The sequence below is a fragment of the Gossypium hirsutum genome, chromosome A06 (assembly GCF_007990345.1).
Source record: "Gossypium hirsutum isolate 1008001.06 chromosome A06, Gossypium_hirsutum_v2.1, whole genome shotgun sequence".
Lineage (NCBI taxonomy): Eukaryota > Viridiplantae > Streptophyta > Magnoliopsida > Malvales > Malvaceae > Gossypium > Gossypium hirsutum.
The window spans coordinates 9676207-9820385 of NC_053429.1; the positions used below are offsets into that span (position 1 = coordinate 9676207).

The 144179-nt window shown below is 33.8% G+C and overlaps 5 protein-coding genes and 1 long non-coding RNA gene across 17 annotated transcripts; 3 read left to right on the top strand and 3 right to left on the bottom strand.

Moving 5' to 3' along the window:
• Positions 1-58308: 58308 nt before the first annotated feature.
• Positions 58309-64302, top strand: LOC107962584 (putative clathrin assembly protein At5g35200). The gene is made up of 16 exons (XM_016899031.2): positions 58309-58541; positions 59129-59253; positions 59336-59405; positions 59555-59652; positions 60500-60641; positions 60734-60834; positions 61280-61363; positions 61501-61551; positions 61649-61714; positions 61794-61859; positions 61954-62034; positions 62141-62218; positions 62703-62846; positions 63052-63127; positions 63369-63484; positions 63659-64302. Exons 2-16 carry the CDS (start codon positions 59155-59157, stop codon positions 64028-64030), a joined length of 1644 nt encoding a protein of 547 aa, XP_016754520.2. The 5' UTR covers positions 58309-58541; positions 59129-59154; the 3' UTR covers positions 64031-64302.
• Positions 64303-86340: 22038 nt separating this feature from the next.
• Positions 86341-89804, top strand: LOC107962585 (uncharacterized). The gene is made up of 3 exons (XM_016899033.2): positions 86341-87181; positions 87821-88005; positions 89041-89804. Exons 1-3 carry the CDS (start codon positions 86659-86661, stop codon positions 89572-89574), a joined length of 1242 nt encoding a protein of 413 aa, XP_016754522.1. The 5' UTR covers positions 86341-86658; the 3' UTR covers positions 89575-89804.
• Positions 89678-96663, bottom strand: LOC107963259 (trichohyalin). Of its 2 annotated transcripts, XM_016899822.2 has the most exons (7): positions 92980-93140; positions 92104-92900; positions 91896-92024; positions 91557-91808; positions 91079-91330; positions 90617-90853; positions 89678-90087 (listed from the first exon to the last, which is right to left on the bottom strand). In XM_016899822.2, the coding sequence occupies exons 2-7, from the start codon at positions 92410-92412 to the stop codon at positions 89911-89913; spliced, it is 1356 nt and encodes a 451-aa protein (XP_016755311.2). In that variant the 5' UTR covers positions 92413-92900; positions 92980-93140; the 3' UTR covers positions 89678-89910. The 2 variants fall into 2 exon arrangements, 1 of the variants encoding a protein (XP_016755311.2); XR_005928383.1 differs by lacking the exons at positions 89678-90087; positions 90617-90853; positions 91079-91330; positions 91557-91808; positions 91896-92024 and adding exons at positions 93225-94058; positions 94168-94457; positions 94543-94993; positions 95218-96663 and having other exon boundaries at positions 92410-92900; positions 92980-93141.
• Positions 96664-111608: 14945 nt separating this feature from the next.
• On the top strand, positions 111609-113160 carry LOC121230406 (uncharacterized). The gene is made up of 2 exons (XR_005928384.1): positions 111609-112375; positions 112439-113160. It is a non-coding gene; the product is annotated as an uncharacterized lncRNA (long non-coding RNA).
• Positions 113161-115657: 2497 nt separating this feature from the next.
• LOC107962586 (uncharacterized) lies at positions 115658-120915 on the bottom strand. Of its 9 annotated transcripts, none has more exons than XR_005928386.1 (6): positions 120391-120887; positions 118987-119107; positions 118525-118584; positions 117944-118418; positions 116942-117847; positions 115658-116679 (listed from the first exon to the last, which is right to left on the bottom strand). XR_005928386.1 is itself a non-coding variant. In XM_041115103.1 (6 exons), exons 1-6 carry the CDS (start codon positions 120519-120521, stop codon positions 117036-117038), a joined length of 1503 nt encoding a protein of 500 aa, XP_040971037.1. In that variant the 5' UTR covers positions 120522-120915; the 3' UTR covers positions 116716-117035. The 9 variants fall into 9 exon arrangements, 7 of the variants coding, with proteins under 7 accessions (XP_040971037.1, XP_040971035.1, XP_040971033.1 ...); XM_041115103.1 differs by lacking the exon at positions 115658-116679 and having other exon boundaries at positions 116716-117163; positions 117260-117847; positions 120391-120915; XM_041115101.1 differs by lacking the exons at positions 115658-116679; positions 120391-120887 and adding exons at positions 119200-119309; positions 119549-119614 and having other exon boundaries at positions 116716-117847.
• A 6895-nt stretch (positions 120916-127810) lies between these two features.
• Positions 127811-129254, bottom strand: LOC107962587 (vesicle-associated membrane protein 711). Of its 3 annotated transcripts, none has more exons than XM_016899035.2 (4): positions 128763-129254; positions 128486-128649; positions 128206-128387; positions 127811-128062 (listed from the first exon to the last, which is right to left on the bottom strand). In XM_016899035.2, the coding sequence occupies exons 1-4, from the start codon at positions 128986-128988 to the stop codon at positions 127927-127929; spliced, it is 708 nt and encodes a 235-aa protein (XP_016754524.1). In that variant the 5' UTR covers positions 128989-129254; the 3' UTR covers positions 127811-127926. The 3 variants fall into 3 exon arrangements, with proteins under 3 accessions (XP_016754524.1, XP_016754525.1, XP_016754523.1); XM_016899036.2 differs by having other exon boundaries at positions 128216-128387; positions 128486-128676; positions 128763-129249; XM_016899034.2 differs by having other exon boundaries at positions 128486-128676; positions 128763-129249.
• Positions 129255-144179: the final 14925 nt, after the last annotated feature.

Below are 144179 nucleotides of genomic sequence, written 5' to 3' on the forward strand. Positions count from 1 at the left end.
TTGTATGCTCTCTTTGATGAGTTTTAGCACCTTGAAATGATGTTGGTTTAGTGAATATGTAGGCATTCCTGTTGTGGTATGTTTAAAAGTGAATGACTTAAATTAGTTGTTTTGTTGTGGTGCCAACAATGGCATATTGGTTTGGTATTTAGAGAGGAATTATAAGTTAAATTGTTGGCATGAAAAGTGTATGTCTGAATAGGTTTTGGTGTTGGCTAAATGTACATTTTAGGTCTTTTTGAATGGTTGATTTGAGCTATGTAGTTAGTGATTTATTTTTGACATCACACAGATTGACACACTACACATGAGCTAATGACACGGTCATGTGCTCTATAGAAATTATGAAGCATGTGCTCACACATTTCCCTAATGTTCACAGGCTGGCCACGCGCCCGTGTAAGCATTGTTAAATTGGTCATCTAATTTTCACACTGTTTCAATAGGATACACAATCTAGCTACATGGTCGTGAAACTTTCTAGTAAATTTATGCTTTAGGCCCACACGACTTCAGTGATTTACATGACCTGGCTATATAGCTGTACAGCTCCTTTTTCACACAGTTTTAGTTTATCACACGGCCATGTGACCCATTTTTGCTAAAATTTTCATACTTTTTGTTAAGTTTTCAATTAAGTCCTTATTTGTTCTCGGGTTAGTTTAAGGGTTTTCGTAAGCTCGATCAAGACAAGAATTTAATTGTATAGTATAATATTTAAATGTTAATGATATGATTGATTATTTGAAGAATTTATTTATGATATAATTGATCTGTAATTTTGGAAATATTGCAAATTAGTCCTTGTTAAATTCTAGGTTTATACTAGAGCATATGTAAGCTTATATAAAGCCCAATAAAAAAATATATCTGGTGATTACGCATTGAAATGATTATGATTGTATGATTTATTTTTAATTTGAATGTTAATTTTGTAGTTATGAAGCAATTCTATGTTTATTTGAAATAATTAATGTAAATTGAATGCGTTCTGTTCTGGCTTTGACTATAGCACTCTGTAGCTTAGGTCTGATGAACGAAATGGGTAAGGGGTGTTACACAATCCCTTAGCACTCAAAGACCAAAACAAGACCCGTACCATATTACTCCAACCTAATTATAGCTAAGAATAATATGTTCAATAGTCTCATCTTCAATATCACATAAACAACAAACTGGGTTTGGATCACACTTTCTTTTCCATTGATTAAAACGAGATGGAATAGCATTACAACACAATTTCCACAAGAAAAATTTAATTTTTTTTGGTACCTGTAAGCTCCAAACAGCTCTCCAAGTGCTCTTATAAATTGAGTGAGAGCTGAAAGGTTGTTAAGAGGAATAATTTCCATAATGCTTTCTCAGCTCTTATACCCTGACTTCACCAAATATTGACCGGCTACTGTAAACGACTACGCCAATCTATCTTGTTCATCTATTTTATGAAGAGGAAGTTTCAAATATTATGTAATTTTAGTATCTTCTAACCACATCAAGATAGAAGATAAGTCTCATTAAGTTCTTTTGAAAAAATGATCTTAGCAATTCTTGTTGGTAAAAATCCTTTAATATTTCCAAGATGCTTTAGTTTCCCTTCTTTAACTCCCAACAGGCATCTATCTCCCCAAATGTGGATGCTTTCACCATTTAACACTTGCCAAATCAAAGTCTCATTTTAAAATTCTTTCCCTTCAAGAATGCTACTCTGCACCTATGATGACCTAACTACCTTTTTACCTTTAAAGAAATTAGAATTCGGGAAATAAAGTCCTTTTAAAATCCTAGTCCAAAGAGCACTAGGATCCTGGATTAACCGCCAAGGCTGTTTTACAAGCAGAGCAAGGTTAAATAATTCAATTTCTTTAAAACTAGGGGTGAGTGTTTGATCGAATCGAATCAAATTGAGGGAAAAATTTGAGTTAATCAAGTTGATGAATCCTATTTTATCATCTTAACTCGTTTGAAATTTTTTCGAATAGAGTTGAGCGAAATAAAATTTAAGTTGAGTCGAATCGAGTGAAATTGTTTGATTTAAATTAAAATTTTGAACATGTAAAATTAAAATCTTATTACAATATAACTAATTCCATGTTAGAACACATAAATTTAAAAGTATAGATATTTGAAAACATTTTCAAAGCAAAATAATAAAAACAATATATTTTAGTATTATAAATTTGAATCATTAATTAACTTATTTAGGTCACAAAATTGTTGTTTTAGAAATTTTAAAATTTTAAAATTTATTTATATATATTTTAGATTTTTTTAAAAATTTTAAAATTTATTTATATATATTTTAGATTTTTTTAAAAATTTTATAATTTTTAAAAATATAAATATTTATAATTTTTTATAAATATTTAGAATTTTAAAAATTATTTTTAATTTTTGAAAACTATTTTGATTTTTTTGTAATTTTTGTTGAAAGAGACCAATTTGCTCATTTTCAAAACTGACAGGGAGAAAAAGGATATTTACACCAATTTGTTATTCAAATTATTCGAGTTATTCAAATTTTAAAATTCAACTCAACTCGAACTCTGCAACTCGAATTACTTGAATAACTCGAACAACTTGATTCAATTAATTTGAAATTTGATTTATTTAATTTTTTTAATTTAATCGAGTTTTGCTCACCCCTATTTAAAACCTATGCCCCCTACATTTTCCTTTAGCCTCAAAAAAAAAAAAAACTAGCCAAGGTTAAATTCATTTCCACGCATAATTTTTTTGGAAATTTGAAACAAGACATCGTATACATTGGTACAGCACATGCTACCTCTTTAATAAGAACTTCTGTCCCCCTAAAGATAATTTTTGCTGCTTCTAGCCCTTAAGTTTGGTAAGGATGTTATCTTTAATATCCCTTAAAGCTTATGTCTTCAAAGGCCCCCACAGAGAAGGGACACCTAAGTAGACACTCGGATTAGTTGCCGCCACTATATTAGTCTCTGCTTGAATCAACCTTTAAGATCTTTGGGAGTATTCGCATTCAAAATCATGCTTGATTTATCATAATTGACCCTTTTTCTAGAAGTTTCCTAATATTCTTGAATCAAGTTAATCATTTTCTTGCAATTTAATGAACTAACTTCCAAAAAGAATAAAGAATCATCTTCGAATAACAAATGTGATACGACTAGACAATGACTACTAAGTCTAATCTCATAAATAAAACTAGACTCGACTTTATTAATAATCATACGAGATAAGAAATCCACAATAAAAAGAAAAAGGTAAGGTGATGAGGGTCACCTTGTCTTAGACCTCTAAACGAGTAGATTTTTCTACTAAATTTACCATTGCAAAGTGTAAGAAACACTCTTCACACACTCCATTATCCAATCAATCCATGTTAAAGCAAATCTCATTTTTCTTAAAATAACTTCCAAAAAAACACCACTCTATCTTGCCATATGTTTTATTCATGTCGAGCTTCCAAGTAACCTCACACTTTTTACCCCTCTTTTTCAATTTCAGATGATGGAAAACCTTTTGGGCAATTATGATGTTATCATGTATTTGTCTACCTGTCATAAATCACTTTGATTATTCGTAATCACTCCCCTAGAACTCCTTTCAATCTATTCGCCATGATCTTCAAAATGATTTTATAGGCAAAATTATAAAGACTAATTAGCTTAAATTGAGTCATTAATTCAGGACATTTAATATTCAGAATTAAGACTATCTCTACTCATTTAAACCCATTGGTAATTTCTCTTCCCTAAAAAACTTTTAGTAGCTTGCAAAACAACCTTTTAATAATTTTACAATAACTATGATAGAACATCCTACTAAAACCATTTGGTCCTGGAGGTTTAAAAGCTCCTAGTTGAAAAAAGCTTCTATGATTTCCTCATCCAAGAAATTTTCAATTAATTTGACATTCATTTTTTTAGAGATAATAACAGGAACATTTACCATAATATTTTTAAACCTTCAACAACACTACTTTGAAAGAGTTTTTCATAAAACACATAGAATTTGTCCAATATAATATCCTCTTCATCGATCTAGACACCATCCCCATATATTTTCAAAATATTGTTCCCCTGTCTTTTTTGCAAAGTAGCATGATGAAATATCTTGTACTTTTATCCCCCATAGCCAACCAATTTTTCCTTGCATGATGATACCAATTATAACAACCTTTTTTTTCAATGGTGTTGGAAATAATGGTTTTCAGGAACACAATTTCGACATGAGAGTTAGTAAACATTATTTTATTTAATATTTACGAAGTAATATGTGTGTCATATTAAAGTTTGGTCCAGTAATTTTGTCATTTGGCTAGTTAATTAAGGAAAAGGGTCTAAATCGTAAATTATGTAAAACTTTATCTCTATTGAATTCTACTACCTAAAAGGAAAATTAAAGTTTGTTTGAGGGTTTAAATGGTAATTATACCATACTTAAGTATGTTGGACGTTAAAATGTGATATAATTTATATTATAAAATATTATTATATGTTATAATATTTAATAGGATAAAGAAACAAAAGGTAAAACATTATATTTTGCTTGGTTCATCACCTTCTTTCACGAAAAAAAAAAGAGGGAAGCTAGGTTTGGTTATTCAACCTTTCGGTCCTTAATTGAGTAAGTTATTTTTGTCCATTTCTTGTAATTGTTAAAGTTTTTTAAAGTTTTCATTGATGTTTCCTTGAAGCTTTTGTGGTTATTTGGTTAGCTTTGAAGCTTAAATATGTTAATGGACTAAACTCTATAAAAGCCATTAGTGCTTTACCAAGAATCCTAGAGAAAGCAGTAACAACTGCGGCTTGGGATGAAGGAGAGCGGTGGTAACGATAGGGAGGGAAGCGATGAGATTTCTCTACTGGCAGAAGAACTCATCTAATTATCAGTCAAGTGTTCAATGGTGGTACTGAATGTTAAACCTACTCTGATCTGCACTATATGGAAAAAAAAACCCTACAACCCGAAAAGTTTTAGGGCACAGATGAAAAGCTTCTGAAAGACGAGGAAAAAAATTTGAGATCCAGTTGGCAGGGCAAAATCTCTTTCTAATTGTGTTTGATTCAAAAGAAGACCTAGAGACAGTTATGGAGGGACGACCATGGTTATTTTGTAAAAATCTTGTATTATTTGATTTGTTGATTAAATCGATAGAAAGAAATCAGATCCGGCAAATTTCTTCATCGTTTTGGATTAAGATAGGTTCATGTTTACCAGAATTCGACAAAAAAAGGCCTATTGCATGCCATTGGAATTACTTTTAGAGGAGTAATTAGATCTGAAATTATTGGTGATTTATGTTGACTAAGAATAAACTTGGATGTGTAGAAACCCCTTTGAAGAGGTATTTTTGTCTCAATCAATAATAATAATAAATCGTGGATTTTCTTTAAATATGAGAAGGTACCGATTTTTTGTTTTGGATGTGAAAGAATGGGGCATGGTCTCAATGATTGTCTTGGGCTAAATCCTGCAAAAAAATAGAATTAAAGAAGATCCACCATACTCTATGGCATTAAAAGTTGAATCAGACTTAATTAGGAAGGAAAGTATGAGATTTAATTCTTTCTCAAAAAAGAGGGTGTCTCAATGTTCTTATACAAGAACCACGAAATCATTGCCAAATTGTACTAAAAAACCTGAAAATGGGAATACCATGAATTGGAGGCCTCAAGACAACTACAATTGCTAGAGGAGGTGATAAAGAAGCAGAAGGAAGTATCTACCATGAGGAAAATTGGAGAGATGAATGAAAGCATCAGTCGTTGGAAAAAAATTTAAATCTAGTAAAAAAGACAAGCTGGAAAAGAATAGTTCCAGGGGTTATGTCAAATCAAAGAAAGGAAGATAGCATTATAGGGAATAGAAAATCTCCAGAATTTGACAACGGGAAAAGTAGTACAGGAATCCCGTACGAAGATGGAGCAAAAAGATTAAAACATGAAGAAATAAATGCTCGGGGTGAAGCTCCTTTAGGTGTGGTGATTGAAAATTTGGAACAAAATGATGTTCCTAAATTTTATGGATCGGCGACTACCAAAAGGCAAGCCGACCAGACGCAATGAAAAACATATGTTGGAATGTTCGTGGATTGAGGAGTCCATGGACGGTATGAAGGCTGTAGTATTTGTTAAAGCAGTATAATCCTCACATGATCTTTTTAATGGAGACAAAATGTGATAAGAATCGTATGGAAAAGGTCAAAAGGAGCTGTGGTTTCATGAACAGGATTGACATTGAAGTAGAATGTTCTCGTGGTAGACTATGTTTGGCATGGAAAGAAGATATTATGATTAATTTGAGAAGTTTCTCAAAGAGTCACATTGATGTAATAATAAAGGGGGAAAATGTCAAAAAAGATTGAGGGTTTCCGGGGTTCTACGGTTCACCTTATTTAAATAATAAGAATACTATGTGGAATCTGCTAACAAAATTGGTTCAAAAACAAAATCATACTTGGTTAGTAAGTGGCGACTTTAATGAAATCATGTATTCCTTTGAAAAAGTAGAGGTATATAAAGAGAGAAGAGAACAATAGAGGCCTTTCATGAGGCTTTAGAAGAATGTCAACTAGTGGACATAGGATACTCGGGGGTTTGGTTCACATAGGAAATAGTGAATTTGCTGAAAAAAATCATGAAAGAAACACTTGATAAGGGAGTTGCGAATGAAAAATGGATGAATCTTTTTCCAATAGGCAGCATTCAACATTTACCTCACTCAATGTCGGAGCATTGTCCTCTCCTTTTAAATACACAAAGTGGTAACATTTATACAAAGAGTCCAAAATTTAAATTTGACGTGTGGTGGATCATGGAGGAGTCTATCGAACAAGAAATCAAGGTATCATGGGAATCATTAACAAGTACATTAATAGAGTAACTTGAAAGATTGCAATTCAGTTTGAAGAGATGGCAAGCACAAATAAAAAAGGCAAAAAGGGATTAAAGAGAAAGCTAACTAAGGAACTTGAAATGTTGATGGACAAAGAAAGGGATGATGAAACGACAACAAAGATTATTGATACCAAAGTTCACCTTAATATGGAGATTGATAAAGATGAAATGTACTGGGAACAAAGGGCAAGAGCAAATTGGCTTCAATTAGGGGATAAAAATTCAGCCTTTTTTTTCACAAGTACACATTAATTCATAGACGGATAAACACAATATCTAGGCTGGAATTGGATGAAGGAAGGGAAATTACTGATGATTCAGAGATGAAGGAGGCTGCTACTTTATTTTTCCAGAAGTTATTTGCGTCAAATGAAGTTGGGGATTTATCTCATCTTCTAACGGGCATTGAAAATAATATTTCTTCTGATTTAAATACAATATTATTATCCTCTTATACGGCAGAATAAGTTCAGTCAGATTTGAAAGGAATGGGGCCTACTAAAGCACCAGGACCTGATGGTTTTCCAGCTGTATTCTTTCAGAGGTACTGGCACATAGTAGGTAAAGATGTCAAAACTTTCTACCTAGGAATTTTGAATAATGATCAGAATTTTAACTCTCTTAACCTAACGGATATTGTGTTTATTCCAAAAACCCTAAATCCCACAAATCTTGTTAATTATAGACCTATTAGTTTGTGTATGGTTATTTACAAAATTGTGGCAAAAACAATAGTAAATCGCCTTCAAGAAGTCATTGGGAGATGTATTGATAATGCACAAAGCGCTTTCGTCCCTAGAAGATTAATTTCTGATAGTATGCTTTTAGCTTACAAAATTCTACACACTTTTCGTCAAAAGTGCACAGGAAAAAAAGGATATATGGCAATGAAGCTAAACATGAACAAAGCTTACGATAGAGTCAAATGGGGCTTTCTAAAGGAAGTAATGCTATAGATGGGCTTTGCAAGGGAATGAGTGACACTAATTATGAAATGCATTACCACAACTTCTTATGCAGTAAACATTAATGGAAAAAGGGGAAGAATTTTTCAACCTACTAGGGGGCTTCGACAAGTCGACCCCTTTAGTCTGTTTCTTTTTGTTATATGCAGTGAGGGACTTTCATCGTTGATGAGATTGGAAATGGGAGAGGGTTTGTTGAAAAAGGCACAAAGGTAAGCAAAAAAGGACCAGAGATATCACATTTGTTATTCGCAGACGATTGTATTTTGTTCGGTGAAGCAACAAATAGGGGAGCAATGATATTGAAAGGAATACTGAAGGAATACAAAAGATGTTTAGGCCAATGTGTGAACTTTAATAAATTAACAATTTTTTATAGCTCAAATACAATAGGAGACATAAAAGAAGAAATCTCGACATTGCTAGGTGTAAGAAGTTCAAAAAATCTGGAAAAGTACTTAGGACTCCCTAATGTAGTCGGCAGACCGAAGAAAGAGTCTTTTCAAAATCTAAAAGAAAGGGTCTCTTTGTGAATTGAAGGATAGAGTACTAGGTTACTATCACAAGGGGGTAAGGAGGTCTTTATCAAATCAGTGGTCCTGGCAATACCAACCTATGTTATGTCTTGTTTTCTTCTATCGAATTCATTATGTGGGGAGCTTGAAAACATTTTTGCTAAATTTTAGTGGCAAAAAGGCTATGGGAAAAAAAGAATACATTGGTGCCAGTGGAAACATACATGTCGTCCTAAAGAAAAAGAAGGAATGGGCTTCAGGAGTATGACTTAATTTAATATCGCATTATTAGAAAAACAAGGATGGAGGATTTTAAATAACCCAAAATCTTTAGTAGTGCAAGTACTTAAAGCGAAATATTTCCCAAATGTTGATTTCTTAAATTCACGTTTGGGGAATAAGAGTTATTATGTGTGGAGAAATTTATGGTCTACGAACGATATTTTGGCAAAAGGACTTTACTGGAAGGTGGGTATGGGTACGAACATTCCAGATGCAAGAAATTTTAGATTATCGTCAGTTGCTTTTAATACGCTAGATTATAAAGTTTCCGAGTTAATTAATAATAATGAAAGGAAATGGAAAATAGAGATGATTGTCAATACCTTTCTGAAATAAGAAGCAGAAAAGGTACTCCGTATCCCTTTGGCGAAAGAACCTCATGATGATTTCTTGGCGTGGAGTAGTGAACCTTCAGGAGAGAACTTGGTTCGTAGTGCCTATAAACTATTACAAATTTCTGATCCTAGAGCTTATGCTTTACACACTGACTACAGGGATTTTTACAAAAAAACTATGGCTTCTAAATCTACCTACAAAAATTAAGATTACAACCTGGAAAATTTCATGGAATTATTTGCCTACACGGGTTAACATGTAACACAAGAAGCTAGTAAACAGTTCAACATGCCTTCGATGTGGAGAAGGAGCAGAAATTATGGATCACCTCTTCCATGAATGCCCTATTTCAGCGTCAGTTTGGAGAGCATTATCAATCCCGAATTTTATACAGGAACTTAATTTAGAGTTTTTACAGTGGCTCACCTGGGTCTTCGCTCACTACCTTCCCTCTCAACGCAGACAATTTTGCTGTGTGCTATGGACCATCTGGGGAGATAGAAATGCTCGAATACATGACAAGATAAGCAGAACTGGTCAGAAGATAGCAAGTTTTTTACACAATTATATTAAATAACTAAACGGTGTTGAAAAAAAAACTCCCAAAATTTCAAAAGAGGTCAAAAAATGGAAATACCTGTTGTTCCAATAGGGTCGGAAGCGTGTAAATTATTGTACTAAAAAATCACACAAAGTTCAATTCCCAGGAAAGAGAGGTGGATCACATGGATCTCTTAAATACCAAGTCTTTCCTTAGACAGAATATCCCTTCTATAGTAATTTAATAGCACAATTAAATACTACTATTATACCCTCAAATATTGAAAGAAAAATAGGACAAGAAAGAAAACAAGAGTTTTAACGAGGTTCGGTAAATTATACCTACGTCCTGGGCACTAACACCAGATGATAACTTTACTATCTTCAAAGTATTACAAACAAATAGAATTCCTTAAGAATTCTCAAATGGGAGAAGAGAGAAAACTAAGAGAGAAAGATTGGTTGGGATGGTTGAAATGAAAAATGAAAAGGCCTATTTATAGTTGAAGTTCAGGGACTAACTTGCAAATAGCCTAAAAAATTAGGGACCAAAATTGCAATTATCCCATTCAACTTTTCAACATTCGGTGCAACTTGCTCAACCTTTTTAACAAGTTGCTTCCTACCTTTGTTGACCTTTCAACAATCTCCACCTTGAAGATTTGATTAGGTTAATCACATCTTCACACACTTCCTTCAACTCCCCAAATTCGATAAAGTTATCTTTTGTAGTGCCTCTAAATGCGCTCTCGAGCGCCATACACCTGTAGGTGCTCAAATTCTCAGGATGTTAATCAAGTTCAAACAATGATTAAACTTGATTGTTGTTACCACTTTGGTCATCATATCTGCGGGATTATCTGCTGTCGGAATCTTCTGAAGTAGAATTTTTCCTTTTTCAAAGACTTCCCGCACAAAGTGATATCTTACGTCGATATGCTTGGTTCTTGAATGATAGACTTGATTTTTCGCTAAATGAATAGCACTCTGACTGTCACAATATAGACTAATGTGACTTTGAACAACTCCTAAGTCTTTCAATAATCCATTAAGCCAAGTAGCCTCCTTAACAGCTTCTGTAACTGCCATATATTCTGCCTCTATAGTAGACACAGCTACTGTAGACTGTAAGGTAGACTTCCAACTCACTAGGGCTTTCGCAAGAGTAAACAAATACCCCGTAGTTGAACGACATTTATCTAAATCACCAGCAAAGTCAGAATCAACATATCCAACTACAAACTGACCAAGTGCTTCATCCTGTTCAAAAATTAAACCAACATCTACGGTTTTTCGAAGATACTGTAGAATCCATTTCACAGCTTGCCAATGTCCTTTTCCAGGATCATGCATATACCGGCTCACAACTCCAACAGCTTGTGAAATGTCAGGCCTCGTACACACCATCGCATACATCAAACTCCCAACTGCATTAGCATATGGGACTTTCGCCATATATTCTCTTTCATCTTCAGTCTTCGGAGATAATTGAGCACTAAGTTTCAAATGAGAAGCAAGTGGGGTACTTACATGTTTTGTGTTTTCATTTACACCAAAACATTGTAATACCTTTTTCAGATATTGCTTCTGATTTAAACAGAGCTTGCCTCTCGGTCTATCTCTACTTATCTCCATGCCGAGAATCTTCTTGGCCTCACTTAGATCTTTCATCTCGAACTCTTGATTCAACTGAGCCTTCAGCTTATCTATCTCATTTTGGCTCTTCGAAGCGATTAACATATCATCAACATACAAGAGTAGATAAATGAAAGATCCGTCATGCAGCTTCTGCAAATATACACAATTGTCATATTTGCTTCTTGTGTACTTCTGCCTTCTCATAAAGCTATCAAATCGCTTGTACCACTGCCTCGGGGATTGCTTCAATCCATATAGCGATTTGTTTAGCTTACAAACCCAATTTCTACCACCAGCATCTGTGTATCCTTCGGGCTGAGTCATATAGATCTCCTCTTCTAACTCACCATGCAAGAAAGCCGTCTTAACATCAAGTTGAGCTAGCTCCAAATTCAACTGTGCTACCAAGGCCAACAAAATTCTAATGGAGGAATGCTTCACAACAGGGGAAAATACATCATTGTAGTCAATTTCCTCCTTCTGAGCGTAGCCTTTAGCTACCAATCTTGCCTTGTAGCGAATATCCTTCTTGCTAGGAGATCCATCTTTCTTTGCGAATACCCACTTGCATCCGATTGCCCTTTTACCTTTCGGTAATTGCGCCAATTCCCAAGTATTATTCTTCAGGAGAGACTGCATTTCTTCATCCATGGTGCTTTTCCATTTATCACTTTCTAAGCTTTGCATTGCTTCTTGATAAGTGATAGGAATATCATCAACAACGGGAAGGGCGTACGCCACCATATCAGTAAATCGAGCAGGTTTACGAATTTCTCTCTGTGGCCTTGCAACTGCAACTGGTTCTGGTGTACTTAGTGGTTCTTGGGTCAGAACCTCTTCAACCTCTAATTCCTCCATTGTGGCTGGAGAATTAGACTTATTAACTAGGCAAATCCCCATCTGCTCAAACTCCACCTGTTTTGGAGTACACTCCACCTGCTGTGGAGTATTGCTCGTCTGAATATCTTTATCTGCTACCTTTTTCAATGTGGCAGATTCATCAAAGGTAACATCTCTGCTACAGATCATTTTCTTTGTGCTTAAGCACCAAAGACGAAATCCCTTCACTTCAGAAGTGATTCCTATAAAGAGAGCTTTCTTTGCCCTCGGATCTAACTTTGACTCCTTCACATGGTAATGTGCAGTGGATCCAAACACATGTAAGGAATCATAATCTGTAGCCGGTTTTCCAGACCATACCTCCATAGGAGTTTTTCTTTCTAATGCAGATGATGGCAAACGATTAACAAGATGGCCAGCGTATGTCACAGCCTCAGCCCAAAATTGCTTGCCCAACCCAGCATTGGATAACATACATCGAACTTTCTCCAGCAATGTTCGATTCATACGCTCTGCCAATCCATTCTGCTGTGGTGTATCCCTAACTGTGAAGTGTCGAACAATACCATACTCTTGGCACACATCGAAGAACGGATCACTTTTATATTCCCCTCCATTGTCCGTCCTAAGCCGCTTGATTTTCTTGCTAGTCTGGTTTTCGATCATAGTTTTCCATTTAAGAAAAACTCTAAGCACTTCATCCTTAGTTCTCATGGTATACACCCAAACTCTTCTGGAAAAGTCATCAACAAAAGTAACAAAGTAGTGTTTTCCTCCCAATGAAGGTGTCTTGGAAGGCCCCCACACATCTGAGTGAACATATTCCAAAATACCTTTTGTATTATGGATAGCAGTACCGAATTTCACTCTCTTTTGCTTTCCCAGAACACAATGCTCGCAAAATTTTAATTTGTAAGCCTTTGCACCTTTCAACAATCCTTGCTTTGCTAGAATTTGCAAGGATTTTTCGCTGGCATGTCCCAACTTAATATGCCACAACTGCATTGAGTCCAATTCTTTGTTACCGGAAGCTGTAGCGACTGCTCCAATAACTGTACTACCTTGGTAGTAATACAAGTTATTTTTCCTGATGCCCTTCAATATCACAAGTGCGCCAGATGTCACTTTCAAAATCCCATCTCTCATAGTAACAACTGAACCATTGGATTCCAAGGCTCCCAATGAGATGAGATTTTTCTTCAAACTGGGCACGTACCGAACATCAGTCAGAACTCTGGTTGATCCATCTTGATTCTTTAATTGGATTGAACCTATCCCAACAGTTTTACAGGCATTGTCATTGCCCATATAAACAACTCATCCATTTAGTTCTACTAAATCAGAGAACCACTCCCGGTTAGGGGACATATGATGGTACAACCCGAATCCAATATCCACTCATCTGAATGGAACGACGATGATGATGCAACCAGTGATAGTTCAGAGTCACTAGTATCATGCTTAGCAACACAAGCATCTACAGCAGCTTTTCCCTTATTCTTCAGCTTTGGACAATTTTTCTTCCAGTGGCCTTTCTCATGACAAAAAGCACATTCATCTTTCCCGAGTCTGGACTTTGACTTTGATCTCCCCTTTTGAGTTTTCTTCCGAGTGTATGAACGACCTCGAACTACTAAAGCTTCTGTATCTCTGATTGAGTTTTTCTGTTTGTCCTTCTTTCTCTGTTCATAACTGTATAAGGCCGCACAGACTTCGCTCAGAGATATATCACTCCTACCATGAAGTAGAGTAGTTTCTAGGAACTCAAACTCCTCAGGAAGTGACCCCAACAGCATCAAAGCCAAATCTTCATCTTTGAATGTCTCATCCATATTCAGGAAATCAGTGACTAACTGATTAAATTTGTTGATGTGATCATTCATTGTGGTACTTGGGACGTATGTGAAGCGAAACAGTCTTTTCTTCAAGTGGAGCTTATTTTGACTGTTTTTCTTCAAAAAATTTTCTTCAAGTGCCACCCACAACTTATTTGCAGAAGTCTCCTTTAAAAAAGCATTCTTCTGCTCTCGAGAAAGGCATGATCGAATTGTGCCACATGCCAACCGATTGATCGCCTTCCAATCTTTCTCCTGTACATCATCTGGTTTCTCTTCATCAATGGCAATGTCTAGACCCTGCTGAAAAAGGGCATCTAGAACCTCACTTTGCCACATACCAAAATGGCCCGTGCCATCAAAGATCTCCACAGCCAATCTTGCATTTGCAATTGTCGGTCTTGTCCACATGGACGATGTTGAAGCTCCTACACCGACCATTTTCTCCATAATCTTTCAATATACCTAAGGAAATCTTTTCTGATGTGGAAGATCAGTTTAAACTGCAACCACAGATCATACTACGATTAACCTTCGGCTCTGATACCACTTGTTGTTCCAATAGGGTCGGAAGCGTGTAAATTATTGTACTAAAAAATCACACAAAGTTCAATTCCCAGGAAAGAGAGGTGGATCACATGGATCTCTTAAATACCAAGTCTTTCCTTAGACAGAATATCCCTTCTATAGTAATTTAATAGCACTATTAAATACTACTATTATACCCTCAAATATTGAAAGAAAAATAGGACAAGAAAGAACACAAGAGTTTTAACGAGGTTCGGTAAATTATATCTACGTCCTGGGCACTAACACCAGATGATAACTTTACTATCTTCAAAGTATTACAAACAAATAGAATTCCTTAAGAATTCTCAAATGGGAGAAGAGAGAAAACTAAGAGAGAAAGATTGGTTGGGATGGTTGAAATGAAAAATGAAAAGGCCTATTTATAGTTGAAGTTCAAGGACTAACTTGCAAATGGCCTAAAACATAAGGGACCAAAATTGCAATTATCCCATTCAACTTTTCAACATTCGGTGCAACTTGCTCAACCTTTTTAACAAGTTGCTTCCTACCTTTGTTGACCTTTCAACAATACCCACCTGGTCAATTAGTGAAAATCAACTTCGATGGAGCATACGATGAGCGACATCTTCAATTGGCTTCAGGGATTGTGGTCAGAAACAGTAAAGGGTTCATCCTCCTATCTTGCTCAGAAATTTATCAAGGAGTGATATTCGCCTTCGCTGCTGAAGTGCTCACTTGCCGTAATGTAGCCCAAGTAAGAATCGACATGCAATGGCTGGAAATCATAATTGAAGGTGACTCATTATCAATAATCAAAAAATGCAAGACCAAAAGGCATGATAAATCGCAAGTAGGGGCATATATACATGATATTCAACAGTTAACGTCTAAATCTAGAAATTTAAGGTTTGAATATCCCCAAGATCAGCAAATGGTTTAGCTTATATACTAGCAACATAATCGTTAAAGAAAAAGGAAGAGGTGTACCTAGTAGAAAGCGTCCCTAGATATGCTAAAAATCAGAAAGAAACTGATAGCGCGAGAAAACTGGATTGAAGATGAAAGGAGATATAGAGAAAAAGAAGAAAGTTTCAAAATGATCAGATCAATAATTTTTTTCTGATAAAAGTTTTCCTTGAAAACTAAAAACGCCATTAAGAAAGAAATGAAAGAATGATAGAATGAAAAGAGCCAGAGTTCTCTGACTGGGCAAAATGGCGGTGATAATAATGATATTCTAGAGTATTCTTTTTTATTTTAGTTTTAGGATATTTTTCTTACCCGGGCCAGTTTAAATTTTGGGCCCTCTCTCATGTTTTGTTCTATTTATTCTAGACTATGTGTTTTATTTCTGTTTATCTTTATATAAAAGCCCAACCTGATTATTAGCTTCAAAAAAATGTTAACGGACTAGTTTGTAAGGTAAAAGTTGTTAGTTTTGAACTTAGGGACTAAAATGCAATAAGTTTAAAATGTGTGTGAATATTCTAAATTTTTTTGTTCTATTGGACTGTTGGAGGATTTAAATGAGACCAATTTCAAAATCAAAGCTCAGATATGAAAGTTATATTAGTTTTGGTTTTAGCGACTAAATTGTGGTAAATACAAAATTTGGAGATTTGTTGTATAATAAAAAACATTGAACTATTATACGATGTTCATATACTATTATTTTTTATTCAGATTGTTTAATTAAATCAATTTATACCTTAGATCAAGAATTTCAACAATCGGAGGACGTACGAGGAAAAGGAAAAATTGTCTACTAGTCCTTGTTAGTTAAATCGCTAATTCATGCAGTATTATTTAAATTTTTTACGTTGATGTGTTATATTAGATTTTTAATACCGATTGTTAGTGAATTGGAATCGTGTTATAACGTGAGATAAATCCCGATGAAATTAGTAAAAATCTCTTATACCAAGTAATGAGTTTTGCCTATGTTTCAAGCTCCTGCAATGTTGTGGACTCGAGAATAAAAGAAGAGGTTCCAAGCTCCTGCATATGTTGTGAACTCGAGAATACGAGAATAATTTTCGAGGTCCTATATATGTTGCGGACTCAATAATACAAATTTAGGTTTCAAGCTCATGCATATGTTACAGACTCGAGAATACAAGAATATTAAGTCTTGGCCAGGCTATTCATCGTGTAGTTTTAATCCTAATGGGTAACTCAACACTATTGCCTTAACCTGTATACAAAGTTCTTTTACAAAGCAATGATATACCTTTGAAGGTTGGCTAAGTAATGTATATGTTTTGGGGTACAAGCATAAGTTGGCTTGAAGTGAAAATATGAATAAATTTTCGTTATATTTGTGTTTGACCTCATAACCTTACATGTTTAATGATGTTGTTGAACATTGATAAGTATAATTGTTCAAAATGATATTGTATGTAATAAGGATATGAGGTAAGAAATTGTTATAATGTATGAGCTTACTAAGTATTTTATATACTTACTCATATTTTTACTCCCTTATAGATTTTGGACGTCTGGATCGTGTCAATCGGATCAGCGAGAAGCTCATACCTACCGTTTCTCATTTTGGTACACTTTTGATGTTTTTGAGTTGGTTACTTGTGGCATGTATATAGGATGGATAGTCTTTGCAAATAGTGATCATGTTTTGGCATTTTGGTTGTGTATAAACTTATATATGTAACATTGTGATGACTTTGGTTGTGTTAGGTAAATGTTGTATTTGGTGTGAATGAATTATGATTTGAAATGGTTAAAAACATTGGTAATGTTATGTTTTGCTTGATGAAATAGATACATATGTTTTAGACCATCTGATGAACTTTGCCTATTGATATTTTATTTATAGAAATGATGGTTGCACATGTATGTTTAGGAATGAATAACTTGGCATGATTGGTAAGGAATGGTTGTTGTTTCATGATTGAATTATGGCTTCAATGTGGCATATTGTTGATTGTTAAAGTGATGATTTTGGCATGTTGGATATGAATAAGTGTGCACTTAGTTGATGATTTCACTACAAGAAAACAGACTTTTAGTGGCGCTTTTTTTAGCCCTTAGCGGCGTTTTCACAAGCGCTGCAAAAAACGCCGCTATAGGAAACGCCTCAAAAATTTGTGGCATTTATCCAAAAAAAGCCGCTAAAAGCCATGATAGGGAAAGCGTCGCTAAAAGCCATGGCTTTTAACGGCGTTTGTGGGGAAAGCACTGCTAAAAACCATGCCTTTTAGCGGCGCTTTTTTCACAAATGCCGCTAATTTTGGCAGATTTGAAATCTACATTTTTCACCAATATCCAACCCTTCCTGCATTAAATCTAACCAAAAATAGCAAATATAGCATGAAATGCAACCAAACAGCAAATTTAGCATGCAAAATACAACCAAAACATTAAATCTAAATGATATTTCAAATTTAACGAAAGATATATGATATTAATAAATAAAGTAAAACTCAAAATATTCTTACAATAATGTTAAATGTGAAAATTTTAAAAACATTGTTACAACGAGAAAACTAATGTCTAAGATAGCGGCTTTTGCGACTGCTGAAACATCTGCATCATATGCTGAAGCTGTAGCTGGAGCTCATCGTACTTTCTGTTCTGCTCTGCCTCTCTCGCTGCTGCTGCTGCCTCCCTCTCTGCTACTTCCGCTCTAAGTTGTTGCTGAAGTTCTTCATATTTTCTTTGAACCTCGGCAATTTGTTCAACCGTGTTCATTTTCATCTGAGCTATCTAGTCGCTTAACCTCTGAACTTCAGCTTGAGCTTGACTCCCGGAAAGCATGTATTGCTGGGAGCTGGATCCAAAATATTGGGTCGGGGTAACACCAGATCCTTGAAATTGAACCCGGTCGTATCTTTCAGGACCCAAAACTTCAGTGATAATTCTGTTATCAATGTTCTCAAGATTAACAGAACTATCAGTCGAAGCAATCACTTCATACTCCACCTTCTTCTCTTTTAGTTTCTCCTAATAAATCAATCAAAAGTTAGAAACGAAATATATAATAAAAAGGAATGCAACATAACTTAACATTATTTAAAAGTACTAACGACGAATTAAACCATTATAATTAAACATTATAAATATTTATAATAAATCAAATTTTATTAAATAAATATACCATAATTTCTCCAGCTTCGGATGTCATAGGAGATCCATCTTTCTTCCTATACGTAATCTCAAAAAGCTGAAGGCATCCAACTTTTTGACCGGACGAGACTTCCTACAATATAGTATTAAAAATATTATTTAATAGTAGAAAGTCATTAATATTTGACAGAATTAATAAATTCATAATACATCAGCCTCAGCTACAAAAGCAAAACTTCTCGACCCTGCCGTGTGCGTGAATTTTTGTTTTTGTCTGCTGCTTGTTCTAACTCGCTGACGGTCCTACATAATGAAATTATTATTACGTATATAGTAAACAGTATATACCAAAAAAATTATAAGAGTTTGGAAGTATGTAATACCTCTCCTTTCTTTGAATTCCAGAATCTAACCGCATCTTCCCATTGGTACCTCAGCATTCCCGATGAGACATTTCGCAATTTTTCCTCGAGGCTTATATCTTTCTGAAAATATTATTTTTTCAAAGTGCTTTTATTGTCTCTCCATTTTTTACCCAATGCCTTCTTAATATAGTCATCGGAGACCTCTAAAGCAAATCTCTCCTAAAAAAACACAAGTTTAGAATGTAAATATAAATGAAACTTAAACCAAAGTATTATAAATTACATTCACATTTTGTTACCTTAATATTAGCGAGAGCCTGATTTTTGTAGGTATCAGGCATGTGATGCCATGATTCGTAGTTGATGGGAAACATATTGGTATTTCGTGCTAAAATGTCCAAATAGCCTGCTAAAAGTCAAGCTTCAGATCCAATAGGCTGACCATGACTGTTTCTAATTACTTTGACACGCTCGACAGGATCTAAGTCGTATAAATCTTTAAGCAGCGTACGTCCTCGACCTCTGTGCGTCCCACCACTTTCAGCTAAAAAACCATATACTATTATTATATTAAAATTGAGAAATAAATCAATAATAAAAGTTAACACATGTAAAATGAACTTAACATTACTTTGAAATTCTCCGAGCTCGTCAAGTATCTCCGGCACATTCGAAGATCCAACAACTGTCTGCTGTTCAGTATTTGCTTCTTCTGAATTTAGAGTATTCTGGACAATACTTAAATCTCGTAATCTTCTTCTACGCATTTTTCCTGCAATACACATAAAATAGTTGAAGTTTTAGTAACAAATTACAACAATAATAGTACATATAAAATAGTTAAATGATATAACATGACCAAGATTAAAATTATAATATTACATATAATTAAAAAATCGTAAAATCTTACTATATCATTATTCATAAATATCTTCATCCACATCATGTTGAACCCATTGATGTTGTGTACTAGTACTAGGGATATTTTCATCTAAGTTTTGTTCTGGAAAAGGTAATGTTTTTGATCTTTTGACAATGTCATCTCTACTTCCATTACCCATGTCAAACAAGTCTCTAGGGGTCCGGAGTACAACATACCAACCCTCATCAGTTGGATCTTTCGAATAAAAAACTTGTTTCACTTGAGAGGAAAATACATATGGCTCATCCATCAATTGTTGTCCAGTGTGAATCAAGCAAGAGAAATTAACCATTGTAAAACCAAATTGATCTTTTTTAATTCCGCGAGCAGTATTAACATCAGCCCAATCACACCGAAATAAGACAACTTTCCATCTGCCATAGTAATCCAACTCAATAATGTCGGTAACAAGTTCGTAATACTCCACATTACCCTCAATCGGATTACTGTCCCTAGCACTAGCATAACTTGTAATTGAAGAATTAACAACAATTCCACAATTTTGAGTTCTCCTTATTCTCTCGCGATATTTTGTATGAAATCTGTATCCATTGATGAGGAATACACTATATCTTTTTATTACTCTGTTCGGACCTTGGAAAAGCCATTTAACTTCATCATTGACGTCCTTCCCACTCTAAACCTATTGAATCAAAAGTAAATTGAGTAATTATAAATGTATTGTGTAAAAACGTTCATATTTGATTAACTAAATTTCGCGATTATATGTAACTTATTAACTTCAGTTACATACCATTTGGCTTAACCATTCATGAAAAGATTCTGTGAATAACTTATTAATCTCTCGATATTGTAATCTTCGAGAGCGTGCACGAGATCTCAAAATCTTTTTGTACTCATTATGTTAAAAAAAAGTTTAATTGGTTAGAAGATAAACAAATCAAAACGATGAATATCTGAGGAAATTTTAGAACTTACTTACGTAATGGTTGAATTGAATCGTGGTGAAAAATTACATATCGATGTACTTGTATCCACGATATATCATCTAATTCTTCAATTTCAACTTTGCCGATTGGTTCTCCATAACTTTGGAATAAATAAGTTTCGGCCAAGTTATGATCATTGAGCCCAGCATTTCTACTTGGTCTATTTGATCGTGTTTCAACATCTTCTAAATATCTAGAACAGAAGGTCATGCACTCCTCTACCAAGTAGCCTTTAGCATTTGATCCTTCTAGATAACACTTATTGCGACAATATGACTTCAATTTGCTTAGGAACCTAAACATGATATACAATATTTATCAAAAGTTGTAACTAAATGTATAGAGGTGAATGAATGAATACTTGAGAAATAAATTAGAACCTTTCTATAGGATACATCCATCGATAAAAAACAGGTCCACCAAGTATTGCTTCGTGAGGGATATGGATTACCAAGTACACCATAATAGTGAAGAAGGAAGGTGGAAATATCTTCTCCAAATTGCATAAAGTCAAAGCTGCTCAGTCATGTACTTTCTCAAGTTCTTCAACATCCAAAACTTTGCCACAAATAGCTTTCATTATATTGGATAGTTCAATTATACAGGATGTTATGTTTTTTGACATACAGCAACGTAAAGCAACTGGGAGTAATCCTGCATCAAGATGTGATAATCATGTGATTTTAATGAATATAATCTTCGATCTTTAAGACTCACACATCGAGATATATTTGACCCATACGCATCTGGGACCTCTATATCCTTCAACACCATGCAGAATACTTCTTTCTCTTCCTTTGACATTGAAAAAATAAAAGGCGGCAACCGATATTTCCCATTCGGAAGTACTTGAGGATGATCACGCCGAATTCTCATGTCAACTAAATCAAGTCGACTCTGAAGATTGTCTTTTGATTTTCCATCGACATTCAAAATTGTCCCAATTATGTTCTGGCAGACATTCTTCTCAATATGCATGACATCAAGATTGTGGTGTAAAATGTTGTACTCCCAATAAGGCAACTCAAAAAAAATACTCTTTTTTTTCCACAAGTCCACCTCATTAGGATCATCCTCTTCGTCAAATACATCATCAGATTCATCCCTCGATCTTCTCTTTGTTTGTGCGTTAGGTGGTTGATTCATCTTCCCATAACTAAAGTTGATATCTTTTAACATAAACAAGATTTCAGATCCAACGGTTTGCTCAGGATCTCCTCTGTACTCTTCAGTACCGTCAAATAGAGTCCTCTGAAATCTAAATTTATGATTTCCATCTAACCACCGACAATGGCCCATGTAAGAGAACTTCTTCCCATTGTACAACCACTTCGAACAAGTTTGCGCAGTATAACAAGGACAAGCATAATGTCCTTTAGTACTCAAACCCGATAAATTAGCATAAGCCTAAAAATCATTAATTATCCACAACAAAGCTGCACGTAAATTAAAGTTATCCTTTCTCAATACATCATATGTCTCAACACCAGACCGTAATTGTTTTAACTCTTCAATAAGTGGCTGCAAATAGATGTCAATATCATTTTCGGGACCTTTCTCTCCAGGAATAATCATTGATAAAATAAATGAAGATTGCTTCATGTAAATCCATGGAGGCAAATTGTAACGAACAAGCACTACAGGCCAAGTACTGTACTAAGTACTCATGATTTTAAATGGATTAAAGCCGTCAGCTGCTAGCCCAAGCCTCACATTCCGAGGATCACTTGCAAAGCTTGGAAATTTACTGTAAAATGATTTCCAAGCTAAAGAATCCGCAGGATGTCTTAATAATCCATCATCGATCCGTTGACCATTATGCCACCTCATAGATTCAGCCGTCTTTGATGACATGAAAAGCCTTTTAAGTCTTTGTATTAGGGGAAAATATCGCAAAACCTTGACTGGCTTCTTTTTTAACTGTGCCCCACCTCATCCGCTTTCACATCTTCTATATTCCCATTCATCCAACGAGACTTACTGCAAACATTACAAGACTGTTGGTTTTTCTGATCACCCCAGTACAACATGCAGTCATTTGGGCAACTATGAATTTTATCGTACCCAAGGTCCAAATATTTTATTAGTCTCTTCATATCTTGACAAGATTGGGGGATTTTTGCAAAAGGCAACATCTCTCTCAGAAACTCTAGCAGCATTGTAAAAGAGTTTCCAGTCCACCCTCCCAAACATTTTAAGTGAAATAGATTAATGCAGAAGGACAATTTCGAATATTTTGATCCCTCGTAAAGTTCTTCGTTCATTTTATTAAGTAAATTGTAGAACTTCGCCGCTTCTTCATTTGGCTCCTCATCAGGTGCACTTGTTCCTGATTCGCAAAAAACATTTCCACTAATATTACAATCATCGGATGCAATAAAGTCAGGTGCAAACGATTGCTCACCATGACTGTGCATATTAAATGCATCTCGCAACATACCTTCCATGTCATCTTGTCTAACATACTGGTGGTAATCAATATCAGGATAAGTCGGATTAATCGTTGAAGAAGTTCCACTAGATGTTCACTCTCCATGGAAAATCCATTTTTTATACCCCCGAATAAAGCCATAAACAATTAGATGTTCATAGACAACTTCACGAATATGCCAATTGATGTTGCCACACTTCTTACACAGGCAAAGAATCATATTCTCTTGGCTTACATTTTGAAATGCAAAATTTAGAAAAGTTTGTACTCCATTTCGATAGGCGTTGCTTACCCTTGATAATTTCATCCAACTCCTATCCATTTCGTAGTTCTTGAATTCTAAAGTTGACAATAAATTACACGGGTAAGTTGTTTATTTATAACTCTAATTAAGTTATGTAAGTTATGATATGATATATATTTATATATTATGTAAGTTATGTAAATTATGTAAGTTATCCGAATTATGTAAATTATGTAAGATATGATATATATTTATGTATTATGTAAGTTATGTAAATTATGTAAAATATGATATATATATATATATTTTTGTTGATGGGATTGTGATTGTGTTGATGGGAAAACACAAGGGAAGTGAAGAATTGGTTATTAGAATAAATTTACAAGTTTAGAGTTAATTATTTATTTTGAATTAAGTCTATCATGTGTGCTCAATTGTGGTTATTTTTTATTGAGTCACATGAATGCTAAATCAACTCAGGAATTAATGAGTTATTTTTAATTAGGTAATTTAAAAATAAAATAAAAGTAGACAAAATATTCTTCATGATTAAAATAAAATAAAATAAAATATTTAAAATAAAACTTTAAATACAATTTAATTTAATTAGGTCATTTAAAAATAAAATAAAAGTAGACAAAAGTTTTTCGTGATTAAAATAAAATAAAATAAAATAAAACTTTAAATACAATTTAATTTAATTAGGTAATTTAAAAGTAAAATAAAAGTAGACAAAAGTTTTTTCGTGATTAAAATAAAATAAAATAAAATAAAATAAAACTTTTAATTTAATTTAATTTAATTAGGTAATTTAAAAATAAAATAAAAGTAGATAAAATATTTTAAACATTGTTAAGTCTTTCTTTTAATTTGTATTTATTAATTTGTTAATTTAAAAGTTAGGTAATTTAAAAATAAAATAAAATAAAATATTTAAATTAATGACATTAAACTTGTTAAGTCTTTCTTTTAATTTGCATTTATTAATTTAAGAAAACATCGTTCTTTTGGTAACGGCAAGTTTATGCTTAAAAGCTATGATTTATTTTGAATAAAAAGTTTAACTTAAATGATAAAAGAATGATAATATTTGTGATAAAACGGACGAGAATATTTCAATAATATTAATAATTTAATAAAAATCGTGATAGAAATATAGAAATATTAAATCACAAATTAAAAGGTTGCAAATTGAGCAGAAATGATCCCTTTTACAGAATTAATCTCAAGGCCGATAGCATAACAGCATAACAAGTTCTATACTTGATCACTTGTAAATTTGGGTATTATTATTTATATCTATGTATTGTAGAAGAAAACAATGACAAACAGTTCATCGACAGCATAACAAGTCTCTAAGGATAAACAGCATAAGCAAATTTAAAAAATAATCCAAGGATAAACAGAATAAGTTAAAAGCATGATCCATTAAAAATTAATCTAAGGATAAACAAGAATAGTAATTTAAAAAACAAAAGAAAAAAAGAAAGTAAAAGATTAACTAACCTTCTGCTTATCTAGCCTTTCTGTGTATTTGAGTAGTATTTGTAGTTTTTATTTCTCTTTCTTAGATCTCGAGTGGTAACTGATAAAGCAGTTGAAAGTTTCGGCTCTTTTTCCTATTGCTGGTCCGATACTACCCAATCAAAAAATTCCACTATTCCACTATTACACTATTACGCAATTACACTATTCCACTATTCCACTATTATCATAATCACAGAAACATTCTTAGCATGACAATGCCATGCACCATTTCAACTTTGAAATTTAGATTTCTATTAAAACCCTCTATTACCGGGCTACTGGAGTCATGAAGAAAAGACAGACATTATGAATAAGTTTATATTGCAATTAAAGAAAATAATAAATACCTCTACAAGCTTTATGTACAGAATTTGCAATGTTGTGCCACCGCAAAAAACTGATGCCGCATCAGTTAACACATCTGCAACAGCGAGCAAAATAACCAATCCTATCAGGGTTTCATCAAAGCCAAAACATAGCTTTAAAAAAAAAAGAAAGGAAAACAAACTAATTTAACAACATTTACATAAAAAAGATAATTTCAGCATATCAGTATAGATAAAATGAATTATCAAGTCACCTACTCTAACAATTTGATAAGGGCTTAGTGATTCAGATATAAGAGAAAAAATGTCCAGAAGAAAACTTCATGTTATCTAATTGAAACATGAATATGATCTACAATAAACAAAATAAATAAATAAAATATAGCAGCTGGAGAACTCACTCTTTAATCAGAAAGAAGCACATGATCTACCATTTACTAATTTTTTTCACAAGAGAAAAGATAATAGCCAACATGAAAATAGCCAATTATTACCATGTCTAGTCTGTTTGAACTCCTTCAGATCCTCATATGAAAGATTTTGATAGTCATCGGGATATTGAACTCGGGAGCTCACCTGTGAAGAAAAAAGCTTTAGGATTTGTTCCAAATCTAAAAAGATCCCAAAAAAGAAATTTAGACAGATATTAGGAAAAATTATTTCCGGGAAGATGAAGAAAATAGGTAATGGAAGCTATGAGAAGTTTACAAAGAGATCAATTTGCTTTGAATTTCGTCTCTTTTCAAAGAATATGTAGGAGAGTTCCACATCCAAGTTATTTGGTGAAGAAACAGAAAAATAAAATGATTAATAAATTTCATAATTACATCAAAAAAATTATTAATTAGAATTAACATAAAAGAAAGGGTGTTTTCCATTTTCCATGAATTGGGTTACAGTTTCATTGCATGCATTGCAGTTCTTAAGATTCACATGTCATTATATGCACCTCAATTTTGCGCAAAAAGAGATAGATAACTTATCATCACCAGCAAAAAGAGACAAATAACTTTTCTCTTTCGAAAAGGGACTAAGATGCACCATTAGTGCGTAATCTCAACACTGTGGGGGCATCACTAAATCATCCATTGTAATTGAAGCAAAAATTTTTGAAGCAAAAAGCATCACTAAATCTCAATACTGTGCGTAATCTCAAAAGAAAAAGTGTTCTATTTCTACCCTATCACAACAGGTTCTATTTCTACCCTATCTTAAAAGAAACAAGTATCATGCAGCAAATGGGTACCGAAATTTACCGACTAATTGCAGAAGGGGAGAGCGACGACGACGGGACGCAGAAGATACGATGACGGACGGCGATGAGTAGGTGGTTGGTCGACTGAGATGCCTAGGGATTTTGGGGGAAATTAAGGGATTAGGGGAAATCTATTTTGGTGTTTTGGGGGAAAAGGCTAAGACTGTCGGGCATGAAAACGACGCCGTTTCGACAAAAAAAATTCACCGTTTGCGGCGCTTTAGAAACGCGCTGCTAAAAGCTATCTATTGCGGCGTTTCCAGGATGGCGCCGCTAATCTCCAAACTAAATGACGCCATTTTTGTTAAGCATTAATGTTTTTTGTATTCAACTAAAACGACGACGTGTATAGTAAACTTTAATTCTTTTGTGGCGTTTTTAAAAGCGCCACTAATACACTATTATACTAAAACGGCGCCGTTTTCTTTAAACTATACTGTCTTTTGCGGTGTTTTTTAGAAAAACGACGATGCTTCCAGTACACTTTAATTCTGTTGCGGCGTTTTTCAAAACGCCACTAATCCCTTATCCAACTAAAATGACGTCGTTTTCTTTAAACTATACTTTTTTTGCGGTGTTTTTTTAAATAACGCCACTAATCTCTTAATTTTTATATTCATTTTTATTTGTTATAATTTGGTAGCCATAGTAATTAACTTATGATAGTTAATAGTTAATAATATATCTATATTGCATGATAACTTTGAAATTTTAAGTTTAAATTTCACTTACATAAATTAAGTGTAGAGGAATTAATTTGAATTGAATTCTTCGTTCAATTAACTGTTTAGATTAATGATTTTAATTATTAATACTAATGATGATAAATGTTAATATGATGATAATTAGTTATAATTTAATCCTAATATTATGAATTAAAGTTTAAAAGATTTATGATCTCTTCCTGATATATGGTACATACTAATCTCTTTTTTTTTACATTTTACGGAAGTAGATAATTTCAGTTTTTATCTTTTAAATATGCTTAATATTTAATCCTTATATTTTAATTTCTAATATAATTTGATTTCTATGTGTTTATAATGTTATTAAGTAGATATAGTACCTATCCATATCAAAATTTGTTACTTTATTTATTTATTTATCAACTTTTTTTAATTCTAATAATTATCAAATTTTCAAATGGTTTAGATTAAATATTTTTAAATATAAAAGCATCAATTGATTGTATAAAATTTCATCATTAATTTAACAAATTTCAAGTAAACCTTAAATCCTAAACCTTTTAATATATATAAAGTTTATAATTTTAATAATTTAAACTATAATCATATATAATTTTAATATATTAAGATTAATATTATATATCTCTTTTACAATTATATAAGAAATCGTTTAATATATAAATTAAAAAATGATAATTAATCAAAACCCTAAACCTCTAACCCTTTTTTACCCCTAAAATCCTAAACCCTAAACTCGATACCCTAAATATCGCAATACACATATCTTAGACTCTAACCCCTAAACCATAAACCCTTAACCCTTAACCACACACCCCTAATCCTTAACCCCTAACCTGGCCCTAATTATTAACCCATAACCCTTAAATATTAAACTCTAACTGTTAAACCATAAAATACCTTAAACTACATAATTCATAACCCTTAAATTAGTAACTTCTACACCTTAAACCCTGAACCATATACCCTAAATCATAAACCCTAAACTATAATGATAATTAATTCAATATTTTAAAATTAATACTATCTCTTTTACAATTATATAAGAAATTATTTAATATATAAATATAAAAACAATTAGTCATATACCAAAAAACTTTAAAATTATTTTAAATAATAGTATTTTAATTTCTTTCATTTTTAATAAATATTTTCCAATGTTTTTACTTTTAAAATTATTCTACGTGTCATTATTTTCTTTTAAGAATTTAAATATTCAATTAAAAATAAATTATACTTTTAGCAGCGCTTCTTTAAAACGCCGATATAGATTGATCTTTTGCAGCGCTTTTTTGAAAAACGCCATTATAAGTCAGTATCAGCGGCGTTTTTAAGAAATGCCGCTAAAGCCACTAAAGCTCGATGTTGTGTTTATTTTTTTGCGGCGTTTTCCCTAAAGCGTCGCTAATGGTCAAGCTATAGTGGCATTTCTCAGGTAAGCGCCACTAATTGTCAACATATAACGGTGTTTCCTGATAAGCGTCGCTAACTCTTTTTTAGTGGCGTTTTTTATTCAAACGCCGCTAAAAGCGCCGCTAAAAATCTATTTTCTTGTAGTGTTTTCATGTATATTATTGTATTTACGTTATACCATTTAAGTTCAAGTGAATTTTGGCATGAAATAAACATTTTAAAGATAGGATTTTACCATTTCTGAGCTTAAGTATCGATATTTTGGCATTTGGTATTGATACTTGACCATATGAATAGTTTTTAAAACAAAAATAAGGCCAGAATGATATCGATTTTCATGTGAGTATTAATACTTTTCTTAAAATATCAATACTAGAAAATAAATATTGATACCTTTTTTTTTGCATAACAAATAGAATCATGATTTGGTATTGTTATTTAAATATGGTATCGGTAAGTATCGATACCTAGCAATTAAATATCAAAAACACCTTTAAAACTCTAAAACTTTGAAATCTTACAAATCAATCCTATTTCATGCCTGAATTTCATAATTTAGTCCTTGTAGTCTTTAAATTATTACATTGCAATCTATATGTAAATGATATTTATATAAATTGTATGCAATTGTCTTGATTTTATAGCAGCATCCTGTAGCTCGGGTTTGACGACTAGACTGGGTATGGGGTTTTACACCAATACATCTCCTCTTTTACCCATAGTTTTTTCAAATTCTCCTTTAAATCTCTACCATGTCTTAAGTCATCACAAGTAGCAGAATGTTCCATTAACAGATCGATTTTGTTTTTTAATTCATCAATTTGAACTTGACTACTCTAAGCATTTTTCCTGCACCACTCATTTAAAGACTTCTTACATCTTTCCAACTTCTTTAGTGGAGCAGGTTGAGATTGAAGAATATGATCTTTACTATTTACTTTCAAACACTCTTTGTAATAGCCCGATTTTGGGCCTATTCGGAACAGTGGTTCCAGAACCACAAATCCGACATAGTAAAAATTTATTTTTATTATATTTTTATGGTCTACAATTTTATGGAATTATTTTGTGAAAATTACATTTGAAAATTTCGACGTTTGGGCACTCAATTTAGTCAAAATTGACTGAATTGTAAGAAGTGCAAAACTTAAGTTCTAGAAGCTAGAGGTGTCCAATTGTTATGAAATTTTAAATTGGAGGTCCTTAAATGTAATTACACCATTGGATAATTTGTTGGACAGAAATGGACATTAAATAGGTGAAATAGAATATTTTTAAGTTAGGGGCATTTAGATCATTTAGAAATTAAATGAATTAAAAACAAAATTAAAAACCAACTTTTGTCCATCTTCAACCCATTGGCCGAAACTTGCATGGAGAAACCATGGCTAGGTTTTTCCAAGCTTCCAAGTTCGATTGTAAGTCCGTTCTAGCCACATTTTTAATGATTTTTACTTTTTAAAATCCTCGTAATAATATCTATCTATTTCTACCATTAATTTGAGTTATAGGTAAAGTATAGGGTTTTGAACCCTGATGAACATGTGTGTATTTTGATGTTTAATGGTAGAAAATGCATGTTAGTTGTTTGTTAAATGACTTTTGCTAAATGATTTTCGGTGAAAACGCATAAAAGGACTAATTTGTAGAAGTTATAAAAAATTTAGTAAAAGTTTGTTTTAATGGAAATTGTAGGCTGTTATAGTTATGAAAATGATTCGGCTAGGCTTGTATGTTAAAGAAATTGAATAAATTTCATTTTTCGAGCATAGTGGCAAAAATAAAAATATGTCAAACTTTAGAGACAAAAACGTAATTTTACTATAGTATGATTTTTGGGTAACATTGAATAATGTTACTAATAAGTAGGTTAAATTTGATATTATAGATCAAGTAAAACAAAGTTCGAGTTTAGATCAGGGGAAAAACAACTATTGGACAAATAGGTCTTTTTCGCCGTTGTAGCATCCGAGTTAAGCTCGTGTGTAAATAATGCAACATTACATTATTATGTTTTTAATGCTTTAATATTTCATGAATTGTGTAATTGTCTTTGTGGATTTAATTAATGATGACTCGATGATGATTCGACAAAGTTTGATATCTCAAAACCCCAGTTAAACCTTAAGAATAGTTAGGATACAAATTCATGACATTAGGGTTATGTGTGATCCCACGTAAGACCATGTCTGGGACATGGCATTGGCATCGATATGTGATCCCATGTAAGACCATATCTGAGATATGGCATTGGAATCGATATGTGATCCCATGTAAGACCATATCTAGGATATGGCATTGGCATCGATATGTGATTTCATGTAAGACTATGTCTGGGACATGGTATCGATATGAGACATCGTGTAAGACCATAGTTGGGCCATTGGCTTCGATCTGTGATCCCATGTAATACCATATCTGGGATATGGCATTGGTATCTTACTATGTGTATGAGACTTGTAGCGACGTAAAAATTTCTGCTTTCGGTCGCTAATTAAGGCGATTATTTGAAAATTTAAACCGATTTTTGATTTTATTAAAAAAGGGAGTCGCCACCGATCTTTTTTCTAGGTGTGACCGGACACCTAATAAATCATCCTTTTTAGAAAAGAAAACTTATTCTTGCACAAAAATGAGGGCCGAATTTAGGTCTACGTCAAAAGCCAGAGTAACGTTGGGTTCGGGAGTCGGTTACGCGCGAGGAAGGTATTAGCACCCTCGCGACGCCCAAAATTGGTATCTTATTAAACACGCGTTGTCTTTAATTTCAAAGAACGAATTCAATTTAATATTTAATCATGATCCAATTGAAAAATGAGAATTTTTAAAATACGAAAATTTTGAAAACACGAAAATATTTGAAACCTGAATTTTTTTTTTTAGAAAAACACGAAAAATTTTGGAAACACGAAAAGTTTACAACACTAGAATTTTGACAAATTACCTATCCTCATCTACATTTTAAAAATAAAATTTGATCACTTACCAATAATCACAAAAATAAATATCCTATTTCAAAACACGAGAACTTTTAAAATTTTTGATTTTTTTAAAGGACGTCCCATTTTTAACACGAACCAATGATATTCACCCAACATAGCGATGAAATCAACGACCTTATGTTAAATCGATATGTTGCCTTATTTATTGAAATTAATTAGAACATGAGAAAAAAATATTCCTAAAGTGAGAAATTAAAAATAGATAAAGGACGCAAAAAATGATATCATTAATGAAAAATATTAACATGGAAACTAGAATATTAGAATAACAATAATAATGATATTTAAAAAAAATAAAAATAAAAACAAATCATGTACTAATAATAAAATAGGAAAAATGATATATTTGGTAATAATAATATAAAATAATAATATGTACAAAAAAATACATATATATAGGCATATAATAAAAGTATGTAATAATAATAATATCTACAATAAAAGAAAATATTAGGAAACGTACATAAAAAATATATACATAATATAAATATAATATATACAATATACACATATGATAAAAAAACTATTAATATGTACATGTATATTTATATACACATTAAGTAAAAGTACTAATGCTAACAATATTAATAATAAATATAATAATAGATATATATGCATATAATTGTAAGAAACGAAACATAAAGAATATATATATATAGCTAAATATAATATAATAATAACAATATATAAAAATAATAGTGATAACAATATTACATATATAACATGATTAATATTTAAAGCTGAATTAAATAGCAAAATAATATGAAATCCAAGGTAAATACGAAAAATAAATGAAAAAAGGACCAAAATTGGATTAAAATCAAAACTTTGGGGCTAATTTTTTTTAAAAAATATAAAGGAGAAAGGACCTATTAGAACGCGCATAAAACTGTGGGGGACCAAAAACACAATTAATCCTCCCCTCAAAACATAACATAGTAAGAGGGACTAAATCGCAAAGCGCTACATACTTTAAAGCCAATTTTTGACAAAAAAAATCATTTTGAAGAGAGAAAGAAAAAAAAAAGAAGGGAGAAAGAAGAGAGAAGGGAGGGGGAAAAGGAAATCTGGCCAAGGGGGGGTCACCGGCCGATCGTCGGCCGCCGACCGCCGCCCGTCGCCGGCCACTGCCCACGGTGGCTGGAAAAGGTAAAAAAAATTTTCTTAACAATATATGTATATATAAAGAAAGAAAAAAACAACACAAAAAAAAAGAAAAAATATTCGAAAGAAGAGGAAAAAAGAAAAAATGCAACATTTTTATTGATGTTTCTTTTGTGTTCAAAATTTGAAGGGATTTTTGTGTTTGTCTCCTTTTTCAATCTTTGTAAAATCCCCCATTTTTACATGATTTTTGAATGCTTTTTATAGCCATATTTTTCATGATTTTCTATTATTTCTTTTTCTATTTTGTAGGTGATGGTAGTAGACAATGGATATCAAAAATGGGAGGAAAAATGGGGCAAGTGGGAAAGTGGCTAGGTGGCTAGGGTTTCTTGGTTTTTTTTTTGGCGGGGGGGGTAGGTTTTTTTGGGGGGGGCTTAATGGGCTTTTGAATTGGGTTTAATATTTGGGTTTTGTAATGGGTTTGGGTAGATGTAAATGGGTCATGGGTTAAGGGTTTTAGTGGGTTTAGAGGTTTGGTTGGGTTTTGATGTAATCGGGCCCGGGCAATTTGGGCTTCTACAGCTGCCCCTCTTTGCTCATTGTCGTGCAACAGGAATAGAGCAAAGACTTTCAAGGAAGACCAAATTTGCCCGGTCTTGCTAGGTCTTGACTTACTTTGGAACTCTTCTTATTTAGTTAGTCCCTTTTTAGTCCACCGCATCTTGTAGCTTTGGTTCACTCCACTGCATCTTATGATATACGCCTTGTAGCTTCAATCTATTCCAATGTAACTTCAAGGATATGAAATTTATGGCTTCGATCTACTTCGCTGTAACTTCAGAAAGGTGAGATCTACAACTTCAATCTGCTCTTCTATTGCTTCAGTGAGATAAGGTTTGTGGTCTTTTCTTCTGTGACTTCAGAAAGGCAAGATCTGATGCCTTCGATCAACTCTACTGCAACTTTAATGAGACAGAATCTGACGTCTTCAATCAGCTTCAATCTTTATTCTGTACTCGGCATGTGATCCAGAGCTCAACTCATTTTTCACAATATGAATTGACTCTCTAAAAACAGACATTAAAAACAGAAATTGAAAATAGCTCAGCGTGTGAGCCAAGGCTCAACTCACCTCTCGCAATATGAGTTGATTTTTGAAACTTATCTTGAAAAGCAGATTTTGAAAATACCTCGACATGTGACTCGAGGCTCAACTCACCTCTCGCAGAAATTAAAAAGCTCAACTCACCTTTCGCAATATAAATTGAAAAATACCACAGTGTGTGATTTGAAGCTCAACTCACCTCTCGCAATATAAGTTGATTTTTTTGAAAACAGAAATTGAAAATACCTCAACGTGTCTTGAGGCTCAACTCATTTCTCGCAATATGAGTTGATTTTTTTCAAAGATATAAATGGAAAAGCCGAAATTGAAATTACCTCAATGTGCCTTGAGGCTCAACTCACCTCTCGCAATATGAGTTGATTTTTGACAAACAGCAATTGAAATTACCTCAGCGTGTCCTGAGGCTCAACTCATTTCTCGTAATATGAGTTGATTTTTGAAAAATAGATTGAAACACAAAAATTGACAATACCTCAGCGTGCCCCGAGGCTCAACTCACCTCTTGCAATATAAGTTGATTTTTGAAAACAGAAATTGAAAATACCTCAGCGTGTCCTGAGGCTCAACTCACCTCTCGCAATATGAGTTGATTTTTGAAAATAGAAATTGAGATTACCTCAGCGTGTCCCGAGGCTCAACTCACCTCTCGCAATATGAGTTGATTTTTTTGAAAAACAAAAATTGAAAATACCTCAGCATGTCTTGAGGCTCAACTCATTTCTCGCAATATGAGTTGAATTTTGAAAACAGAAATTGAAATTACCTCAGTGTGTCCTGAGGCTCAACTCATTTCTCGCAATATGAGTTGATTTTTTTAACAAAAGAAATTGAAATTACCTCAGCGTGTCCTGAGGCTCAACTCACCTCTCGCAGTATGAGTTGATTTTTTTGAAAGACAAAAATTGAAAATACCTCAACGTGTCTTGAGGCTCAACTCATTTCTCGCAATCTGAGTTGAATTTTGAAAACAGAAATTGAAATTACCTCAGCGTGTCCCGAGACTCAACTCACCTCTCGCAATATGAGTTGATTTTTGAAAACAGAAATTGAAATTACCTCAGCGTGTCCCGAGGCTCAACTCACCTCTCGCAATATGAGTTGATTTTTTTGAAAAACAAAAATTGAAAATACCTCAGCATGTCTTGAGGCTCAACTCATTTCTCGCAATATGAGTTGAATTTTGAAAACAGAAATTGAAATTACCTCAGCGTGTCCTGAGGCTCAACTCATTTCTCGCAATATGAGTTGATTTTTTTAACAATAGAAATTGAAATTACCTCAGCGTGTCCTGAGGCTCAACTCACCTCTCGCAGTATGAGTTGATTTTTTGAAAGACAAAAATTGAAAATACCTCAACGTGTCTTGAGGCTCAACTCATTTCTCGCAATATGAGTTGAATTTTGAAAACAAAAATTGAAATTACCTCAGCGTGTCCTGAGGCTCAACTCATTTCTCGTAATATGAGTTGATTTTTTTGAAAAATAGATTGAAACACAAAAATTGACAATACTTCAGCGTGCCTCGAGGCTCAACTCACCTCTCGCAATATGAGTTGATTTTTGAAAAACAGAAATTGAAAATACCTCAGCGTGTCCTGAGGCTCAACTCACCTCTCGCAATATGAGTTGATTTTTGAAAAACATAAATTGAACAGAAATTGAAACTACCTCAACTTGTCTTGAGGCTCAACTCATTTCTCGCAATATGAGTTGATTTTTTTGAAAACCAGAAATTTAAAATACCTCAATGTGTCTTGAGGCTCAACTCACCTCTCGCAATATGAGTTAATTTTTTTGAAACAGAAATAAAAACATCAGAATACCAAAACATGTCATCTGGAGGAACTCATGCGTCTTTTCAGCTATCATCACATCCTCTTGCTCTACTGGAGTACCTGTATATGTCATGCATGATATTATCATGATATGCACATGTTTGTTGTAAATGCCTACATGATTATGCTATGAGCTTGAGGCATGTTTGTCATATATCCCTTTTTCGTCACGATTTTCGTGATGATCTGTGTTCATTGCTTTGACTCTTGACTTTCTCTTCAGGCTCTGTACCCGTCCTCAAGCTTCATGAATAATCTGTATTTCCCAGATATCACTCTTTTTCCCCTGGTTGAGCTTTGTCCTTGCTTTGAGGCTCTTATACTTATCAAATTCTTACTCGGGTAATGCTTAACATTTCTTTTGTTTAGAGTATGTCATTTCACTATTTATCATGTAAATGAACCACATAATGAGATGCACAAAAAAATGGTCAGGTAGGGATAAAAGGATACCTCGCATTTATTCATTTCAAATGTAGCAAATAAAGAAAGTTAACTACGAATAATAAAAAAATGTCATAAAGAGAAAATGGGTCACATTTCAACGAATGCAAATGCTCTAGATATTCAATACATGAACTCTTCCACGTTCCTTCATCTAGAATCTTTTCAAGCATAGCTTCTTGTGTAGAAGATTTCGAGCTTTCCAAAAATGCTTCGAATGTTGTAGTCTCGTTGTTTGACCCACTGTTCAAAATGCCTTGCTCTTTAAGCGCAGTGTTTGTTTCATTAGGATGCCATTTTCAGGTTTTCATCTTAGTTTCCTTTTTCAAGCATAATATTTCTTTACAGCATCTGAGTTTACTGGTTTCGGTAACTCCTTCCCATCCATCTCGGTGAGAATCAAAGTTTTGCCCGAGAATGCCTTCTTTATGACGTATGGACCTTCCCAATTTGGTACCCATTTTCCTCGGAAGTCTTTTTGTATTGGGAGAATCTTTCTCAGCACGAGTTCTCCTTCGTGGAATTCTCTTGGCCGTACCTTCTTGTTATGGGCCGCGATTATTCTCTTCTGGTACATCTGTCCATGACAAATTGCCTTTAGACGTTTTTCTTCGATGAGGTTTAACTGGTCATATCGAGCTCGAACCCATTCTGCTTCCTCTAATTTTGACTCCATTAAGACTCGTAGAGAGGGGATCTCAACTTCGATAGGTAGCACAACTTCCATTCCATAGACCAGAGAGAAAGGAGTTGCCCCCGTAGATGTCCGTACAGATGTGCGATATGGATACAAAGCAAATGGTAGCTTCTCGTGCTAGTCTTTCAATAATCTTCTAAATATTCTTGTTGGTCGCTTCAATAGCTCCATTCATCTTTGGGCGATAGGGCGAGGAGTTATGATGCTTTATTTGGAATTGCTCACACACTTCTTTCATCATCTTGTTGTTCAAATTCAAGGCGTTATCGGAAATGATTCTTTCAGGCAAACCATATCGACAAATGATTTCCTTTTTCAAAAACCTGCAAACCGCAGTCCTCGTCACATTGGCAAACGATGCGGCTTCTATCCATTTCGTGAAGTAATCAATAACCACAAAAATGAATCGGTGTCCATTAGAAGCTTTCGGGGAAATTGGTCCTATAACATCCATGCCCCACATAGAAAAAGGCCACGGAAAAGTCATGACGTGAAGGGGCAAAGAGGCTACATGAATTTTATCACCATAATGTGACATTTGTGGCATTTTGTGCGAAATTAATGCAGTCGCTTTCCATCGTCAGCCAGTAATATCTGAGTCTCATAATCTTCCTGGCCATAGTGAAACCATTGCCATGTGTCCCGCAAATTCCCTCATGGACATCTTTAAGTCTTTTTCTGGCTTCAACAGCATCTACGCATCTCAAGAGCACCTGATCTTTTCCTCTTTTGTACAGGATGTCCCCATCAAGAACGAATCCCGCTGCCATTCTTCTGATTGTTCTTTTGTCGTTCTCGTTTACTTGTTCAGGATACTTTTGATTCTTGATATATTTTAAGAAATCATAGAACCATGGCCGTCCATCTGTCTCTTTCTCAATGCTGAAACAATGTGCAGGGACTTCATATATGCTCATTTGAAGAGACATTATTTCTGTTTCCCTGTTTGCTTTGAACATTGAAGCCAAAGTGGCCAGGGCATCAGCCAATTGGTTTTCTTCTTGTGGGAGGTAATTAAAAGTTATTTCTTCGAATTCTTTAATCAACTCTACCACTAGATCTCTGTATTTAACCAGTTTCGAGTCTCTCACTTCCCAATCTCCACGGATTTGGTAAGTCACCAAGGCTGAGTCTCCGTATACCTCTAAAGCTTTAACGTTTCGTTCAATAGCTGCACGGAGTCCCATGATACATGCCTCATATTCCGCTATGTTATTGGTACAGAAGAAATTCAGCCTGGCAGTGAGTGGGTAATGATTCCCTTCTGGCGATATTAAGACTGCTCCAATCCCATGCCCCAATGCGTTTGATGCACCATCAAAGCTCATCTTCCATGATTTCTCTTTTAGTGACTCGCATTCTTTTTTCCGTAATGCACATCAAGTCTTCATCTGGGAAATCAAATCTCAATAGCTCGTAATCCTCCGTTGTTCGAGTTGCTAAGAAGTCAGCTATTGCGCTTCTTTTTATTGACTTGTGACTCACATAGACGATGTCGTACTCTGATAGTAAAATCTGCCATTGTGCCATTCTTCCTGAGAGTGCAGGTGATTCCATCATGTACTTTACTGGGTCCAACTTTGAAATTAACCATGTTGTATGATACAACATATATTGCCTGAGTCTCCGAGCTATCAAAACCAGAGCGCAATAGTATTTTTCAATGGATGAATACTTTGCCTCATATTCAGTAAAATTTTTACTGAGGTAGTAGATCGCTTTTTCTTTCTTTCCTGACTCGTCATGTTGCCCCAGTACGCAACCCATTGAATTTTCGAACTCTGTCAGATACAAAATTAATGGTCTTCCCGGAGTTGGCGGTACTAGTACTGGAGGACTAGACAAATATTGTTTTATCTTATCAAAGGCCACCTGGCATTCCTCATTCCATTCTCTCAGGTTATGTTTTCGAAGAAGCCGAAAGATTGGGTTGCATTGGTTGGTAAGTTGAGCGATGAATCGGGCGATGTAGTTTAACCTTCCTAAAAATCCTCTGACTTCTTTTGGCGTGCGCGGAGGTGGTAACTCTTGAATAGCTTTTATTTTATCTGGATCAACCTCGATACCTCTTTCACTGACAATGAAGCCGAACAATTTCTCAGTCTGACAATGAAGCCGATGTAGCCCCAAACGTATATTTGGCCAGATTAAGCTTTAGTTGGAACTTTCTCAGTCTGTTGAACAATTTCTTCAGGTTCACTACATGCTCTTCTTCCCCTCAAGATTTAGCAATCATATCGTCGACGTAGACCTCTATTTCTTTATGCATCATGTCATGGAATAACGTCACCATAGCCCTCTGATATGTTGCTCCAGCATTCTTTAACCCAAATGGCATCACCTTGTAGCAGAATGTTCCCCACATTATTACGAAGGTAGTTTTCTCCATATCCTCAGGGGCCATCTTGATCTGATTATACCCCGAGAATCCGTCCATAAAAGAAAATAATGAATGTTTTGTTGTGTTATCCACCAACGTATCAATGTGTGGTAAGGGAAAATTATCTTTAGGACTTGCTCGATTTAGGTCACGATAATCCACGCACATTCGTACTTTACCGTCTTTCTTTGGCATCGGGACTATGTTAGCCGCCCATTCTAGATATTTGGAAGCTTGTAGGAAACCAGCATCAAATTGCTTCTTGACTTCTTCTTTTATCTTCAACAACATCTCAGGTCTCATCCGTCTTAGCTTTTGTTGAATAGGCTTGCATTCTGGCTTTAATGGGAGCTAATGGACCGCTATATCTTCATCCAATCCTGGCATGTCCTGATATGACCATGCGAATACATCTTTCTACTCGCGGAGCAAAGCAATCAAATTATGCCTGGTGCCCCCTGAAATAGAAGTCTCAATCTTCACTTCTTGCTTCCTTTCTTCAGTTTCCCGATTTATTGTTTCAACAGATTCTTGATGAGGCAAAATCTGTTTATCCTCTTGTTCCACCATTCTTAGCAAGTCAGGAGATGAGACATAGTCTTTAGCATTTTCTTCGGTTTCGAATTCTTCTAAATAAACAGCTCTCTCAAAATCGATTTCAGGACTCGTAACGGGTTTGTTCATGCCATTGATATCTGAGCACCTGAAAGTTGAATGGAAAAGGAAACTATAGAAGGGCATCCAAGTATTGGAACCAACAAACGAAATGTTATGGCATGGTATGAGGCAAATGTACAGATAGGCTATGAAATGAGGAGATGATTATGAAATTAGTGATAATGCGAAAGATCGTGATAAAATGCATCTTCATTGATATTCATTTAAATAATAAAGAGTGAATGCAAGCTCTTACAAAAGAGTTCTATTATATCTAAAGACACAATAGAGGGTTAATGTTTGAGCATTACTCTGAAGACTTATAAACTACAAGAAGGTCCTCGGCAGTCTAATTGTTCAACATGAAACCAGGAGGACAATAGCGTATCGTTGAAACATCTTTAATAACCTCACTTCCTTTGTCAATGACATTTATACTGACATTCTGAAGACCCCTTTCAATTAAAAACAGCGTGCTTTGTATATTATCCTGTTCGGGGTATATCATTCCCGCAGATGTAAATGTTTTTGACAAAGGAGGGTATGTTATGGGCTCCCATTCTACTTCTCGGCCCAAAGTTCTCGCAATCCTTCTCTCCTGATCTTTTTTCCACTGTTTTCCTCTTTGACGCATGTCTGGCTGGAACCCCAAATCGTATTGGGCCTTGTGATGTACTGGCTTTAGAGCTCTGACTATTCCTTGTAGGTACCTTCCCAAACCTTTCCTTGCTCGGGCTCCCTTTCCTACAGTCAACTTGACACCCATCTTGGTATTTCTCGACAGTTTTGGCTCGAGAATTCTGTTTCCCTCAGCCATGAATATGGCATTGACAAATTCAAGAGATCGGAAGGAACATTCCAGAGCCTCTTTACTCACTTCAATATATGGTTTGTCGGCAGAAATAGATGTTACAACGTCTTCTTCTCTCTCGACAGTGACCAAACAGCCATCCATGATAAATTTCACCTTTTGATGGAGGGATGATGGGACTGCTCCAGCAGAATGGATCCAAGGTCTTCCTAAGAGACAATTGTATGATGGTGTAATGTCCATGACTTGAAACTCAACATCGTATATGTAGGGACCCACTTCTAGAGGGATCTCGATTTTTCCCATAACTTCTCATCTTGTTCCATCGAATGCCCTTACTGTAGAATAGCAGGGCCTTAGATAGGACAAATCTATCGGAATCTTGGAAAGTGTGGCCAAAGGCATGACATTGAGTGCCGATCCATTGTCGACGAGCACGTTTAGTATTATATAGCCCTTACAATGGGTTATGATATGCAATGCTTTCACTGAGCGTCTACCATTGGGCGGTATTTCATCATCACTAAAAGAAATGAAATTATCCGTATTCAAGTTGTTCATCCATCAATCCAATTTTTCAACGGATACATTGTTTGCCACATAAGCTTGATTTAACACTTTCAGCAGAGCATTCCGGTGTGGCTCTGAATTCAACAGTAGAGATAATACCGAGATTCGCGCTGGCTGCTTACTCAATTGTTCTACCACGTTGTACTCACTGTGCTTGATAAATTTTAAGAATTCATTGCTTCCTCCTCGTCCACAGGCTTTTTAGCTGTTTGTTCAGGCACAGTTTCATGCTCCTCTTCGGTCACGTGCATCGGTGCTTTTCCTTTCTGTTTCAAGTCACTGTTCTGTTTTATCTCATTCGAATAACATCTTCCACTACGAGTGAAATGACCTACTTCCCCGATGCTTCTAGTCATGGCTTTCGGTTTTTCATATTCAGGTGTGACGATATTAACGTCATATTTCCATGGTACTACTTTATTGTCCTTGTAAGGGAAAGGAGACGATACTTCAATTATCATTTTTGGTTTCACCAGTTCCTTCCTTATATCGTAATAAATTACGAATGGTCGATCGGCACTATACGGACAACCTGACGATTGATTGTTAGAGGCGCATACTTTTTTCTCATTGCCCTCTCCTTAATTAATGATCTCAATCTCCTTATTATCTATCTGGTCTTGCAGTAACCTTTTAAATTCCTCACATGATTGAATGTCGTGCCCTACAATTCCATGAAAATCACAAAAAAACTGACATTCTTTTCTGAGATTATTGTCGGGGCGGTAGAGCAATCCATTCTTAACCAGTGCCTCCCAGATTTTCTACAGAGGCGTCCTTATTTCTGAAACACATCTTCTGACTTGCCATTCATCTTCTTTCCCCACTGTGCTCACATTCCCTTCAGTATGGTTAGGGAACGGGTTCCCAGTTGCATTACTGGCACTATTGAATTGTAGGATACCCGCATCAATTAGTCCTTGAACTCTCCTTTTAAAGGCTAGGCAATTTTTCGTGGAATGTCCCTGGTTTCCCGCATGGTATGCACAACTAGCGTTTGGGTCGTACCATTTCGGGTATGGGGGCCTCAATGGTGCCATATAATGCGGGGATATCAATTGCTTCTCCAAAAGTTTTGGGTACAGTTCCCTATATGACACAGGAATAGGGGTAAATTATAGTCTCTCGGAATTGGGTTTTGCTGGCCTCTGCTCGTTTTTAGGTTGACCTTGGGCGGGTATTGTATTTTGTGGGAATGTGGCGGTTGGTCTCAGGTTACTTGTGGCGTAAACGGGGTAAGAAGAGCAATGAGGCGGTGTTTGGTAGTAAGGGGTTTGAGGAGGGTAATAGAAATTCGGAGGTGGATAATTTCGAGGTCGGGGTTGGTTTGGATATGGGTTAGGGGCATAACGGCTTCCTATTCCCACCATGTGGGTTTCTGGTTCTTTCTTCTTCATGGGCGCTGCCCTTCTTGAACTTTCTTGACCTTCCATTCTACCGCTCTTAACGGCATTCTCTATAAGCTCATCGGATATTACAATATTCGCAAAGTCTTTCGTGGCACTTCCCAGTAGTTTGTCATAAAACGGTGCTTTCAAAGTGTTGATGAAAAGAACGGTTATCTCCGTTTTTGTTAGTGGGGGTTCTACTTAGGCTAAGACATCCCTCCATCTCTGCTCATACTATCTAAAAGTTTCTAACGGCTTTTTCTCCATCATTTGCAAAGTCATCCGGTCTGGTACCATATCCGATACATGCTTGTATTGCTCACAGAATGCTGATGCCAAGTCCTTCCAAGATCAGATCCTTTCCCTACTAAGCTGGTTGTACCACCGAAGAGCCGATCCTACTAGACTATCCTGAAAACAATGTATGAGTAGCTGGTCTTCATTCACGTAACTAGTCATTTTTTGGCAAAACATGACAAGATGCGCCTTTGGACATCTCGTGCCATCGTATTTTTCGAAATCAGGCACCTTGAACTTCGGAGGCAGAACTAGATCGGGCACCAAACTGAGCTCTTTGGCACTTAGTGTAGAGAAGGCTTTAGTACCCTCTATTGCTTTGAGTCTTTCCTCTAAACTCCTATACTTCTCTTGAGCCTCATGATCGTCCGTTCTCAACCTGGCTATTTCCACTGGATCGTCCAAATCTGGAACAATTGGATCGGCAGGATTAGCCCCAAAATTTGATATGAATATTCCTTGCCCTAAATGAGTACGTGGCACCGGCCGTTGCTCTGGGTCTATGGGTTCTCCTTGGGTGTACCCTCTTTGTGCTGCGCAGGCATGTGGTGGAGTGAATCCGGGGGGATAGAGTGGGTCTTGATTATGATTAACTCTTGACCGAGATTCCTCGATGTCAGGGCTCTGCATGGGTCCCTTTCCTTTAACTAAAGCTGACGTCATCTCCATCATCTTGGCCATTTGATCCTTCTGTTCGAGCGATTCTTCTCGTGATCTCACCATTAAGTCTCTCGTCTCTTGCTGTGACCTAGCTAACTGCTCTTGTAATTCCTTTTGGATTCTTTCCATTCTTTCAATCCTTTCATTAAATTCAGCCTCCATTGTTCTAGTTTGCCGACGCGTTCTATACGAGCGGCGTGGTTCCAGATTTGAAGTATTGCAACTGCGAATTGTACGTTTTAACCTCAGCAAATAAGTACGGGATATGCCATGAATGAATGAATGAATGCATGAATGCTTGAATGCCAAATAAATGTTAGTCATGAATGACATGTAAGGAATTGGTGTTGATTTCAAGATAGCTCCTATTTAGGCATTTCGTTCATCAAAAGAGTTCATTACAAAACATTTTACCATTTTTGATTTAGCTTTTACACAAACTTTCTAGCTATATCGCGATATTTCTTTACTCGCTCTAAGAATTCCGATATGCTCGATCATTGGCTTGGTGGGAATTGGCAACTGAGATTTTCAGCTTCTTCCGATAATTGTACCACGTGCATGGCTACCCCACGAACTTCATTGATCAAATAGCTAAGTTGCCTTTCTTTTTCCTAGAGGCCCTCTTCGTAAGCACGAACGTCTCTATCATATTGACTTTTTTTTCTTCCAAAGCCTTCAAGAAAGTATCTAATTGTTGTTGACGATCTTGCAGCATATCTTCTAACTCTCGTATCATTTCTTTTAGTTCTTGACGTTTGGATCGACTAGTCATCATCCCGGCAGACACAACTTCATATTCGGCATTCTTCTTCCTCAATTCTATCATAGCCCGCGCAGTCTTTTCTTCCTCTTTCTTTCTGAGTCTTTAGAGACTAGTCTCGAACCGCAGCATTCCTCTCGGTTGTTTGTATAATTAACTCTTCCATTAGAAACCCGTTTTTTGGCAACCGATCTCTAGTCAACACCTTTCTAATATGATGCCTATAATGCATGATGTAAAATAAGAATAAAAACAAACAAACTTGGTTAGCACAACACATATGAACAAAGAAAAACTGTAGACAATCTAATAAATTAAGCTACTTGGTCCAATGGACTCGATCCTTTGCATAGAAAGCGAAAATGTAAAAGAAACAGAGGGTAAGATGTGTTTTTCCCGTGTACTTATTTCGGTGACTAGCAAATGGACGGAGGTTTGGCACGGCTCTAGTTGGATGGCTCGTATGGTTCACTATATGCGGTTTTGGTTCTAGATAGGTACTCAAATCGTCTGCACTGTCATCTACTAAGATTAATACAGAGCCTCGGTCATGGCCCATCATAGGCTTACGAGATTAATTCGAGGGATTACATTTATTTATGCCTATCGGAGGGACAAGTTAACTCACGAAAGCATAAGTCATATGTAACCCGAAAGTATTCACTAGCCTGTGCGGAGGAACGAGTTAACTCACGAAGGCATAGCGTTTACTTTCACTTAACAAGGACGGAGCCCAGGTATAGAGCTCATGTTATGCAACAAAAATGCACGTGCACGGTGTGTGGGGAGAAACTTGCAAACCTTTACGTTTTATTTAAAAAACTAAACCAAAACTAAAATCACAAAAATTTAAAGTTGAAAAACAACCGGATAAAACAAGTTAGAATATATACAACACGATGCAAATGCATGATTTTTTTGAAAACAAAAAATTTGAGGATCATGACTAAATGTTAATTTGAACAAGGAACTTTGAAAATTTTGACAACGCGAGTTTAATTCGACTCAACTCTCAAAAAGGTGTCCCCAGTGGAGTCGCCAGCTGTAGCGACGTAAAAATTTCTGCTTTCGGTCGCTAATTAAGGCGATTATTTGAAAATTTAAACCGACTTTTGATTTTATTAAAAAAGGGAGTCGCCACCGATCTTTTTTCTAGGTGTGACCGGACAACTAATAAATCATCCTTTTTTAGAAAAGAAAACTTATTCTTGCACAAAAATGAGGGCTGAATTTAGGTCTATGTCAAAAGTTAGAGTAACGTTGGGTCCGGGAGTCGATTACGCACGAGGAAGGTATTAGCACCCTCGCGACGCCCAAAATTGGTATCTTATTAAACATGCGTTGTCTTTAATTTCAAAGAACGAATTCAATTTAATATTTAATCATGATCCAATGGAAAAATGAGAATTTTTAAAACACGAAAATTTTTGAAACCTGAATTTTTTTTTTTTAGAAAAACACAAAAAATTTTGGAAACACGAAAAGTTTACAACACTAGAATTTTGACAAATTACCTATCCTCATCTGCATTTTAAAAATAAAATTTGATCACTTACCAATAATCACAAAAATAAATATCCTATTTCAAAACACGAGAATTTTTAAAAATTTTTATTTTTTTTTAAAAGGACATCCCATTTTTAACACGAGCCAATGATATTCACCCAACATAGCGATGAAATCAACGACCTTATGTTAAATCGATACGTTGCCTTATTTATTGAAATTAATTAGAACATGAGAAAAAAATATTCCTAAAGTGAGAAATTAAAAATAGATAAAGGACGCAAAAAATGATATCATTAATGAAAAATATTAACATGGAATACTAGAATATTAGAATAACAATAATAATGATATTTACAAAAAAATAAAAATAAAAACAAATCATGTACTAATAATAAAATAGAAAAAATGATATATTTGGTAATAATAATATAAAATAATAATATGTACAAAAAAATACATATATATAGGCATATAATAAAAGTATGTAATAATAATATCTACAATAAAAGAAAATATTAGGAAACGTACATAAAAAATATATACATAATATAAATATAATATATACAATATAAACATATGATAAAAAAAACTATTAATATGTACATGTATATTTATATACACATTAAGTAAAAGTACTAATGCTAACAATATTAATAATAAATATAATAATAGATATATATGCATATAATAGTAAGAAACGAAGCATAAAGAATATATATATAGCTAAATATAATATAATAATAACAATATATAAAAATAATAGTGATAACAATATTACATATATAACATGATTAATATTTAAAGCTAAATTAAATAGCAAAATAATATGAAATCCAAGGTAAATACGAAAAATAAATGAAAAAGGACCAAAATTGGATTAAAATCAAAACTTTGGGGCTAATTTTTTTAAAAAATATAAAGGAGAAAGGACCTATTAGAACGTGCATAAAACTTTGGGGGACCAAAAACACAATTAATCCTCCCCTTAAAACATAACATAGCAAGAGGGACTAAATCGCAAAGCGCAACATACTTTAAAGCCAATTTTTGACAAAAAAAATCATTTTGAAGAGAGAAAGAAAAAAAAAGAAGGGAGAAAGAAGAGAGAAGGGAGGGGGAAAAGGAAATCCGGCCAAGGGGGGTCACCGGCCGATCGTCGCCGGTGCCGGCCACCGCCGGCCACCGCCCACGGTGGCCGGAAAAGGTAAAAATTTTTTTCTTAACAATATATGTAGATATAAAGAAAGAAAAAAACAACACACAAAAAAAAAGAAAAAAGATTCGAAAGAAGAGGAAAAAAGAAAAAATGCAACATTTTTATTGATGTTTCTTTTGTGTTCAAAATTTGAAGGGATTTTTGTGTTTGTCTCATTTTTCAATCTTTGTAAAATCCCCCCTTTTTACATGATTTTTGAATGGCTTTTTATAGCCATCTTTTACATGATTTTCTATTATTTCTTTTTCTATTTTGTAGGTGATGGTGGTAGACAATGGATATCAAAAATGGGAGGAAAAATGGGGCAAGTGGGAAAGTGGCTAGGTGGCTAGGGTTTCTTGGTTTTTTTTTAGGGGGGTTAGGTTTTTTTTTGGGGTTAGGTTTTTTGGGGGGGGGCTTAATGGGCTTTTGAATTGGGTTTAATATTTGGGTTTTGTAATGGGTTTGGGTATATGTAAATGGGTCATGGGTTAAGGGTTTTAGTAGGTTTAGAGGTTTGGTTGGGTTTTGATGTAATCGGGCCCGGGCAATTTGGGCTTCTACAATTATGTTTTTAATGCTTTAATATTTCATGAATTGTGTAATTGTCTTTGTGGATTTAATTAATGATGACTTGATGACGATTCGACAAAGTTTGATATCTCAAAACCCCGGTTAAACCTTAAGAATAGTTAGGATACAAATGTCATGACATTAGGGTTATGTGTGATCCCACGTAAGACCATGTCTGGGACATGGCATTGGCATCGATATGTGATCCCATGTAAGACCATATCTGAGATATGGCATTGGAATCGACATGTGATCCCATGTAAGACCATATCTAGGATATGGCATTGGCATCGATATGTGATTTCATGTAAGACTATGTCTGGGACATGGCATCGATATGAGACATCGTGTAAGACCATAGTTGGGCCATTGGCTTCAATCTGTGATCCCATGTAATACCATATCTGGGATATGGCATTGGTATCTTACTATGTGTATGAGATTTCCCGGGTATCCTTTAGTATTCCAAATGGTTCAACGGGAAAGTAAATAGGTACGTTAAAGAAGAGAAAGAGCATGTAAGTATTACGAATTATGTACAGGTATGTACATAAGTTATACGCATTAATTTTAAGATATGGTGAGTTCATAATTTCCATGAGAATATTTTTGTGAAAGTCTTGAGATTATTGGTCTATATTTGTGATGGACGAAATACATGATAAATTTGGTTGGCAATTGAGTGATTAGCTTTTGGGCCACATTTGAGTTATGATATAACATGTTTTATTCACACGAATTGTGATTCATCGGATACGTGAAAGAGGAAAGATTAGCATAATTGCCTATTAAAATGATTATGGGATGTTATGAGCTTTGAACAATTGAAAGATGTTAAAGTATATGCTCGAAATGTAAATACTCATATTTAATATGCATGTTTATTATGTGGTTTGAAATGATTTGTTAATTGTTGTAGTATGTTACAACGAAAGGGTTTCGATTTTTGGGCTAATGCCCGAATATGTTAAATTATGCTTATAAGTTGATAAAGCAAACGTTGTGACTAAATAAGAATTATAACCGTGAGATTTTGGTAAATTATAATACTTTGTGTTTGCATTGTTGAGTTATGATAAACACTTGGTAAGTTGTGAATGAGTAAGTTATACTGTGAGACTTAAATGACGTTTGTATGAATTTACATTATGTAAATTGTATGGTTGAGGTTGTTTATTATTTACATGCTAACTTACTAAGCTATATTATATAGCTTACTCCCTTTTCCTTTCCCATGTCTTATAGGGTTAATAAGCTAGCTCGGGTTGGAGATCATCGGAGATCCTATCACACTATCAAGCTATCACTACGGGTATTGATGAATTCAACTAGTTTGAGTCTATGACATGTATAGGGACTTGGTCTTTTGGTTATATGTGTTATTATTAATGTGGCCAAATGTGTTGGCCTATAATGGATTATTGTTCAAATTGTACATAACCACGAATGAATGGCTTATGTTGATTACAAGTTTATTCATATGTTAATGCCCTCTTGTGAATATGATGTTAATATGTTTTAATGGGCTAAGTATGATGTTTTAAGTATGATAAATGATGGCATGAGAATGACATATTATTATCTTAGTTGTGAATGTTTGGTTGCCTAAGCATGATATGTTTTGTGCCTTTTGAATTGATATGAGTGCATGTGTGAAAAAGGGTGGCAAATGGCTTGGTAAATAGCCTTGTTTTTGTCCACACGGGTAGACACACGGGCATGTGTCTAGGCCATGTATGACACATGGTCTGCCCCATGGGCATGTGATCCAGTCGTGTGTCCCCTACACCTTAATTGTTGCAAAACAGAATGCTCAGTATCGAGCACACGGGCAGAGACACGGGTGTGTGTCTCAGCCATGTAAAGGACATGGCCAAAGCACACGGGCGTGTGACTTGGCCGTGTGACTTCAAATTGTTGACGACGCCATAAACAGAGAGTTACACAGGTTAAGGACACGGGCGTGTGCGACCATACAGCCTGCCCACACGGGAGTGTCCCAAACCACATGGGCGTGTGACCCCTGTTTTGATGAAAAATTTTATAAGTGTTAGAAAGTTTTCTAAAGTTTTTAGTTTAGTCCCGAACCGCCTCTAATGCATGTTTTGAGCCTCGTAGGCTCGTCTAAGGGATGACATGAATGTTTTCGAAAAGTTTTAAATTTGAGTGGAAATTCATGTTCGGGTTTCGAATGTTTACTTATGTTTAAGTTCGGTAAAGCCTTGGACCCTAACCCGGTGTCAGATACAGGCAAGGGGTGTTACACTCCTCACTTCTCACTTTAGAGTCTTCAAACCCATCGATGTTTTCCCCATTTTTCCCATCCTCTTGATCAACCTTCTAACTATTTCCTCATCCCCATCTTGATAACCCTTCTGTTTTAGTCCCACACTCCCCACTTGACTAAATTCAATAGTATTATTCACCTATTTAACCCTCATTCAATCATTAGAACCCAAAAAAGTTATGTTCTTAATCCAACCTTTTTCCAAATCTACTACCAACATCACTACCCTTTTCTATTTCCATTCCCCTTCTCATCACTTGGGCCCTCATATAATCCCTAAATTTTGTTTTAGCCGATTCATCCTTACCCATCAAAATATCATTTGTATATTGTCTGAAAGTATGTCTAATACATCCGTAATTATAGTAAAAATAAAAAAGTTTTTCATATCTAATTTGTGCCTAAATTTCATCTTTATCTACGTTCAATTCAGTTCTTAAACGTAGAAAGCTTCTACCAATTCCATTTTTCTCCAATTTGGCTCCAATGATCTCAATGTTTTTCCTCAATAACCAATCTAAATAAAGATGATGGATTTGAACCCAAAATTGCATGGTAGAGAACTCTGACTCTGAAATTGCTATATCCCTATTCTAATACTGAAATTGAGTAGGGAATCCCATCACTGACTATGAACTATCCATCATAGCTCAATTCATCATTCTTTCCATAGCAAAAGAAACAATAAATATGTTGATACCAACCTCCCTAGACAACACCTTAAATCCCTTGAAGAATACTTAAAACCCCTTTGTGATTGAGCACCTTATCAGACTTCCCCACCACCATGAATCTTGTCAAAGCAAGACTCTGATCATTACAGCAAGACTCTGATCATCACCTTATTCTAAACAAATCTTTAAATCATCCATACTAGAACAACCCAACCCAGAAAACTAAGATTTTCTTTAACAGAAATTGAAAGTTAATGTCGAATAAGGGATTTCTTACCTTTTGCAAAAAAAATAGAAATCAATCAAGAAATATGGATCAAAACCTAGGTAACAAAAATAGACTCACAAAATTGAAGACTCAATATACTAGAGATTCAAAAGAAAACAAAAAACCCAAATCAAGAATACCTAAAGAGGCAAACTGAAAAATCGAAACAAGAAAATGTATCTGATATTAGACTCAATCAACTCACTCAAGAAGAGAAGAATGACTCTTATTTTGAGATAAAAATCTCATTTCAAAAAACAATAAATATAACCATATCTATGAAAACTCCCTTCTTAACATCCTTTTAATTAACCATAATAAAATATAGTAGTGGGTTATTTGTCAATTGTATTTTAAGTTGCAATTGAAAAGAAATGAACCTAAAAGATAATAATGGTGCATGCAAGAATTTGTTAGTTCAAAAATTTTTGCTATGTTTGGGGGGCATTATTCAAAGAGTGATCAACTATGAATCAATAGTACAATATATTATTCAAGTTCAACACATTCACTAAGTTGCAACCCAATCCTATACATTTAACTAGATCTACTCTTCCACTAAATTTTCCCTATTGAAATCTTAATTACAAATGGAATAAAAGAAATTTAACTAACTATGAAAGTTCTTTCTAGAATTTTGGATATTAATGTCAACCATGGAGCTATCAATTTTTATCTAAAATGTAAAAGAGTGAATCTTATTCACTTGTCTTTTGCAAATGACCTTCTAATTTTTGTGAAAGGGTTTGCAAATTTAGTCTTGGGTGTTTGGTGAATTATTGATGAATTCTGTGCTCTGTCAAGCCTCCAACTCAATTCTTCCAAGACTGAAGTCTTCATTATTGACTGCAAGCTCATTATTGAGAAAATTTCTGAGTAGCTCTCTATTATTGACTGCAAGCTCATTATTGAGAAAATTTCTAATAAACTTCATCAATGGTCTGCTCGACATCTAAGTTTCACAGGCAGAATTCAGTTAATTAAGGCTGTTTTATTTGGAATCCAAGCATTTTGGAGTAGGCAGTTTTTGTTGCCCTAGTCCTTGTTAAAGCAGGTTAATCAATTGTGTGCTAGGTTCTTCTAGAAGGGTAGCTAGGTTTAGTTGAAGGGATATCTGTTTACCTAAGTCTGAAGTAAGATTGGGATTGAAATAACTTGAGGAATGGAACCAATCTTGCATATTGCAGCTAGTTTGTTCCTTGCTTGCTTCAAAAGTGTCTCTTTAGGTTGCTTGGGTTCAGAATTATGTTTTAAGAGGGAGTTCTTTTTGGTTAGCTAAGCCAAATTCAGCCAACAACTGGAATTGGAAAATGATTTTAAGTCTTAAAGAGCTTGCAACAGCCTCTATTAGAAGTCTCCCTATAAAGATTATTGTGTCTTTTAGGATGCTTTGAGAGGAAGGAAGAAGGCAATTGAGGTTTCATGGCACAGATTGTTATGGTTCCCCCTCCATGTGCCAAAACATTCAATCATTTCGTGGATGGCTATTCTGAATAGATTGCCAACACGAGATAGGCTTTTCTTTCATAAGGTTATTTCTAAAAGAAATTGCCCATTGTACTCTTCTAGTCTTAAATCTTGGAGCCATATTTCCTTTGGATATGAATATTCTTGCAGTCTTTGGCAATTAATTCTGGAATTGTGTGGCATTGGAAGAATGGTTGGTTCGTGAGATCAAGAACTATGTTAAGTAGTAACTCATCTTAAGGGTAAGTCCCCCCTAACTTATTAAGTTGGCTTGGAATGCTAATATGCATTCCATCTCATGCAAAAGAAATGGTAGATTATTTGGTAGACCTACAACTTCTATGAATCATCTGTTAGCAAGAATTCGGGAAGTGGTCTGATGTCATCTTACTGGAAGACTTATTAATTCTTTGGATCATTATAATATGTAGCTTTGTTTGAACTGGAATTTGCTGAATTGATTTTTGTTTTTCTTTGCTCCTTTGGTTTGTTGCCTATAACATTGTTGTTCTTAGTTTTTTCTAGTAAGTTTATTGCTTATTGGATAAAATACAAATACTTATCCAAAAAATTTTGCAGCTAATACAAATTCCTATAATTAAGAAATAAGTGATCTCTTAATTCATACATAAAGCAATACACAAGTCTTCAATATATAAGTACTGTTATACTTCTGAATCTCTGGCTAGTATGATAATCAATACTCCTTAAATTTTAACAGATAAAGTACTTTATCTAATAGGCATAGAATAAAGAGAGATTCTTTATTTAAACTTCTTCAAAACTAACATCTTTCTAAATATTGTAAGTAGATCACATAGTCCTCTTCAAATAATATCATTGATTGAAAATTTTCACCAATCATATTCTCTAATATTGCTAATCCAAATATTCAAAAAATGTAATGAATAATCAATAATAGTTAGGTCAAAACTTACCAACAAATAATACAAAAATATAAAATAAGTTGCAACTAACAATATATATTAACATAGCGAGTTGCAACTAACAATATATTTTAACATAAAATTTATCTAATTTATCAATAATGGTTTTGATTCCTTTAAATAACTTTAGCCAAAAAAAATATTTACTTGGTTTATTATTCAACTAATTATATTTAAAAAATATTTATATTTATAATTTACATTTATTTTTAATTATATATTTAATATATTAATACTAACATATGTACAAAAAATACTATTAGTTATTAAAAGGGAAAAAATGATTATTTTTGTTATAACATAAAATATAAAGTGACTTATTATGTCAATTCACACTGTAAGAGTGTGGAAAGTTACCAAGACTAGAGTAGTTCACATTGTGGAAGGAGTGAAAAGTAGCTATACTTAAGAATTTTGAAAAGGTTATTGGGAGAAGTTTTAGCAGAGAATAAGGTTGTTTGTGTTCTTATCCACATTTACCTTAGTCTCCGAGTATAAGCATTGTGATAAGGTGGTAGATGTTAACCTATAGCATTTTTGGAGTTGACTAAAAAAGACTAGATAAAGGGCCTACAAATATGATAAATTGATGGATGTTGTTAGGGGTTCTTCCCAATATATCTTCCATAGATTGTGTGGGCCCACTAAGTATAATGTTTAAGCGAATGTGTGAAGCTGAGTTCCTCTGGCAAAGCAATAACAAGGTTGTGTTGCTAGGTCTTTAGAGTGGTTGATTGTTCTGGCAAAAAGTTTAAGGTATAGGTATAACAATTTCTAACTAGATTATAAATTTCATATAACAACTAAGAGGATATAAGTTTAAGTGTGCTTAAGCACGTATTTTTCTCCTATTTAAAAGTTTAGAGAGGAGGCATTGTATAAAACAAGATTTGGTTAAAATATGCTCCAAGTTCATGTACTATTTGTATATTTGGATTTTAAACCTCTATTTTTGTTTTAAGGAATTTAGTCACTATTTTTCCTTAAGAAAAGGAATTTAGTTATTCTTTTTTTATTATTTAAAATTGAAAGTACAATTTATAATTACTATTAACTTTTTTGGTTAAATTCAATTTCATTACAAATATTATTTTTTATTATGTGACCATTAAGTGAATGTTTTTTTATTCTAAAGTATTAGCCAAAAAATAAGAAAAAAATTTTAACAGAACTAACTATTAGACTTAATTTTTGAGATTTGAAAAATAAAAAAACTAAACTCTTAAAAATAAAAGCAAATGGATTAAATTGTAAAAGTAAAATAAAATATAAGGAAAGTCGAAAAGAAATTTGATAAAAACAAATACAAAATCATCTTCCAAACTTAAAATAATGCAAAAAAGAAGGAAATAAAAATGGTAAAATAAGATTTAAAAGAATAAAAAAAAAAAGCCGGTGCGTTGTCGTTCAACTAGGCATAGCTGGCAGCATTAGATTTTCTTGTTTCTAAGCGACTTCTTGTTGTAAAAGACAATTATGGTTCACCTCACTCTTCTATTAACTTTAAAAAAGAAAAGCTATAAATTTTCGAAACCAATGCTTTCTTTCAAAACTAATTTAGAACAAAAATATCAAAATCAAGAGAAAAAGATATCCACTACATTCCCAAAACAAACTATCCTCAACCTTAGGCTTTAAGAATCTTAATAAATTCTTAAATTTTACTTATTTTTAAATACAAATAAAATATTTGTTATATTGCTTTTTTTTTATGGATTCTATAATTATTGATACCATCATGTCTTTCCATATTTTCTTTACATATATATTTGCAATTAATATAATATATTAGAGGTATTCACAGTTTGGTTAAAATCGAATTAATTGATCAGTGGTCGAATTTAGTTTAGTTAGAGGTCAGTTAATAATTTTTTGAATTCAATTATCGAGTAATTTAGTTTGAAACAATTAAACAAATTAACCAATTAATTGAAATAAATAATATATGTTATATATATATATTATAACATTTGGTTGTTAACTTTCAAGACTTATGTGGTATTTCTAATGTCTTTTTTGTTGCTTTCACATCCGTTTAAAGTTTTCAAAACTATTTAAAAGAATGAACATTGTCAATGTATTTTTATATGTTTTATATTTATTTTAGCCAAAAGAAAAAATATATATCTAAATTTCGGTTAATTCAATAATTTTTTTATACATGATAGGAGTGTTCAAATAGTCAGTTCAGTTAATACCTGAACTGATTTACCATTAACTAAATTATTTGAAATGTAAAATTTTTTAATTATCAACTGAATCAAACTTTTTTTTCAAATACAATAACATAACCCAAATATTTTCTATTAATTCAGTTTCAGCTTCTCCTAATGTTGATTTTATCATGTTCTGATTATGATGTAAATGTAATTAGTGTTTCTTGCATTTGGTTGTTTATTCTTATTGATATGTTGTTTTATACTCTTTGTTATAAAAAATATCTATAATATTTGAGAATAAAACAAATAATAAAATTTAAAATAAAATTATAGTAGGTAATATGTTAATAAATATCTTATCTAACCAATGGTTGGAAGAAAAAGAAGCGGAAGTGAATTTCTTTCTAAATATTTAGACTATGTCTGAATTCTAAATACCACCCGACATGATTAATTCTATACTTAGATTGTGAACAATGGGGATTAACAATAAAAATAAATATTTTATACAATTTTATTTAATTATTCTAGCGTTACATATTTGTTGACTATTCAATCTCTAACATTAAACATATAATCATTATTATCATTGGTAAATTCTCCCTAATTATTTAAACATGTTAGTAAAATAATATATAATTAATTATAATTAAAAAATCATACATACTTAATTACTATAATTCTTTTACCACATAATCCTTTTGATATTTTTCATATTAAATATTTTTTTACAATATAAAAATGCATCAATTAAACTTATTTCATATATATTATAAAATTTATAAAAATAGAATAAAAATAAAATTAAAGCATATATATTTTTTAAGCAAATATATTGTGGGCATATAAAACATGTATATAATTTTTTTTAAATTAATTTAACTCAAATGATAAAAAAAATTTAATTTCAGATGATAAACTTTTTAAATATATGAGTGTCATGGTTAAACTGGATATTAATTTTATTGATAATTTATTTAAATTTTCTTTATAAAATAATAAATATTATGATGATTTTTATCGTTTTATATTTTTAAATAAAATTTATAAAAATTAATTCAATTCATAAAAACACCAATACTTAATGAAATTTAAAAATTTAAATATAATTTTTATATGAAAATTTTTAATTAGTGTACCATAATTTAATTATTTAAAATTAAGGTAAGCTATGAAAATAGTTTTTTTTGTTTGTCTCAGATTACATTTTAGTCATTTATATTTGAAATATTAAATTTTAGTCACTTATGTTATCATGTTGTAACATTTTAGTTACTGAGTTTTAATTGCGATTAACGGTGTAATGATAAGCTGGCATGGCATGGCATGGCATGGCATGTTAAATAATAACGGTGTAACGATAAGCTGACGTGGCATATTAAATAATTATTCCAAATGGAAATTTTAGGTTAAATTATACAATTAGTCCCTATATGTTTTTTTTGTTTTGAGCAATTTAATTTTTTTCTTTTATGTTCTTTGAAATTTCCTCTTCTTCTTTTTTTCATTATTTTCTCCCTCTATTTTCTCCATTCTTTATTTATTTTAACATAGTTTTTCTATGTTTTCCATTTATTAAAACTAGTCCTTATGCTTTTTTTTGAACAATTTAAATTTTTTTATCTTTTTCTTTGTTTCTTTCACATGATTCCTAAATTGAATTTCACTCAAAATCGAATATCAATAATTCTTAATCAAATCTCAATTTAAATATAACCTAATTTTGAAACTAAAATTGGATCTAACTAACCAATATAAAAAATTATATCCTTAATCAAATCAAAACATAAATTGAATTCCTTATATTCAAAATAATTTTTTTTCATTTCCAAACTTTTACAGAATCGTGTAGATTAATCATTTCTTTTTCTTTTATTTACTAACAAATAAAATTAAGTAAATGATAAAATTGATTTAAACCTTCTTGGATATTTCCAAGCAAGCTTGATTAGTAGCCGAGCATGGATGAACCAAAGAGGGAAAGAGAGCATGGAACAAAACTAGTTTGGGTAAAGTTGAAGGCCAGTTTCGTATTTTGGTCATTTTAGTCATTGAGAGTGTAGAGCTTGTTTGAAGAATCCGTAAAACAATGTAATTCTGAGAGGGCGAGAATGTTGTAGGTAAGATAGATAAGGTGGTCGTGGGGGTTGGTTAGGAGGCTAAGGGAACGAGCTCAAGAAACTTTGTTGAGTGTGGACTATCATAAGTTACGACTGACGAGGTCTTCGAATGAGGCGAGTTTGTAGACTTGGTTATTGAGAGATCCAAATTGGCTTATTAAAGCAATGATGGACGATGAGGATTTGTAATTATAATGTGAAAATATGCGAAGCAAGTTTTATTTTAGTTTTTTGCTTTTGCCTTTCCTTTTTTCATGAACATACAAAAATTTTATCAAATGGAAAACATAAAAAAATCTAGGTTAAAAAAAGATGAAGAAGAGAGGAAAGCAGAGAAAGAAGCAGAAGAGAATGGAAAAAAAGAAAAAAAAAGTTAAAAGAACATAAAAGTAAAAATTAAATTGCTTAAAATAAAAAAAATATGGGTATCAATTGTATAATTTAACTTAAATTTTTTTGAAATAATAAATTAACGTGCCATGTCAGCTTAACATTACACCGTTAACAACAATTAACGGCTTAGTGACTAAAATATTACAACATATTAACGTAAGTGATTAAAATATAACATTTTAAATATAAATAACTAAAATGTAATCTGAAGTAAAAAAAAAATTACTATTTTAATATTCTACCCTAAAATCCGACATACATTTGCAATAGCAAGAAAAAGAAAATTGGGAAGCGGGCGCAGCACATGGTAATGGGAGCGAATGTAGAGTAAGAAAACCCGGCATAATATTTACTAACCAATTCGGCTGTACAATTTCTTACAATGCCGTATTTTCTGACAGATCATAGAAAAAAAAAACCCAAAAATCTAGAAAAAAAAAGAAAAAGAAAAAGAATTAAATATTAACAAATTCCAAAATTTAAAAAGAAAATTAAAAAGAATAAAAAAATAGCGACGCCGACGACCCAACCAAATACAGCAGAAACTCAGCTCATTATTTGTTCGACTTTTCTTTGCTGTCTCTAGAAGACCAAAATTCCACCCACCAATTTTTCTCTCTGTTTCAGCATCTGGTAAAACTTTTTATTAAGCTCCTTGATCTCTTTTTTTCTTCAATATATTCTGCTTTATATTGTGATAACTCTAGACTTGTTGATCGATTGTCTTCTCTCTTTTTCTTTTTCTTTTTCATTTTTCTTTGGTTAGATTTTTTTTTGGTAGTAAGTCAAAGGTGGGTACTTTTCGTTTGATTGAATTTTGAAGCTTTTCAGCTTCATTTTCGTTTTTATGTATTTTTTTTCTTCTTTCGCTTTCTGGGTTTCGTTTTGATTGGTTGTTTTTATTATTGTGTGGTATGGTTTCTTTTTATGGCATCAGAAGTGAACTTTTGCTGGGGATTTGTTTGAATTTCTTAATTTCCATATTTGAGTGTATGCTTTTGTTTGTGATGGGAATTTCTCAAATTGTGCTTATTGGTATGATTAGATCTTAATTGGTGTTTTGCAAATGTCAAGAGTTGAGGATAAAGTCTATGTTTTTAATGATCTAGGAAGTAATATTTATATTTGATGTTCTAAGATGAACTTTATTGCATGGTTCAAGTAAAATTTATGTTCTATGAAGGGGAGTAATGTTGTTTAAATATATATTTTTTGGTTAGAATTTTTTGATTGAGAGGAAGGTAGAATGTCTGGCGGAGGCACACAAAATAGCTTGAGGAAAGCACTCGGAGCCATCAAAGATACCACCACCGTTTCGTTGGCTAAAGTCAATAGTGATTATAAGGTGGATTTTAGTAACAATAACCATCAAGATGGTTATTTCAACTATGGGTGATCCTTTGATTTTGGATTTTTGCATTTTGCAGGAATTGGATATTGCTATAGTAAAGGCCACAAATCATTATGAACGCCCAGCAAGGGAGAAAAACATTAGAGGTGTGTACTGGGTTTTTGTTTTGCATTTTTTTATCCTTTCTGAGGTGGATGGTGATGACATTATTTAATTCAAGTTTTGATCTGCTCATAGAAAGAGCACTTTATAGATGACTTATATATATAAGATTTGCTCTCTTCCCTTTCTGCAGCAATTTTCGCCGCCATTTCAGCTACTAGGCCTCGGGCTGATGTTGCCTATTGCATCCATGCTCTTGCAAGGCGGTTATCAAGGACACATAATTGGGCGGTATGTTTATATTGCCAATATGAGTTATAACATGAGTTACTGAAAAAATAAAATTCTGGCTATACCGTTAGAGAGGAAGTATTAATTAACTACTAAGATATCTGTTATGTGTTTGTGTGTGTGTGCCCAAACGAGTATATTAATGCTTTCTATAAGCTTTAAAAAGTATTTAAAGTTATCTACGACCATCAGTATTGAACTTGTAATATGTACCAAGGGACCGTCTGATTCATCAACAATCCCATCTCTTCCATCATGTTACATTTCACATTTAAAATTTCGGGATGTTTCTTGTACTGAAAAGAAACTGAAGACAAGCAAAGGTTTCAGTTCTGAAGAAGCTGAGCATCAATTTTGTGCTTGATAGAAATATATGATCTGCTGCAATTTTCTAGCACCTAGACTAAGGTGCCTAATTATGATAGAATCTATATTAAGGTAAATTTAACTTTGAATGGTTCATATTCTTTGATGCGATTTATATAATTTTCATGCTCTATGCCTTCATTGTTTTAAAGAATAAAATTCTGACTAGTAAAATTTTGATTGCATCATATGCCAGAAACTTGCTGGAATTGCAAGTTTCACTTACATCTTTTATCAAGGGAGTTGTACATTCAAAACTTGGGACTTAGGTTACCATTTTGAATATGAAAACATAAGAGAGATGATCTATTTATGGATTCTTTATTAACTTGATGGTGATTGGAATATGAAGAATATTGTTGAGCTTCAATGAAATTTGGTTAGTTTGATCGGGAACCCGATCTCTGCAATCATTAACGATTATATTTTAATTCATGGATGTTGGTGAAATTTGGTTGACTGAATTTTGTTTGGCATTTAGGTTGCATTGAAAACTCTAATAGTCATTCATCGTGCTCTGAGGGAAGTGGATCCCACATTTCATGAAGAACTCATTAATTATGGAAGAAGTAGAAACCATATGCTTAACATGTCTCATTTCAAGGATGATTCCAGTCCAAACGGTACCTTAACTTCTCTTCTGAGAATCCATGCTATTAATTTTAATAAATTTGTAGTTCCTTGTTTATGAAATCCTTAACCATCTGCTGCACAGCTTGGGATTACTCTGCCTGGGTTCGCACTTATGCCTTATTCTTGGAGGAGAGGCTGGAATGTTTTCGTGTCTTGAAGTATGATATTGAGATGGACCGCCCAGTAAGAAGCTTATGCATAATCTTTGTTCTTTATTCTACTTCCTTTTAATTTTATCTCTTACAATTTTCATTTGAGAGGCATTTTGTTACCATTTTTGTAATGGCTTTTCTGCAACATCATAGGTAGTATTTGGTATGGCACTTCTACTTTTTTCATGCTTCATTCCATGGTACCACATATGGTTTTTTAACCTATCATATAAAAAATTGCATTAAGTTTCAAAACTTCCGTCCTGCATCCCTTTGTAATATCCTCTAGCTTTTAGTGCCAAAAAGCTCGATTGCACGTCTGTAACTGGGCTTCAAGTTTGACTAACTGAAACTACCCTGTGAACACCTTATTTTTGTCATTATCTTGTTAGAATTGTAACTATGTATCTGGTAGGCTCTTTAATTTTATAGAAACTGAACTGTATGGCATATTCATAGATTAAATCTTCTTGCAGAGAACCGAAGATTTAGACACTGCAGAGTTGCTCGAGCAGCTGCCAGCTTTGCAACAACTTCTTTTTCGTGTTCTTGGCTGTCTGGTGAGTATTTAATGCCTCTTGTATACATGGATATGGCTTGGGAAATGGTGTCTTCTTGTGTTAATTGCATATTTCGTTGTACCTCCAATTTTTTGTTTGCTTTATTTAGTGGGAGTATTAACTGATATTTTGTGCAGCCACAAGGTGCAGCTGTTCATAATTTTGTTATCCGGTTGGCACTTTCAATGGTATGTTACTTTTTAAACATACTACCACTCTCCATATTTGTAGAGTGAATTTGGAGATGACATTTTCTTCTTTTTGTCCTTTTGTCATTTCAAACAGGTTGCTTCCGAAAGTATCAAAATTTATCAAGCTATAAGTGATGGTACAGTCAATCTTGTAGACAAGGTAAGCTTTGGTCTTAATCTAAATAAGCTGCTTTTCTATTTAGTGAACCATGTGTATTTGATGATCTGAACAATGACAGTTCTTTGAGATGCAACGTCCTGATGCTTTGAAGGCTTTGGACATATACCGGAGATCTGGGCAACAGGTAAATTGCTGTGCCAGTATTTGCAAAAGTCGTCTCCTTTTGTGAATGAGGTGGATTTCAAACTCTGGAGGAATTTAACACTTTCTGTTTTCAGGCAGAGAGGCTTTCAGAATTTTACGAAGTATGTAAAAGTCTGGATGTAGGGCGTGGAGAAAGGTTTATTAAGATAGAGCAGGTTAGGATCCTCCACCTTTGGTGCCTTCTGAAACTGATTTGCTTGTCCTTGAATTCTAGTCACATGTCATCATAAAACTGATTTTCTTTTGGTGTCTATGCTGAAGCCTCCTTCATCGTTTCTACAAGCCATGGAAGAGTATGTAAGAGAAGCTGCACGGTCTTCTGCAGTTCGCAAAGATCAGGTCTTGAAATTCTGTGGAATTGGTTTTTGTTTGAACAACAAGATAATTTATTTCATTTTATATATTTCTATGCCTTTGTGATATAAGATATGTATGTATTTGTAAACATCATCCTGAATAGTTTATGAATTTATAAAAATAGTTTTATTTGATTGATTTGTGGAAAGTAAAGCAATCTGATTTTTAGTTATGAAAAGTAAGCCAAGAAAGTGATGTTTGCCCATTTCCTTGAATGAATGATGATTCACCCATTTGTGCAGATCTAGACAATTACATTTAAAAAGTAAATAAAATATGAGGATCAACCAATGTTCATTCTTCCATCCATTGAGTTATTTCTCATATATTGTAGTCTATTACCATCTCTATGATATACGTTGTGACTATTTATATAAAAGTCCTGTTTGAAGTGTTACTACTTTCTGTTTGTTTTACTAAAGTTTGCAAGTATTGCTGTTAATACTTTTTATTTTCGAACTAGCAGGCTGACAAACCCAAGGAAGTGTTGGCCATTGAGTACAAGAAAACCCCAGAGGAGCAGGAGAAACGTTCACCATCACCTCCTCCTCCTGAACCAGAAAAAGTGGAGAAAGTGGAAGAGCCTACTGTTGAACCTCCTGATTTGTTGGTAACTTCCAGTCTTTTTTCTTTTCTTGTTACTGACTATATTGTTATATGAGAACTTGGCACATCATTTTTTCTAGTTTAATGATGAACTTTGTAGTCTCTTTTTGTTCTTGCTACCTACTATAGTTTTATAAGAGAAATTGGCAGTTCATATGTTTTTTTTTCTAACCAGTTTCATTTGGATGCTCTTTTGTTTTTTTTGCTAGGGTTTAAATGATCCTGTCCCAGTTGCTTCAGAATTAGACGAGAAGAATGCCTTGGCATTGGCTATTGTTCCTGTTGGTAAGTGAAAATTCGTTCCTTTTTGATAATTCAATTACAGACAGCATAAGACTTTAACAACTCACTTTTCTACTGGTTTTAACCACATAACACTAATATGAATGGTTTCAAATTTTTATTACATCTTTGAATTTATAAGCTCCCAAGCGATTTCTCTTATATCGTTTTAAGTTGAACCAATTGTGCTTCAATGGTTTATTTCTTGTTGGGAAATGTGCTTATGTTTCCCATGGTATTCCAGCCGAGCAAACAACTGCTGCTGCCGCTCCTATTCCAGCAAATGGTAATACAAGCTGGGAATTAGCACTTGTCACTGCTCCAAGCTCAAACGAAAACGCCACTGCCGCTAGCAAACTGGTACTTTGATTATCTCCTCATATGAACCTCTCAAATTGTGTGCTATATTAGAAGGGTACCTCATAATGTTTTGTTCAGGATTATAAACATGTCTGCTTCATTCATTGGTAACAACACATAACGTGGTATGCATGCACATCTCACTGACACTATTTTAATTGTATTAATTAAAAGGCTGGAGGACTCGATAAGCTTACACTGGACAGCCTATATGACGATGCAATCAGAAGAAGCAACCAGAACGTTAGCTATAATCCATGGGAAGCAGCTCCCATGTCTGGTGCTATGATGCAACAACCGATGCATGACCCCTTTTATGCCTCCAACATGGTTGCTGCTCCACATTCAGTCCAGATGGCAGCAATGGCCAATCAGCAGCAGGCTTTTATGTTCCAGCAGCAGCAACAGCAGCAGCAGATGATGATGGCGGCCGCCCCACAACAGCAGCCTTCAAATCCATTCGGCAATTATGGAGCCCCTGTACACCCTTACAGCTCAGGTATGCCGGTTCAAACGTACAATCCATATACAGGAGGTCTTATGTAGATGCGTTGCACGAAGAGCACGTTTTATATCTTGAAGCAAAGGAAAAAAAAAAAAGAACTGTGAAACTTTGTCAGTTGTGAATTTTGAGCTTGGGAAATGCTTGAAGAAAAGGAAATTGTGTACCATATGTTGTGAATGTGTCGTAGTTAGCTAGATTAAGATTCTTTGTTAAATAATTAGTGAGAGAGAGAGGGAGAGAGCATTTTGTTATTGATTGTTTTCATTGATCAAGGTTGGTAATAATGCTTATAGACTTGGTAACTTTTTTATCATTATTATTTTTTGTTTCTCTAAAACCTATCAATTGTTGATGCTGAATCCGGAGCTTTAACCTGTCTGTTTCCTTCAGAATTGTCCCCTTTTGGTTCTTTTAAGGTTGTAGATGATAGAAATTATTTATAACATTTTGAACTTTGCATGATGAGGAGGCATGCATGAGTATTGGAACTGAAAATCATCATCATTACTACTATTATTATTTAAAAAGAAAAAGAAAGGAAATATGAAGGGGACCAGAAAGGCAGAGCATGTAACTTAACATGCAAGAAAAAGATTGAAGTTTGATTGAAAGGAACATAGGTTTACTACAATAATTATGGTAATTTACATCAGGCTACTAATCATTGATGAAATAATTTAAACATATGCATCATTCACTTTTGAACACAATTATCTTAAAGTTTTAACAAGTTGATACTGTATTTAAATATATGTTGGACGGTACAATTTAAATAATTTTAAGAAATATGGGATAGATAAATTTCTAGTTTTAAGTACGGGTTGTTGTAACTTATGAGGCAAGGAAACTGATAAATCTAGCGTAATGTATACGTATAGAAGTAAATGTGTAAGAAAAAGACAAGTTTGATGGAAAGGAATGGAGCTTATCATATTATTATTGTTAGGCTACTAATCATTGTAGAAATGAAATGGACATTCCATCAACAATTACATGTGTGTTTGCAATTATTTATTCAAATTTTATTGCAATCCTTTTCTTCTCCAATATTCATTTGTGTACACATCAAGGAATTTTATCACCATCTTCTTAATTGATTCGCTTTAGTTCATAAGGTTGAATGAGTGGTTGGCTAGAGATATTAAAGTTTTAATCGAAAGAACGAGGAAATAAATCTTGTAATATCTTTATAAAATCACGACTTCTTTCATATATTTTATTAGCGATGATATTTTATTTCTCAAAGAATCCTTTACGAAAATTGATGATTATCTCTCTATTACTTCTCAATACCAATTCTCTTGAGTTGAGCTCTGCCTTGATTGGTCGCACTAAGTCAACTTGGACACTCCTTGATTTGATTAATACCACATTACCAATAGGACTTAAACGATTGGGTTATTATGAAGTACCAAACTCTTTATAAAAGTCTCTCCTCTTCACCAAATACGACCAAGAATTTATTATTACCAAAAACTCTATGCACACTTCGTCAAGCACCTAGAAAACTCCTAATAGCTCTCAGCCCTACGATGCGAACTATGTTGAAATTTAGGGGTGGGCAAAACTCGATTTGATTTGAAAAAAATCAAAAAAAATTCGAATTTCGAGTTAATTAAATCAAGATATTCGATTTATTCAAATTATTTAAGTCAACTCGAAAAACTAATTCAAGTTTCAAGTTCGAACCAAGTTGAATTTTACAATTCGAATAACTCGAATAACAGATTGGTGTAAATACCCTTTTGGTCCCTATCAAGTTTTGAAAATGAGTAAATTGGTTTCTCTCAACACAAATTACAAAAAAAAAATCAAAATAATTATTAAAATTCAAAATTTATATATTTTTAAAAACTATAAAAATTTCAAAAAAATACTATAATATATATTTAAAAAATTTAAAAAAAAATTCTAGAATAAAAATTTTGGGAGCTAAATAAGTTAATTAATGATTCAAGTTTATGTATTTTATTATTATTATTTAGTTTTGAAAAAGTTTTCAAATATATATGATTTCAAAGGTATGTGCTCTATCATGGAATGAGTTTTACTGTAACAAGATTTTAAGTTGACATGTTTAATTTTTTTTAATTTGACTTGATTCGATTTGACTCAAATTTCATTTCACTTGACTCGACTCGAAAAAATTCAAATCGAGTTAGGATGATAAAATATGATTCTTTAACTCAATTAACTGGAATTTTTTTCACTCGATTCAATTAAACGCTCACCCCTATTGAAACCTTGTGAAAACTTTTGCTAATAAATCTTACATATTAACAAGTGACATTGTCTATGAGAAAAAAAGCAAAAAATCATGTTTCTACTCCTAAGAATGATATCTTCCAAAACTTAGAATACATTCGAGAGCAATATTAGCCAACTTTGTTCCCCTAATAGTAGAACCCTAGTGGTTGGAATGGCCAAGGTTGTCTTGATTATGGTGAACTATACAATCCATGTTTTTCTCAATTAGCTCACCAAAGTTGTAGATATGATCCCTTACAAGTTCTGGAAAATCACCCATAGAGTATTATCGCCAAAATCCCTAGGTGGAAATTCTCTTTATAGCTACTGTTTGGTAATAGTAAGAGCTACAAGCCTATAATGAATGCCTTTAAGCCCACTTGCATCCTCAACATGAAGAATATCAATCGACGACCATCTCATCAAGGCAATTTAAACATGCTTGAGATGAAAAGCCATGGGGTTAAGAATAACAATGTAACATCTCTTTTTCAGTGAAATCAGAACAGTGGTTTCAGGACCACAAATCCAAAGTCGGAAGAAAATTTATTTTAATATTATTTTATGGTTTACAGTATGATAAAAATATCGTATGAAAAATTCGTTAAGAAATTTTACCGTTTACATGCCTAGCTTGATAAAAAGGACTAAATTATATAAAGTGCAAAAGTTAAATTCTAGTAGCTAAAGATATCAAATTGTAACAGCTCGTTTTCAGTGAATTTAAAATAGTGGTTTCAGGACCACAAATCTGAATCTGAAAGAAATATTATTTTAATATTATTTCATGGTCTGCATTATGATAGAACTATCGTATGAAAATTTTGTTAAGAAATTTTACTGATTTCATGTCTAATCTGATAAAAATGACCAAATTGCGTAAAATACAAAAGTTGAATTCTAGTAGCTAAAGGTACCAAATAGCTATGGAATTCAAAATTGGAGGTCCTTATATGGCAAATAGACCATTTAGAGGAGTTAGTAGATAAGTGTGATGATTCATTATTGGAAATTTAAGAAAAGAAAAGGATGAAATCGGAAAGTAAAAGATAAAAAGATGGTAAATAATAAAATAAAACAAAATATCATCATTTTATCATCTTTCTTGAATAAAAGACATGGAAACCCTAGTTTTAGGTGTTGAGTTCAAGCAAGTTGTTTTGGCTTAATTAGATCCGAATAGATCAACAACTGAGTTAGATGTGGAAAAGAAAAAGTAACGGATTAGTAGATTTTGTGTACACGAACATTGTCGAGGTAGGTTCGTGTAACTAAATTGAGAATTTATACGTGTTACTTGAATTGTATGTATGTGATTTTATTATTTTCATGCATATGAAATTATTCACATATCCGAAAATGATTGACAAGTATTAAATCCCATTTGAACAAATGAAATTTGATGGATACGGGGTTCTCAAATTGGTTGTGGTCCTGCATGTGTTGCGGACACACTATAGCTCACAAGAGCGTCCCCATAATAGCTCTCATGAGCACCCCAATATTGGCTCTCTTAAGCTTCCTAATATATGGCTCTTACGAGTTTCTCGTTAATAGCTCTTATGAACATCCCAGTTTGGTTGTGATTCTACATATGTTGCAGACACACCACAACTCTTATGAGCGTCCCGATAATTGGCTCTCTTGAGCTTCCTGTTTATGGCTCGTATGAGCTTCCTGATAATTGGCTCGTAAGGGCTTCCTATTATATGGCTCAAAAGAGCTTTTCGATTACATGCTCATATGAGTATTCCTCAATATGAATTGACGAATATTATATGAATTGACGGATTACAATCTTGTACACCTAGTGTGTACTACCCGTATATCCATCGATAATTTTAAATGATTCAACAGGCAAGATCTTGATATGAAATAATGCGAGTACGAAATGGATTATTTCTCGTATATGCCTGAAATACATGAAAATGATGTTACTTGATATGTTGAAAAATGAGATGAGAGATACATGTGTATGAAACTTGCTTGATGACTATGTACATTTGTGATTATGAGTTGTCATATGAATTACATAACTAACATGTTTGATGAGGATATGTGTTTAGGCATTTGGCCAATTTGATTTGAGCATGTTTAGTTCGTTTACCATAATTGTGATTAAGTGGTAAGTTAAATTTCATGTTATACAAACTCACTAAGCATTAAATGCTTACTCTATTTTATTTCCCTGTTTTATGGTAATTTGGAAGCTCGTTGAGTTGGAAGCTTGGTAGAGATATCTCACACTATCCATCAGCTCATTTTGGTATATTTAGTAAATTAACTTTGGTTATAATGGCATGTATAGGTTAATTAGCCAATATTGGCATGCAAATGTTTTGGTTATAACTAGCCATTGGAATGGCTTGTGATGGATATATTTTGATGTGTATATATAAGGCTATAACATGTTTGGAGTGTGTTTAAATGGTTGATTGTTAGAAATCATATTGACATATTGATGATTAATTTGAGTTAACATATTTGATAAAATATGCATATATGTGAATTTGATCAGTTGGGTAAGTTTGTATATTTGGTTGTATGAAGTATTATGTCATGTATAAGACTTGGTTTTGGCTTGATTTAAATGTCTTGTATTGGCTTGTAAATGTGTTAAAATGTTAATATAGGTGGAAGGCAAGTTTGGGTGAGAAATATGACTTAGAAATGGCCTTAATTCGTTCACACGAGCAGAGACACAGTCGTGTGTCTCAGCTGTGTGTGACACACGGCCATGCACATGGACTGTATCTCTTGCATCTTTAAAATTTCAAAACAGAATGCTCAAAATTTCTCACACAACCTGGCACACAGGCGTGTGGCTTGGCCGTGTGACCCAAGTCAGTAAGCTCCTATATTTTGACACAGGCTGGGACACAGCCATGTGTCCCTACTTTGAATGTCCACACGGCCTGAGACACAGGTGTGTCTCTTAATTGTGTGAGACACACAGCCTGGCCACACGAGCGTGTGTCCTCTGTACTTTAAAAAATTTTAATGTTTTCTGAAAATTTTTCTGAGTACCCGGATTAGTTCTGACATATTTCTAACATGTATTTTGAGCCTTGAGAGTTTTTATAAGGGACAATATGATTGGTTTCTAATTTGAATGCTAAATAATATGAAATGTCTGTTACACGATCTATAAACTCTGATAATGCTCTGTAACCCTGTTCTGGTAACAGATACAGGTTAGGGGTGTTACATTTATTGGTATCAGAGCTACGATTCATTCGATTCTCAGACTAATGTAGCATAGACGAGTCTAGCTATACATGCCATTATATAACTTGTGATAGAGTGATATCTCCTGACCATTTTAAAACATGTTTTTAATATAGCAATGTCATCCAATCGAGTTGATTTTGAAAAAGCTGAGAGCAATACTCAAGTTTCAGTTTAAAGAGTAGCCTCAATTAGTAGAAGGCCCGTATTTGAGGGCTGAGGAGGAGAGGCAAACGAAACCTTCTTCCAAATGATGAATGAGTGGTTTACAAAATTTATAACAAATCTGGCTGTGCAACAACCTCCACCCCCTCCTGTTCCTCAAATAGTTCCCGATATTCCAAAAAGTACAAAACTTATTAGAATCGGTAAGCCACTTGTTGATAAAATCTGTAAATATGGTGCTGAAGAGTTTAGAGCTACAACTGATGATGATCCAGAAAGAGCTGAATTTTGGTTAGAAAATATCATCAGAGTTCTTGATGAATTGTCTTGTTCACCGGATGAATGTTTGAAATGTGCTGTATCTCTGTTAAAAGATTCAGCCTACCGATGGTGGAACACCTTAATTTCTATTATACCAAAAAGATGATTACATGAGAATGTTTCCAAACTGAATTTCGAAAGAAATATATCAACCAGAGGTTCCTTGATAAAAAATGTAAAGAATTCCTAAAACTTAAACAAGGCCGCATGACTATATCTGGATATGAACAGAAATTTGTTCGATTAAGTAAATATGCTAGAGAATGTATCCCGACTGAGACCGTAATGTGTAAGTGATTCAAAAAGGGTTTAAATGAATATATAAAATTGTTAGTGGGGATTCTAGAGCTGAAATAATTAGTTGTACTTGTTGATCGAGCATACAAAGCTAAAGAGCTTAGTAAAGAGAAAAAGCAAGCCGATATGGAAGCTAAAACTTCAAGTAAAAGATTTACGGGAAAGTCATACCAGTCAGCCTCGAAGAAAAAAAAGAAGTTTCATAATTGTTTTACTACCTCTTTGGGATATTCTAGTAGGGACAGAGGTACCCGATGCTTCAGTCCAAAATCTCAAGCTACATCTGTAGTGAGCGTGGGTAGTGTTAGAAACACCAAACCTAGGTGAAAACACTGTAATAAATTACATTTTGGTGAATGTAGAATGAAGAGTGGAACATGTTTTAGATGTGGTTCCTATGACCACTATCTCAGAGAGACTGCCCAGAGAAACATGAAAAAGATACTGATCAGACTTCAAGGGAGAGCAATACTGCTACGAGAGGAAGGCCACCTCGTAATCTTGGCAATTTAAGTGGTAGTCGTGGTGTGACGAAAGGTTCCACTATAGGATCCGAAGCATGAGCACCAGCAAGAATATATGCTATTCGTGCACGTAAAGATGCCTCTGCACCAGACGTTATTACTGGTACATTTTCTCTTATTGATACTGATATTACTGCTTTAATTGATCCCGGTTCAACTTATTCATACATTTGCACGAATTTAGTGTCTAGTAAAAATTTACCTGTTGAGTCCATTGAATTTGTGGTTAAAGTATCAAACCCCCTAGGCCAGTATGTGATGGTGGATAAAATATGAAAAAATGTCTGATAATGATACGAGGTTACTGTTTCTTGGCTGATTTGATGTTATTACCGTTTGATGAATTTGATGTGATTTTGGGTATGAACTAGTTAACTCAGCATGATGTCGTGGTAAATTGCAAACAAAAGCATATTGTGTTGAAATGTCAAAATGGTGAAATGCTTTGTATTGAATCAGATAAAATGGATAGAAATATGTCAGAAAAGGTTGTGATGCTTACCTTACTTATGTGTTGGATACCAAAGTGTCTGAATCAAAGATTAAATCAGTGTCAGTAGTCTGTGAGTATCCTGATGTGTTCCCAGAAGAGTTATTCTGATTACCGTCAGTTAGAAAAGTTGAATTTACTATAGATCTTGTACCAAGAACAACACCGATATCTATAGCACCCTACAGAATGGCTCCTATAGAGTTAAAAGAATTGAAAGCACAGTTGCAAGAATTGACTGACAAGGGCTTTGCTCGACCTAGTTTTTCAACTTGGGGTGCAACAGTTCTATTTGTTAAGGAAAAAGATGGATCCTTGAAATTATGTATCGATTATCAACAGCTTAACAAAGTTACTATCAAGAATAAGTATCCACAACCTCGTATTAATGACTTGTTTGATCAATTAAAAGGTGCCACCATATTTTCAAAGATTGATCTTCATTCTAGTTATTATCAGTTACGAGTAAAAGACTCGGATGTGCTGAAAACAACATTCAGAACTAGGTACGGACATTATGAATTCATTGTGATGCCGTTTGGTTTAACTAATGCACCTGCGGTATTTATAGATCTAATGAACAAAATTTTCAAACCATACTTGGATGGATTTGTGGTGGTATTTATTGATGATATTTTGGTATATTCCCAAGATGAAAATGAACATGCTGATCATTTGAGAATTGTTTTCCAAACATTGCGAGAAAAACAATTATATGCTAAATTTAACATATGTGAATTTTGGCTTTGGGAAGTTGGTTTTCTGGGACATATAGTGTAATGACCCAAAATTTATGGTTATTGAAAAGTGTATTTTTGGGTCTCCGTTTTCATAAAACAGATTCATAATTATTTATTAAAAATATTTACAAAGTTAGTTGTGTGGTTAATTAAGTTTTGATTAGGTGAATTTGTTTAAATTAAGAGTTATTAGGTGTAAGGACTAGATTGTATATAGGATAAAAATTGAATTTTAGATGGTAGAAAAGTGAATGGACTGAATAAGTAATTAATTCAAAAGTTGACAAGTGTATGGTAATAGTGAAATACATTTGTAAAAATAATAATCATATGTATAAAATAATAATACATGTATTGCTTATTATTTAAGTATTATATATTATATTATAACATAATAATAATATAATAAACATAAAATAAAAATAAAAGAAACAAAAGAATAGAAAAAGAAAGAAGCATAAACGAAATAGAGAAGAGAGAAAAGAAGAAAAAGAAAGGGAAATTTAGGGTTTTAAGTTCAAAGCTTGATTGGCAAGTCAATTTAATTCCTAGAACAAAATACTACTTGATTTATGTTGAAATTTTTGAAATCAATGGATTTTTAGATGTTGTTCATGTTGAATAAATTGAAGTATTAACTGTTAAATTGATAGAACTTCAAGTTAGAATTGAGAAAAAGATTAAATTGTAAAAAAATGTAAGTTTTGAAGTAATAGGGACTAAATTGGAAAATTTTAAATTTAGGGATTTATGATGAAATTAGAGAGTTAAATTTAGTTTTAAGTGGTAATTGAATGAAAATATAGAATAAATTGTGAAGAAAATAAAGTTAGTTTTGGTTAGGGACAAAATTAGAATTTATGCAAAAGTTGAATATAAATTGAAATATTCAATGTGAAATTGTGTGTATTGATGATTTTTAATTGTTTCAATTCCGTAGCTAACGTCGTGCCGAAAACTTCAGCTAAGGGAAAGGAAAAAGTCAACGATGAGTGACTTGGATATTACGGTTTGTATTTCTATAATCCGAACTTAATAATTAATTGTTAAATTTATTACTTGATGTGTATGGTAAGTGGATTGAGGTTAGTAATTGATATTGTGAAATTGAATTGAACTGTATTGATTTTATGAGCATATGAGAATATTTGAATTGGAATGAATATTGTTTGAAATTGAAAACTGAATTGAAACCCTATTAACTGCATCGAGTTGAGTCGGATATAGTTGGCAAGCTATAGGATTGGAAATGTTCAGGGATACTTCGACTTTGAGTCGTTAGGACACCGGTGTCAAACTATTACTTTGGATAAATTTGATGAGGTACTAGGTACCAACTTACTTCGGCATGGCCAATGAGACACTAGGTGTCAACTTATTACTTCGAATTATCCAATGAGGTACTGGGTGCCAAACTGGTGTGTTTTGGTTGGATCCGTATATCTGTTGGAGTCCGAGTCGTGTTAATAGGGGTAAATAAATGAATTGACAATTATGAAATTGGAATGGGATATGGAATTGAATTATTCAAATGAAAAGCATGAATCATGGATTCATGGAATGGATATTGATATTGAAAATGAATTTTGTATCCTATTGAGAAAAGCTATTTGAATAGAAATTATGAGATTGAAATACCAAGAGATAAGAATTGAAAGTTTTATGAATGATGTGTTTATGAAATTGATTATTTGTTTGAATGATCTTTGTTATGTGTGATTAGATATATGAATATTATAAATTCTTGCTTAAAATGTATTCAGATTATAGAAGTACAATTGAGTTTATATTTAGCGTACAGTTTGTTTTCCTGCGCAGGTTAGGTACTTAAAGTTGATCGTCGAATCAACATCCACAACGATCCTGATCTCAAAACATGGTGAAGTTTATTTCTTTTTGGTAATGGCATGTACCTAGGATGTTTTATGTTGGTCATTTTAGAAAATATTTGTAAATGATATTATAAGATGATATTGGCTGGTTGTATACAAATATATATGTTATGTTGAGCTAAATATGTGATATGTTTAAGTTGATACCTAAGTGGATATGAATATAGGCAAAAATTAGCGTTGAAATGGTATAAATATTTGAGTTAGCTTGAATGATGTTTTAATGGATTGTTTGGACAATATATGTGAAGTACCTATAAGTATACATTGGATAAGCCATTAGGTTGATAGTTTTGGCATGTTTTTAAGGTGTTTGATCGTGTTTTAAAGTGGTTAAACGATTGAATTTTTAGGTTGCTTGTTGTTTTAGTTTTTAGGGTTGGTAAACTTGATGTTAAAGGTTCATTTTGAGTCCACACGGCTAGCACACGAGCATGTGCTTCGGCCGTGTGAAAACTGCACCTAATTTTTGAAAAATAAATTGACGATACGGCCTAGCACACGGGTATGCGGTTTGGATGTGTGAGGTAAGTCAGAGAGTTATACGAGTAGAACACAGCTTGAGGCACGAGCATGTCACAGGGTCACACGGGCATGTCCTTTGGCCACACGGGCGTGTGTGCCTTGCACCTAGGAATTTTTTTTGAAAGTTCACGAAAAATTCTCTAAGTTTTCGATTGAGTCCCGATTCGTTTCTAACACATAAAGAGGGCCTCGAGGGTCTATAAAAAGGACGATATGATTAATTTATAAAGTGAATGCTAATTGATTTGTTATATGTTCGTAATTGATCTAGAAAGTCTAGTAATGCTCTGTAACCTTATTCCGATGATGGATAAGGGTTAGGGGGTGTTACATATAGTACCAGCAGAAGCCATCAGAGTTGATCTGAATAAAATATCAGCTATTGTTAACTGGAAACCACCGAGAAATGTATCTGAAGTCAGAAGTTTTCTGGGATTAGTTGGTTATTACCAGAGATTCGTAAAAGGATTTTTGATGATAGTTACCGATGACTCAACTATTGCAGAAAGATGTGAAATTTGAATGGTTTGATAAGTGTCAGCAAAGTTTTGATCAGTTGAAAGCCCTATTGACTGAAGCACTAGTTCTCGTTCAACCTGAATTGGGTAAGGAATTTGTGATTTACAATGATCCATCATTGAACAATTTAGGCTATGTTTTGATGCAAGAAGGTAAAGTAATAGCCTATCCTTCTAGACAGCTTAAACTATATGAAAAGTACTACCCAATACATGATTTAGAACTAGCAGCTATTGTATTTGCACTAAAAATTTGGCGACACTATCTGTTTGGTGAAAAATGTCATATATTCACTGATCAACAAAGTTTAAAGTATTTGATGTCGCAAAAATATTTGAATTTGAGACAGCGTAGATAGCTTGAATTGTTGAAGGATTATAACTTAGTTCTTGATTATCATCTGGGAAAAGCAAATGTAGTTGCAGATGCTCTGAGTAGAAAATCTCTATTTTCTTTGCAAGCAATGAATACTCGATTGTTATTATCTGATGATGGCTTAATTTTGGCCGAGTTAAAAGCTAAACTGATGTTTCTACAATAGATCTGTGAAGCTCAAAAAAGTGATAATAAGTTGTAAGCTAAAAAGGTACAATGTGAGTCGATTTCTGATTCAGAATTTCAGATTGGACCTAATGATTGTTTGTTATTTAGAGGCAGAGTTTGTATACCGAATAATTCAGAGCTTATATAGAAAATTTTGCATGAAGAGCATAATGAAACTATGTCTGTTCATCCGGGGAGTAATAAAATGTACAACGATTTGAAACAGATATACTGGTGGCCAAGAATGAAACGTGATATTTTTGATTTTGTATCTAGATGTTTGATATGTCAGCAAGTAAAACCTGAACATCAGGTACCTTCAGGATTGTTATAACCAGTCACGATACCAGAATGAAAATGAGATAGAATTGCTATGGATTTTGTATCGGGATTACCTTTATCTCCAAAAATGAAAGATGTCATTTGGGTAATCGTCGACCGTTTGACGAATTCTGCGCATTTCATTCCAGTACATATGGATTTCTCTCTATACAGATTAGTGGAACTATATGTTTCTGAGATTGTCAAGTTACATGGAGTGCCAGTCTCCATTATTTTTTATAGAGATTCGTGTTTCACATCCCGATTTTGGAACAAGTTACAAAAAGCTATGGGTACGCAGTTACATTTTAGTACTGCGTTTCATCTTCAAACTGATGGTCAATCTAAACAGGTGATTCAGATTCTTGAAGATATGCTTCGATGCTGTGTATTAGAATTTGAAGGCAATTGGGATAAATATTTGCTACTAGTCGAATTCGCATATAATAACAGTTTCCAGTCAAGCATTAAAATGGCACCGTATAAGGCTCTATATGGTTGTAAATGTAGAACTCCATTGTACAGGACTGAGCCCAGTGAGAAAAAGATACATGAAGTTAATTTGATATGTGAAACTAAGGAAAAAGTGAAAGTGATCTTAAATAGCTTGAAAGCAGTTTCTGACCGTCAGAAATCCTATGCGGATCTTAAACGTAAAGAAATAGAGTTTCAAGTTGGTGACAAAGTATTTCTGAAAGTTTCACCTTGGAAGAAAATTCTTCAGTTTGGCCGTAAAAGAAAGTTGAGTCCGCAATTTATCGGGCCATAGGAGATAATTGAAAGAATTGGACATGTTGCATACCAATTAACTTTACCATCAGAACTAGAAAAGATTCACAATGTCTTTCATGTATTGATACGACGGTATCGGTCAGACCTTTCACATGTTATTTTTCCAACGGATGTTGAAATTTAGCCTGACATGGCATACAGTGAGGAACAGATTAAAATTCTGGCACGAGAAATAAAAGAATTGAGAAATAAGAAGGTAGCTTTAGTAAAAGTTCTTTAGCAATAGCACGGAATAGAAGAAGCTGCCTGGGAACCTGAGGAAACAATGAGAAAGTAGTATCCGAACCTCTTTACTGGTAAGATTTTCGAGGATGAAAATTCTTAAGGGGAGAATTGTAACAACCCGTTTTCAGTGAATTCGAAACAGTGGATTCGGGACCACAAATCCGAGTTCGAAAGAAAAAATATTTTAATATTATTCTATTGTTTGCATTATGATAGAAATATCGTATGAAAATTTTGTTAAGAAATTTTACTGATTTTATGTCTAATCTGATAAAAAAGACCAAATTGCATAAAATGCAAAAGTTGAATTCTAGTAGCTAAAGGTACCAAATAACTATGAAATTCAAAATTAGAGGTCCTTATATGACAAAAAGACCATTTAGAGGATTTAGTAGATAAGTATGATGATTCATTATTGGAAATTTAAGAAAAGAAAATGATGAAATTGGAAAGTAAAAGATAAAAAGATGATAAATAATAAAATAAAAAGAAAATATCATTATTTTATCATCTTTCTTAAATAAAAGACATGGAAACTCTAGTTTTGGGTGTTGAGTTCAAGCAAGTTGTTTTGACTTAATTAGATCCGAATAGATCAAATACGGAGTTAGATCGTGGAAAAGAAAAAGTAAGGGATTAGTAGATTTTGTGTACACGAACATTGCTAAGGTAAGTTCGTGTAACTAAATTGAGAATTTATACGTGTTAATTGAATTGTATGTATGTGATTGTATTATTGTCATGTATATGAAATTATTCACATATTCGACAATGACTGATAAGTATTAAATAACGTTTGAACAAATGAAATTCGATGGATATGAGGTTTCCAAATTAGTTATGGCCCTGCATGTGTTGCGGAACACTACAGCTCGCAAAAGCGTCCCGATAATAACTCTCTTGAGCATCCCAATATTGGCTCTCTTGAGCTTCTTGATATATGGATCTCACGAGTTTTGTAACACCCTTTACCCGTATTTAACGCCAGAATAGGGTTACGAGCATTATCAGACTTACAACATATTTATACATACTTTTCACACACATTTAATCAAATCATATAATCATCATTCAACCTCAATCAATTTGTCCCTAATACGAGCCTATGATGCCCTAAACATACATTGAGAATGGTTCGGGACTAAACCAATAACTTAAGAAACTTTAAAGAACTTTGAAAATTTTTCTCAAAACAGGGGACACACGCCCGTGTGGTCAGGCCATGTTTCTCACAAGTCCACCAAACACGCCCGTGCCACAGGAGGTGTGAACATTCGAAATGGGAGCACATGGTCGTGTTCCAGCTCGTGTCCTACCCCGTGTAACTCTTTGACTTGGGTCACGTGGCCAACAAACATGCCCGTGTGGCTAGCCCGTGTGCCCTAAAAATGGCCACACACGTCCGTGTGCCAGGCCGTGTCAAATCTGTAGGGTATACTGAATTATGCCACACGGCCAAGTCACACGCCCGTGTGTGAGGCCGTGTGGAGCATACTGACTTGATTTCTAAAACTACATCATGGGACACACGACCGTGTAACATAACCGTGTGGCACACACGGCTGAGACATACACCCGTGCCTCTGCCGTGTGGACAAAAATAGGCTATTTACCAAGCCATTTTGCCACCCCAAATTTGCATGTACCTACACAAGCCAAATGGTACAAATTCATAGCATATATGGGCATCCAAATCAACCACAACCAAGACTAAAATGTACCATTTCAATATCAACAACTAACATACTTATAATACCATAATTTTCCTACTCAAATCATGCCAATTCACACTTTTAAAGCATTAATATGTACCACTTCAACTAAGTATTTCTTAGCCTAAAACCACAAGCACAACCATTCTCAATTCACAAGACATAATCGTACATATATAATAACAAAACATACCAAAACATAAACATTTACATTGCCAATTCATGTGACCAAAATCATTATCAAGTCATAATCAAAATGACCAAATTCCCTATACATGCCATATACTTAAAATACCAAAGTTATAGGTACCAAAAGATAGGTGGATTGTGTGATGCGATCTCCGACGATCCTTGAATCCGAGCTAGCTTTGAATTCACTATAAAACATAGAAAAATAAACGATGTAAGCTATAAAGCTTAGTAAGCTCGTATAGCATCTAAAATCAACTTACTAAATGTACACAATTTAAACAAATAAAACATAATATGCAAAACACATAAGGAATCATCATCCTATAATAATTTCATTCACAAGATTTGTTGTCACTTTCATTATCTCCTTATTTCAATACTTATACGGTTCACGTGCATACCTATACCATTCCGTATCAAACTCATACTTATTCCCATCTATAACGTAACCGTTGAACCATTCAGAACATTATTGGATATTCGAGAAACTCGCACACGTAGTGCCAAATAAATAGCCGAAACTGTATCAATCTCGCACACTAAGTGCAAATATATATATCTAAAACCATCTCGATTTTGCACACTAAGTGCCCATAATTAACCAAGTCGTCTCCAACATTGACTGTAATCTAAAATACACAATTTATGCAATATCAAATCATTTAAAGCATAATTATAACAATGTTTATTACATACAAATTTACCTCGATTGTGGAAACGACGAAATAAGTCGTTTAGTTGATAACTTTAGTTTTTCCCCGATTTAGATCTGAATTTCACTTTTCTTGATCTAAATATATTCAAAATTAACTTATTTAATAATATATCTATTCAATTTAATCCAAAACACATATTTAAGCATATTTACACTTTCACCTCTAGAATTTCACAACTTTTACAATTTAATCCTTATTTCATAAAAACACAATTTCAAGCTATTCAATCACAACCCATGCTAGCCAAGTTTCAATTAGGTCCCTATCAGCCCATATTTTTTATTTATTTCACATTTTAACGATAAATTTTTCACATTTCACAATTTAATCCCTAATTTGCATTTTCACTAAAAATCACTTTATAAAACTTGTATAATTCACAACCAACATTCATAATCTATTAAGAAACTTCAAAACTCATGCTTATTCATCAATTTCAACATTCAAAATGTTTAACAGTTTTGCAAAATAGTCCCTGGGCTAGCTAGACCTAGTTGCAACGATTTCAAAAACATAGAAATCATTAACAACCAAACAAACATGGACTTACAAGCTCAGTTTACCATGGCCAAAAGTTCCAAGCTTTGAAATGGTGTTTTCAATCCCTAATTTGGATGGTTTCTCATAATAAGGAAGATGGCACCTTAATTTCCTTTTTGTTTTATTATACTTATTAACTTAATTACTAATTTAACCTTAAGTTTTAACCTTTATAATTTCATTTATAATGTCCATAAATGTCCAATTAAACAACCAATGGTATATTTAATGTATAAGGACCTCTATTATTAAATTTCATAGCTATTAGATACCTTTAACTAATAGAACATCACTTTTGCACTTTATGCGATTTAGTCTTTTTTACCGAATTAAGCATTCAAATGATAAAATTACTTCACGAAACTTTCACACATACATGTTATCATGCTGTAAACACTTAAAATAGTTTTAAACTTCAAATTTTTGGTCTCAAAACCACTATTCTGATTTGACTAAAAACAGACTGGTACAAGCTTCCCGTTAGTAGCTCTTATGAGTATCCGGATTTGGTTGTGATCCTACATATGTTGCAGAAACACCACAGCTCTTATGAGTGACCCAATAATTGGCTCTCTAGAGCTTCCTAATTAAAGGCTCTTTCATGAACTTCTTGATTAATGGCTCTCCGGAGCTTCCCGATATTTGGCTCTCTTGAGCTTACTGTTTATGGCTCGTATAAGCTTCCTGATAATTGGCACGCAAGGGCTTCTCATTACATGGCTTGAAAGAGCTTTCCGGTTACATGCTCGTATGAGCATTCTTGAATATGAATGACAGATATTACATGAATTGACAGATTACAGTCTTGTACACTTAGTGTGTACTACCCATGTATCCATCGATAATTTTAAATGATTTAATGGGCAAGATCCTGATATGAAATAATATGAGTATAAAATGAATTATTTTTCGTATATGCATGAAATACATGAAAATGATGTTACTTGATATGTTGAAAAATGAGATGGAAGATACATGTGTATGAAACTTGCTTGATGACTATGTAAATTTGTGATTATGAGTTGTTATATGAATTACATGACTAACATGCTTGATGAGGATATGTGTTTAGGAATTTGGCCAATTTGATTTGAGTATGTTTAGTTTGTTTACCATAATTGTGATTAAGTGGTAAGCTAAATTTCATTTTATACGAACTTACTAAGCATTAAATGTTTACTCTGTTTTATTTTCCTATTTTATAGTGATTCGAAAGCTCGTTGGGTTGGAAGCTTGGCGGAGATATCTCACACTATCCATCAGCTCATTTTGGTATATTTAGTAAATTAAATTTGGTTATAACAGCATGTATAGGTTAATTAGCCAATGTTGGCATGTAAATGTTTTGGTTATAACTAGCCATTAGGATGACTTGTGATGGATATATTTTGATCTGCATATATGAGGCTATAACATGTTTGGCGTGTGTTTAAATGGTTGATTGTTAGAAATCGTATTGGCATATTGATAATTAATTTGAGTTAACATATTTGATAAAATATGCATATATGTGAATTTGATAAGTTAGGTAAGTTTGTATATTTGGTTATATGAAGTATTATGTCATGTATAAGACTTGGTTTTGGCTTGATTTGAATGTCTTGTATTGGCTTGTGAATATGTTAAAATGTTAATGTAGGTGGAAAAGAAGTTTAGGTGAGAAATATGGCTTGGAAATTGCCTTATTTCATTCACATGGGCAGAGACACGGACGTGTGTCCCAACCATATGTGACACACGGCCAAGCACATGGGCATGTGTTTTGGCCGTGTGTCCCCTACATCTTTAAAATTTCAAAATAGAATACTCAAAATTTCTCACACGGCCTGGCACACGGGCATGTGGCTTGGCTGTGTGACCCCTGCACCTATTTAATGCAAGTCAGTATGCTCCAACGGCCTGGCACACAATCGTGTGGCTTGGCCGTGTGACCCAAGTCAGTAATGTCCCATATTTTGAACGAGCTAGGACACGACTGTGTGTCCCTACTTCGAATGTCCACACGACTTGGCCACACAGGCGTGTATCCTCTGCATTTGAAAATTTTTGATGTTTTCTGAAAATTTTTCTGAGTACCTGGATTAGTCCCGGCATATTTCTAACATGTATTTTGGGTCTCGATGGCTCTTATAAGGGACAATATGATTGGTTTCTGATCTAAATGCTAAATAATATGAAATGTCTGTTACATTATCTGTAAACTCTGGTAATGCTTTGTAACCCTATTCCGGTGACGGATACGGGTTAGGGGTGTTACACAAATAGCTATGGAATTTTAAATTGGAGGTCCTTATATATCAAATAAACCATTTAGTGTAGTTAGTGGATAAGAATGATTATTTATCATTGGAAATTGGATAAATTATTAAGGTTAATTTTGGAAATTAGAGATTAAAGTAATATTAAATAAAAGAAAAAAATCCATTTTCATCATCTTTCGTTAAAAAAAAACATGAAAACCCTAGCCATGGAAGATTGAGTTTTAACAAGCTTATTTTACTCATTTAGGTAAGTATTTTTGTCCTGTTTTTAATGATTTTTATGTTTCCAATATCGTAATAGCTTAATCTAGTTATCTCGGGGATTAATTTGCAAAAATGTTAAAGTATTAAGGTTTTTCCATAGATAAGTATACTTAAATTATGAAATTTTATGATGGAAAATGAAAGGTTGTTGTTAGATAAACAACTTTTGTAAAGAAAATTTTGATGAATTTATCAATTAGGGACTAATTGAAAAGATGATAAATTTAAGGAAAAATTATGAATTTCATGAAATACATGGGCTGCTAATGATATGTATGAAAATTGGCTAGGCTTGAATAAGGATTAAATTGTATGAATTTTATTTTTCGAGCCTAGGGACTAAGTTGTAATTAATTAAAAGTATAGAGACAAAATAGTAATTTTTCTAAAAATGTGTGTTTGGACTGAATTGAATATGAATTCTATTAAATTGAGTTAAATTCATTCGTATAGATCCGGATAGACCTAATACGGAGTTAGATCGAGGCAAAGAAAAAGTATCAGATTAGTAGCCTTCGTATCTACATATACTTATTGAGGTAAATTTGTGTAACTAAATTGTACATTTATATGTTTTAAATTGAATATTATAGTGTGTGATTTATATAACTATCATGTATAATTTTCGATCACATATCTGAAAAATACTGAGTCCCATTTGAACCCTAGAAATTCGAATGATACAAATGACATATCATTAGAGTTACCGTTTTAGTTGTGATACTGCATGTGTTGTGGACACACCACAACTCTCATGAGCTTCCCGATATTTGGCTCGCATGAGCTTCCCGATATTTGGGTCTCATAAGCTTTCCGTTACTTAGCTCACATGAGCTTCCCGTTATTCAGCTCGGAAGAACTTCTCGTTTACATGCTTGTATGAGCATACATGTACATGAATTGATGGATTACAATTTTGTATGCTTTGAGTGTACTATCTGTGTATCCAATGATATTTTACATGGTTCAACGAGCAAAGTTTTGATATGAGACAATATGAGTTTGAAACAAATTATTATGGGTATATATTTGAATACGTGAAAATGACATTACATGATATAGTGAAGTAAGAGATGAATGATGATACATATATAGAACTTGCCTGATGACTTTGTTCATCCATGTTTATGGGTTATTATATGTATTACATGGCTAACATAATGAGGATATGTGTTTAGGCTTTTTGCCAAATTGATTTGGAAATATCATGTATGCTTACCTTAAATGTTATTAAATGGTAAGTTAAATTCCATGTTATACGAACTTATCAAGCTTAAATGCTTACTCTGTGTTATTTTTCATGTTTTATAGTAATTCAGAAGCTCATTTTGGTTGGAAGTTGGTCGGAGCAACTTCACACTATCCATCGGCCCTTTTGGTACCTTCAGTAAATTAATTATGGTTATAATGACATGTATAGGTTATTTTGGCCAATGTTGGCATATAAGTGTTTTGTGAAATTAGCCATTTGTATGGCTTGTGATTGGTATATTTTGATGTATATATAAGTAAACTTATCATGTTTGGTGTGTGTTTGGAATGGCTGAATGATGGAAAATTATAGGTATATTGAGACTTGGTTTAATTAGGTATGATTGGTAAAAATATGCATATATGTGTATTTGGTCAATTAGGTAAGTTTAGATACTTGAATATATGTGACGATATTTTATGTTTGAGATTTGATTTTAGCTTGATTTGAATGCCTTGTTATGACTTATTGTTGTGTAAAAATGTTGAGTTAGGTTGATGTCAATTTGGGTGAAAAATGTGGCTTAGAAAATGACCTATTTTTGTCTACACAAGTAGAGACACGAGCATGTCTCTTAGCCGTGTGTCAGTGACACGGCTGTGTCCCCTGCATCTTATTTAAATTGCAAGTCAGTCTGCTCACACGGCCTAGCACACGGGCGTGTGGCTTGGCTGTGTGACCCAAGTCAGAGAGTTACACGGGTATGGACACGAGCTAGGACATAGCTATGTGCCCCTATTTCAAATTTCCACACGGCCTGAGACATGGGTGTGTCTCTTGACCGTGTGAGTCACACGGCCTGACCACATGAACATATGCCTCCTGTATCTTTAAAAAATTTTAATATTTTTTGAAAAATTCTTTGAATCCCCGATTTAGTGCCGACTTATTTCCAATGTGTATTTTGAGCCTCGAGGGCTCGTATAAGGGACAATATGATTAGTTTTGATTGGTTTCTGGTATGAATGCTAGATGATATGAAATGTTTGTCATTTAATTTGTAAATTTTGGTAATATTCCATAACCTTATTCCAGCAATAGATACGGGTTAGAGGTGTTACAAACAAGGACCATCTTACACTACGATCAAAATTTTATGCCCAAAATGGTTTGGATCTGAGGGGTCGACAATATTGTAGATCCCTCTACTAAGGACACTGACCCGAAAACTTGAAAGGAGATCTTTGATTCCATCTTTAGCTACACCCCACTCAATACATCACTAAAAAAATCTTACGAAAAATTAAAAAGGAAGGGATCCTATGCTACCAAATCCATGGAAAAGGGGGAGACTAAGGCGAAGAGCCTATTTCACAAAGATAAAGAGCAAGGCATGAAAATTGCTTTCATCTCAAAATGCTATTGAAATGGTCATTTGAAAAATGACATTAGAGAAGTTTCATAAAGCAATCCACTAGTCATTGGGAAGACAATGGCATGAAGACCATTGGATAAAAGCCTAAAAGGTTTGAAGTATTGAATTATTGATGAACGACAACGAATCTCTTAAGAAACACTTCATGGACACTAAGTTTATGGACACTAAGTAAATTTGAATGTTCCATTTAGGAGAGAAGATGGGATTCATATAGAGATCATCCTCAAGAATAGCGAGCTAATATGTTCCTTCACATCATTATGGCTGATGGCATTGCAAATAAAGTGAAAAAACTATCCTAGTGAGAAATAGAAAAGTCTAATAAAGGATGAAAAGCTAAGGACAGAAAAGGAAAATGATCTCTTTGATCTTGCTCAACTCCATTAGTTCTCCCTATTGAGGTTCCCTCACTTTTTTTTACCACGTGAAAACATTTGCACTAGGTAAATTTGTCATAAGTTGAAGAGCAAACAACCAATAGCAATCTCTTTAGTTCTCTTAATTAGAAGAAGATTTCTATTTAGTTCTCCCTATTGGAAATTAAAACTCGAAAACCTTACTAAGTGACCTTCATTTGCATTCCCACTTTGCCAAAATGAAATGTTTCAATGAGAAAGGACCTATCGAATCTTAAAAAATCTATTAGGAAGACCAACACTAGTCCCTCCATCACTTTTCGATGGCAACACTAAAAAACAAAACTCTGATCTTAATGGGGTCACATTAATTTAATTTGAACATTCCTTTAATCTGATCAACCACCACCCTATCAATAGGACCTAAGTGATAGGGCATTTGTTCAATAAAACCCACAATAAGCCTCAAACTCTCTCCTCTCCACCAGCGAAGGCCACGGCTTTATTATTATCAAGAACTCTAAATGTATCTTACCAAGCACATGAAAACCTCCTAGCAGCTCTATTCAAACTTCTTTAAAGTCTTTTAAATAAGTTTTACTCAAGCATTTATACCTACAACATAATATTTTTACTATTGTGATAAAAGTTTATTGACGAATTATATATTTGAAAATGAAAAGACATGCATTAAAATGGAAAATACCTATTTTAGTAAAAGAAAGTACATGTATACCAATACGATTTTGATTAACTTGATGGGAGAAGAGCAAAAACGGCAAGAAACAGTGACGTGTGGAGATATGGTAATGTTATGTTAAATCCAATAAATATAAAAAAGAAAATAGGGAAAGCGATGAAGGGAAAATTAAATAGACGAGTGTCCAGAAAAAGGCAAAAAACTAACAAACAAAGCAATGGATAGATAAATTAAAGCCTCTCCTCTCCGCCAACTAACGCTAAAACACCGCCACAGCCACCGCCACCGCCACTGCCCTCACTTCTTCAACTTCAACTCTTTTTCTTTTTTAAATTAATTTTATTTATTATAAACAAAAGAAAAAATAAATTTCTAGAAAGAGGGAGCAAAGCTGAACTTTATGCTCTTTTTCTCTCTCAAATTTCAGCTAACTGTAAAAAAGTAATAATTATAATACTAATCTTCCATAATGTCTTGGCTGTTGAAGTCTCTCCAATCCGAAGTTCCTCGTTCGCCCACGCCTTCACCAGATCACAGTCCCACCAACCTAAACGGCGGCGTCAAGGACGATCTTTCTCTCATCGGGGAGACTATAGGCCGCCAACTACGTGGAGTCGCTGCGTTCTTAGCACCGCCTCCTTCGCCGCCTTCCATCAATGCCTCCGAGCGAGGGCTAGAACAGGAACAAGTACAAGAGCCGCAGTCAGATAAGCTCCTGGGGATCCGCAACGATTTGGCGGAGATCGGTGGCAGCTTCAAGAGCGGGCTTTCGTTATTATCAAGTAACAGAGCGGTGACGGAGATCTCTAGATTCGCTTCGAGTTTATTACAGTTCCCGGATCAAGATGATCATGGTGGTCATGATGAGGATGATGACGATGAAGATTACGATGACGGAGTGCCGGGAATTACCGATGAGGTGATTAAATTTGTTAAAGAAATTTCCAACCGACCAGAGCTCTGGAATGATTTTCCTCTCTCTTTACATAACGGTACTTTCTTTTAAAACCTTTTAATCTCTTCAAAACTAAATTTTCTGTATATTGCATTTGTTTTACTTAATTATTGTTAACACCTAGTTAGGTTTTAAGCTAGGGATTTTAATTAGTTCTCCAAAGTATTAAGTTAATCACATCTATAATCTGTTGTAGTAGCAAGGAAGGTCAAATGCAGAATAGACTAGGCTTATTTGTTTTGTTATTTGAGGCAGCTTCCTCCATTATTTGCAGTACTTGACCTTTTCTACAATTGTGGAACATTAGATTAGTTATTTTCATTATTAGAAGGGATTTACTATGCACTGTTTCTGGTGTTGCTTAATTCGCCATTATAGTAAAATGTGCATAAGGCCAGCGTGACTTATGCATTGAATGCAATATTATCAAGGGGACGTTTTAGTGTTGTTTGGTTGAATTAGCTTGCTTATGGCTGGCATTCAAGTGGGAAGTTCTGATTTGTGCGCTGTGAGGAGATTAAGGCTCCACTACTTTGGACCATAGTCTTAGCGTCATAGGAGCATATTATAGAAGGGTATTTGGGGAGAACTTACCCTTTAGCTTCTTCTCTTTTCCAGTTCTTCCACAAAGCTAATGGAAATTTATGGGTAACAAGGTATTGGCTTATTACTGCAGATTTCAAAATGTCTGAGGATCAGATAGAACATGCTGAAAATATTGAACACCTCGTCCCGAGTTTTGAAGCTCTTAGAGTTGGCCTTCAGAATAACTTGGGAGATGAAAGGTTTTGGATGATATATTTCATATTGTTGCTTCCAAGACTGAATGAGCATGATTTTGAGGTTCTTTCAAGCCCTGAGGTAAGAGATCTAATATATTTATATTGTTTTGTTCAATGGTACTTGTTTTCCATTTATCTTCCTTTCTGCCACAAAACACACGCCTTTGGTATGGGAGATGTAGGACTAATATAGATGCATGTTATATTGCTTTTCAACTTAGTTCATCCAACATTATGCTTTATTTGAGAAACATGTTCTTGTATCTGGAAGAGCTAATAGCCTGATGCTGTTTGCTCAATTACATATTCCTGTATACATTGTCGGTGCATGAACACTGCAGTCGTTGTGTAGTAATTATGCTCAATTTGTATTTATGTAAATAATGTCTATAGTATACATATACTTGCTACTACTTTGAAAGTTTTGTGGTCATCTTTGCAACTACTAGAGTGCCCTGCTGAAAACTCCATGAAATGGGCCCACTATCTTCTGAATCCATGATCTGCAACTTATGGAGCAAAAAAATCACACCCTCCTCAACTTCATTCTATTCTTCATTTCCCTAAGAAATGCTTCTCCTTTATGTTGCTCTCCATTTTGGAGTGGAAAATCTATAATATTTGAGGCATCAGCTATTGGAGCTGATTTCGGATTTGGTTGAAAGATTGCAAACAAAGGAATAAGCATTCTTGGCTGGACCTTAGTGGTGAAACAAGCAATGGTCTAGACATATTGAATATTTTCAAATGGGGGAGAGCATTGAGGTTAGGATTTTAAATTTTGTGTGGAGTTCCCTTCTTTTCTGGTACAGAAATGTTGTGAATTCTGAGAACATGTTTACTGTATTTAATCTGCAAAGCAATGACTAAGTTGGTCTTCACCAAGTTGGTAGACTTATCAGTAGCAAATCCACCAAAACCTAGATAAAGGAATTTAATCAAATCCACTATGGGCGTTTGGAAAATATATAATTAATATTTTTTCCTTCAGTATATTCTCTTTTATCTCCAATGATATGCGTGTGTTTTTTCTTGTCCACTCCATTTTAACTACTTTATGTGGATGTTTTAAGCAATCAAAACCATTTTAATGAAGGTTGTACTTACGTTGCAGGTTATTGAAACTAGAGACGCACTTTTGCAGAAGTTGCAAAAGAATAAGAATGTACAGGTTGAAAACAGTAGTCCTGATGCATCTCGACAGAGTGGCAATTTTAGTGAGACAAAACGAGAAACTTTTGTATCTAAGGAAAAGGTCAGTGAAATCGTAAATGCAGCAGAAGGATTAGAGATTACCTCCTGCGAGGACAACAAAGAGCAATGGTTAGAAGAAGCAGAATTTTCCTGTGGAAGTTCCCTGAACATCAAGAAAAACCTGGAACATGAAGATGATGTTTCGTTCAGTGATCTGGAAGACGATGATACCGATACTTCTAATAGAGCATCAGTGCGTAAGTCAACACAGCATGACAAAGCTCTTTCGTCCAGTGGATCCAATGACTGGGTTCAGCTGGACAAGAGACCAGAAACTTGTGGTGCTTTGCAGAAAGCAGGCCAAACAAGTTGTCGAGATAAAGATTCTGAAGGTGAGGAGTCAAATGACTGGCTCACTGATGATGATTTCGTCGACGTGGTAAGAGGGAAATGAATTTCTGATTCACTGTAAAGTTTCACAAACCCTTTTCTACCTGTTGAACTTCTGTACTTGTGGGAATCAGACCATCACATAATTGTGTTTTAATAAAGTAAAAGCGGTCAACTTTAATCCTGTTATTGATAAAATTTGTACATAATATTTGATACATTGGTTTGTAAATTGCAGCTGCCAACTCATTGCGTTGGTTGTTTTATTTATTGGTCCATATTGTTTTTCCCTTATTGTGATGGTTGATTATGTATAATTTTCTTAGAAGTGATTGTTTCAGTTACAGCTTTACATTAGGAAGACAGGTGTACATGACTGAGTAATCTCATTGCGGTTTCATCACAGAAAGTTTCTCCTAAGTTGTTGGATAGCTTCGAATATTTGCAGGCAATTTTCATGAATGTTTAGCAGTGCTTGCAGTTGCTCCATTGGCAGATTTTCCTGGACAAATCCCATGAGGCTGGTAATTTTTTGCCTTCCTTCATGCAGTGAATTCTCAAGGGATTGGATCTTCCCCTGCACAAAATTTTTAGACACCAATTTTTAGGATTTGATCTCCATATAAAGAAATTTAAAATACAGCAAGGCATACAACTCAATCACCATGTTGGAGAGGTTAGTCTGTTACTTTCCAATGTACCCTTAAGTCATCATTAAATTTAAGCATGGAACCTAATCAAGAATTTGTAGGTCCTAAAGCACGTGTACTGGAATGTAGGGCAAAAACAAGTGCGAATGTCGTAGAGGAAGAGACATTGCATCACATTGGCATGAATTTGGCACCATTGTAATCTTTGATTGGTAGATACGGATGTATCTAACACGAGTACATGCGGATTATATCCCTCTAACCATGCCCAGGAATGTGTTAAAACATAGGTGTCGGGCATAGGTGCTTCAAAAAAATAAAAGGTCGGAGCAACATAGGTTGTAGTGGGACAACATAGGTTGTGATTGGGGAAGAAGGAAGAGCTTATAAACCAGTTTACATATAGATTATTCAAACCAGAAAGGTTTCATGAAGAGAAAGTAAGAAGAAACAAACCATTGATATATCCAACCGCTGTTTCATCGCATAATTATGGGTCTTGTAGTATTCAATTTCTTCCTCCTTTTGTTTCTCCTGTCTCAACCTATGGACTTCATCTAAAAGTGACCATCGTGCTGCTTCTTTAGCTTCATTCTGTGAAGTCAATCTTCTCGATTTTTCGGCCAAGTTTTTCTTCTCTGCTTCTGCAGTCCTCAGCTTTTCAGCAAGATCATTCTTCTCTTGAGCTACTGCCTGCATCATTTAAGTTTTCACCTCAGTAAGATGACTCCTCAAAGGCAAAGGGCAGTTGGAAACATTTTACAGCCAATAGAGGCTTTTGTCCTTCTGCGAAGATACTTTAGCAAGGACAACCAGGTCAGATGCAAAACAAAATTGAACTGAATGTGAAGTTTTAGATTTATGGTAGAAAGAACCATTATCATAATTAAGACCCAGAGAAAGTAAGAAGAAACAGACCTGCAAACTATTCAATTTCACTTCCATCTCATCATTATAGTTCTTACAGCGTCCAAGCTCCTCTTCCTTCTCCTGTTTCTCTCTTTTGATCTGCCTAAGTTCTTGCTTCAACGTCTGCACTTCATTTGAAAGTGACTGTTGTTCTGCTTTTTGAGCTTCAACTTCTGTTCTCAATTCTTCGACGAATCTGTTCTTATCAGCTTCAGTCTTCCTCAGCTTTTTAGCAATATCATTCTTCTCTTGAGCTACTGCCTGCATCATTTAAGTTTTCACCTCAGTAAGATGACTCCTCAAAGGCAAAGGGCACTTGGAAACATTTTACAGCCTATAGAGGCCTCTGTCCTTCTGCGAGGATAATCTAGCGAGGACAACCAGGTCAGATGCAAAACAAAAATTGAACTGAATTTGAAGTTTTAAATTTACGGTAGAAAGAACCATTAACATAACTTGGATCCAGAGAAAGTAAGAAGAAACAAACCTGCAAACTATTCAACTTTTCTTCCAGCTCATCATTATAGTTCTTACAGCGTCCAATTTCCTCTTCCTTCTCCTGTTTCTCTCTTTTGATCTGCTTAAGTTCTTGCTTCAACATCTGGACTTCATTTGAAAGTGACTGTTGTTCTGCTTTTTGAGCTTCAACTTCTGTTCTCAATTCTTCAACGAGGCTGTTCTTATCAGCTTCGGTGATCCTCAGCTTTTTAGCAAGATAATTCTTCTCTTGAGCTACTTCCTGCATCATTTAAGTTTTACCTCAGTACGATAAACAAAGGGCTAATGCTAACATTTTTACAGAAATTAGAGGCTTTGTTCAAAAAACCTTTTTCTCATTGGAGAGCTTCACTAATTTATCTTTCTGTTTAGACGAAGTATCTTGAATTACTTGAAGCTTTTCAGAAAGTTCCTTGTTTTTCAGAGTAGATCTATCCATTTCAAGGCTCATTTGAGTCTGTCGTCAAAGAAAAAAGTAGTTAAAAAGCAAGTTTGTTTTTCTCCATTCTAATTGGTAAGAAATTATATTTAAGTACCATATGGTGAAAAGAAGTAACTTGAGCCTCACGAAGACATTGTAACAAAATTGATTCCTCTATCTTCCTTCTTTCAAGGTTAGTCTTGAGGTCTTCCTCAACACGCCTATATTCATCATTTCTAGTATCTAACTTGTTCTGAAGGGTAGAGAGATCAAAATTAGCTAGTTGAAAATCATCTCTGGCCATGCTTAAAACTAGTTCAGCAACTTTACATTCCTTGTGAACCAAGAAAACCAACATATCCAGACTAGTTTCGGAGCAATTATTAGCAGCACTCATTGCATGGTCAACCAATTTTCTCAGCATCTTCTTTGATAATTCTCATCATTAAACAGTTTAAACAACATTGAATAAAACTTTCTCAGAAACTCAAGCACTGGAGGACGTCTAGATTGGAGCAACTTATCAGCAATACCAAAAACCAAAATAAAAGCTCTTTCAGTATATGAAGAACCCCATTTTTCTATCTCCGCCAAATGATGTGTGGTGAATCCATTTGCAATACCTTTCTCAAAAGCCCGCATAGTTTGATTAGTAATAGAGGGTATGGCCAGCATCTTTAACAACATAAAGATATCAGAAAAATGGTGACCTCCTGCATGCAAACTCTCGGTTGCCAGCCCATGTTCACCAGATGAAAGGCGTTCTTGGTCGACTGAAAAGATGGAATCAATTTTTTGTAACATGGTTACTGCAAGGTCATCAGAACTATTCAAAGTTTTTGCAAGACGATCCAGCACACAAGGTGAAACATCAGCTCCTAAACGCTGTAACTTTTGACGGACAATACTTACCTACAAATAAAGAAAAGGTAAACACATTCAAGGAGGGGTTTCAAGGGGAAATAAATAAAAACTATGTTCTAATGCTCACTGCTAGAGGGATATCCTGACACTGAGATGCAGCTTTAAATAATAAGGCGATTGCAGCTCCAAGTGCTTCACCGTTTAAATCATCCACAACATTAGAGGCTTGAAGAAATACACTTTTCCAAACATCAATAGCCAACTTCAATTGACACGTGGCCTCAAGAACCTGTAAAACAAAATGTTTGATTCTAAACTCCGGCAAACTAAGTATGATAAGATCATCAGTGAAAACAGATGAAGAGGTCTCACAGGTAGTCACATTGAAGAGTCTGCATCTGTCTCTTTTAGCTGACATAAAATAGCAGAACCAACAACATTATGATCAAACTGACATGCTAACTTTGGCAATAAAGAAACGAGATCTGGTAGCAGATGCTTGGGAGCTTCTCGTCGTACTGCTAAAACCTTCTGCACAAAGTGACACTCTTGGCTTTGCTCTAAGGTAACTTGTGTAACTTCATCATTTAGAGCCTTCAATGACTTTACAATAAGCCTTAAGGTCTCCTCAGATGACTCAGAAGTAGAATCATGCTGTCCAAGAATAGCTTCCCCCAAAGTATTACTACAATTGTCCATACACTTTCCAGTACCAAAGAATGTCTCACGTATTAATGATCGAACAATATTTGCTAAACTACTTTGCCTATTTAATTTAGTTTGAGAGCTAACTTCATTGATATCTTGACATGATTCCGCATTTGTATCAGGTGCATCCTCACCGGATGTTCCTTGTAATCGCTGGCAACAGTCAACCATCACATTTAAAAGTGCATTCTCAATTTGCTGATGTAGGGACTCGACACCGGTGGTTGAAGCAACTAAATTGGACATGAATTTATCTGGACTAACATCGATCTGCCCTGTATCAATGCATCCAAATATTCTGCGAAAAATGTTATTTGGTTTTACAGTGTTGTGGTAAAGCCGCATTCCAATCAAAATTCCAGCCATTATGAAAAGATCGTTTCTAAATTCTTTTTTCAGAATAATAAAGTGATCTCCTTCCATTGCAAGAAGCTTCCCGGTGTTGTCCTCATTATCTCCATTTTCTTGAAGCTCATGTGATTTAACATCACTTGGAACCTGCATGAAACATTCGGCTATAATTGGACGAACATAGCATCAAATAACAGGTAAAAGTTACAGAACGAAGATCCAAACAAACTCAAATCAAAAGCATGCTAACCCTTACTTTTGAAAGATCCAACAACGGCCAGTAATCAAGGATCTCGCAAACAAAAGTAGCCATCTCACCGGTAACAAACCCAGCACTGGCTTTCAGCATATCAGATAGTTCCATGAACAGCAGTCGCCGATGACTATCACTAGTGTCTGTACGTAGACAGGACCCCTTGGAGATACTTTTGGCAGGGTGCTTTTTATTAACCACAGTCATCTTGTATCTAACATAAAGATCCTCAACCAAATTTGATGGATCACACTCCAGGTATGCACATAGGTTGTCAGATAATACACATACCGCTGCATATTATAATATTAGAAAATTACCAAACTATCTACTGGCAAAAGGAACAGAAAAACAACAAAAAGTTACATACTGTCTTACCGATTCGGAGCTTTAGTTTATCAACCTGGAAATATTTGCTGCATATATCGTTGATCATCGATGATGTTCGCTGGAAGGCTACGAAATTTTTCATTTCCCAAGTGATTGTGCACCTTCCCTTTTCTCCATCTTTATTGCTCGACTCTAGGACATCCTGAATTTCTAAACTCTCCTTCAATATAAGAATATCTGCATTAAACATAACAGTATCCTCAACCAAATACCCTGAACCCTTATTAAAGAGAGTTGCAAGAGTCAAAAATTCAGGACACCACCATCTTTTTGTAGCTTCAGAGAAACGCCCGTGTTTCCTTAAAAATAGAATTGTCTTTATTCTTCTTATTCACAACGGATAGCCGACAACGGGCAAAACAACTCCAATCCTGGGTGGCATCTTGAGGACCCGAAGCTTCAATAATCATCGAAAGGTAGATCGATTTTTGATATCGCCCTGTTGTCAAACAATTTTATCAGTTCTGTCCTTCATTCTCCAACAGGTGTAAGTATGAATAGTACAACTGTACATGTATATGGATTAAGCGTTGTTTAGCTACTTTCTCATTCATTCTTCAAACTTGCATGACCATCATCTTTTTCTATTAACAACTCAGAAAGCAAAAATGTAGCCATGAATGTAAGAAAGAAAAATTCAAAGTAATGCTTCACATTGGTTACCTCTGGGAAAAACAATCAAGCGAAATTCGTGATCCTCAATCTGAAACTTACTGCTCTCAACAGACACTCCTATCATCTTTTCATTCTTCAGAATATCCCTTTTCATTCTTCAGAATATCCTTCAACCTTGTAAAATTTTCAATCTTCCAGGTACAACTGCCACTTTTGTTTAAGGCACCAAATTTTTTAAAACCAGATGTAAGGACAGCAGCAGAATCTTTGATTGCTTTGAAAGATACCGTGAACTCCACCGTATTGTTCATAACAAATCCATTATTGGGTCCAATCAAATCGGATATCTTCATATAATCAGTCCAACCTAGAGCTGGAGTTGTTTTATTTAATCTCCCATACGAGTCCTTATGCATATGACTTCGCCATGCCTTTTGACTCAAAACAGATATACGAAACAAGCACCAAGAAGGCTTATTATGACCCATGCATTTAGGACATGTGTGCATCTGATTAGCTTCCAAAAACAAAGACAGACACTCAACTCCATTAACCTTGGTTGTAGAGGCACTAATATGAGCAAAACCTCGTCCAAGAAGAAAAACAGCGCTACTCATCTGCTGGCGGCTCTCGATCATTTCCTTAAAGAAACTAAAAGTTTTAATCTTCCATTTAAATTTCCCGCCCAAAACAATAGTGTCACAACCTAAAGAATGCGCTGAATAGTCGACCATCTCAGTGTCATTGTTACCGTCCCTTGAAAATGAAAATGATTCGTCCAAAATGGAAATTTCAATAGAACAATGCAAAGAACCGTTCTTGAAAAACCCTGATCTTGGACCAAAAACAGAACTAGCAAGTTGTAAGCTACCGCCAGTAGGAATATTTGTATTCCTGGTAAAAAATGTAAGCTTAAACGCTTTGGTCAAAGACTTCGACTCATCTTCATGGTTAAAAATGCTTAGTTTATAAGACGCCAAGGGACCGAATCTGAAAGAGTAACGTGGAGAGTTGATTTTAACTTGGAGAGAAAGGAAAGCGTCAGGGCCAAGGGCAAGGGCAAGGGCAAGGGCAAGGGCATCGCTTCCTGGGACTATCACGGAGCGGAATTCAAAGTCACCCACTTCAAACCAAGGACTGCAAATCATTTTATTGGGCTGAAGTTCTGGATTGTAAGGGACTGTCCATTTAGCAAGACATGAATGTTTACCGCGGTGCACTAGGTTGATCCCAGGTTCCGCCATCGATGGGTTGAAGAAGATGATGACGTGTGGGTTCTTGTTCCTTCGTTTTGGATTTTGGCGGGGTTTTACGTTGACATATTTAAGTTAACATTTGTAGAAGGACTGTTTCTTGGGATATGGAAAGAAAAAAGAAGCTTTAACTTGACAAGAAAATGGGGTTCATGCAGGGTTTTTCTTTTTGGGGTTCTTTTAATTGGTTGTAGCTATCCGTTTCCTTTCAGAATCTGTTTGTTTGGCGAGAAAATAGGAGGGAAAGCTTCGGTTTTAAATCTAATCTTATAACTTATATTTGAAATTTATTTAGTATATTAAATACTTTTAAAAATAGTGGGAAATTCAAAATAATACATACTGATTTTTTTTTTTGGTGGAAAGAGAAATTACAACTCAATTTTCAAACAGTAATATAACTTAACACATAATCTTTATCTATCAATCGTAATCCTGTTTCCCTATCTTTTCTAGGCTTAACAATTCTGTCAGCCATACTATTCTGGAAATATGCTGAAGGTTCCAGTGACTCAGAAGCTTCAAAAGCAAAATAATTCTTGTAACTAGAGCAGAGTTAGAATTACCACGAACTCCTTCATGAATGAGGTTAACAGCTTCAAGATTATTTGTTCGAATGATGACTTTCCGGAAGCCACGATCAATAGTAATTTGCAACCCATCAAGGATGCCCCATAGTTCTGAATCAATGACCTCGCAGTTGCCCAAATATCTTGTGAAGCCAACAATCTAAGACCCGTCATGATATCGCAATAGTCCTCCGGCTGCAATAAATCTATCGACATGTTTAACCGAACCATCCGTGTTTAAGTAGACCCATCCATCCGAAAGAAGAGGAAGGAAATCTAATCCTGAATTTCTAGTGCCTTGCGAATTAGTCACCAAACCATACTGCTTTGCCCAACATAGAGAGGCTTTGATAACTTCGTCCGTATTCCATGTAAGACCTTGAAATATGCGTAAGTTTCTGTTCTTCCACAGACGCCAAATGATCATTCCAAACAGGCAAGCCCAAGTAACTCCACCCATAAGGTTTACTTCATGCTTATTCCGTAAGTTAAGCTCTATCCATTTGTATAAAGATCCTGCAAAAAGGACAGATTGTTTACCTGGAGGAATAAGTTGCGTCCAAATATCCCTTGCAGTCGTACAATCCCTAAAAACATGAAGGATACCCCCATTGTTGTGTCCATAAGCCCCACAAGTAGAATCCAAACCCAATCATCTTCTTGTTCTTTCCATATTAGTAAGTAAACGGTGTTTGATAGTGAGCCAAATGAACACTCTAACCCTTTATGGTCCTTTACATTTCCAAGGTAAACTCCAAATATCATTTTCGCATCCCATGAGTCTTTCTGAAACTTTTTGTAAGCACTTTTAACCGAGAAAACACCAGAAGCACTCCCCCCCCAAATAATTCTATCTATACCGGAGTTCGGTTGAGGTGGCGAAATTCATACAATTAGTTGAATGATGTCTTCAGGTAGCCAAAGGCGAAAGAACTCTAAATTCCAATCTCCATTTTCCATGACCATATTACTAAGGACACAATACATATCCAGGCTAGAGTTACATGCTATCTTTTTGTGCAGCGGCCCAACATTAGGAACCCAAGGATCTTTCCAATAGCTAATACTATGTCCATCCCCAACAGACCAAAGCATATTCTCACGTATGGGTGGCCAAATCTTCAATAAAGATCTCCACAAAAAAGAACACTGACCTCTCGATAAAGATTTAGGTAAACCATCTTGAACCCCATACTTAGACCGAAGCACCTTGACCCATAAAGAAGAGCAATCCGTCAATAATTTGAAACCCAACTTCATAGTGAATGAAGTTTTATGATCACATAAAGACCTTATGCCAAGACCTCCATTCGATTTAGGTTGGCATATCGAATTCCAACTGTCCAGAGCAATCATTCTATTGCCATTAGTGGATTCCCAAATGAATTATCTTACCATGCCTTCGATCTTATCACACAAACCTTTCGGGATCATCATCGACTGCATAAAGTAACTTGGAATAGAGAATAAAACCGACTGAGCCAAAGTAATTCTTCCTGCCAAAGAGAGTTGTCGAGCATCCCAACTACAAAAGTTTACTTCTTACCTTGTCAACAACAAAACGCAAAGTATTATTTGTAACCTTTTCGTGAAAGAGGGGAATTCCTAAATATGGACTAAGATTCTGCACTACCTGGAATCCAAAAATTCCACTAATATGCCTTTGGATATTTTCATTCACTCATTTAGAGAAAACCATATTTGACTTTTACAAATTAATACTATGTCCTAAGACACTGCAAAAGGTATCTAACACATTCTTGATAACCCGTGCCTGGTCCTCTTCTGCCTTGCAAAAAAGAATCAAATCATCTACGAAAAAAAGATGGGAAAGAGACGGACCTGATCTAGATAGTCGGATAGGTGACCATTTACCTTCAGCCATAGCCACACGAATACCATGCCCTAACCACTCCATACACAAAATGAAAAGATATGGTGAAAGTGGACATCCTTGAAGTACTCCCCGTGCCGCCTTGAATTTCTGAGAAGGCACTCCATTCCAAAGGACCTGCATAGTTGAACCAGAAATAGCTGACATAATGATAGAACGGAGAAAGTTAGGAATACCTGCAGCCTGTAGTGAAGCGTCTATAAAATCCTAATGAATACGATCATAAGCTTTTTCAAGATCGATTTTAATGGCCATCTACCTTTTATTCCTTTGTTTACTCTTCATAAAGTGAATGACTTCTTGCGCAATGATGATGTTATCATTAACGTTTCTTTCTACGACAAAACCTGCTTGTTCAGGTGCAATGATCCTTGAGAAAACCACTTTGAATCTATTGGGAATAACCTTCATCACCGGCTTATAAAGCACCAAGCAAAGACTGATAGGGCGAAACTGCGAAAAACATTTAAGATATTGCACTTTGGGAATAAGGACAATAAGTGAATTGTTGAGGTCAGGATCAATACGGTCACCAGAGAAAACCCTTTTTACCCACTCACAAATGGATGGACCAATAAACTCCCACTAGCTCTGGTAAAATAGCATGAAGTCCATCACTGCCTGGTGCTTTTAAAGGCGCCATATCAAAAAGGGCCTTCTTAATCTCTTCATTAGAAATAGGCCTGCTAAGGAACTGGACCTCTTCTTGTGTGAGAGACGGGAAGGCATTATACCCAAGACTACTTGTTCTTTTTGGTTGTTCACCATAAAGACTCTTATAAAAGTTGACTGCTTTCTACTTTAAGTTTTCTTCATCCATAACCTACTCCCCTGCCTGATTTTTAAGGGCAACAATACAATTATGCTTCCGTCTTTGTAAAGCTCGCCTATAAAAGAATTTTGTATTCCAGTCCCCAAAAACTAACCAGTCACACCTAGCCTTCTGCCTTCATAAAAGCTCCTCATGATGTAACACAAACTCCAGCTTTTCTTAGATTTCTAACTCAATCTGATTTAAAGAAGGCGAGTTTTTCCAATCGATCGCCTTTTGAACATTATCCAGCTTTTTCTTCAAGAGATTCTTCTGATGCGTAAGGTGATTATAAACCTCTTTATTCCAAAGTTTTACATGATCAATAAAAGAAACATGAGTATTCGACATATCTCCCCAAAACTTCCAATTCTTTTTAATAAATTCTAAAAATTTTGAATGTTCAATTCAACCTGTCAAAAAAAGAAAAGGCCTCTTTGACGAGGACTGAACATTAGGTAAAAAAGATAATTTGAGGGGTCTATGATCCGATTTGAGCTTTATAAATAAAGGACTTTTGACAAAGGAAAATTAAGGTTTTAGGCATCATTACAGATCGTTCTATCTAATCTCTCAAAAACTCCTCCTCTATTCCAAGCAAAAATTGGACCACAAAAACCCAAATCATGCAGGCCCATGGAATCCATGAACTCACTAAATAAAGTACACCTTTTTCCCGATGACATGACCACCTCTTTTTTCACACGAAGCAAGGATAGCGTTAAAATCACCAATCATTAACCACGGAGTCTCATCTATCAGAACAGTATATTTAATAGCTTCCCATAACTGCTTCTGTTTTTGACCATTAGGACTACCATACACGATAACGACCAAAATCGATTGCCGATAAGAATTTCCATAAATCTTGAGTAAAATAAATTGAAAATGATTACCCAAAATATTCACAGAAATAAAATCTTTCCATCCTATCCAAATTCCACCAGAAAAACCCACAGCCTCTACTCGGTGTGAAAAATCAAAATCGAGTTTTGCAATAATAGAATCAGCTTTAACACCACTTACCCGTGTTTTTAAAAGGCCAACCAAATCAAGCTTATGCTCTCTATTATACTCCCAAAAAACTCGAGGGAATTTCAAACCAGCATATCCTTGACAATTCCAACAAAAAATAGTAAAATTCATAATAAAAATAAAATTAAAAAAACCAAAAAATAAAAATATCACCATATTATACTGATGTGGAATCCAAACCACCAGTCTGTCCATCAGTGTTGTCATTTGTTTTGTCAGCTCCAAGCCTAGCTAGCGAATTGATGAGATTATCCATGGAACTTATAGCTTCTGTTAAAGGAATTCGAGAAATCCTAACTTTTTTAACTTTCCTCCATTTTCTTTGAAAGTGCAATTGAGAGGAGGGCCGCCGCGATTATTGCCAGTTTTGTTCTCAGGACCATGCCCTCTAGAAACAAAAAGAGATTTATTAGTATTAACTAAAATGTTTCTCTTATTACCTTTGAGCGATTTAGACATACCATTATCCTTGAAGATAATAGCCAAATGGAATTTTGGGTGTAAAAGATTCGCATCTAATTGAACAATAGATTCACCAGGGCCTTCAAATACGGGATTAGTACGAACTAAATTATTCCTTTCATTCCTTGGAGGAGTAGAATGCACATTAACAGCTTCCTGCTTTGAAAATTCATTAGAAGTCGTTCCACCAAGGCCATTATTATTGTTGTCCAGGCAACTAGAAAGAAGACCATTTGGCGCAAAAGGACTAGCCTGCCCAAGCCCTTCCCCACTTGGCCTATCCCGCGTCTCCATCGACGGCCCATTAAGTCGTGTAATCCTCTTATTTTGTTGCTTCGTTACACCTTCAGATGGAATAAGGAAAAAGAGTGAGAAAATGCTAAATTATTAACCAGGTCCTTGTCTTTTTGGAAAAGCCTATCAGACTCCACAGGCCTTTTGTAACACCTCTTACCCGTCTCAGATGCCGGAACAGGGTTCGAGGCATTACCGGACTTACAACACAACATTCATTCATATCTGAATTATAAATCTTGCGTGCAAATTAAAACTTTTATCAATCACAATCATATTGTCCCATACTAGGCTCGTTTCAGCCTTAAACCATGCTTAGAAGTGGCTTGGGACTAAACTGATAACTCAAACATCTTATACTAGACATACAAATTTTTTCATCACTGCAAAGGTCACACGCCCGTGTGCCCCAACCGTGTCACTCACACGGCCGAGAGATATGCCCGTGTCTCAGACCGTGTGGACATTCGAATTGGGATCACATGGCCGTGTCTTAGCCCGTGCTCAACCCCGTGTAACTCTCTAACTTACCTCACACGACCAGACCACATGCCTGTGTGTCTAGCCCGTGTGTCATGTACATGCTCGTGTCCAAGCCGTGTGGAAACAGTGCATACATACTACCTTGGGTCATACAGCCGGACATACATCAGTGTGCTACACACAGCCAATAGGCACACCCATGTGTCTAGTCCGTGCGAAGTCTTTAGGGTATACTGACTTAATATCCAAACATATGATTAATACATAATATTAATACATTTGAATTTATAGCATTTCCTATCATATCAACTTTTCAAATCAACCATAAAACTTACCAAATTTGACTATTTCATTTGGCCATTCATGAGCACATTAAATCCTACAATTTTTGAACACAAAGCGTATACCAAAATTCATTCCTAATCTCATCCATAACCAAGCCATATCACATGGCTAGATATATCCATCTCAAAACATATCCAAAATTCTCTATCCTATACATGCCACGCAACCAAAAACTCAAAGCTTTTATTTATCGAAGCGATAACCAGATAGTATGATGAGATGTCCAACGACTCTCAACCCGAGCAAGGCTCTGAAACTCTATTAACACAGGAAAAACACGCAGAGTAAGCTTTGAAAGCATAGTAAGTCATAAGCAAATAATTCATTTCAATGATATTTATAAATCAATATCATTAAACCGAATTTAACAAATCTCAATCACATATACATTCATTATACTTTTAAATTCATAAAACCACATTAAGTAACTTCACTTATCTTGTTTATCAATGAACATATAACCATACTTTCAAAATAGAATAACAACCGTTAGCTCATCATATAAATCAAGTTCACACATATTCATTTCATCACCAACCTAACCATGGTCATTTGTTACGAATCATACATGAAGTTATATCAACTTCTTTTTAAACACTTCCAAACTCGAACATCTATAATTTCCTTATTCACCTAAACCAAATTGCATATATAAATCATATAACCAACTCACCATTTAAATTTCAATACCTGTTCCAGTTTTTGAACTAAGAAATCATGCATCAAATTCATGTTTCATGTTTCATGTTTCGTAAATCTCATATCTGAAACATAGCACCACAATTTCATATAGCGAGTATATATAATACACCATACTACTTATCTTTATTCAAAGTCATATCTTATTTACATTTCAAATATTTAATCTTATGAGTAGAATTAATAATTTCATTCAATCCAACTTATTTCACCATTAATTTACATAATTTTTCATCTACTTCATACTTAACATCATCAACTACATATGTTTCATACATACCTGTACCATTACCTTCTTATCTGTCATGCTTATCATTTCAATGCTCGAAACATTAATTGATTCGATCGTGCTCGAACATTCGACGAACTCGCACCCTTAGTGCTAATTAATTAACCAAGCTATAATTGTATCGCACACTTAGTGCCAATTAATTAGCCGAAGCCATAATTGTATCGCACACTTAGTGCCAATTAATTAGCTGAAGCTATAATTATATCGCACACTTAGTGCCAACTTAGTAGCCGAAACTATAATTGTATCGCACACTTAGCGCCATTACATTAAACTGAACTTATATCGGTGTCGTCCTCATAGTGCCATTTACTCAGCCAATGCTATTACAATCTCACGCACTCAGTGCCATTTTAATAGCCGTAGCTATTGCCTTTATCGCACACTTAGTGCATCAAATCCAATTCACATATTACATATTTCAATCTCACAACCATATTTCTTTACACCTTAATTCAGCATATGTAATCCACACACATTTCAATTTAACAACATTTATATACTTATGAACTTACCTCATACGGATACGAACGGACCAGAACGACTATTCAATAATTTTCAACTTTCCCCGGTCTAAATTCGATTTTCTCATTTCTTGATCTAATTCAATGCAAATTCAACTTATTTAACCATATACTCAATCAAATTCATGTAAAAACACATAAATAGGCTAATTACACTTTTGCCCCTAACATTTCACATTTTTCACAATTTAGTCCCAATTTCACAAAACACAAAATATTCAAAATTTGACCACAATCATTCTTGGCCGAATTTTCCTCTAGTCCTTTTAAGCTCATATATACAATTTCTTTCACATTTTAGTCCTTTAATTTCTCATTTCACAAATTACCCCAAAATATTCAAATTCATCAAAAATTCCAATACAAAATATATTTATCTATCATCAAGCTTTCATATATACAAAATCAACAATTGTATCTCATGAAATCATCATCAAATTCTAAAATTTAAGCATGGGCTTTGTAAAACACGTAGCAACGATCTCAAAAATGTAAAAATTATCGAAAACCGAGTTTAAAACTTACCTAAATCAAGCCCCAAATGTGCCAAACCCTTAAAACTCTTTTTGCCTCTCCTTTCTTTGCATATTCGGCAATAATAAAGCAAATATGGCCATACTTTTGTATTTGTTTTATTTATTTAATCTATTATTATTCAATTTACCTAACCAACCTTTAAAACTTATTCTATTTACCAATTTGCCAAGCCATGAATTCCACTAACCGTTATAATTGTCTAATTACATTATAAATGCATCATATTATAAAGGCAAATTCAATTAAACATTCTCACATTTAACTATCAACTTCTTTTTTTACGCGATTAGGCCATTTTTACCGAATTAACCACTCAAACGGTAAAATTTCTTTACGAAACTTTCACAATCTCTAATATCATACTGTAGATTTCATTAAAATAATAAAATAAATATTTTAACTTTGGATTATGGTCCCAAAACTACTATTCCTATTAACCCCGAAAACGGGCTATTACCACTCTCCCCCCTTTAGGGATTTTCGTCTTCGAAAATCCTACCAGAGAATAAATTAGTGATTTACTTTCACAAGCCTCATCAATTTCTCACATAGCCTCAGATTTCCAAACTTTTCAATCTCATGAGCTAAGATTATGATCTGTTCTTTGCTATACATCATAACAAGCTGAGTTTCTACTTCTGTAAGAGATACTATAGACAAAGGATCTGATCTGTATCATCACATGATATATATATAAGAAACACATTACGGTTCTTCTCAAGTTCTGATAATAATCTCATGCCGTCAGATGAATCGTGAACTCAACTTTTCTTTATAGCTAAATCGCAAAATTTTATTCTCACTATAATACTTTCACAAATACTTAGTTTTCTAACTGAAATTCAATGCTTTTACGTATCAAGCCCGCATATGTTTCCTGCCAATCTGAAACTGCTTTTAGACTGTCATGAATTTCTTTCATTTCTCCTCAAACATCAACACATGCTATAACAGTTCTGAAAACACTCGATAACCAGTTTTAGCCATCAGACATTTAAATACAAAATTAGAAGTATCACTTTTCATACTCATTTACCAATACAACTGTCTTAGATTATTGTACATCTTAATACTCCCCGAATGGACAGATAATTATCACTGTGCTAGATGTAACAATTGTTGTAAAATTTTTGGATTTCTCGGTACACAAACTCTATCTCGACACAACAAATAATTGTCAGTTCCAATCTGAAATTTTGAATCAGAAATCAATTTATGTTGTACCCTTTTTAACTTGTGATTCACTGACACACCTCTTAGCCTCACAAATTTGCTGATTAAACATCAATTTAGTTTCTAGCTCAGCCAATATCTACTCATCGTCTGATAAGATTAATCACATGATTATCGGTCGTAAAACACACAAGGATTTCTGGTTCAGAACATCCGTGACTACAATCGTTTGCCCATAGTGATAATCAATCACTGACTCATAATCTTTCAATAGTTCAAACCATCTTTAATACTTGTGTCGAATAACTCTTTACTTGATGTAGGCTAAACCAGAACTGACGCTTCAGTTAACAATGTCTTCAACTGTTTACCACTTTATTAATAAATATCATATCATTCAGACTTCCCAATCGCGATAACTTTCTCAATTAGAACCGTTGCAATAGATATAATTATGTATCAAGTCTTCTAAAATATGAGTTCGTCATTCAGACTATCCATCTACTTACCCGTGAACATTCAAAGTTCATTTCCACCCTTTGGATAGATCCAGATACAATTAACTCGATTAATCCTCCAAGAAATTAATCCAATCAATTTAAACAACTGAATCAATCTCGACTGTCGACCAATGACTTTTCACTTATTAATCAACGAAGCTTTGAATCATGCTGAAGACACAACCATTAGATAGATTAAAATCATAGTGCCATAATAAGGCCGACATCTCAACTATATAGATATATAATGTCCCGGTTATCAATAATACATTTCAAACACAAGAGAAATTTCGTATATGATTCCAGTAGCAACCAATGTAGAAACAGAACCTCTATAAATCTTGTGACAATACCACTATACTCTCACATTTCAAACCAGAACTTATACTCGTAATAGACATAGTCATCTCTGGCAAATAGATATCTCTTGCAGATAGTCACCTGGAATTATTAGATAACCAGAATAGCAAAAATTCAACATCTAAAGCTACACAGAATATCAAAAAATTACAACCCATATAGAATGATATCAATTCCTATGATATCCCAAAAATTTTCTAGAAAGAACAATGTCACTCATAAATACTGAAATCCACAGTAACAGAAGCAATATAATCTTCACGTATATTCAACATGACAATAGCCAGTAGAAACAGAATATTAGCTTCATACGGATTTTACCATCGACTTTCACATCCATACAATGGAATAAATACCAGAGAAAGACATAGCAATGTCGAACGTAACCCCAATCAGACCAACGATACTTTCGTCTACTAGTATGTTTAGTTAGTGTTCTCATACGATACAATTTCTTTCTAAAATTAAATCGTCACATATACTTCTGAAGATAAAATAAAATTCCCAAAATAAGTCATAGTGACTGCCTGACTATAACCACTGCACTCAGCCCTCAATACCATTCAAACGTTATCCTTTCACTGACAGAAATCAATTCAGAAAATCTTCCAGTTAATACTTTCTTTAGATAACATACCTGAATAAATCATTTGATCGGAGTTAACTTCTTCTTTAACAGTGATGTCACATAATCTGCTTAGTCTTCAGAACTATCCAATATCTCCTTTAATATTATCTTTATTTGCTGACTCACTCTCTTTTTTGAATACATTAGTAATCTTTCATACACAAATCTCTGTAACTTCACACTCATAAGCTTATTCAACCCAACTCTTACTTACAAATTTCATAATAACATTTTACTAATAAAGGGGTTAAGGTTGGTAAAGCCTCAAATTCAATTCACACATAAATGCACATAACATATATTGTCACAATTAGCCAGTTCATCACTGATTTCACATTCTCAAATCATTTAATAAACATTTGTTTATAAACACTTTTGTTTTTAACACATAGTTCATATGACAACTCAAATCACTAATTCCCTATCAAAGTATTTCATTTAATAATCATAACCCAATTATCATAACTCATATGCTCATATAATTATAACTTTTATCAATAACAAAAGGTCATACTCTTTGATCTATACCTTTATGAGTTTCAACTCATAATCAACACATTTCCATTCAAACATTCGAGTACACATTTTGTACTATCAGAATTAGCTCGGTTGGAAAACTTTTCTGTCTCATCAAAACAATTTTCGTCAGAGTCGGGAGATATCATACTATCACAGGTTAAATGTGACATGCATAGCTAGACTCATATACACCATGGTAGTCCTAGAACCGACTAAACCATAACTCTAATACCATTAAATGTAAACACCCTTTACCCGTCTCCAACGCTGGAACAAGGTTCGAGGCATTACCGAAATTACAACACAACATTCATACATATCTGAATTATAAATCTTGCGTGCAAATTAAAAATTTTATCAATCACTATCATATTGTCCCTTACTAGGCTCGTCTCAGCCTTAAACCATGCTTAGACGTGGCTTGGAACTAAACCGATAACTTAGAAATCTTATACGAGACATACAAATTTTTTCATCACTACAAGGATCACACGCCCGTGTGCCCCGGCCGTGTGAGTAACACAGTCGAGAGAGACGCCAGTGTCTCAGACCGTGTGGACAATCGAATTGGGATCACATGACCGTGTCTTAGCCCGTGCTCAACCCCGTGTAACTTTCTAACTTACCTTATACGGCCAGACCACACGCCCGTGTGTCTAGCCCTTGTGTCATGTACACGCCCATGTCCAGGCCGTGTGGAAACAGTGCATACATACTGACTTAAGTCACACGGCCAGACATATGCCTGTGTGCTACACACGGCCAATAGGCACACCCGTGTGTCTAGGCCGTGCCAAGTCTGTAGGGTATACTAACTTAATATCCAAACATATGATTCATACATCATATTAATCCATTTGAATTTATAGCGTTTCCTATCATATCAACTTTTCAAATCAACTATAAAACTTACCAAAATTGACTATTTCATTTGGCCATTCATGAGCACAATAAATTCTACTATTTTTGAACACAAAGCATATACCAAAATTCATTCCTAATCTCATCCGTAACCAAGCCATATCACATGGCTAGATATACACATCTCAAAACATATCTAAAATTCTCTAGTCTATACATGCCACGCAACCAAAAACTCAAAGCTTTTATTTACCGAAGCGATAACCAGATAGTGTGATGAGATCTCCAACAACTCTCAACCCGAGCAAGTCTCTGAAACTCTATTAACACAGGAAAAACACACAGAGTAAGCTTTGAAAGCTTAGTAAGTCATAAGCAAATAATTCATTTCAATGATATTTATAAATCAATATCATTAAATTGAATTTAACAAATCTCAATCACATATGCATTCATTATACTTGTAAATTCATAGAACCACATTAAATAACTTCACTTATTATGTTTATCAATAAACATATAACCATACTTTCAAAATCGAATAACAACCGTTAGCTCATCATATAAATCAAGCTCGTACATATTCATTTCATCACCAACCTAACCATGGTCATTTGTTACTAATCATACATAAAGTTATATCAGCTTCTTTTTAAACACTTCCAAACTCGAACATTTATAATTTCCTTATTCACCTAAACCAAATTGCATTTATAAATCATATAACCAACGCACCATTTAAATTTCAATACCTGTTCCAGTTTTTGAACCAAGAAATCATACATCAAATTCATGTTTCATGTTTCGTGTTTCGTAAATCTCATATCCGAAACACAGCACCACAATTTCATATAGCGAGTATATATAATACATCATACTACTTATCTTTATTCAAAGTCATATCTTACTTACATTTCACATCTTTAATCTTATGAATAGCATTAATAATGCCATTCAATCCAGCTCATTTCACCATTCATTTACATAATTTTTCATCTACTTCATACTTAACATCATCAACCACATATGTTTCATACATACCTGTACCATTACCTTCTTATCTGTCACGCTTATCATTTCAATGCTCGAAATATTAATTGATTCGATCGTGCTTGAACATTCGACGAACTCGCACACTTAGTTCTAATTAATTAACCAAGCTATAATTGTATCGCACACTTAGTGCCAATTAATTAGCCGAAGCCATAATTGTATCGCACACTTAGTGCCAATTAATTAGCTGAAGCTAGAATTATATCGCACACTTAGTGCCAACTTAGTAGCCGAAACTATAATTGTATCGCACACTTAGCGCCATTACATTAAACTGAACTTATATCGGTGTCGCCCTCATAGTGCCATTTACTCAGCCAATGCTATTACAATCTCACGCACTCAGTGCCATTTTAATAGCCGTAGCTATTGCCTTTATCGCACACTTAGTGCATCAAATCCAATTCACATATTACATATTTCAATCTCACAACCATATTTCTTTACAACTTAATTCAGCATATGTAATGCAGACACATTTCAATTTAACAACATTTATATACTTATGAACTTACCTCATACGGATACGAACGGACTGAAACGACTATTCGATAATTTTCGACTTTCCTCGATCTAAATTCGATTTTCTCATTTCTTGATCTAATTCAATGAAAATTCAACTTATTTAACCATATACTCAATTAAATTCATGTAAAAACACATAAATGGGCTAATTACACTTTTCCCCTGACATTTCACATTTTTCACAATTTAGTCCCAATTTCACAAAACACAAAATATTCAAAATTTGACCACACTCATGCTTGGCCGAATTTTCCTCTAGTCCTTATAAGCTGATATATACAATTTATTTCACATTTTAGTCCCTCAATTTCTCATTTTCACAAATTACACCAAAATATTCAAATTCATCAAAAATCCTAGTACAAAATATATTTATCTATCATCAAGCTTTTATATTTCACCATTTATGATCACAAAGCTCACAAAATCAACAGTGGCATCTCATGAAATCATCATCAAATTCTAAAATTTAAGCATGGGTTTTGTAAAACACGAAGCAACGATCTCAAAAACATAAAAATTATCGAAAACCGAGCTTAAAACTTACCTAAATCAAGCCCCAAATGTGTCGAACCCTTAAAACTCTTTTCTCCTCTCCTTTCTTTGCATATTCGGCAATAATGAAGCAAATATGGCCATACTTTTGTATTTGTTTTATTTATTTAATCTATTATTATTCAATTTACCTAACCAACCTTTAAAACTTATTCTATTTACCAATTTGCCAAGCCATGAATTCCACTAACCCTTATAATTAGGGGTGTGAAAAATTCGGGTAAAATTAAAAAAATTCGGTTAACAGACCGAATTCGGTTAATCGGTCAATTAACCGAATTAATTCGGTCGGGGGTCGGTTAATAATTTTTTAAGTTTTCGGTTAATGGTTAATTCGATTCGAAACCGGTCGGTTAACCGAATTTTTTCGGTTTAAATGAAAAAAATAATAAATAAAATTATAATATATAAATAGCTCACTATTCACTCAGACCCAATCCAACATAAACCCAAATACCCAATCTAATATATATTAACCCAAGTACCCAACCCAACCTAATTACCAAACCCTATCATAAAAATTACAAATAATTTAATAAATAAAAATAAAAATCTAAAACTAAAAAAAAAAATAAAAAAAAATAAAAAACATATAATTTTATACAAATAATTTGGTTAATTCGGTTAATTTGGGTAATTTGGTTAATTCGATTAATTCGGTTAATTTTATACTTATTTTAACAAAAAATTAAAAAAATATAATTTTCGGTTAATTCGGTTAACCGACCGAATTAACAAAAAAATTTTGGTTCGGTTAATTTTTTCTAAAAAATTTCAGTTCGGTTAACGGTTAAAAATTTTGAAGAGTCGGTTAATTCGGTTAATGTTATTTCTAGTCGGTTAACAGGTCGGTTAACCGCTTGAACACCCCTACTTATAATGGTCTAATTACATTATAAATGCATCATATTATAAAGACAAATTCAATAAAACATTCTCACATTTAACTATCAACTTTTTCTTTTTACGCGATTAGGCCCTTTTTACCAAATTAACCACTCAAACGGTAAAATTTCTTTACTAAACTTTCACACATCTCTAATATCATACTGTAGACTTCATTAAAATAATAAAATAAATATTTTATCTTCTGATTATGGTCTCGAAACTACTGTTCCGATTAACCCCGAAAACGGGCTGTTACACTTTTTCTCCAAAGATTTAGAACTAGGCCCCCCTTAATCTGACCCATCTCAACATAGTCTGCTGGAACTAGACTCTAAGACAGGCCCAACCGAAGGCATAATGCCCACTTTAGTCCCATGGGCCACTTCACCAACCTGACCCACTAACCCCTTAGAATTAGCCCTACCCAAAACCTCCTTAGATGAAACCCTATTTTTAGCACTACTACTACTTCCAGCCGTATGGTCATCACCATGGTTCTCCAAAAAACCCCCGACTGTGCCTCCAAATCTGCCACCTGAGTCAATCTCCACAATCAACGGCGAAAACCTAGAGCCCAACGTTTCCTTTCCCAAATTTGTTCCACCATTAATTCGAGGGTCTTGTTGACCACGCTGGGATTTTCTCTCCACCGGCATCCACGGCCCAAAATCAGCTTTCTTTCCTTCACCATCCTTACTGACATCACCGTCTGAAGGCGTCGTCTCCGCAGCTACAAGTTCCCCGGAGCCGGATTCACCCCCTCCGATGGGCACAACTCCTTCACATACCCATATTTTCCGCAGCTGAAACACACCTTTGGGAGGGCCTCGTATTCAACCCTTTGCATGGCGCCATCAACCAACACCTGAGATATCAGTGGTTTATCAAGATTGATGAAAACAGCCAAACGGGCGAACTTTCTTCTAGTTCTGTTGTCGGTTTGCAGGTCTAACTTGACTACTTTTTTTATTAAACCTCCAATAACCTCAATAATTTATCTTTTATATAGGTACCCCGAAAGCCCCGCCAATCGAATCCAGGCCATCACCACACTATGGTAAGGTTGTGCTGGATTGAATGATTTCGTCCATGGTTGTACCGTGAGGTAATAACCGAAGATGATCCATGGTCCCTATACTAATACTTTGTTATAGTCATCAATGTCCTGAAATTTAACCAAAAAATACCCATTAGTAATATCCATTAAATGAAAAGTTTTCGTAGGCTTCCATAGATTAAGAATACGATTATGCAGCACGTCTTATCCGATATTGCGTCCTAATAGCTTGAGAATCATCGTCAACTCCATCTCCTTGAAGAGTAGATCTTTGATTCAATTCGAGAAGGCGATTGCCGGAATCCCATTAACCATGGACGTATTGATATCTCCATCCATTAGTTCAAAATCACTCTTATTGTTATCGAGGTTTCCTTCAAGATTTTCATCAGGAGGGACAACTCTTCCCCCCAAAAGTTTGTCCTTAAAAGACAAAACTGGCTGCTGACCAGAGTTAACGACCATGTTACTGGTTTCTCCATCAATCCCTTCCTTGAACCTTACTTTTTTAGCATTTCGATCCCCACCATTGCAAGGTTCACGATAAGTACAATTGCTAGAATTTTCCGTTTCCATGACCATTTGATTTATCCCCCAGTGAAAAAAATCCTTTAAATTTAAAATTTAATACATACTGATTTCAATTAGAAGTACAGTGCGTATTATGGTATTAACAATTTTATTTTTTACTTAATTTCGTATATCTCTTCATTTAATTGTGTATTTAATTTTTTTTATCACAAATGCTACTTAAAATATTCTTTCAGTATCTATTTTACATTAAAATATTATATTGGTTTAAAAAATTCCAGCTAATAATAAACAATTACGTCATATAAAATTTTTTTTAATTATATTTTTTCCTTTCTTTTTCTTGATAGGGTTTGACAATGCTAGCAATATTTAAAATTCTCCCTTCCTCTTGAGGTTCAAACGCTACTAATTAATTATATTTTTAAACTTTATATCTGCTTGTTCAACCAACAAGATAAAAAAATAAAAAGTTCTTTCATCAATCAAAATTAGTTTTTTTACAACTGGATGGGTCGGTCGGGTCGATTTGACTGAAAATTAAACGGGTGTCTATCCAAAGATAGTTGTTGAAATCAATTAACTTGAGAGTTGATACAAACTGAATGATCCGAGTTACAAAAGATTGTTGAATAGACTTTGTCTATTTTTAAATATATATTTTTTATTTTTATGAATTTTTTAATAATTTATTTTATCAGAAAGAACAAATTGGTCAAACCAAAAGCTATTGTTATAACCTATTTGACCATTAGTCCAATTCTGAAAACCTTGATTAAGTAAAAAAATATATAGAAAATACGATTTTTTTGTCTTCTTTTTTTTACACATGACAATTTTTAATTGGTTATCATTTTTTAAATAAATTTAACGGTATGACTAACAATTGAATTAAAATAATAATTTAGGTACTCCTTGTGGCAAAAAAAATGTTTGTACCAAAATAGGAAAAATAGCATATTTTAGATACCAATTTGTAAGTTAAGCCCTTTTTATAAAAAAAATAGATTTAACGGTTTGATTAATGGTTAAACTAGCAGATGTACTAATTTAAGAAAAATATAATTTAGGTACTACTTTTAGAAAAAAAAATTAAGCCATGGGTTAAACTTACATTCTTAAAATTTTACTTATTTAAAATTTTAAAATACAAGATTTAATATTGAAAAATCAGAGGAAATTTTGTTTTTATTTTAAAAAATTTCAAACGTAAAGTAAATAATGAAAGATGTACACGATTATGAATTTACACCAATTTCAAAATCTCATACATATATTAAAGCTAATTTTTTTTTGTCCTAAACATAATTTGCTATGTATTTAAATTATTTTACTTGATTATAAAAATTTTGAATATCTTGTATAATAAATTATATTTGTTTTTGACCTTTTTAATTGACTTCCCTTACATATATATATTGAGTAAAGTATTTTGTATTTTTTTTTATTTAACTATAAAAAAATTACAAAATAATTATTTAAATAATTCTATTTTTTGTACAGATGAGATTGTATTTTAAAAATTGATATAATAATAAATTTAACCCTCGACATTTATATATTGTGTCAATTTGGTAATGATTTAAAAAAAAATCCCTCAACATTTATAAATTATCTAATTTAATTCTGATTTAAAAAAATAAAAAAAATACATAAAGTATTTCAAAAAGTTTATAAATATTTTCAGTGAGGCAAATTATTTTGAATCTTCTCCTTACTTTAAACACTCAAACCAATTGTTAATTTAGGTGAAAAGTTTAAAGGTAAATCACCTAATTTTCATATTTTTACTTTGGTCACCGAAAATAAAAAATTTGCAATATGGCCATTGTTATTATATACTTTTATCATTTTAGTAACTTTTGTTATAATTTTATCACTTTAATAACCATCATTTCATAATTTTATCATTTTAGTCGTCCGCCATTAGTTTGTCATTACATACGCTCATTTTAGGTATCCAACTTTAGTAATTTCTCTTTTTGGCCACTCATTTAAAAAAAAAGTATTTTTATTTTTTAAAAAACTGAGTTTTTAAGACTGCTAGGATAGAATTCAAGTTTTTTATCTGTAATTCAATTCTATGTAAAAACACAGCTCTTCCCTATAAAAACTTAGGTTTTTCCAAAGCTAAAATCAACTCTAAAAAAGGAAATGAGAAAGATAAATTAGTTTTTCTTGTAAAAACTCAAGTTTTTCCTATAAAATAATTCCTTATAGAACCCAAAATTTCCCTTTTCTTTATTGAGAAAACTGAAATTGATTCTAAAAATAAATAAATAAATAAATGAAATAAATAGATAAAATGGTTTTTCTAATCTAAAATTTTCTTTGTAAAAACTCAAGTTTCCTTTTATTGAAAAAAAAAACTAAAATTAATTCTTAAAAAAAACTTAAAGGAAATTAAAAATATAAAATAAGTGACCAAAATGGAAACTTACTAAAGTTGGATGATCATAATGAGTGTATGTAATGACAAATTAATAACGAATGAATAATATGATAAAAGTATATAAAAGTTAAATGATCATTTGTGTAATTTACCCAAAGTTTAAAGAGATTTATTCTATAGTGAACAAATGAGAGCAAATTTATGGAAATTGATCCCTGTCTATTTTGATTGATAGTAATGCGAAAGAATAATCATGTAGCAGTGGTCGATGTAAAATTTCTTGTTCTTCACAATGTTATCAATGGTACGTACAATGTTAAATGGAGTAATTAGCTTGCCTTAAAGCTTCATACCTGTGTCCTTCACAATGCTATCAATGGTCCTTGGTACCTTCTTTGGTCTTTATCAGTCCTCCCAAAGTCAAGGACTTCATATGCATATGTTTAAGACATTTTATGCGTTGCAAATCTCGTCTTCTTGAGAAAGGTATTACTTTAATTCCCAACTCCGCGAGATATAGGCAAATACAGGATTTGGTGTCAGTTCGCTCAAGCAACATGGAGCTATGTAGTACGAACAGATTACGCAGGTTTCGGTCCTACTGGTCCTTCTGTTTGGATCAAGCCTCTCGCGAGTCGGGTTGGCTCAAGTATAATGTGGATGCTGCCCAATTCCTTAAGGAGAATGTTACGAGTTATGCTGTTGTGGTTCAAGACAAAAATGGTCAGTCAGATTAGTGTTAGTCAAGGCACTTCATTTCTTGTTTGGAGCCCCATCTTAGTAATTTCGATGAAGTTTTGTCTTGGCTCAAAGGTTTGAGTGTATCTTCCGAGTCAGATTATTAATGCTCTGGTTTCTTCTTCGGATCTTTCAGGATTTGGTCTTTCGATTTAGGATTGTTTACATTTTTTTAACATGTGGTCTTCCATTGGACTCACGAATGCAACTCATACTCCCACTAGGGCGGTTTTATTTTATGCAGACCATCACATTTGGGAGCTTTGTCCTAATCGTCTTACCTCTATTTTATTGTCAGATAGCTCTAATAACGTGACCAATGAACGAATGTATAGGATAAGCCTATTAGCTTGAATATGGTTGTCCTTCACTCCTATTCGTTCCTTTGTTTTCTCATCTCTTTCGATTAATGAATATTTGACTTTACCTTTAAGAAAAGAGAAGCTTATGCGAGAAAATTAAATAGTCAAGTAGATAAGACAGGCTTATGATTTTGGAGAATTAAACCCTTGATAGCTGCTACTCTTCTGGCCTAAAAAAGATATTAGAAAAAAAAAAAGCATTAGCATAAAGTAAATTTCAGCATCTTATAAAGGGTCAAAGTGTCACCTTAGACAGTTCTACCATAGATCAGGAAGGTTTTTACTTCAACTGAAGAGAGATTTATGATAAAAATATTGAAAAACCACATTTAAATCTAATGGAGAAAACCTGACAAACAGAAGTTGGAAAACTGTGCTTAGTGAAGCCCCATTAACCAAATAGTTTATTTCCAAATCCATAGTACTCTTTACCTTATAGCTTCTTTGAAGTCATCATCCATCCCCTTTTGGAGCAAGCTCTATACAGTGCTTTAACTATCTCACATATTTTAATAGTTTGCTGGTTTCATCTCCCCTTGCCCTTCCATTGAGGAGGGTGGATAGGTGGCCTCAAAAGATGGCTGGAATTGGACCCCATCAAAGAACTTGGAGCCCTTCGTAGGTATCTATCAGTTTGTCTTGGTTGTGGTGGTTCTGCAGAGGCAGTCATTGGAGACTGATTTGCATAAATGGATCTTTGGAGAGGAGGCAATTGACAAGCTGAAGAAGAGAATGTGAGACTTGGCTGACCTGGAAATGAACATACTAACTTTGAGTTTGATAAAGTAGGATGGATAGAAGTTCTTGCTACCGTTGCTGATTCAAGAAATGTGTGCTTTACATTCGGCGGACACCATTCAGGCATGTCATCATCATCATCATCGAAAATATTCTTTTGTGGTGCAACCATACTAGTGATAACAGGTGTGAAGACTGAGCTGCTTTTGACAGTATGTTTTGCTTGTAGAACTGGAGCAAGTTTAGAAGCTTTATTTCCTGGAGGCAAGTTGAGACAACTGTTGAATGCAAACTGAGGAGAAAGGATATCTTCTGCTCTCCTTTTACACTGAGCAGGTAATGACTGTGTAGTTGGTGAAGACAATGGCACTGACGCAACAACTTTCTTTAATCCTTCAACCACAACATTCTTGTCAAACACTGCTGTATCGAAAACCTTGCTTCTTGGAGTTCTAGATATGCCACACTCAGCCCCAAAATCAAATTCTGGAAGATCATCATCATCAATGGCAGGAAGTTCTTTTATAATAACTGATGGCAGAGATATTACAGGATTTTGATGTCCCAAAACAGATTTAGTTTCCTCCGGTCCTGAGGTATCTACATGAGGCATTTCATTTAGAGAAGACTGCCCCTTGGGCCTTAAGGAAGGGACAGAATCAGAATAGGATGATGTTTGAAGTCCTAGTGAAATACCTGATAAGTGGCTCAATGCTGAAGTCTTAAGCGGGAGATCAGCACTGGCAGGAGAAGTATGCAGTTTCAGTTGGCTGTCACTACTCCCCACATTGTCACCTTCATTTCTATTAATTACAGCACTCTCAATGCTTGTGCATGTTATTCGGGGCGATTCTTTAGCAGATTGAGTGCAAGGTAAGTCCTTTGCAGAAACCTTTTCATCAGATTGGGAACTCAGTGGCTGCTCTGTCGAAGAAGAATGCTTTTTTTCAAGCTTCTTTGTGACAGAACTTGAAAGTCCATGGTTTCTTCTCCAAACAACACAACCAATTAATGAATTTTTCTTGTCTTCAACAGCAGCCATGCCCTTGAAGAATCCATGTTTTGCAAGTATGGTGATTATGGCATCACTGCGAGGACATATGTAAAGATCAATACCAGGTGAGAGTTGAGCAAACCCCACTCTTTCCCCTTTCTTGTACCCTTTGGCCATCTGTTAAGATTACAAGAAAGTATGAATTAAAATTTACATAAGAAATCCTCAAGATGCATCCCAGCCACTATATGACCATCTTCATGTTCCTTTTCAACCAACCTACCTCATTCAAACCTACCAGTCCTGATCTAGAAGACCCTTCTTTCCAGCAGAGTGATACTACCTGAATATGAAGTGCATTGATCCATCAAAAATTTGAAATGAAAAATCTATTTCTAATTAGCAAGGTGCAAATTCTAAGCTAAAAGACTAATAAGTAGCATGTAAACCATTACAGTTTTCATTTTTATGCAAGAAGAATTGATAATGGCCAGTGAATTTGTTTCCAAATCACCATGGTCACATTATTCATTAGAAAGTTATATACTTGAGTGTTGAGACCTGAGATTATAAACATGCAAAGAAGAATCTGTAGGGGCTACCTCCAGTCATTAATATCTCTTTCTCCTAAGGAACTCAAGTATTTACTTGTTAACCAAATTCAAACCTTGGTTATGTAAGGCAAGGTAAATCACACACTACATAATACGAATTGATGACAGTAACTCATGAAACCATATCTTACCATCAACCCTCTATTGCGTGAGCGAGCAAGCTCCTGAATATATTTCTCAAAAGCCTCTAATCTAACTTTTCCTTTGACTTCTACAAGTTCAGACCACTTGATATCAGGCATCTTCTCACCACTACACAACAAAATCATCACAGATAAGGTTACCTGGGGAAGATTTACTACTCAAATCTTTATGTCATGAACCTAGTCAGAAATTTATCATACCAAAACAGTGAATGATGTATTAAGTGAAACAACAATCTTACTATGCCAAGAGACTGTAAACCAGGTGCCCGACTAGGACACCACATTAAATTTGGAAGCGAATATTACACCTGAAATAGTCAAAAAAGGAAAAGAAAAAAGAATCGCGTATTTGAATTTACTAACTATAGGCATCACGGTAAAACTGTCAATGCAACAAAAATAAACTGTAAACTTTGAAAGACTTGGGATTATAGATATGCAAAAGCTACATGATGTATGAAAGAATTGAGGAATATAAGGTTACTAATATGAAGAAACTAAAAAATTCCCAGCATTGCAGAAAGCCAGAAGGTATAGGAATAAGTACAGTCAATCAGAATGGCTAGGAACAAGGCTCCCACAAGGACTATCAGCTAACTCTCTCTTTACAGAAGGTAGCTGCAGGAGATGGGGAGGCGTTGATCAGTCACACATGCCAAGGTTTAGACCACAATTCCTGGGTCACTTAATTTAATGTATGTCAGTTAATTTGCTCATTCAAGTTTTCAATATGCACTGAATAGAGTTGATGATCGTCTATTGCCGCCTTTAAAAAAAGGTCTATGTTGGTTATTGGACCAATATCCATTTCAGTTTCATGTCCATATCTAGGTGAGCAGTAATGATGTGAGATTGCCAATGAAAATTCTACTGAAATTGTTAAATGGTCTCATTCCCCTGTCCAAATTTAGCATTGCAAGCATCAACATATCTCTTATTAATTTGATTAATTGCTGTTCCGTTTTTACTTTAGGTAGTCAATCAGAAATTCTTGAAACAAAGTTCTCTTTGACTACTGTACTATAAGCCATTTTATACAAAGAGAAATCAGCAGGTGATACACCGATTATTTAGTCCCAAGTTGCCATTTTTCTTGAGCTGACTTGTTCTATCAGTGACATATTTGATTTCTTACACCCTAATAAAATATGATAAAAGTTTTTAGTTGATGGCTTTGCAAATATAAAATTCAAATTATCTTTTCCAAATAATTCTTGAACCAGAACTTTTAACTATTTAAGAGCAATTACATGCAAAACAAAACCCATATAATTTCATCTTCATTGAATGAAAAATCATGAACAAACGGACTGAATATCTCTGATACTAAAACAGAATTGTTCTCGGAAGAGAAAAATGACAAGTATAAAAAAGAAATAGCTGAATAACCTTTTGAAGAAGGCAACGACCGACACAGTTACAGAAGAATTAAGCTTAAGGGAGCCATCCCAGAATTTCTCAGCTACTGTAGGCCGAGACAACTTCAAATTCCCAGAACCAGATCCTTCCTTTTCCCCCATTTCTACTGCTACGAAGATAACATCTACTGTCGAAAACAAAATTCAAGTAGACTGACTGGTTGGTTTCAAACCGGGAACTTATGACTGCAATTGCACTTGATTTTCCATACTTCTCGAAGCCCGTTGAGCCGATTTACCCCCTAATCCATAATTTGGAGTGATTCCCAGATTTCCAATATTCACACACTGTTTCTGTTCAGTGACAACAAATTTAAACAAGAGAAAGAAACGGATTTTATCCAAACAAATGACCGAGAAAATGAAAGAGGATGGTTCAATTTTTCAATAAAAAAGGAACTGAGGAACATGTGAAGTTGAACAGTGCGCTTAGTGTGGTTTGAATTGTATTTGATCAATGATTTTTTATCCCTAAAGATTAGGGTTTGAAAAAGGAATGTTAAGGTTACCGCCATGCTCACCAAATGTCTAAGCGCAGTAACGTAACGCAAACACGTATCATACATTATTATATTGGGAAAACTCACAAATAATCACCCAATTATTAACTTGTTTCTGTTTTGGTCACTCAGATCCAAAAACTTTTATTTCAGTTACCCCTGAGTTAAATCATTAACAAATGCATTTTTTTATTAGAATAAATAATAAATTTAGTGCTTCAAAATTTACAGATTCTATCAATTTGATCCTACTTTTAAAAATTCAACAAATTTAACCATTAACTTCACACATTTGTCAATGTAATCTTGATTATAAAAATTCAAAATTCAAAATTTAAAATTATAACCTTAAAAAATTTTAAATATATATATAAATATTCATTTTTAAAAAATACAATATTTTATAAAATTACATGAAAAATTATAAAAAACTATACAAATGCATACAAATTATAAAAAAAAATTATAAATAAATGAATACCCATTTCTAGGGTAAACTATAGAATTAGCTAACCAACTATTAGCATGTTTCTATTTAAGCCACCTAATTATAAAATTTTACAATTTAGTCACTAACATTTCAGGAAAATTATAAAAAAAATTATAAATAAATGAATACCCATTTCTAGGGTAAACTATAGAATTAGTCAACCAACTATTAGCGTGTTTCTGTTTAAGCCACCTAATTATAAAATTTTACAATTTAGTCACTAACATTTCAGGTCATTTCTATTTTGGTCACTCTTTTTTTCTAATTGGTATAACAACACATTTAGTCTTCAATACTTACACATTCTATCAATTTGATCCTCAAACACATATAATTAAATATGAATAATATCATATGCGTTTATATTTAATTACAATTATAAGGCACTAATATGAATTTAGCCCTCGAACTTGACACCTTCTCCCAAGTTGGTACTTATGATTTTTTTGGTCCCAAGTTGGAACTCGAATTTTCTTTCCATCAAGGGTTTTGGTAGTTTGTTTATAACGGTGTTAAATATAGGACACTTGACACTCTTAAGTTGTGACATGTGGCACTGATGATGTCATAATCTATTTTTTAAAATATTTAAAAATTTAAAAGAAATTATATGAAAATAATATAATTTTTTAAAATATAAAAATTATAAAAATATATCTCTAAAAAATTAAAAATATTAAAAAATAAAAAATAAATCTAAAATTCAAGTTAGAAAAATTGAAAGCACAAAAAATTCACATCTTACTCTAAATAAATTACAAACAAATTAGATGAAGATAAATTTTACGCTTAGAGATGAGTGCATATTGTTATACTATTCTTCAAATTGACAATAATGCAAAAGATGATGATTTGAAAAAGGTTTAAAGGAAGTTTTTTTTGTTTTTTATTTGTTAATTATTGGTTAGGCTATATAGGAAAATTTGAGTTCCTTTGTTGAGAATACCGTTAGCATGATTATGAATGAAGTTTATAAAAATCTCAAATTTACTGGGTTTTTAGGTTTATCAAAGTCATTAATTTACAAATAAGTTTATCAAGATTTAATCATATGTGCTTAAATATAATTATAATTATATTTAATTATATGTGTTTGAGGATCGAATTGATTTGGCATTGACGTGGCAGCTTATGTGACATTTTACGTATACTCCATTGCTAACATGAATAAATTTTCCACAAGTTTTTATAAACTTTTTTTAAATTTTTTTTATTTTTAAAATATTTTTTTATTAATTTTTAATTATTATGAATTATATGTGGATTGTCACGTTAGTGGCCATATAAATGTCATTAAAAGTTTTATAGTTTAGTCAATTTTTTTGTCAAAAAGCAATCAATTTAACTAAATTTTAAAGGTTGATGGTAAAAAAAAAAAGAGCAAAATGACAAAACGAGTGAACGTTAGGGCTAAATTTATCTTTATGCATTATTTTAATTTACTTATTAATTTTAATTTTATTATGCACACTCTATTACTTTCATCAGTTGATAATTGTTTGTTATTTTAAAACATTTATCTACTTTTTAAATTTGTGATTTTGATACGCATATGCATGTGATAGGGCTTTTAGTATATATAATTATAAAGATTTCTATAAAAAAGAATAAGCTAGTGGATTCTCGTACATTCTCTTTTAAATATTTATCAATAGTCACCTAAATTTAAATAATAATAACTTAATATTGTAATAACCTATTTTTTAGTGATACTAGAAATGGTGGTTTCGAAATCTTGTATTCCAATAATCAAGTCAGTAATATTATTTTTTATATTTACAACTTTATTATAGAGCTATATTAAGTTCTGATTCAGTGATTTTAGTAATTGAATAGTTAATTAATGTATAAGTATTAAATCGTAAAAGATGTAAAAGTTAATCACTAATAGTTTTAATAGCTAAAGTGCTTAGTTAGTAAATGATTAAGTTGTAAAATAGAAATAATACCATATATTCTATATTAGTGGGACGGTGGATGCATATTTTGCTATATTTTTTTATGTTGTTTTAATGTTAAATAATAATAATAATAGTAAAACATAAGCTTGGTCATCTTCTTCTCATTCAATTGTCTCCACCGAATACTGAAAAAAACAAAACAAAGAAGAAACCATTGTTTTTACTTAGAAGCTTTCGGCCCTCTTGTATGTAAGTCCTTTTAAGTCCGTTTTTGATAAATTTTTATATATTTGAGATCATTGTAGCTTAATCTAGCTAATTCAGGGATTATTTCGTAAAATTGTTAAAGGTTTTAAAAACTACGATTAATGATTTCTAGATATTCTTGATAGTAAATGGTAAATTTGTAAGCTTAGAAATGTTTAAAGATTATTTTGTAAAGTGATTTTTGTTAATTTTGTATTTGGGGACTAAAACAAAAAGTTGATGAAACTATCATGAACTTTTCTTAAATATGAGTAGCAGAAGGCTATAGAAGGGTGTATTTGAAAACGGATCGTAAAACAGGGCTTAAATGTGAAAGTTATAATAGTTTTGGTTTTAGGGATTAAATTGAACAAAATGTAAAAGTTCAAGAAAATTTTATAAAATGAAAATAATATGTCCTATGCATGTAATTTAGTGATATAAGATATTTGAAATTGATAAATTAAACTTAATTATTATATAGATTAAGCATTAAACCATACGGAGAAAAATTGGGAAAAAGAAAAATTACAGAATAACTCCTACGATCAAATACACTAGCTGGTTGTATTAGGTAAGTTTATAGAGCATAAAAATGTATTTATTGGTGTTGCTTATGATTGAGTTGTGATTATACATATAAATATTTGTATACATTGTTGGATGGAAACTTTAAAATGTTATAATTTAATACTAACGTGAGAAAGAATCAAATTGAAAGTCTTGAATACTTGTGAAGCAAGATTCATATGGACAACGTGATTTGATTATGACATGTCTATTGAAAACATGGAAGTGCCCTTGTATTATAAATGTTATGAATCCTATATAAATGCCCGTTTGAACATAGTAAACGATTAGAACACGATTGGCATGGCAATACAGTTAGAATGCGCGCTTGTACAGGTTTGCAATTTTAGTGTCTATATTTTTGCACTTCGGTGCACTTGTTTACATTTCGGTGTCCTTAATTGCACCCCGGTGCCCCTGTTTACACTTCAGTGTTCATGTTTGCACTTCGGTACCCCTTTTAGCACTACGATACTCCGTGGTGTGGTGTAGTTATCCGAGTATTCGAGATGTTTTTTTGATTGTTCATCGGGCTATCCAAATCTGTAAATAAATGGAGTAATAATGTTTTGATATTTGATGATGTTTTATGATCGAAATAGTTTGAATGACATGAATGATATTGAATTACTTAGTGAAATTGTATAGGAGGAACTCATATGCTTTCTTGTGAATTAATATGTTAGGTTTTAGTATCCTATTATTTAATTTATTGTATACATGTGAGTTAAAGTAAGTTAAAAGTAAATTTTAATCACATGAACTTATTAAGATATTAAAAGTCTACTATGTTTCATTTCTTGTTTTTTGTAGTCGACATTTTGCGAAATAAGGTTGTCGAATCAACTTCAAGGCTCACACTATCAAGCTTCAGTCTAGATAGATCTTGATATTGTTTTTATTTAGGTTGTTTTGGAATTATGTGATTGATCTTAAAGGTTAATCTTGTAATGTGATTATAATAGCTTATATATAATGTTGCTTTTAAAGGTCATATGGTATGTTTGATGGAATAAATGGAATATATGTAATGTTTAGTTTATGTATTATTGGTTTTGGAATCAAGAATGAGTTTGGTCATAAGTGATGATTGAATGAATGGTTAAGGCATGTATGATAAATAATATTTGTTTGGTCTGAGACCTATTTGGTCATGATTGATAAGTGTTAAAAGGTGAATTTTGACATGATTAAGGGTGAGCATTGGCATGTTTAATGGGGTTTAATGGGATAGGGATGTACAATTGTATTGTAAGTTTATAAGCATGATTGAATAATATAAATAGAGCATCTTGGTATCAATTTAGTTGGATGTTTTAGTAATGTGGTTAACTTGTTTGTGATTGTGCCAATGTGACATATTGGCTAGGTATTAATAGGATGTTATGTGACATGTTTTGACATGATTTTGAAGTATTTTGAGTAAGGTTTCATGTTGTCAATAGGTATTTAGAAGTTACTTAAATGTTTGGCTCGATGCAATTACCTAAAATGATATATTGTGGCGCACACGGTTAGTCACATGGTTATGTATCACACACGAGAGTGTGACACGATCATGTTCTGTGGGAAATAGGTTGCATTTAGGTCACATGGTTCTCGATTGTCACACAAGCTAGCCATACATCTGTGTGAGTATTGTAAATTTGGTAAGTCAGGTTGTCACACGGTCACAGTTATTTACACGGCATAGACACACAACCGTATGGCTTTTGTTGGATTTTTACACATTGACCCACATGGCTTCAGTGAGTTACACGGCCTGGATACGTGGCCGTGTGACACAATAATACACGATCTCAATAAGTTACATAGTTTAACTACACGGCCATGTGAATTAGCATTACACGGCCTCAGCCTGACCCTGTTTTGTATTTTTACCTCTATTTTGTGTAAAGCTTTATATTAGTTCCTATTTGTTTTTGAATTGATTTTAGAGATTTCGAAACTCAATTTAAGCCCGAAATTGTATGCAAGATATGCTTTGTCTGAAAGAATGATGATTTAAGATTATTTTAATAAATACTTGAATTAAATTGAATGTTGTAATCCTATCATTTACTGTAGGATCTTGTAACCTGATTTCGATGACAGAAACGAGTAAGTGTATTACAAATATACTGAAAGAAATTGAAAAAGAATTTAAAGGACGAGTCCCGCCAGCCAATGACAAGTCGACTATTATTCAAACAAGTCATTTTAGTGTTTTTCTTAAAAATCATGTCTATAAATTTAAAAATCTATTATTTTCTTATATCTTGTATTCTGAAGCACGAACTTCAAATATCTGTTGACTTTTGTCAAATAGAAAGAATATCATCAATTATTGAGTCAAGATTCTTTGGAACCATCTCTTCGTCTTTGTGAATAGCAAATTACAAAATGGGGAGAAAGCTTTATGATGAAGCTGTTCAAGGCAATAAGGTTTCGTTGCTCAATTTGCTACTGGAGGATGCATTGCTTCTCAACAGATTCATCTCGAGTTGTTACCCTGGAATACCTTTGCAAGTAGCTGTCATGCTTGGTCATTTCTACTTCGTTGATGAAGTTCTCACTGAAAAGCTAAAGAACTCGATTCTTGAAAGTCATCACCGCTTCACATAGCAGCAGCGAAAGGATACTTAGAAATTGTGAAAAAGTTACTGGAAGTCAACTGATATGTGCCTTGTTTGTGACCTAGATGGAAGAAACCCTCCTCACATTGCAGCCATGAAAGAGTTGATTCAAGCCAGACCCTAGGCAGCACGAACCCTCTTCACATTGTAGCCATGAAAGAGTTTATTCATGCCAGACCCTGGGCAGCACGGTTGCCGATGCGCAAGGTGTAACCTGTAGGAGACAATGAAGTTTTTGGTGGAAAAATCTCAAATCATAAGTTTGTAAATTGTCAGAACTATGACCGTAACAACATCTTTCATATCGCAATAGCTGCTAAGCAAATAGAGGTGTGTTTAGATCCTCGTGCAGTTCTACACTATAGCTCAGGAATCTTTTTTCATTGTTGAAGATTGAATCTTAAAAGTACTAAATTAATGGAAATGATATTGATAAAAACATATATGCAGGCCATAAACTTTCTAATTTCTAGCTCAACTGTGGACGTGAGTTGTGAGAAGGAAGATGGCTTTACAGCACTTTATCTTTTATAACAAATCCAAAGAGATGTGAAGGAGGAGATTGTGGAGTTATTTGGAAGGATGGGAGCTACACATGCCAAAGATAAGCCTTTGTCAAATGGTCAACTCAAGGCAATAAGGACCAAGATCTTATTATCCACATGTGATCAATCAAATTCAATACCGAAACCTAAGAAAAGAAATGATGGCAAGAGGTTGGTTAAAAGCAATGCTGATTGGCTAGAAAGAAAATGCGACACCCTAATGTTAGTGGCTTCCCTGCTAGCTGCCATGGCATACCAGGGGGAAGTCAATCCTCCTAGTGTAGTTTGGCAATACAATTCGACTGATAATAAGATCATTAATTATATTCGAAAATTAGTGATAAGATTGACAAATGCCAGTGCTAGAGCTTAGTCCCTGCAATTTACTCGCTCATTCCAGAAGGCAAGTTAGCAAAAATTACAACTTCAACTAGCTTTGGTTATAAAATCCAAGCTTAAGCCTTAAAGGCAGGGCTAATGAATGGAAAAGTTGTGTATACTCTTTTTTTTCAACTCAAATGACATAAATGTAAAGGACACTCTTTTTATATCTTCTTGTAATATTCTTTGAATTGCAGCTTATGCATACATTTCTAAACGAATTGTATCATTACAGGCATTTAGGGATTACAGCTAACAGCTACTCATAAAACATGTGAGGAACCACGGAAGCCATTGTCATATGATTGAAGCAGGACGATAAAAAGAGGCCATTACAAACAAATGCGAGCGAAACATAAACGATGGTCAGCAAAAACAACAGCATCAATGTCGCCCTGCAAGACAACATCATCATCATCGTCATCAACAGCTCATTCTTGAAATTACATGAACTGAAACGGAATCAATCCACCACCCACCTCCAGTAATCTTTCACGTTTCGTTTCAGTTAAGAATAGAATATTTTTAGCATACTTACGTGAACTTACAATCTCTCCACCACATAGCATTTTTGTAACTACGAGCTTTCCTTTTGAGCGCAACTGTACTATTATTCCCCTGCATAGGCTGCTGCATTGTTATAGCCTTTTCAACAAGAAGCGCCAAGCGGTCGCCTCTCTCCAAGGCTTTCTCAATATTGTCAATCAATACACTCTGTACCTATATATGTACAAATTTATGAAATTGGAATTTATCAATCTTGAATCCTGAAACTTCAAGGATCAACCAAATGAACACAAATAAATTCGAAAATGAACCTGGTTCATCTCCCCTTTTAAACGGTTTAATCTATCAACATTTGGGTTTCTTGAGAAATGATCTATTTGTTGACATAGAACCCTGGAGAATTCATCATTCATAGCATAAGCTGAAGCCGAATGAACAGCACGACCAAATGTCTTTACAAATTTTTTATGGATATCTTCAAGGAAAGCGGAAGGGATTATCCCTACAGATATTATGAAAAACCTTAATTTGTATGTAAAGGACAATAAACGGAGAAATAGGTAAGAATTTTGTAAGCTATAGACTTACTTCCGGAGGCATCATCGGCCATGCAAAGAACGGTGAGACCATCGGTTCCCTTGACATGAAAAATATAAGGATGATGTGAAAACGATGAAATACTATTATTCTTCACTTCTTTCATCTTCTCCAGTATCAGCCTGGCTACAACGCTGGCAATGGCATTAGTCTGAGTTGCGCTGAACTCGGCCAACACCACCTGCCCCCTTGCTACCATCCCGTACAATATCCCCATTACTCTGCTCTGGATTGTGCAAATATATTTGGGAATTCAGATCTGAAGTAATGGAGTTGGAGTTGGGGAAGTTGAGGAGGATTTTTATTAAAACAGTGCGGAAAAAAAAAAGGGTAAAGCGCTTGAAATTTGAATTCGAAAAATAATGTTGTCCGAGTTTGGCGGAGAAAACGACATGTGCACTCACTTACTTACAAGGGACATGGTTTGAAGTTAGAGGAATTATGAACAGAAGAGAAAGGGTGCAAAACCAGCTGTAACACGCCTTCTTATCATTAATTCACTCATTTAACATTTTAGTTCTTATCATTAATCAAAAAGTGAAAATTTAAGGAAAATTAAACATAACATTAATATTTTCCCCGTAATTTAATTGATATAATACACAGTTTCTCTATTTTATATTATAATTTTTTAAGTTAATAACATTTAATTATCTTTATGGGTTGTTTGGTCCGGCTTGATGTGGTCTCAGACAACCATGCAATTTTTAGGATGAAGGCTGTGGTGGTGAATCCATGTTCTGTTTTGCTAATTTAGGTGGTCTCTTTTGTCTTCATCTCATATTGTAGGTGTCCATTGGTATCATTGAGGTGTATTTGGGTATACAAATCATGGGGGGAATAAATGAAAATGAAACATTAGTTGATAAATATAAATCTCAAAGGGCATGGATGAAAATGAATTATTGTTAATAAGTCAAGAATGATCACCGAATTTTACTAAATTTTTGCTACATATATATATTAGGCCATTCACATCATCATTATTTGATCTTGGTACTTGCTTTAAAAAACAATATGTTTAGTGGTTGGTTTTACATCAGTTTCAGTAGTATCGGTTGGTTGCATCGTTTTAATGTTAACACGGAATAAATAATATGTTTTTTCTATATTGATGAAAATTTTGATTCATATCGATTGCACCAACTCATTTCAGTCAATTCTTGTTGCATCAGTTGAAATATAGTGCTTTGATCGGTGCATAAATAATATTAAAAAATATAATTTTTTAACTATTTATTGTTATGTTAATGACTTAATTGGAATGTATTGAACAATAAAAAAATATATTACACTAAAAAATAAAGTTTAATATTTTAAATTTTTTAAAATATACTCACATTTAAAATATAAAAATTAAAATATAATAAAAAAAATTCACTGGCGCAATTATCAAAGAAAAAAATACTCACTCATCTTTCATTTTCTTTTGTTAAAAAATTTTGTCACCCTTCGGCTTTTTTTTCTTGTTAAATTTGAATTTATTGAATGATAAATTTGAATTTGTAGAGTTTATTAATGAGTATTTTATATAATTTATGGATATTTCATATTTAAAATTTATTCAGTATCATTTATTTGATATTTGTAAATACTTTTATATGCATGTGTTAATTTTTTTTTAAAAATCGATAAATCTTATATAGTACATCGAAACAGACTAGTACCAGTGTGTACCAGTTCTAGAAAAAAAAAACGATACATTCACCAATATAGTATTGACTACCTTAATTGTGAGACACAAACTTCAAATACCTATCTACTTTTCTCAAAATATAAACCAATAGCATCAATTATTCTATCAAGTTTATTTGGAATCAATTTTAGTAATGTTAGTGTATGAAGCTTTGTTTATTGGTTAAGGTAAAGATTTTGGGTTTTGAGTACTTAAATTTGAGTCTTATCATGTGTAATTATAATGTGTAGATCTTCGTCCCATTACGTGTGAATTTTGTATGAATTTTGCATTTGATGTATTTTATATTAATTTAATTTTATATTATAATTGATTGGGGGTTTGTAAATGTATTACATTTGTAATAGTCAAACTTTAAAATAATAATAACTTTTTGATGAAAAGAATGAAACTTCAATAGTAACTATATATATATTTTGTAAATCTTATATTGTAAGGCGCACAGAATTCACATGTCTATCAACTATTTCAAATATAAACCAATATTATCAATTATTAATTCAAGTTTCTTTAGGATCATCTTTTCCATTTAGTGAATAGAAAATTAAAAAAATGGAGAGAAAGCATTATATGTTGCAACGGTAAAAGGCAATAAGATTTAGTTACTTAATTTGGTTCAAGAGAAGAGGGTGCATTGATTGTTGATAGACTAATCACTGATAGTTGCCTTGAAACACCTTTGCACGTTACTTTCCATGCTTGGCAATCTACAATTCGTTGATGAAGTTCTCACTCAAAAGCTTGAGGTAGCCAAAGAAGTCGATTCCTGAAAGTAATCACCACTTCACTTAGCAACAACAAAAAAGGTACCTGGAAATTGTGAAGAGTTTACTGCATGTTAACCCTAATATGTACCTTGTTAGATATGTTTGAATAAGTCTCCAGCTATTGCTAGAATACTGGTGGTTGTTAGCTTTGAATAAGTCACCTGATTTTATTAGAGTTATATTTCTTTGTTTCTAGTTCGGCAATTGTTGGAAATCAGCAAATAGTTTTGGATTTAGTTTACTATCTTTTGGATATTTTATTTTGTAAGCTCAACTATATATATTTGGTCAAGCACATGAATAAATTGTGCAGATATTCTGTTAAATATTTTAGCAACTGATTTTTTTCTAGCACTTTAGTATTAGAGCCAAGTTTAGACTTAGGAAAGTATAGATGCAGCTAGCTAAACACTAAGAGAGTGATGGCAACCAAAAATACCTTTGTGCAACTGTCAATTCCTAAGTTCGATGGTCACTATGATAATTAGGCAATGTTGATGGAGAATTTTCAGCGTTCAAAAGAATATTGGAGTTTAGTGGAAACTGAAATTTCTGTTGCACATGCTGGAATGACACTTATTGAGGCATAACAACGTCATATTGACGAATAGAAACTTAATGACTTGAAGACGAAGGATTATTTATTCCAAGCTTTGGATCGATCTATTCTTGAGACAATTCTTAATAAGGAAATATCCAATGACATATGGGACTGTAAAGAAAAAATACCAAGGTTCTAATTCGACTTAAGCGAGCACAATTACATGTTTTGAATAAGGAGTTTGAGATACTCCATATGAAGACTAGAGGGATGGTGAATGATTATTTCGCCGGTACACTTACGGTTGTGAACAAGATGAATGCTAATGGTGAACACAAAAGTGATAAAGAAGTAGTGGAAAAAATATTGCGATCTATGACTTCAAAATTCAATTATGTGGTCTATTCTATTGATGAGGCACAAGACACTAGCAACTTGTCCATAGATGAATTACAAAGCAGTTTGCTAGTGTATGAGTAAAAGATGACTAGCCTAGAAGAGGAATAAGCCTTGAAAGTGACTTATAGGGTATTTTCTAATTGAGGATGAGGTCGTGATGGCTGCCGAGGATGAGGTTGAAGACGTGGAAGGAAAAAAATTGACAAATCCACTGTTGAATGGTTCAATTTCCATAAACTAGGGCACTTTTAGTGGGAATATCTGAGCAAAAAAAACAACCATGTAGATATTTCTAAAGAAATGTTGCTCATAGTTTGGGTTGAGGATGAACAACTCAAGACTAATGATAAAGAATGATGTGGATGAATACGGAAGTGGATTGTAAAGTTTGTCTAAGTAGCGGATTTATCCTAGATCTCTAGACAAGCATAAACTGAAATGAGAAACAATGAAAATATATTATTTGTCGCAAATGAGAGTCAAACGAAATTAAAACAAAAGAAAGATGAAATGGATAGTAAAGAGTCCAAAAGAGAATGAATTAGGGTTTATTGGATGGGTAGAAACCGTCCTTGGACCTCAAGGAAATGCCCCAACCAGATCTAGAAAATCAAAACACAAACGGATTTGTTAAAAGTGATTTCAAAAACAAAAACAAACTATTTTGTGTAAGAATATTTGAAACAACAAGAAAAGATTAAAACTCTTAATTTTGATGTGTTCCTTGATGGAACAAGATAGGAGAACATCTTTATTGAAGTAACTTTAATCTAGAACAAAAATCAATAAAATCAGCAAGCCAAAATAGTAAGAACTAACTTAAATAAGCAAGAAACGATAAATTATGGATAGAGAAGAGAAGATGACGTCCTAAGAAACCTTGGAAATATTAAGAATCCATAACTCATTCCCCCTCCAAGAAAAAGATATTGGCAAGAAAAAGCTTGAAGGTGATTCACAAAACTTGAAAGGTTGTTAAAACAACTTCCAAAAGAAACTCAAGAGCAATTCTTGAAGAAAAACTCAAAGAGAATTATTATTAACTCAAAAAAACATAAATCAATTGTGTGTGTATAAGGGTGAACGTCCATGCTACTTATAGACTACAAGATAAATTTTTCTAACCCTAATGGAATAACTATTATGACAATTCATTAAATAAAAAAACAAAATAATTCTAATTGTGGACTTTTAATGGGAATTCAGCCAAAGGAATTAAATGGCTCTTTGGGCTGAATTCTTACATGATGATCCACCTATTAAAATAAAATTGGACTTATAATTTAAATATTTTAAAATTTGGGCCACTTTGATAAATTAGCCTGATATTCAATTAAATTACTTTCCAAACTTTAATATGGGCTTGTAAACATCTTCATGGGCCATTTTTAAAAAACTTGGTCTTGTGATCCATTTGCTCTCGAAATTGGCTCGTCCAAGATCGTACATGAAATCCAATGTGTCTTGGCTGCAAGATTCGGTTTCTTGGACCAAGATTTCCAAAATTTAAAATCTTGATTTTCTTGATTCTTGAAATTATCCTAAACAATAAAATGGGACCAAGATTCGGTTTCTTGATTTTCTTGAAAACAAGAAAGTGAATCTTGATTTTATTTTTCAATTGTGTGCGTATCTAGGTCCTTGGTAATGAAGTCTTGGATGGTCTTGTTCAATCTTACTCAGATTTGCTTAGCCTTCGACCTCGTTGTTGGGCTTTGAGGAAATTTGAGCCCATAATATTCACGAGGCTTATTTTCGGCCTTGAGACTCACATAAATTGATGATTGGTTCTTAGAATCTGATTGCAACACTCACAAGTGTAATCGGAAAGAATATTTTGCAAACTTCAATAAGTAATTTGTAGATAATGTGAAGTAAAGAAACAATGCAATCTTGGTGGTAAAAGGAAAAAGGAATGTGTGGCTGCAGATTAACAATCAAATACAGATAATAACTAAAGTATTTTATGTGCCTGATTTGAAAAATAAATTATTAAGTGTTGGACAGCTTCAAGAGAAGGGTCTAGCTATGCTTATTGAACACAACAATTGCAAGATTTATCATCTTGAGAGGGGTGTTATCATGAAATATATGATTCCCCTAATCCCATGTTCAAAATTGCAGCAGTGTCCCTACCAATTGGTCAATTATTGGTCAATTATGGCATTTTCATTATGATCATTTTAGTTTCAAGGGACTCAACATCCTATAACAGAAGGGGATGATGGTATTTGGGTTGCCACAACTAATAAAACCATTAATAGTGTACAAGGAATGTCTGAATGAGAAGAAACAATGAGATCCCTAAAAAGAGTTCGTGGAGAGCTAAGTGGCCGCTGGAATTGGTTCATTCCGATTTATGTGGCCCTATTTAACCAATTTCCAACAACAACAATAGATATTTTATCACTTGCATAGATGATTGTAGTCGAAAGATATAGATCTATTTTCAACATGAAAAATCATAATCATTTAAAATTTTCTAGGAATTTAAAGGAAAGGTTGAACAGGAAGTGAGTCTACAAATTAAGTCTCCGAACAGATCGTAAAGGTGAACTCACTTTATTAGAATTCTTAAATTTTTGTGTTGAAAATGGGATAAAAAGACAGCTTACTACTTCATATTTGCCATAATAAAATGGCATTCCTAAGCAAATGAATCGTACCATCATGAATATGGTTTGAAGCATGATGGTAGCAAAAGGTATTTCGAAAAGTTTCTGGTTAAAAGCTATTAATTAGGCAGTACATGTTCTGAATAGAAGCCTGACACTAGCAGTACAGAACAAGACGCCAGAGGAAGCTTGGAATGGGAAAAAAACTTTTGTTAGATATTTTAGAGTCTTTGGATGTATAGCTTATGTACATGTATGAGATAACACTCGAATTAAATTAGAACAACACAAAGTAACTTTTGTCCTATTGGGAGTCAGTGAAGAATCAAAGGCATATTGACTCTATAATCCCATAAATAAAAGGATAATGTTAGTCAGGAAATTGTATTTGAAAATAACAAATGCTAAAATTGAGGTGAAGAATATACAAGCTCAGTTCAACCAGAGTTGGATTAGAATGACAATAAAATTAATGTCGAAGTAAATGATGATCAGAAGAAGGAAATAGAAGAATATGTTAATGAAGGTCTTGTACAATAAGATGACATTGCACAGAAAGAATAAGCTCTAGAACAACAACTTCTAAGAAGGCAACACACTCAACCTCTTTGGATGCGAAATTATGTAACAGTTGAAGGGAAATCTAATGATGACTTTGAATCACATTTCACTATCAACGAAAAAGATGGTCTTGTTTGTAACACCCTTCACCCGTCTTCATTGCCGCAATTGGGTTACGGGATGCTACAGTAATTAACATAATAGGAATATGCAATTTTAAATGAAAATTTTTAAAACATCCATTAAATCTCAATTATTCAAACAAAACATGCTTTGCATATAATATCGGGCTTAAATCAAGCTTATGAAAGCTCTAAAATCAACTCGAAATCAATCAAGGATTGAATTGAAAAATTTCACAAAAGATGAGCAAAATTACAAAATAGGGGTCACACGGTCATGTGACAGGTTGAAACCATGTAGCATTGAGTCACACGACCATGTAAATCACTAAAGCCATGTGAATTAAAGTGAAAAAACTCAAAAAAAATTCAGATGGCCGTGTGGTTGGTTCGTGTAACTAATTGTGATCGTGTAACAATCTGACATACTAAGTCTACATGTGGCCAGCTTGTGTGATAATTTAAAACTGTGCTATTTTCATACTTCCTAAATACCAGTGGCACACTGTCGTACCATTAACTTGTGCATGACACATGGCCATGTAGCCAACCATGTGACCAAAGACATACCTTATATATGCTTAGTTCAGAACCTACCATTCATGGCATCCACAAATATACACATTATCAACTTAAAATGTTGTTCGAACACCTAAATGCCATAACCAACACATATCAAAAAGCATTCTAATAGCGCCTAACTAATATTCCATTTTGGCACCATCACAAACAAATTGTTATAATATTTAAAATACAATTTCGCTTTCCATAAAAACAAATTTTCATAGATTAACATTTCACAAATCAAACTTGACTTTTTAGGCCTCAAACATTACAACTATCTTTTAGCACATATATCTCAATAATCCATCCAAGCATTATCAAATTAAACTCTTTCATGATTCAAGACTAAGCATACGCCAAACTACCATATTACCAAGTTACATACCTTCAAGCTTAACATGCATCTACCAAAGTAATATCAATTATTCAAACATTTATCAACATTCACTATTACCATTATACTTAAGCATATCATCATCATCATGGGCATATGCACATACCAAAATAAATATTTTATACATAGATCATTTTTTCAACATCCAAATTAAACATTTAATCACATTTAAACTTAGACACATGCCACATAATCGAGTCTAGTACGATTAAAAACTACCAAATAGAATGCTTGATTTTATGAGCTCTGGTGTAATCCGACCGCCACAATCTGCAAAAGACAACTACAAAATAAAAACATAACCGAGTAAGCATTTTGAATGCTTAGTAAGTCCACATAAACTAAAAAAATAAACTCACCTTGAATCACAATTAATTTAATGAATTAGCTAATTATACAACTTTTCTGTCACCACATTTCACAGATACAAGGTGGGTATACCACATTCAATCATAAAATACTTTATTTTAGTTCATACTATACAATTTAATACCAATCCATCATAACATCCATTTAATTCAATTCAATGTCATTTGATCAGTATCATCAAATTCTTATCTACTACAATTACATTATTCACTCATCATATAGCATATCAATCCAATTCATTGTCATTTATTTCGAATCATTGATTATATCTCATTTATATCTTTTTAACAACATATAAAATTTTTAGTCAAACACGTATAATCATTCTGTCATTTCTCTATTTCATTAACTGATTAGCCTAATGAACTATAGCAAAAGTAATTCAGATACTCGAGTAAATATATCAGGGAGCACCGTAGTACTAAAAAGGGGTACCAAAGTGCAAACAATATAAGCACACATCTAATCCTATTAGTACTACGGTGCTCTTGATAGCACATTTGTGCTCATGTTTACACTCCAGTGCCCTATTTCCACTTCGATGCTTTTGTATGCATTTTTGTGCCCCTGTTAGCACCTTGGTGCTCCCTAATATTGTAACCCATGTATCTGAACCCTTTTACTATTTTTCATTGATTTGTCTTGATTAAATAAGATAATTGAATGACTTGTTTACTTGAATAAGCATGGAATACTTGGATTGAATTGATTGAAATATATTATTGATTGTCTTGTTACATGAATATACGAAAGACTCACCTATTAATTGTGAAATGAAATGTCAGGATTGAATATGCCATGAATACTTAGTTATATAATTGTATTTTTGGTGGTTAAGGTAAGTTAATGTATATGTTTTTATATGAACTTACAAAGCTTTTGTAAAGCTTACTCGGTTTGTTTCCTATTTCTTGTGGTTGACATTTTACGGAACACGGCTATCGGATCTCTTCAAAACTCACACTATCTAGCATCAACTCGGTAACTCTTTTGAAATGTTCTTTATTTGTTATGTGGCATGTATATAGGTTAAATGTATAAGTGTTATTTTGGAAGGAAATGGTGTGAGACATGTGAACATTTGTTTTATTTCTATGGTTTGTGAATGTATATATGTGTGTGCTTTATGTGTGTATAAACAAGTTTGGATGAAGAACAATTATTGACCACTTGTGTTAAATGTGATTTTGGAAGTTGGTAAGTTTCATCAAGGTTGAAATGAATGTTTGGAATGTATGCATATTGGTGATGAAATGATTGGATGAAATATGGTATATATATAACATCTTGTTGTAGAAAGGTTCCATTGAGGCATATTGGTTAGAAGACTAGGAAAAGTTTATCTATGATATGTTTTGAGTTAAACTGAAAATAATATCATGGATGAGTAATACTTGTTGTTTAAATGTTGATTGCTTAGGTCATTAAGCTTATTAAAAAGAAAGATTTATGTTTTATGAATGAATGGCCTTAAGAATGGTTAGTTACATGTTTGATATGATGGTTGATTAGTTTTTGTACAGGTTTTGTTTCCATTTATGCATTACATGAATCATAAGCTTGCTTATATATGTTGAACACTTAAAATGACACATATTTGTCCCACATGGCCTAGCACTTGGGCATGTGTCTCACACGAGCTGGCCACACGCCCATATGGATACTGTAAGTTTTGTAATATTTGGATCACACAATCACAGTTAGTTACACGACCTAGACAAATGGTCATTTGACATATGCACACATGGGCATGACCTAGCCACACAACCGTGTGACCCCTGTTTTTATGTTTGCCATATTTTGTTGCATAAGTTTTAATTTAGTCCTCATTTAATCCCGAACTTATTTTAAAAGCTTTCTTAAGCTCTATTAGGACTCGAATTAGTTTGTTAATAATGTTTAGCATAGATTATGAAATGATAAATTGATTTTTAAGTCGAAATTGCATGTGATGATCTCTATTTTTTTGTGGTAGCATCCCGTAACTCGGGTTCGATGACCCAATCGGGTATGGCGTGTTACACGATTCTCTTACCACGCTTCAAGTGAGACTTATTTTTATTTTCATTATAATATTGTACTACAGAGATATCAGTTCTTATTGGAGTATTTTCAGCTCGTATATGAGATTTAGTAACTTTTTTAGGTCAGTAGATACATATGATAGTTTATCTGCAATATTTTGCACATGTATTATCTTTAGAACTTTTAGTTCATATTGATTTGTTTGAGGATCTATACGAGATAATGACGATGCATTCCATTTAATTTCATTTATCAGCTTTTTATTTTTCCCCCTAATGTTGGGAACATTGTTTCATCAAATTGACAATCAAAAAATCGTGTCGTAAATAGATTTCCTGCCATTTGTTCAAGATATTTAATTATTGAAGGAGATTCATAACCAATACATATTCTTAATCTTCTTTGAAGGCCCATCTTTGTGCTTTGTGGTGGAGCAATTGAGATACATAAAGCACATCCAAATATTCTAAGATGGGAAATGTTTGGCTCCTGACCAAAAACCAATTGCAATAGGGAGAATGAATGATAACTTATTGGTCTGATGCGTTCAAGTGTTGTAGCATGTAAAACAACATATCCACATGCTGAAACAAAAAATTTTGTTCTCATAAGTAACGATCTAGAAATTAATTAGAGGTGTTTAATAAATGATCCTGCTAAACCATTTTGTGTATGAACGTGAGCAACATGACTTTCAATTATTATTCCAATTGACATACAATAGTCATTGAAAGCCTGAGATGTAAACTCACCGGCATTATCAAGATGAATTGTCTATATTGAATAATTTAGAAATTGTGCTCTTAATTTAATTACTTGCACAAGTGATCTCGCAAACGTCAGGTTATGAGCTGATAATAAACACACATGTGACCATCTTGTAGATGCATCTATCAAACCCATGAAATACTTAAATGGTTCTGTTAGAATTAAGTGACCCGAATCCTTATTTAAATAAAATACTGTGGTAAAATAAAATAAAAGAAGAATCCATATAAAATTACACTTCTTTTATTTTATTTTAGAATAAGGTTTTTTTAACCTTATTAAACTCCATCTATTTTATATTGATTAGAATAAGGAGTTTCAGTCTTACTAGAATATGGCTTTACAAGCCTATAAATAGACATAGTCTATTCCTCTTGTAAAAAATTTGAATTCGACATACTGAATTTTCTTCTCCTCTGCCCGTAGTTTTTTTCCTGAAAGGGTTTCCACGTGAAAATTTGTGTGTTTTTATTATTTTATTTTATTTTATTTTATTTTCAAAAAATTGGTATCCGAGCTTCCGGGTTGTTCATCTCGATCATGGTAATGACGTCTTTGAAGTATGAAATTCCGCTGTTGGATCGCAACACCAGATTCGCATTGTGGAAGATTAAGATACAAGTAGTTCTTGCGTAGATGGATTTGGAGGATGCCTTGCTAGGGATAGATAAGATGCCTTCGACATTAACAGATGAAGAGAAGAAGTGTAAGGATCGAAAGGTGTTAACACAATTACATCTGCATTTGTCCAACGAAATTTTGCAGGATGTGATGAAAGAAAAGACCGCCGCTGCATTATGGAAGAGACTAGAACAAATATGTATGTCGAAAACTCTAACAAGCAAGTTGCATATGAAGCAACGTATTTATACTCATCGTTTGGAGGAAGGTACGTCTGTACACGAACACTTAATAGTGTTTAAAGAAATTCTCTCAAACTTGGAGGCTATGGAGGTTTAGTATGATAAGGAAGATTTAGGGTTGATTCTACTTTGTTCGTTGCCCCCGTCTTATTCAACCTTTAGAGACACGATTTTATATAGCCGCAAGTCTCTCACAGTTGATAAGGTTTATGATTTTTTGACCTCGTATGACAAGATGAAGCATCTTGTGGTTAAAATCGACTCTCAGGGAGAAGGTCTCATTGTTCGTGGAAGACAAGATCGGGATACTGATGATGATCGTGGAAGGACACAGGAACGGAATCCTTGCGATAAATCTAAGGGTAGATCAAATCGTCAAATAGAGGTAAAACTTGCAACTTTTGTAAGAAGAAAGGACATATTAAATCTGAGTGCTATAAGCTACAGAATAAGATTAAAATGGAAGCTGCGAATCAAAAAGGAAAACAACCAGAAAATTCCGGTGAAGCTGATATTGTAGAAGACTACAGTGATAGTGAACTTCTAGTTGCTTCTGTCAATGATTCTAAAGTAAGAGAAAAGTGAATACTTGATTCAAGATACACCTTCCACATGAGTCCCAATCGAGATTGGTTTACAACTTACGAAACAATGTTTGAAGGTGTTATTTTGATGGGAAATAATGCTTCGTGTAAAATCACAAGTGTTGGAACAATTAATGTTAAGATGTTTGATGTAGTTGTCAGAACACTTAGTGACGTACGACATGTTCCAGAATTGAAAAGAAATTTAATTTCGTTGAGTACTCTTGATTCAAAATGGTACATATACACAGCTGAATGTGAGGTTTTAAAGATTTCCAAAGGTTCCCTTGTTGTGATGAAAGGGCAGAGAAAGATTACCAAGTTATATGTTTTGCAGGGTTTTACTATTACTGGTGATGCAGATGTCGCTTCCTCTTCCTTGTCAGATGATGATATTACTAAACTTTGGCATATGCGCCTAGGGTAGCAAAAGAGGACTTCTTGATGGGCAAGGAATTTGTAAACTGAATTTTTGTGAACACTGTGTTTTTGGGAAGCAAAAGAGAGTTCGATTCACCGGAGAAATCCATAACACAAAAGGAATGTTGGAGTATATTCATTCTGATCTGTAGGAGCTATCTAGAGTGCCTTCGAGAGGTGGAGCTAATTATATGCTAACATTTGTTGATGATTTTTCCAGAAAAGTTTGGGCATTCTTCTTGAAGTAGAAAAGCGATGTGTTTTCTGTATTTAAGTCTTGGAAAATTATGATTGAAAAACAGACGGGAAAACAAATAAAATACCTCCGCACAGACAATGGCTTAGAGTTCTGTTCTGATGAGTTTAATAGATTGTGCAAGTCAGAAGGGATCGTGAGACACTTGGCAGTTCGCCATACTCACAGCAAAATGGCGTTGCAGAACGTATGAATAGAACGATCATGGAGAAGGTTCGATGAATGTTGTCAAATGCCAACTTACTAAAGTCATTTTGGGCCGAAGCAGCCTCTACTGCATGTTTTTTGATCAACCAATCCTCATCCGTTGCCATTGAGAAAAAGACTCCACAAGAGGTATGGTCTGGTAATCCTGCTAATTATTCTATTTTAAAGATTTTTGGGTGTCCTGTGTATGCTCATGTTGATAATAGAAAATTGGAACCGAGATCCATTAAATGTATTTTTCTTGGTTATAAAGCTGGTGTAAAAGGGTATAAGTTATGGTGTCCTAAAAATAGAAAAGTTATGATTAGCAGAGATATTGTTTTTGATGAAACTGCTATGCTACCTAACTTATCTCTTAAAGACTCTTCCAATAAAGAAAATCAAAAGTAGGTGGAGCATCAGATTAATACAGAGTCGACTCCTCAAGCCAGTACAAAAATTGAGAATAGAGTTGCTTCTTCACCGCAATACTCTATCGCCAAAAACAAAACTAGAAGAGAAATTAAACATCCAAAGAAGTATGCTGAGGCTGATCTAGTTGCTTATGCTTTAAATGTGGCTGAAGATATAAATGCGAATCAAGAGCCATCTAATTATTCTGAGGGGGTTAGTTGTGAAGACTTAGAAAAACGGATGTTTGCTATGCAATAGTAGATGGAATCACGCTACAAAAACAAAACATGGGATCTTATGAAACTTCCTAAAGGTAAGAAGACTGTTCGTTGTAAATGGCTGTTTAAAAAGAAAGAAGGGACTTCAGGAGTTAAAGAACCTAGATATAAGGCAAGGCTTATTGCAAAGGGTTACAGTCAAATTCCAGGAGTGGACTTCACAGATGTGTTCTCCCTAGTTGTTAAGCATAGTTTGATTCGAGCTTTGCTTGGTATTGTGGTCATGCATGATTTGGAACTTGAACAGTTAGATGTAAAAACTGCATTTTTTCGTGGAGAACTTGAGAAGGATATTTACATACAACAACTAGAGGGTTTTACAGTTTCAAAAAAAGAGGATTATGTTTGCTTGCTGAAAAAGTCCCTTTTACGGTTTAAAACAGTCACTAAGACAGTGGTACAAGAGGTTTGATTCCTTTATGACTTCTCATGATTTCAAAAGAAGTAGTTTTGACAGTTGTGTTTACTTTAAGAAAAACAGTGATGGTTCTTTTGTGTATCTACTTCTTTATGTTGATGACATGTTAATAGTAGCAAAAGATAAATGAGAGATAAGAAAGGTCAAAGCCCAACTAAGTGAAGAATTTGAGATGAAAGATTTGGGACCAGCAAAGAAGATACTTGGTATGGAGATTCTCAGAGATAGAAAAGCAAGTAAATTGTACCTAAGTCAGAAGGGGTACATTGAGAAAGTTCTTTGCAGGTTCAATATGCAGAGTGCTAAGCCTGTTAGTACTATTTTAGCAGCCCATTTCAGACTTTGATCGACTTTGTCTCCACAATCAGATGATGAGATTGAATACATGTCACATGTTCCATACTCTAGTGCAGTGGGATCTCTCATGTATGCTATGGTTCGTTCATGTCCAGATTTATCATATGTAGTTAGTGCAGTTAGTAGATATATGGCGAATCCCAGTAAAGAACATTGGAAAGCAGTTCAGTGGATTTTAAGATACTTACGAGGTACTACTGATGTTGGCTTACAGTTTGGAAGAACTAGAGATGGAGTCATTGGGTATGTTGATGCTGATTTTGCTGGAGACCTTGATAGAAGAAAATCTTTAATAGGTTATGTCTTTACAATCGGAGGTTGTGCAAGCAGTTGGAAAGCCACTTTGCAAACTACAGTCGCTTTGTCTACCACTGAAGCTGAGTATATGGCGATTACTGAGACTTGTAAAGAAGCTATTTGGTTGAGGGGACTCTTTAGTGAACTCAATGAAGACCTTCAAATCAGTACAGTATTTTGTGACAGTCAGAGTGCCATCTTTCTTACCAAAGATCAAATGTTTTATGAGAGAACAAAACATATTGATGTTCGATATCATTTTGTTCGTGATATTATTGCTCGTGTGATATAGTTGTGAGCAAAATTAGTACTCATGAAAATCCTGCAGATATGATGACTAAGTCACTTCCTATAACCAAGTTTGAGCATTGCTTAGACTTGGTTGGTGTTCATTGTTGAAGTTAAACCCTTAAGGGATTTTATGGAAGAGGTGGAGAACTTGTTCGTTAAGAGTTCACGATGAAGAACTTGTTCATTGAGAATTGGTGTCAAGGTGGAGATTGTTAGAATTAAG

Coding starts and splice junctions, on each gene's coding strand:
- LOC107962584 (XM_016899031.2), top strand. CDS start 59,155: ATGTCTGGCGGAGGCACACAAAATAGCTTGAGGAAAGCACTCGGAGCC. Junction 61,552..61,648: donor TCCGGTTGGCACTTTCAATG/GTATGTTACTTT, acceptor CATTTCAAACAG/GTTGCTTCCGAAAGTATCAA. Junction 61,860..61,953: donor ACCGGAGATCTGGGCAACAG/GTAAATTGCTGT, acceptor TTCTGTTTTCAG/GCAGAGAGGCTTTCAGAATT.
- LOC107962585 (XM_016899033.2), top strand. CDS start 86,659: ATGTCTTGGCTGTTGAAGTCTCTCCAATCCGAAGTTCCTCGTTCGCCC. Junction 87,182..87,820: donor TCCTCTCTCTTTACATAACG/GTACTTTCTTTT, acceptor TTATTACTGCAG/ATTTCAAAATGTCTGAGGAT. Junction 88,006..89,040: donor AGGTTCTTTCAAGCCCTGAG/GTAAGAGATCTA, acceptor CTTACGTTGCAG/GTTATTGAAACTAGAGACGC.
- LOC107963259 (XM_016899822.2), bottom strand. CDS start 92,412: ATGCTGAGAAAATTGGTTGACCATGCAATGAGTGCTGCTAATAATTGC. Junction 91,331..91,556: donor AAAAGTTGAATAGTTTGCAG/GTTTGTTTCTTC, acceptor TAAATGATGCAG/GCAGTAGCTCAAGAGAAGAA. Junction 90,854..91,078: donor TGAAATTGAATAGTTTGCAG/GTCTGTTTCTTC, acceptor TAAATGATGCAG/GCAGTAGCTCAAGAGAAGAA.
- LOC107962586 (XM_041115097.1), bottom strand. CDS start 120,521: ATGGGGGAAAAGGAAGGATCTGGTTCTGGGAATTTGAAGTTGTCTCGG. Junction 119,108..120,390: donor GTCGTTGCCTTCTTCAAAAG/GTTATTCAGCTA, acceptor TTTGTTGTGTAG/TGGTGAGAAGATGCCTGATA. Junction 118,419..118,524: donor GACTGGTAGGTTTGAATGAG/GTAGGTTGGTTG, acceptor TAATCTTAACAG/ATGGCCAAAGGGTACAAGAA.
- LOC107962587 (XM_016899034.2), bottom strand. CDS start 128,988: ATGGGGATATTGTACGGGATGGTAGCAAGGGGGCAGGTGGTGTTGGCC. Junction 128,677..128,762: donor GGCCGATGATGCCTCCGGAA/GTAAGTCTATAG, acceptor TAATATCTGTAG/GGATAATCCCTTCCGCTTTC. Junction 128,388..128,485: donor TAAAAGGGGAGATGAACCAG/GTTCATTTTCGA, acceptor GTACATATATAG/GTACAGAGTGTATTGATTGA.